Source organism: Gopherus flavomarginatus, chromosome 2 (genome assembly GCF_025201925.1).
Source record: "Gopherus flavomarginatus isolate rGopFla2 chromosome 2, rGopFla2.mat.asm, whole genome shotgun sequence".
NCBI lineage: Eukaryota > Metazoa > Chordata > Testudines > Testudinidae > Gopherus > Gopherus flavomarginatus.
In genome coordinates, this window is record NC_066618.1 from 40806803 (window position 1) to 40928698 (window position 121896).

At 42.6% G+C, this 121896-nt stretch overlaps 2 protein-coding genes across 8 annotated transcripts; one reads left to right on the forward strand and one right to left on the reverse strand.

The window, feature by feature from the left end:
* Positions 1 to 41070: 41070 nt before the first annotated feature.
* Positions 41071 to 69660, reverse strand: ARL5B (ADP ribosylation factor like GTPase 5B). The gene is made up of 6 exons (XM_050939685.1): positions 69437 to 69660; positions 58627 to 58687; positions 57263 to 57410; positions 46918 to 47001; positions 45020 to 45171; positions 41071 to 42635 (listed from the first exon to the last, which is right to left on the reverse strand). The coding sequence occupies exons 1-6, from the start codon at positions 69480 to 69482 to the stop codon at positions 42587 to 42589; spliced, it is 540 nt and encodes a 179-aa protein (XP_050795642.1). The 5' UTR covers positions 69483 to 69660; the 3' UTR covers positions 41071 to 42586.
* Positions 69661 to 71178: 1518 nt separating this feature from the next.
* NSUN6 (NOP2/Sun RNA methyltransferase 6) lies at positions 71179 to 121282 on the forward strand. 7 transcript variants are annotated; one of them, XM_050939591.1, is made up of 13 exons: positions 71179 to 71251; positions 74310 to 74409; positions 75343 to 75498; positions 77414 to 77493; positions 78817 to 78926; positions 83217 to 83370; positions 91851 to 91932; positions 108501 to 108620; positions 113080 to 113224; positions 113777 to 113827; positions 115164 to 115312; positions 117525 to 117650; positions 120613 to 121282. In XM_050939591.1, the coding sequence occupies exons 2-13, from the start codon at positions 74335 to 74337 to the stop codon at positions 120823 to 120825; spliced, it is 1461 nt and encodes a 486-aa protein (XP_050795548.1). In that variant the 5' UTR covers positions 71179 to 71251; positions 74310 to 74334; the 3' UTR covers positions 120826 to 121282. The 7 variants fall into 7 exon arrangements, with proteins under 7 accessions (XP_050795548.1, XP_050795552.1, XP_050795549.1 ...); XM_050939592.1 differs by having other exon boundaries at positions 71240 to 71251; positions 74314 to 74409; XM_050939590.1 differs by lacking the exon at positions 71179 to 71251 and adding an exon at positions 71329 to 71473.
* Positions 121283 to 121896: the final 614 nt, after the last annotated feature.

A 121896-nucleotide genomic window follows, 5' to 3' on the forward strand; every position in this document is an offset into this window, starting at 1 on the left:
ACTTCCCCTTTAGCTAGGGGAATATTTTCTTTGGTTATATCATTCTTGTTCAAAGCAAAAAACATGGGTTTAAATGACAGGAAAATACAATTTGGAAACCAGATCTAGTTTGGTGTATTCAAAGTATAATTGTTAAACCTTGATCTCCATGACAGTCCATCCTCCCTGTTATAAATATGTATGCTTCAAAGTAAACCACTAAGTTACAGCAGACGGTATTCTAAGGTTATTTACAGATGGTATCAAACTGAATAACACAGGCCTGCACTACATAGCTCCATCCTCCATTATTAGCTCAAATGTTGGGTACTAAATTAATTGTTTTTCAGTGACTCTAGGAGCTAAAGTGGCTACCTTTGAGTTTGATTCTAGTCTATGACAAAATAGAAAAAGTTAAGCAGGATCAAAAATATACACACACATATAAGTGTCAAACTTAAATATGCTCTCATACAAATGAACACACCAGTTCCAGGCCTGAGGATTAATAACTTTAACACCCCCAACAAAGGCAATGAAATAGAACCATTACATCCAGTTATCTGTAATAATTTAGCACACACTTTTGTTTTCCAGTATTTTTCCATATAAGACCAGATCCTAAATTTGGGACAGTGGTGGGTGATATTTACTCATATTTTGGGGGAGAAATGGGGTGGGTTGTATATATTTGTCACCGCTCTTCTTTATATCTCCAAAACAGAGAATTCTCGTCTGGGAAATCTATCATGTGTTTCAGTTACAAAAGGTTATTTACGAAAGTTGTCTGTGGCTATATACAGATTTATCAAACCTGCATACAACCCTCTTATATGGATCTGTAACATGGATCTTGCTTAAACAAGACATCAGGGGGCTGAAGGCATTTCATATGTATTGCCAGTGGCAACAATTGCATATAACATGGTTTGACTTTATCAGTAATGGAGATGTATCATTGAGAACTGGCCTCAAGAGGATTGATTCATCATTGAACACCACCAGCTGGCCCTTTTTGGTCACATTGCCCACCTCAGAGACAAAGTCCCTGCACATCAAACTCAGAAGATCAGACTTGAGGTCAGGAGGGGACATTGCCCAGTTATGGAGTGGGGGTGGTCACACGATCACTCGTGATTAACCACCAGATCAGTAATAACCCTGTGGAGCTCTTAGACAGCTGGAATAAAGCCATACGGTGTGGTCAGAGACACTCACTGCTATGGATTGCCACTGTCTAAGTGTGGTTTTGTTGTTGTACTGAACATCATAGGCTTTAGCAGATAACTAAAACCTCTATTAGCATCTACTGGAAGGCAACTAGAGATTAATATCAATGAGAAGTCTAAAGTTACACGTCAGAGGCAATGATTCTGCAAGTTGCTGACTGCCCTCAAATTCCATTGACTATCCTGAATGTTGAGAGCTCGCAGAAGCACAGACAATCAAACTCATAGTGACTCAATACCTTGAATAAGCAAATAAATTCTCCTTGAAGAGACTCTCAAACCATGATGTGCTATGTATTTTTCCAACTATAAAAAACAACATATTAAAATACTAAATACTGACATGACTGATGTGTATTAATTGGATAATCATTCCATTCTGTTCTTTAACAATATTTCAAAATTTCAATGCATAATTTAAATATTCCCTCTAATGTATAGTATGCTTCATAGTTCTTTGCTTGTATTTTAGTTATGTCCCAGATCATCAGGAAGAGATAAAAACATAATCCATCATAGGGGAAACATGGTCATTCTCATCTTGATACAAAAGTACAGAAATGCCCATTTCCCATCATTGCCCATCGTGCACATAAATCCCAATGCACTGAGATGGACAATGAAGCCCTAGAAACTAGGTACGGAGAATCCTAGGACTCTTAAATCCGTCTCCTGAAAAATGGGGACAACCCAAATAAACTTGATTTTAACCTACCGAAAGGTAAATCACTTAAGCTGCTAGGTGCACAGCAACTCCAGACAGACGAGGTAAAATGCAAGTGGAGGGTACTCAACAACTTTCAGAAAGTGCTTAGGGTCTTGTAGGCTTGACCTCTTAATTAGGATTAAATTAAGTTTCTGTCTGAGGTCTGCACTACAGGATTTGGCCCATATACATTTATATTTGTTTCCATTGCATAACGGTTTCATCTGCAATACTAATCACAAAACCAATGAGTCTACATACAATACTGTACAATGCAAATATTTGACTAATCAGCTCATCAAGCAAGGTCATTTCACTGTCAAGCTACCAAAATTCAGGCATAAAACAAATTAAAATCTCATCCAGAAATTTTGCACTATTCAAATGTACCTTGGAAGAGTAGTGCATTTACAGATGGAATTGATACAGTTTCTATGTATCACTCAAATAGAAATGTGCAATAATGGCATATTTTAAAAAGAAATAAGTAGGAATTGTATAAAAAAAAGTTTATCCCCAACCCACCAACCACCCATTCCCCTGCAATGTTTTCTTCAACAAGTTCTGATTAAAACTGTTTTAAATGACAATAGCAGTTACCAAAGGGGGAGCAGGAAGGTGATAATTGACCTTGTCAGCTCAACTTATCCTCTTTTGCTTCAAACATTGAACTCTTGTCTACACTGCCTCTTATACTGCTGAAACTTTCTTCGTTTAGGGGTGTGAAAAAACCCACTCCTGGGTGATGCAAGTTTCAGCGCTGTAATGGCAGTGTAGATAGTGCTACAGTGCTGGGAGAAGCTCTCTTCCAGCCCTGGAGCTGTGACTACACAGCCACGCTAAAGTGCTGCCATAGATGCCGCTGTAGATGCAGTCAATTACCTGGTGGTAATGCTGCTTCAAGGGTTTGATTGGTTAGTTCCTTTGGAATAAAATACATGTATGAGTCTAATTTAGAAGAGTTTTGTCTGATGTCCCAATGCTTTTAAGTATAATTTTAGCTGCCTTAAATGTTCACTCCGCTTGCTTTTTTTACTTCAACATTAAGCATTAAAAATAAAGTAAATTCAGTCCACTAATATAATTTAAAATGATCAGCTACACTTTAATCATATTGCTTACATTTTCGTAACACCAGAATAGCATTTATTATTACATATGCTAAAAATACACAGAAAAGGTAGATTTGGAGATTAAAAGAGGTTTTACTTCTCATACTGAATATGAATTAGGCAACATTTCCTCTACAGTTGTGTTTATATCCTGAGGATTTGTAGGGGGATGCAAGCAAGGCAATGTTTTATGTTTATTAAACTCTATCAGTATACACTTTTCTGTACAAAGAAAACTAAGAGGTACCTACTCAAGAATATTAGCATCTACAAATCCATGCAGTTAGATGCCAAGAACCCTCAACTGTCAGTAAGGTCAATGGACCAAATCCTAGATTGTAAGATCTTTAGGGCAGGGACTATCTCTTAATTGTACAATGCCTAGTACAATGAGCCCCAGACTGAGGCCCATACAAATAAAAATTGTTGAGTTCTTTTGATTTCCAGTGAAATCTGTGGGATTTACAGGTGCTCAGCATCTCACTATATTTGATCCCAGATACTCTAAGATCAAACCCTTAATCAGAGACAGATTACAGAACAGATCTTTGAGTCAGTGGTGCTTTCTTCTTCTTTTATTCTCCTTATTTAAATATATAGTTGGTTGACCTTTATTAAAAGAGTTTCTGGAAGCTTTATAGGGGCCAATAGAAACTATCTGGCTCCTAAATGAATAGAATAATTGATTGGACCAACAATTGAATTTAGTGGAAGGCACTATATTTGAATTATTATCCTGGCATATATAATTTGTGTTAGAACAATATTCCATTTTCAGCCCAACTCAAGTCAAAGAGAGAAAAGACACAGAATTCAATGAGAAATTAATTCAGAGCAGACAGGAGGGAATCCTTTACAAAGCATGCAGAGAATCATCAACGTGTGGAATTGCCCACCAGCTCAATGCTGCGCACATTTAGTCTCAATTAGATGGCATTATGAGAGGAATGAGTTTTGATGGGCTTTGTATTCTGCTCCAAGTCCCAAAACATACCATATACTGTGCTTATTCCAGCATAGGAAATAGGATTTGATTCTACAATAATTGCTGCCTAATTCTCCTCCAGGGCAGAAGCACATTATGCTTCTTACTGAAGAGAAAATTGCTACTGTTAAGTAGTTGCTGTCTCACAACTTGTTCTTAAATATGTTTCCTTTCCAGGATGAGCTGAGGAAAGAAGCTTTTAGAGACATGGAGTCAATTTATGAAATGTGTTGGGCGCTGGAAACTCCTAACTGCAGCAGAGGGAGATGTCAGAGCTCAGCACATGGTTTGGCCCTTCAGAGGTTCACGATCCATTCAGTTCAATGGTCCTCGAAAAATGAAACCTTGTGCCAGCCCAGCACCTTTTTCTTTCGTTGCAAAGCATGTCAGAGGCAAACTACAGCAAAATATATTTTAAAAGCTATTTGTCTTTTTATTTTTTTTAATGTTCACTGTTTTGTGCATTTGTTTCTTTTATTTGCTCTTTTGGACTACACTTTGTTGTCAAAAAGTTGCTGAGTAAATGACAGCTCTCTGCTTGAGATGCCATTTTAACCTGAAATCTACCCCAAACTTCTAATTATACCACTTATGAAAGATATATGTACAAACTCTTACCAAAGACATCCTATTCCCAAGGTAAAATAAACTCCACTCTCAAGCTTTATGCTGTATTTGTGTAGTTATTTAAAACTTGACAAAGAAGCCTCTACACAGGAATGGAAGCCAGGAGTTCTAAAGCTCCTGACCCAGCATCTGACAATAACAGCCTCTGTGACTTTGGATAAGCCAATTAACTTTTCTACCTCAGTTTCCTATCTGTAAAATGAAGTAACACTCACCTACTTCAAAAGGGTATAGGGATTAGAAGTGACTAGTTTTTCATTAGAGCTTTTTAAAATAGGGGGAAGGGGATTAAAAGAAAGTTTCCATAACAATTCTGGGTGTTTTTTTTTCTTTTTTGTTTTTGTTTTTCAGGAAAAAAAAATCCTTTTGGTCTTTTCCCCCTCTTCAAACACTACCGCCTCCCACTACCTGGCCAACCCTTCCTCTTTTCTTTCCTCTATACTCCCCATTTTTTCCTTTCTCCATTTTGTCACTGGAAAAGAGGGAGAGGGGAGAAAGGAAAAATGGCAGGGGCAGGGGAATTAACATTTTTTTCTCATCAAAACATTGGGCATTTTCTACACACATGAAAAATGGTGCTTAGAAAAATGCAGGCCATTTTTTGTGAAACAACATTCAAATAGAAAAAAAATGTGCCCAGCTTTATTAGTTAATTTAAGTCAGTCACCAAGACTTTCAAAAGTGACTAGTGATTTTACTGCCTTAGTATTTGGGTGCCCAACGTGAGACACCTTAAAGGGGACCAATTTCCACACTGCAGGTGCTCAGTACTCTCTGAATATCAGGACCCAGTAAGGCATTTCAAGTTGAGCATCCAAAAATCAAGACACCTGTCATAAACAGATAGCTAAGAGTTAACGTCTCTTTCACCTGGAAATAAGTATCTGAAGCACCTGACCAGAGGACCAATCAGGAAACAGGATTTTTTCAACTCTGGGTGGAGGGAAGTTTGTGTGTGAGTCCTTTGTTCTTGGTCTTCTGCCTGACTCTCTCTCGGCTATGAGGGGGTTTCTATTTCCTGCTTTCTAATCTTGTGTTTCCAAGTTGTAAGTACAGAGATCATAAAAACAATAGGGGTTATTGTTTTTTTCTTTTGTATTTACATGTCTATAGTTGCTGGAGTGCTTTGAATTGTATTCTTTTTGAATAAGGCTGTTTATTCATATTTATTTTAAGCAATTGACCCTGTATTTGTCACCTTAATACAGAGAGACCATTTTTATGTATTTTTTCTTTCTTTTTCTATAAAGCTTTCTTTTTAAGACCTGTTGGAGTTTGTCTTTAGTGGGGAACTCCAGGGAATTGAGTCTGCAGCTCACCAGGGAATTGGTGGGAGGAAGAAGTCAGGGGGAAATCTGTGTGTGTTAGATTTACTAGCCTGACTTTGCATTCCCTCTGGGTGAAGAGGGAAGTGCTTGTGTTTCCAGGCTGGAAACGGGGGAGGGTGAAATCCCTCTGCTTAGATTCACAGAGGTTGCTTCTGTGTATCTCTCCAGGAACACCTGGAGGGGGGAAGGGAAAAGGTTTATTTCCCTTTGTTGTGAGACTCAAGGGATTTGGGTCTTGGGGTCCCCAGGGAAGGTTTTTGTGGGGACCAGAGTGCCCCAAAACACTCTAATTTTTTGGGTGGTGGCAGCTTTACCAGGTCCAAGCTGGTAACTAAGCTTGGAGGTTTTCATGCTAACCCCATATTTTGGACGCTAAGGTCCAAATCTGGGACTAGGTTTATGACATGAGTGGCAGTGATGAGATAGATACAATCCAGAAGCCAGTAGGAATATTATATTTTTCTTTTCTCTGCTAGGGGCTTTTTAGCAGAGAGAAACAGTTTGGCTTTAAAAGGGAACCAGAGAGAATTTTTTTTTCTGCTCTCTCTGGCAGTTGTGGCTTGCATATTAAGCAAGAAACCATTAAGGAGCTGTTACAGGTCTTTTGTCACACAATAGCACTCCCATTAGGAGTCAAATACCAGCACTATATACATGCAAATAAAGTGGTTTTTCTGGTTTACTTTACATTGAAAACATTAGCTAGAGGAAGAAAGGGAAAAAGGCATTGTTGCTAGGCAGACCCCAGGAGGCAACAGAGAACCTGCAGTTCAGACAACAAACACCAGAGGGCACCCCAACACAAGAAAACAGGAACCATGACTTCTAAGGCAAAAATGGAGGCCGAGGTTCAAATCTAAGACGCAGAGAACAAGCGAGATATGGAAAAAAAAATACAGGAACTAGAAATAAAACAAAAAGAGATGGAGCTAAGAGAAAGAGAAAGAGAGGCGGCCCACAGAAGAGAAGAAGACAGAGAGGCAGCCTACACAAGAGAGCAAGCAGCCAAAGATGCAGACCACCAAAAACAGCTGGAACTCCAGAGGGAAGCCCACCGGCAGGCCCTGGAATTAGAAAAGGCTAAACAAAACACAGCCAACCCTAACAACCCTGCGCCAATGATTGTTCCACAGCACAGGAAATTTCCCACCTACAAGGCAGGTGATGACACCGAGGCCTTCTTGGAAAATTTTGAAAGAGCCTGTCTTGGGTACAGCATCCCTGAAGACCAGTACATGGTAGAATTGAGGCCACAGCTCAGTGGACCTTTAGCAGAGGTGGCAGCTGAAATGCCTAAGGAGAACATGAACGACTATAAACTTTTTCAAACCAAGGCCAGATGCAGAATGGGGATCACCTCAGATCATGCCCGTCGGCATTTCAGAACCCAAAAGTGGAAACCTGATGTGTCATTTCCCAAACACGCCTACTACGTTGGGAAAAATTATGAGGCCTGGATATCAGGACACAATGTTAAATCCTTGGACGAACTGCACCTCCTCATACAAATGGAGCAGTTCTTGGATGGTGTTCCTGAGGACATAACACAGTACATACAAGATGGAAAACCCAAAAATCTCACCGAGGCGGGGGAGATTGGAGCCAGATGGATGGAAGTGGCAGAAAGCAAGAAAGCTACTGTCAAGGGGAACGAATACCCCAGGGGGCACACCGACCATAGACCCTACAACCAAGGGCAGCCAAAAACACCACCTACAACCCAAGTAAAGCCACAGACACACTATTCTTCCACCTCACCAGTCTCCAGTAACTCACCTCGACCCAGTGACCCATCAGATGGAAGATGCTTTAAGTGTAATGAACTGGGACATATCAAGGCCAACTGTCCAAAGAACGCCATCCGAGTGCAATTCATTACACCACCATCACACCAAAGATCCCCGGGCCCAGATGCCTCTCAAATACCCTTGGAGCGAAGGGAAAATTTGAGAGTGGGCGGAAAGAAGGTTACTGCATGGAGAGACACGGGGGCACAAGTGTCAGCTATCCACCAATCCTTCGTAGACCCCAAATTCATCAACCCAAAGGCCCAAGTGACAATTTACCCCTTCATGTCACAAGCTGTAGACTTGCCTACAGCTGAACTGCCTGTCCAGTACAAAGGCTGGTCAGGAAGGTGGACTTTTGCAGTCTATGACAATTATCCTATCCCCATGCTACTGGGGGAAGACTTGGCCAACCAGGTGAAGCGGGCCAAGCGAGTGGGAATGGTTACACGTAGCCAAACCAGGCAAGCTCCCAGACCCATTCCTGTTCCTGAGCCGTCCACAGACTCCCCGTCTGTGTTACCAGAGACCAAGACAGAGGTAGTGGACCCGGATTCCATGCCAACCACTGAAGCAGCCACAGCACCTCCAGACCCAGGCCCGGAACTGGAACAGCAACCAGCACCAGCAAGTGCAACCACATCTTCAAACTCAACGCCAGAGGGCACCAGCAAGCCAGAACTGGCAGAAGCAACAGACAGCCATACCCAAAAGGCTCAGCCAGAGCCTGAAATACCCTCAGGTGCACCAGCGGAGAGCGGTTCACCAGCAAAGGAAACAACCCCATCACCTACATCGCTTCCAGAGGGACCAAGCCCAAGTCCACAGTCTGAGGAAGAACTGGTGACCCCAGCCTCAAGGGAACAGTTCCAGACTGAGCAGGAAGCAGATGACAGCCTTCAGAAAGCTTGGGCGGCGGCACGGAGCACCCCACCGCCTCTCAGCTCTTCTAATCGATCCCGGTTTGTTATAGACCAAGGACTTTTATACAAGGAGATTCTTTCTGGTGGACACCGGGAAGAATGGCAGCCGCAAAAACAGTTGGTGGTTCCAACTAAGTACCGGGGAAAGCTCTTAAGCTTAGCCCATGATCATCCCAGTGGCCATGCTGGGGTGAACCGAACCAAGGACCGGTTGGGGAAGTCCTTCCACTGGGAGGGGATGGGCAAGGATGTTGCCAAGTATGTCCGGTCTTGTGAGGTATGCCAAAGAGTGGGAAAACCCCAAGACCAGGTCAAGGCCCCTCTCCAGCCACTCCCCATAATTGAGGTCCCATTTCAGCGAGTAGCTGTGGATATTCTGGGTCCTTTCCCAAAAAAGACGCTTTTGAAAATCTTAGTACTTTCATATACCACTCCTCATCTTCTACCATTCTATACATTATTTCATCAGGCACTCTGCAGCTGACCCTAGGGCCTGGACACACGTTCTCTTGCAGATGACCTGAGTGTCATAAAAGCAGCCACACAAAGTTTAGTCTGTTGAGCAATCTCTTACTCCTGCACCCTGTGTGCATAAACTGCTTCTGTGGCCAAGTTTAACAGCAACCACTACAGGACCAGGGAGGGAAAGCAGATTTCAAGAAGCTGCTTATTAGCTTACCCACAGCATCCTCAGTGGGCAGCTGAAACAGATTCAAGATCACGAAGCTTTCCCTGCTCATACTGAACCTGTCCTTACCATAACCTCCTTGAAATAATTCAACTGGCCTGCTCCTCTTCATTGCAAAACACAGGTTTAGAACGTGGTGAGGCAATACCACCCCCTAGCAGGGACGCTGTGGAAGTAATTCTAAGAGAAAGATATTGAGATTTTGGAGACAACATTCCATCTCACTACAATTTATGTGTAAGAGTAAGACTTGGTCTTTTTCATCATTCTTTTCAATACTGCTATTTTCTCTGAATTGTTTCATGACTATGCAATGCTAGGACGAGACAGAGGAAAACAGACAAAGTACTTGAGCAAAATGCAGAGGTTTTTTTTCCTCACAGGTTATGAAATACAAAGAAAATATATAGTGAATTATGGATGTCTGTTTGCATTTATATGATTTTTTCTTGTGCTGTATTTCAAAGTACTTTACAGATAATGCATTACAGTATCTGTACATGTGCTGCCCAATTGAAGAATGAATTCAGATTATGATTAAATTAATGGCACTGGCCTTTGCAAAGTCAGAAAGTTGTTGGTGTTGAGGATTTTTTGGCAGGGATGGAAGGTGTTATTTGCTAGTCTCAAAATTAAAAATATTTGTCCTTCGTATTTCAGAGAATCAATCCTTGCCTAATAGCCCTTTCAAATGGTAGTCCTCCAGCACACTTGCTATTGTCATCCGCTAGCTTTCCAGTCCCATACCACCATATTCACCCCAACCCACAGCATGTTCCGGGTTGAGGGAGAATAGTTTGAATTAGAGAGAACAGAGCAGACCCAATAACAGAAGAGCTACTGGAGATACAGAAAGGGAGAGGCAGGTCTCAGAAAGGATTGGGAGTTGTGGTCAGAGAAGCGAGGGACAAGGAGGTACAAAGGAAAAAGAAGAAGAACAGAAGCAAGATGGGGTAGGAATAAGTAACAAAGGAAGAGGAAGGGGAGGGGACTTGTGTTCTCTTATGCAGTGTATTAACCTTTGCTGAGTTGCCATGTAATGTTATTGCTGCTGTCCCTCTTTCTGCTCCCTACTGTGATTATCTCCTTCTGTCATGGAATTAGTCTGTCTTAAACATTTCAGGAGACACCTAACAGGCAGAATCATAGAATCACAGAAATATAAGGCTGTAAAGGGCCAGGAGAGGTCATTAGTCTAGCAACCTACACTGAGGCAGGACCAAGTATAACTAGGCCATCCCTGTCCAACCTGTTCTTAAAAACCCTTAATGATGGGGATTCCACAACACCTTTGAAGTCTATTCCAGAGTTTAAGTAACATTATCTGTAGAAAGTTTTTCCTAATATCTAACCTAAATCTCCCTGGCTACAAATTAAGCCTGTTACTTCTTGTCTTACCTTCAGGGGACATGGAGAACAACTGATCACCGTTCTCTTTATAGCAGCCCTTGATATATCTGAAGATTATCATCAGGTTCCCCACTCAGTCTTCTTTTCTCAAAACTAAACATGATTAATTTTTTGAACCTCTTCTCACAGTTCAGGGTTTCTAAACTTATCATTTTTGTTGCTCTCGTCTGGACTCTCTCTAGTTTGTTCACAAATTCTAAAAGTGCGGTGCCCAGAACTGAATGAACTACTCCAGCTGAGACCTCAACAGTGCTGAGTAAACTGGAGCTATTACTTCTTATATCTTACATACTACGCTCCTGTTAATACACACAAGAATTAAGCTAGACTTTTTCACAACTGCATCATATTGTTGGCTCATATTCAATTTGTGATCCATTATAACCTCCAAAACCCTTTCAGCTATACTACCATCTACCCAGTTATTCTCCATTTTGTAATTGTGCATTTGATTCCCGCCGCCCAAGTATAGTACTTTGCACTTGTCCTTATTGAGTTTCATCTTGTTGATTTCAGACCAATTGTCCAATTTGTAGAGGTGATTTTGAATGCTGATCCTGTCATCCAAAGTGCTTGCAATCCCTCCCACCTTGGTGTCATCTGCAAATTTTATAAGCATACTCTGCACTCTATTATCAAAGTTATTAATGAAAATATTGAATAGTCCCAGACCCAGGACAGACCCCTGCAAAACCCCACTAGATATCATCTTCCACTGTTACAGTGAGCCATTGGTAAATATTCTTCGAGTAGGTTTTTTTCAACCAATTATTCTCCCACCTTACAGTAATTTCATCTAGACCATATTTTCCTAATTTACTTATGAGAATGTCATATGAGGTTGTGCCAAAAGCTTTACTAAAATCAAGATATCTCATGTCTACTACTTCCCCCCCATGCACGAGGCCAGGAACCCTCTCAAAAAAGGAAATTAGGTTGGTTTGGCATGACAAATCCATGTTGGCTATTAGTGATCACCCAATTATCCTCAAGATGCTTACAAATTCATTGTTTAATATGTTCCAGTGTCTTTCCAGGTCTATATAATTGTCCAGGTTTTGTTTGATCCCCTTTTTACAGATAGGTACTATGTTTGCCTTTCTCCATCCTCTAGTCCCTAACCATCCTCATGAGTTCTCAAAGATAATCACTGATGATTTGGAGATTGCTTCAGCTAGTTCCTAAACTGAATTTCATCAGGCCCAGATGAATATATCTAAATTAGTTAATAGTCTCTAACCTGTTCTTTCCTGATTTTGGCTTGTGTTTCTTCCCCTTGGTTGTAAATATTACTTGTGTTAAGTAACTGGTCACAATTTACCTTTTTAGTGAAGACTGAAGCAAAATAGATATTAAACATCTCAGCCTTCTTGATGTTCATTATTAGCTCTACTTCCTTACTCAGTAAATGACCTACCGTTTCCTTCATCTTTCTCTTGATGGTAATGTATTTAAATGAACCTCTTTTTATTGCCTTTTATGTCCCTTGCTAGGTGTAACTCTTTTTGTAACTTTCTAATTTTGTCCCTGAATGCTTGCGCTACACTTTTGTACTCCTCTTTAGCAATCTGTCCATATTTCCACTTTTTGTAGGATTCCTTTCTGAATTTCAGGTCATTAAAGCACTCATGAAGCTATATTGGCTTCTTGCTATTCTTCCTTCACATCTGGACAGTTTGCTATTGTGCCCTTAATATTGTCTCGACATGTGTGAATGCTGACAAAATAATAATGATTTTCATAAGAGGGTGGAGTTGTGAAGACTCATTGCTTTTTTGCTTTCTGTGCTATAATCTATGAATACAAATTTCAGGATGCATAATACTGGTCAGATGTTAAATGTATCATGAGAACTGTTGGGGGTTTTGTGTGCATGCATGTGTGTATGAGAGGAAATATTACCATGATGCTGGTAAACCAGGTGTCAGCTCTTGCCAAGTCTGCAGGCATCGGCTGAGCAGTGACAAATTCATAGCTGGAAACCAGACCAGCTCACCTATATGTTAATATTGGTCAAGATAGGTGTTAGATTTGTAAGAATGTGTTTAGTGTTTAGACTCTTGTGACGTTTTCTGATTAAAATATGACCATGTAGATCATTGTTGCTACCACTGTTATATAATTGCAACAAATCTTGTACACAATATGTCAGGTAAGGTGTCTATGGAAAGTTTGTGATTTGCTGAATAAGAGTATGCTATCATTTTTGTATCTGAAGTTATAAGTTTTGGGCTCTATACCTGTATTTCAAACGTTTGCTTCTGGGTAGTATCCACAAGATATTTAGCCAGCACATTGTGAAGGAACGGTTCAAATTGAGTGGCTCATTAAAGAACACTTAACTCACAATGGAAGATGCCAATCTACACTTAATGGACTTTCCTGCTATGACTAAGTGAAAGCATGCATGAACATGTGACTTACCTGTGTGACCCCAAACACCATCCTGCTACCTGTAATTTTCCACAGTGAGAACAATGGGTTTCTCTTCACTTGAGAGAAGCTATAAAAGGCGCTGGAAACACTTCTATTTTGCCTGTTTCCTGCTCAAACCTCTGGAATATGAAAAGGGCCACCCAGAGGATTCAGGGGGCCTGGGGTCTTTGCCAGGAGGGGCCCCCACCTCGGCGATAATTAGGCGGCGGGGGGGGGTCCTTTCGTTCCAGGACCCACTGCCAATGTGCCCCGAAGACTCGCGGCGGGGGACCCTTGCCGTCGAAGTGCCACCAAAGATCCAGCACTTTGATGGCGGGTCCCGCTTCGGCGGTAATTCGGCAGCGGCAGGTCCTTCTGCTCCGGAGCAGAAGGACCCCCCGCCACCGAATTGTCACCGAAGACCCAGAGCGGGGGGCCGCATGAGAGTTTTCCGGGGCCCCCAGAGCAAGTGAAGGACCCTACTCCAGGAGCCCCAAAAAACTCTTGTGGTAGCCCCTGTGGGGCCCGGGTCAAATTGCCCCACTTCACTCCCCACTCTGGGCAGCCCTGAGTATGAATTTATATTAATAGGAGCATTCTAACCATTCTAATGAGGACCTTCCAATGACTTGGAAGCAACCAGAGACTTAAGCCAGCAGTTCATTCCATCACTGCTACAAGCCTGATCCAAAAATGTTGCAATTATTGTATGTATTTGATTCCTTTAACCAATTTTAACACTAACCTTTCTTTCTTTTTATAAATAAACCTTTAGATTTTAGATACTAAAAGATTAGCAAGAATGTGATTATTGGGTAAAATCTGAGTTATATATTGACCTGGGTATGTGTCTGATCCTTTGGGATCAGAAAAACCCTTTTGTTTAATAAAACTGGTTTTAAATAACCACTCATCTTTAAATCTAGTGTCTGGGTGTTGAATCCATGACTGGAATGCCTAACGAGGCTGCTTTTTTGACTTCTTGTTAGCCAGTGTGGTGAAACAGAAGTTTACTTTTGTTGCTGGTTTGGTATATCTTATGGAAAAATAACCCACAGTTTTGGGGTGTGTCTTCCATATTTCTCAGCAGTTTGTCCTGAATTTGGTATTCTCAGTTGTGGCCTCTGTTCTCTGTAAGCTGCGCACTTGAGTGGCCGCCCAAGAGAGATTCAAATGATGCCCAGCCGATTAGCAGAGTTTGCACAGCTGGCAGTGTGTGTTCAGGTGCCACTCCCCCAATGTTTCTCCCTCTTGCAGCAGCTCCCAGGATCCTCCTGATGGCTGTGTAGAGCGGGGAGGTGGGAAGGTGGTGGATGCTGATTTCAGGGTGTCCCCCTCCCCGCCAATCCATGTACCCCATTGCCACAGAGCAGGGGAGAGGACACATCCTGGCTCAGAGCTACTGCAGTGAACAGTAAGTGCCTTTCTAAAGACAGTGCACTGTTTCTGAGATTTCCCCAGCAGCCAGCTCACACAGTCTCTCTCTCTCATGCGCACACTCCCGTCCCTGTACTCTCCTATTTCTGCAGAGCAGAGGAGGGTAAACAACAGGGCTCAGGAGAGCTTTCAGTTAGTGTCTTCAAGAGACAGCACATGGCAGCTCTCAAACGTTCCCAGCAGTGTGCACACACAGAGTCTCTGTGTCACACAGTTTCTGTATCTCACACACACACACACACACACACGTGTCACACGGTGACTCTCTCTCTCTCTCTCTCTCACACACACACACACACACACACGCACACACACACACATATATACAGTCTCTTTCACACTCACCTCCCAACAATACTTGTATTATTATTGTTGTTACTTCTTGGTACTTCCTGCAATGCACATATATTCTCTGCAATTTTATTCTTTCAGAGTGTATTATTTTAGTATTTTTACTGGTCTATGCATTTCATAATTTTTATTTCTCTTAAATTTAAGTGTAATTCTTTGAGTAGAGAGTTCTAAAATGCCCAACCTATCCTGGCTGGAGTAATTATCCCTATGGTAACTTTTTAAAAATATATATTATATCTAGGTTTTTTGCTTCTACTGATGGCACGCATCCACACAAAACTCAGTCCACATAAAATTTATTCTGCAAATGGATGGAAAAAAAAAATAGAGGGAACGTTGGTTGAGACCCACAGCCACATGAAGACAACTCTATAAAATGCTTGTAAGTTGCAGCATGCATTAATCTTACATGTATTTTCTGTATTACATGCTACAAGGTAAAATGTGTTTGTTTTATAATTGTAAAAATGCCTGCTCTGAATTTGTGAACTCAGATGGGAAAAGTGGCTCCCCTAATCAGGGCCGTCCTTAGGATTTATGGGGCCCTACGCAGTATTATTAAACTGGTGCCCCTATGCCGGATGGCAGCCCAAGCTCACAGCCTGGTGGGGGACGGGGAGGAGGGACTTGACAGCAAAGGATAATGAGATGCCCAGCCTGCCTCATGGTGTCGGAGAGTCACAGTTCCCCGCAGAGACCTCCATGCACTCTCCCTCATGCAGAATGGATATGAAGAAAGTACCTAATTAAAAGCACTAAAATTTGGGAATAAAAAATGTCAGTCACAGGTTTTTTGATATGCCCTGAAGTTTGTCAGAGATTTATTTGCAAAAACTTCATAGTAAGGGTGAGTCAGCTGTCCTGCTGAATACAACCTTACATATAATGGAATACATGATGCAGCTCTTCTCTGTTTTACATTTTCTTCATCAGTATTTCTAAGTTGAATTTATATTTTAAATGTACTCAAATCTTAAGCCAGTATTCCAGATTACTACATATTTAACTCACTGAAACAAAGACATTTTTTTAAATTAATCAGAGAGGTTTAGTGTGTTCATAACAATGTTCATTGCTTTTAGAAAAAGGGAACAGTAATTTACTTTGTGTGATCTCCATAACAAGAGATATGGTTATGAAATTTCACCAACTTTAAAAAAAATATGTTTCCAAAAATTTTAGATATAACAAGGATTTTGTCTTACTAAGGTACTGATTTTACTGGAGGGTTCTTTTAAAACTAGTTTGTTGGATAGTCAGAAGTAAAGAAAGGGAACTCTTTGTCCAGCTGTCTGGAAGGGAAGGACTGTTGTCCCTTTAAGGGCTCTCTTCAGTGGGGAGTGCGGGGAGAGGTGGTGAAGGGATGGACAGAAAGGACAGGAAGACTTGGAAGCACTTTTTTTTTTAACTATAGTAATTAAAATGTGTATTTTAGATAAGGGAGGTCTTTTGAAGGATTTATTTAAAAAACTATGTCTGAAGATCCACACATTTAAGGCTAAAGATGATTGTGCATCTAAAACTCTATGCAAGCATTTTTTAGAAATGTGATTTTATAATCTTCACCAGCTCACTAATGAAATATTTTTAAAGCAAATTTTAAACTAAGGTCCTGTAGACTGACATGTTCTGTGTAAATATTACATTAATGCACAACTGTTTTTGTCAGCAAAGTCAGAAACTGACAGTATAAATATTTATTTGGGCATAAGCTTTCGTGGACATCTGATGAAATGGGTTCTAGTCCACAAAAGCTTATGCCCAAATAATTTGTTAGTCTTTGAGGTGACACAAGGACTCGTCCTTGTTTTTGCTGATACAGACTAACAGGACTACCACTCTAAAACCTGTCAGTATATACCTTGGGGTTGGCAAATGCCTGTTAAATGGCTTTATTACCCCTTGAATGTCTCTTTAACAGTTTCAATGTTGTGCTAATAGGTCTGGCAGGCTGGAGGTTTTTTCACTTTTAACTACTAGATTCCCTCCCAAGGAAGACTCACCAGGCTAGAGCAGCCATCTGTGGGAGCCTGCAGGAAGGGTCAGAACTGGGATAGGAAAACAAGAGGGTGGACACTAAGACCCAGTGGTGCCCCAAATTTTCAGGTGCCCTACGCAGCTGCCTATGTTGCCTATGCCTAAGGACGGCCCTGCCCCTAATCCCTCCAGGAGGACTATCAAAATTAAGTGGGCCAGCGTAGGACAAAAGCTTTGTTAATTACCTCATGCGATTGGTCTGAATGCTGGAAGAGGGAAATAGAAATAGCTAGAAGGAAGATTTTTCATTTCTTTGCTGTTAGGACTCTGAGAAAGGCTGGAGCTACGAAACAAAGAAGTAGAGCTCCCCGGGGTTGACCTGGGTTAAAGCTTACAAAGGCATTCCATATTGATAGATTACTACATTTCTGTCACCTTTTGAATCACAAACTGAAATTTGTGTATACATGGTTGCTTGTTTTAACCTGTAAATAACATTTCTTTTTTCCTAGATAATAGATCTTTAGTTAATTACAGGACTGGCTACAGGAATAGTCTTTGGTGTGAGATCCAAATTACAAGCTGATCTGGGGTAAGTGACTGGTCTCTTGGGATATGGAGCAACTTGAATATTTCATGATTTTGGGTGTAAATCACCATTTATTACTAATTCCTGGTTGGAAATATAGACTCGGGATCCCAAGAGTGACTCGATGGTAAGACTGCAACAGTGATTTAGCAATTCACATTTGTTATTGGGTTGTTGAAATCTAATTACGGAACACACCACCAGTTTGGGGTGTCTGCCCTGTTTTTGATAATCTGCCCTGAGACAGGCACTCATGGTTATGAATCACTCCAGACAGCGTGACAACTACGATATCTTCTTACTGACTGTTTCATGTGAGTATCAGGCAGGAATCAAGTTTGAGGGAAATATCTTTTTCAAACCATGACCCCATGTTACAACAGAAAAAAAAGTCTCAGGATTTCATTCCACTGAGCCATAAAGACAGACAGGCTAATCATCACCCTCACTTTGAGAACCCAACATCGACATCAAGCCCCATACACAACTGCAGAATGTTTTTACCAAAGTAATCATGAATTAAATAGTTTTGACATTTAAACAGTCGGTATTGGAGTCAACACATTTAGGTCAATAGGGGCAGTTCATACCTATGTTTTCTCTATACCTGCCATAGGACAGGATTGCATCAATTCTTATTCTGAATAGTAGCAGTGCAATGACTTGAAACTTTTTTTTAAAAAATGAAAACCTACATTTTTTCAGCAGCTGATGTGGCTGCTAGAGAAGCACTAAGCATGGCATACCACAGCATCCGAGTCCAGTCTGCTGCTCAGTTTCAGAGAAGCCATTCCTGAGAGAAAAGCTGTATATGAACATGCATATAATTTGCTCTTTGTTCCACTCTGCCCATCCCACCCCACCCCATAAGTGCTTAACAGTAATTTGAATTCCAGAAGAGAAATCTCCTCTCTAGAAACTACTAGGTCCTGACTGCTGGTGTTTTCTCATGAACCGTTAAACCCTTTCTGAACCACTTTCACTCTGCTACTGAGTGCTCTAATTGCAAACATTACTGATAAATACTGTATTACTTAATGATAAATTAGCAGCATTTGGCACTGGCAGTACAGTATGCACAGTACTAGAACAGCATTTAGATAAGCATAGGAAAATGTGTTCTACACACTGCAGTAGAAATTAGGGACACAATTAATGGATGCTAGCGGCATTGCACATTGGCAACAGCACTATTCCAGACATTGCTCAGTGACTGCTAATAGAGGCAGAAGCATTTTTCCCCCAGGTACTAAGAGAGAAGTTTAACTACAAACCAACATTTTCATCAGATACATACACCAACACTATAGTACATCTGCAATTTTTTAGTAGTAAGCATACATAGCAGGGGGTTTGGTTACCTTCATTTTGCTGTGATAAGATTGGCAAAGTTGACCAATTTTTGGCCCACTTAAAATGTTACTGGGCCTAAGACTGTCACAGCCTTCTAACATCTAATTAGTAGTTTGATTTTGGAAATGTGTAAAGGAACAATCAGGGCTGGCCCTAGAGCAAATGGCGTCCCAGGTGAGGAGCATCTTTGGCACCATCTCTCTCCATTTGTTAAACTTTTGAATGAATACCTTATTTTTTATTCCATTTGTAGCCCATTTCTCAGCTTTGATGCACAATTTGCATGCATCGTTTATCTCTGTCATAGAAGATGATACATTTCCCTTTTTTCACTGTCATAAACATATAGCTAAGGGTAGCATAAAATCCCTTCCTTATCTGTAAGGAGTTAAGAAGCTCAAATAACCTGGTTGGCATCTGGCCAAAAGGACCAATAAGGGAAGAAGATACCTTCAAATCGGTGGAGGGAGGGTTTTTTCTCCCATCTCTTTGTTGTTCTCTCTGGGACAGAGAGGGACCAGTGCAGGAGAAACCATGTCCTAAAACCCTACCTGAAAAAAGCATCCAAGATTACAAAAATTGTAAGTAATAGCAAGGAAATGCATTAGCTTATCTTTTGTTTTAGCTTGTGAATTTTCCCTATGCTAAGACAGAGGTTTATTCCTGTTTTTTGTAACTTTGAAGTTTTGCCTAGAGGGGAATCCTCTGTGTTTTAAATCTTATTACCCTGTAAAATTACCTTCCATCTTGATTTTACAGAGATGGTACTTCTATTTTTTTTCTTTATAACAAAGTTGTGCTTTTTAGAGCCTGATTGGTTTTTAGTGTCCTAAAAACCCAAGGGTCTGGTCTGTGCTCACCTTGTTTACCTATTTGGTTGGGATATTATTCTCAAGCCTCCCCAGTAAAGGGGGTGAAGAGGCTTGGGGGGATATTTTGGGGAAATAGGAACTCCAGGTGGTCCTTTTCTTGAATCTTTGTCTAACTCACTTGGTGGTGGCAGTGATATCGTCCAAGAACAAGGAAGAATGTGTGCCTTGGGGAAGTTTTAACCTAAGCTGGTAGAAATAAGCTTAGGGGGTCTTTCATGCGGGTCCCCACATCTGTACCCGAGAGTTCAGAGTGGGGAGGAAACCCTGACAGTCACTAACAACAAGAAGAGCACCCCGAGCCCAGTGCCCTCCAAGCTTGGCACCCCAGGCAGGCACTTGGTTCAACTGCCCCTAAATCAGGCAACACTGGAAGCATTTGGTTGAAAGCATCTAATCAGGCACAAAGGTCATTTTGGGCAGCATTATCTCAAAGAGGAGTTAGCAGAAATAAAAAAGGCACAGAGAAATGTAATTCTAACTACAAATGATAGCGAAATCTTTTTCTCTCCTCAAGTTAGATCAACAATTTTCAAGCTTCTTGAGCCAAAGGACCCTTTACTAAATTACTTTCCTCATCAACTCTCTCCTCAAAAAAAAGCCTTCCCCCTTTTCAAGTGTTTTTGTTAATTTTAATCAAAACATCCTGTCCCCAAGCTGCCAACTGGGCTTTCTTCAGGACTGGTCTAGCAGCCATGCAGTGGCAATATTTTTGACCAGCCTACTAAACAGAGTAATTTGCAATCTCCTACCAGAAAAAAAATCAAAACAAAACAACAAAAACTGCCCTTTAGAAGTGTCCTCCAGCATCAAGCGGAGAAGTTAACCATGCAGGGAGATGGTTAGCAGAGTATCCAGAGAAGGAGATGAAAACAAATACTGCAAGAAAAACTCCACCACCTAACACAAGCTCAAACCAGAGTGTAACTATGTTATTTATGTAGGTGCACACATGTGGGGTTGCATGTGGCTACTCTCAGTCACATATTTTACTGAAACACTTTGGCATTAAACTACAAATAGTTCACCTAGGATTCCTTATTTTTTTCTTCCTTCTTTCCATTTCCTTTGCTTCATTTTCAGATTGCCACTTTTTCCTCCATCATCTTCACTTTCATTCCATCCTTCTTAGTTTCACTACTTTCCTCGCCCCACCTTTCCCCTGGTCCACAAGAACTTCTCCCTTCCCTCTCACTTTCATCTCATGCCTAAACCAGTCCCATCAATCTCAAGTATCCTTAGTTTTACAGATCATCATTCACTTGAAGAGGTTTGGGGCAAGGTGACCATATGTCCCGTTTTTGCCAGGACAGCCCCTTTTTTAAGCCCTGTGCTTGCTGTCCCAACTTTTTTTTTCCCCTCTCTCAAAAGTGGGCATGTGTCCCATTTGCTCTTGCTGACTCAATCAGTTGGCAAAAGCAAATGGGACACATGCCCACTTTTGTCAAAGAAGTGGAGTAACGTACTGAGGTGGCAAGCAGAGATGCCAGCCCCATGCAGTGGGGGAGGCAGCATTCCAGCATATAAGGGCCAGGCAGGGTTCCAGTGACCAGCATCAGCCCTGGGGCGGGGAGGGGTGCTCTGGTGAGCAGCTGGGGGTGTCCCATTTTCCCTTTGGGAAATATGGTCACCCTAGTTTGAGGACATTTCATGCTACAATGCAAAATTCTCCCACATCTGCTATTCTTGTTTTCAGAAAAGAATCTGCTAACTCACATAATCTTCACTGGCCAGATGTTTGAAAGGCCAGCTGCAGGATCTTTCTCCCCCACAACCAGAGAAACACATCAAGTTCATGTTTGTGGGAAGGAATAGGAGTTCCCTGCCCTGTGGCCCTTTCATTAAAAATAAAGGTGACAGTATAGTCAATGTTTGGACAGCAATACATATTGACCTCATAAATTGTTAAAAATAAAGAAAACTTGCCAATTCTTCTATTCGACAGTAGACAATGGTATGTCCCTGACACTGGTGCTATAGATCACTGGCTAAATGTAGCGCCTACAAAAGGAAACAAAATCCTTCAGTGCCATCTAGAGGGCACTTATGAACTAGCACATCAAGAATTACCTCTGCATGCTACAAGAAACCCAGGAGAAAAACAGTTATACCCTGGAAAATTTTTTATAGTAATATTTAACCCTAATCTGTAATACAAAAATAAGCCTCACTGCAAAAAGAGTGATGTAACGGTACACTTGGAATCCAGGTGCACAAGAGCTTCCCTACCATCCATTTGTACTAAATCTAGAAAGATTCTCTGTAGTAAAGTTTAAACTGAATGGGTAGAACAGAATTAAACATCACCTCACTTACCTAACCTCACTTTCACCAGTGTTACTCAGTCATCACCTCTCCCCACACTAGCTGCTCAGAAAAAGAGAGGCCATTGTAGAACAGGGGGGTTGCTCAGCAGGACCATCGCTAGGGGTTTGAGCGCCCTAGGCGGACGGCAATTTCGCTGCCCCGTGTGCTGCTCCAGCGGCTCTGGTGGAGCTGCCGCAGTGGTGCCTGCAGGAGGTCCACCGGAGCCACACAAGCAGCCAACCGTCCGCAGGCACCACTGCAGCAGCTCCACCGGAGCCGCGGAGCACCAGACCCTCCGCAGGCACTTCTGCGGCAGCTCCACCGGAGCCGCCTGCCGCCCCCTCTGGCAAAACGGTGCCCACCAATTATTCTGGCGCCCTAGGCGATTGCCTAGGCTGCCTAAATGGTAGCGCCAGCCCTGTTGCTCAGTACAGCAGTCTTTTTGCTCTTCTTGGATGTTTGGTGGAGTGCACCCCTTACTGCCTGACACACTTGACAGTACAAAATATCCACTCTCCATTGCCCTCACCCTCTTGCACAGGGCAAGAAAAGCCACAACTGAAATTTCTCTTGTTCCCAGTAGCCAAAGAGGATAATTTGTTGGTTAGGGTGGGGAGAGGCAGGTGTGAGGTAGTGGTGGTATGTCTGAGATATTAAGGTACTGTTATGACATCACAACTCAGCATCAGGACAGCTCACTTGCATCTCTGAACTTTGATTCAGTTATTAAATGACTCTCTAAGCTCTTTAAATTTGAGCCTTACCTTCCTAGATGACACAGTTACTAAACTTTCCATAACTATCGTTATTCGAGATGTGTTGCACATGTCCATTCCACTGTAGATGTGCGTACATGCTCGTGCACAGTTGTTAAGAGTTTTTTCCCTTAGTGGTATCTGTCAGAGCAGCACGAGTGCTCTCTGCTGCCATTCAGACTGCATGCAGGCATAAAGGGCAGAGCCAGCTCCAACCTCTCTCAGTTCCTTCCTACAGGAAGACTCCAATAGAGAGAGGAAGGAGGGCAGGTTGTGTAATAGAAATATGCAGTACATCTTGAAGAACAACAGTTACGGAAAGGTTAGTAATAATTTCTTCTTCAAGTGATTGCACAGTGCAGGTAACTCAAAGCAGTCCCAAGTGAAGGTGTGTTGGGAGAGTACTTGAATAGGGACCAGTCATCAAAATGTAGCGTCTCTAGATTCTTATTTATAGATTCTAGGACTGGAAGGGACCTCGAGAGGTCATTGAGTCCAGTCCCCTGCCCTCATGGCAGGACCAAATACTGTCTAGACCATCCCTGATAGACATTTATCTAACCTACTCTTAAATATCTCCAGAGATGGGGATTCCACAACTTCCCTAGGCAATTTATTCCAGTGTTTAACCACTCTGACAGGAAAATTTGCCTCATGTCCAACCTAAACCTCTCTTGCTGCAGTTTAAGCCCATTGCTTCTTGTTTTATCCTTAGAGGCTAAGGTGAACAAGTTTTCTCCCTTCTCCTTATGACACCCTATTTTAGATACCTGAAAACTGCTATCATGTCCCCTCTCAGTCTTTTCCAAATTAAATCCAATTCTTTCAGCCTCTCTTTGTAGGTCATGTTCTCAAGACCTTTAATCATTCTTGTGGCCCTTCTCAGGACCCTCTCCAATTTCTTCACATCCTTCTTGAAATGTGGTGCCCAGAACTGGACACAATTCTTGATAGTGTAGTGAGAGGCAAATGTTTGACATAAGACCAGTTTGCCACTTTGCAAATGTCTAATATGGGAATGTTAGCCAGAAAGGCTGCAGAAGTTGCTTGGAACCTAATCTAATAACCCAGCACTCTCTCCGGTGGCTTCATATTAGCCAACTGGTAATATAGGCAAATACAACTGGATGTCCAAGATTATATCCCTTGAGTAGAAACATGACTACCCTTCATTCATGAGCAACTAAGTCAAAGACCTGAAAGGTTTAGTCCATTCCAGATAAAATGCTAAAGGTCTTCTACTGTCCAGAGTGTGCAGTTTCGCCTCACCCTTGTTACCATGAGACTTTGGGAAGAAGGTTGGTAAGAAGATTGCTTGGTTAATATGAAAAGTGGAAACCACTTTTGAAGATGGACTTTGTCTGCATAGAAAACCATGTATAGAAGATTTGATACTAGCACCCTCAGTGCCCCACTCTCCTGGCCAGTATAATGGCTACTAATAATGCTACTTTCAGTCTGGACCAGATGGAAAAGCTCTTCCATTTAGTCAAGTAAGTAGTTCTATCTGGTTGATGTTTTTCTACTATGCAGCAGCACATTCTGAACTTCTTTAGAGCAGGTCTCCTTCACCAATGTTAACCATGAAGCCTTCAAGCAGTCAGATGAAGGGCCTGAAGATTGGGATGGAGGAGGTAGCCACACTTCTGTGAAATCCAGTCTGTGTGAAGCAGGAGTGACAGTAAGGGACTGATGGATAGGTCTAAGAGCTCTGAAAACCATGATGATGGGGCCATACTGGGGCAGTCAGCATAACACGGGCCTTGTCCTGCTACACCTTGCACAGAACTCTGGGCAGAAGAGGGATGATGGGGAAAGTGTACAGGAGATCCTCACCATGGCTGCTGGAAAACATGCATCAATGAGCTATGACTGTGGCTTGCCCAGGAGCAAAACTGGTGATATTTTCTGTTGCCTTTTGTTGCAAACAGATCCACATGGGGAATTCAGCAGAGCTGGAAAACGGACCTTACTATGTCTGGGTGAAGGGACCATTCGTGGTGATTGATAAACAACCTGCTTAGACAATTAGCCAGCGTATTTTGAGACCCTGGAAGGAAGGCCACATTTAGAAGTACAAAGTTGCCAGTGCAGAAGTCACAAAGCAGAATTGCTTCCTGGCAGAGTAGTGAGCACTGGGCCCTTCCCACTTCCTGTTTGTTTAGTTAGTGCCCAATCTCAATACTGGCAATACGCTGTGCTCTCTGGGTTTAAAACTCTGCCACTCTTGTGGGAAGTCAGTGCCTATCAGTGACCCTCACCCCAGCTGCCTTAAGTGCTTGAGGTAGAGTCTTATGCTGTAGCATCTGTAAGGGATTTAAGCCCACTTGTAGCAGTGTGGCGCCTCCTGCTGGTCTCTTCTGGGAATTAGCTCTGCCAACCTTGAAGCACCTTCTGCAGGCCGGTATCACACTGCCACTTGGCCACCGTGTCCCTCCCTGGACTCCAGTATCCCATTATCTGGGGTGCTGCCCCCTGGCAGTAAACACCTCAGTCTCGGGGTCTCCCCTCCCTGGGGAACCCTCACCCCCTATCCTCACTTCACCTAATTGTAGGCTACTGTCAGTCACCAACTTGCCCTCAAGCCCTGAGGCAGACTAGAGTGACAGACATTCATCATAGCCAAGGTTGGGCCTGGACCTGCTGCCTCTCTTTGCAACCCAGTGTCTCTATGGGGCCTTGAACAAGGCCCTGCAGCCTGGGGAGTTGCCAGCCTAGAGCTCCCCAGCCCCTCTGGCCTTTCCCCAACCCTGCCTCACTCTAGGCACCCTGAGCTTCCCAGCAGCCAGGCCTCTCTCCCTCTGAAGGCAGAGAGAGACTGACTGTGCTCCTGGCTCAAAGCCTTTTTATAGAGGCCAGCTGTGGTCAGTTTGGGGCGTGGCTCCCAGGGGTGCCTACTTCCCCAATCAGCCTGGGAGCTGCTTGCCCCAACCACAGCCCTCTGCTAGACTGTTCTAAGCCCCTCAGGGCAGGAGTGGGTGACCACCCCGCTACACCACCCCAAGAAGGATGGGACAGTCAGACTTAAATACCTTCTTCTGGAATGAGTGCTACATCCTCCATCTGAAACATCTAGCTCAGTCAGGGTAACGAGTACCTCAGCAGGAGTTAGTAGTGCATCTCTGGCATTACTAGTATTGAGAAGCAGATCAGTGTTTCCAGTACCAAAGAAGAGCATTGTAAATTGGATTTGGTACCAGGATCAAAGGAGGCAAAGAGGTCAAACTCATGTAAAGTCTTGGGAGTGCACTCAAAGAGGAGGCAGTCTCTGGAGCATACCTCTGAGCAAGATAGTTTGTTGACTCCAGAGCGTGACTCCTGATGTACCATTATTGGCACTGCCTCATGCCCTGGTATCATAGAATGCTTTCCCAATACCATTTACTTCCATGGCATTTAAGGTTGCAAGAGACTCATTAAATCTCACAGAACTGCCATTATTAGTAGTTCAAGAGTCTTCCCTGGCGCACAATGTACCATCATTAGCGACTTCACCTTCACACTGTGCATATCCACTAGAATCAGCTCTTAGAGTACCAATTAATATGGCACTGTCTAGGGAAAAGCCACAGATGAACTACTGAGCTACCCTTTTTTTAGAGTCTGAACATACTTCACTGGTACTGAGAGATACAACCCTGCTATCCCTGCAAGAAGAGGGTTCTTCTTCATCAGATTGTGAAGCGGGTTCCTCTGTGTCCCAACCTCACTGATCTCACCATCTGCAATATACTTCTTGTCCATCCTGGTTTCAGCATCAGTGTCAACAGGGGGCACACTGAAAAGTTGGCGACTGGGGCCGTATCAGTGGCCTTTTGGAACCCATGGGAATTTCCCCTTCAGGGGAGAGCATCACCTCACCCACCTCACCTGACTCCACCTACTGGCCATCAGGAGCATCAAGGCTGCAAACATCCTAGGGTTGGTACTGAGCCTGGCACGGAGCAGATTCAGGACTCCTCTCATAAGCATCCATGAGAGGAGCAGGAACTGGAGCAGTCCCCAGCACCATTGGCATCCTCTTCCTCGTTCTCTGATTAGGTGATTGTGGTAGATCCTCTCTCTCTGCCTCCTGATGATTTCAAGACTCATTAAGAATTGTTGAGGAGGATGGCTTTGGCCCTAGATCCACTCAGAGGCGATCCAGGAAAAGTTTCTGTAGACATCTTGTCATCAGCAGCCCCAGCTAGGATAGCTCTATTAACAAGTCTATTTTGGAGCCCACAAGGTTCTTTGGCAGCTTCCCTGTCATCTACTGCAAAAACAATAGAGAAGGGTTCTACGTCTTCTCTCAGAGATTCAAACATCTCTGTAATAATCCCCCTCTGGGCTCCCTAGTAGTGGTGGCAGCCAATGAGAGAGAGATACATGGGCAGCAGGTATTAACCCCAAAGAACAGAGACAAAAAAGCTAGACCTATTTGAGGAAGCTTTATTCCACAGGTGGGATAGAGCATTGTATGAAAACCAACAAGCTCTGGTCAAGTGCTACAATTTCACCCTGTGGGAGACAGTTTCAAAGTTCAAAGACAAATTTCCACATGGTGCAAAACAGGAGTTTCAGACATTGATCAAGGAAGGCAAGTTGGTTGCCTGAATGGATCTGCAGGCTGGTCTGGAGGCAGCAGATTCTGCAGCTAGTGGCATGGCCTCACCCACCATGCTGACATGCTCATCATGATTACAATCTTCTGACCTCCTGACAGAGGTTCAACAAATAATCAGACCTCTTCTTTGAAGGGCCACTGCTCTTTTTGGCAAGACCCTGCATAGTGCCAAGGACTCTACAGCAATCCTAAAATCCCTAGGTATTTACACCCCAGCAGTGAAGCAGGCCTTCTGTCCTCACAAGTCCCAGCAGTTTCAGAGGTTTGCCCCTTGAGACCCGGATATGCCAAGGGGAAGGAGCACAGATTACAAAAGATGGTAACTATTATCCTCTACAGATGCTTGTTCATTGAGGAAGGCGGCATCCTCTGAAATCTCATTTTGATGGGCTAGTCAAGAGCAGACTAGCACTTCTAATAGTGCTATCTATTTCTTCCCCAATTTTTGAAAAGCTCCTGTCTCACTTCTATCATGCTTGGGCCCACATCACAACAGATCTGTTGGTTCTAAGCATGGTGGAAGTGGGATACACACTCCAATTTATTTTTACCACCACCCCCATCCTTCTTCAGAGACCTCTCTCACAAGACTGTTACTGAAAGAGATACAACTGCTTCTTCTTGTAATAGCTACAGAGAAGGTCCCTCTTTTGTTTAGGCAAAAGGGTTTTTACTCCCAATACTTCCTGATCCTGAAAGTAAAAGGGGGTCTCAGGCCTATTTTAGATCTAAGGTTGTTAAACAAGTTCCTAAAAAATATCAGAATTCTGTGTGGTCACTCTAGCTTCCATTATTTCTTCCCTGGAGCCAGGGGACTAGTATGCTGCTTTTAACTTAAAGGATGGCTACTTTCATGACGCAATTAATCAGAACCACAGAAAGTTTAAGATTCACTATCTGCTCTTGTCATTATCAGTGCAAGGATTCTCCTGTGGTCTCTCTACTGCCCCATGTGTTTTTACTAAGTGTATGGGGGCAGTAGCAGCATTCTGATGGAGGTTAGGGGTCCACATCTTCCCTTACCTGGAGGACAGGCTGATATGAAGTGGATCCAGATTGCAGGTGTTGTACAGCATAAACATAATCTGATCCACATTTGATATGCTCAGCCCGCTGATCAACACAGAGAAGTCAGTCCTTCCTCCAGCACAGAAAACAGATTTTATTTGGGAGGGATGTGGAGGAGGGGCAGACTGGAATTTACAATGACCAGAGCCTTCCTATCTTAGCCAAGGTTTCAGACAATGCAAAGTATCATCGTAGACTTAAAAGGTTACCCTCACCATGTTAAGAAACTAAATAAGGCTGCTGAGACAGATGGCAGCATACACTTATGTAATTCAATACATTACGCTGCGTTCCAAACTGCAACAAGGCTGGTTGGCCAAGGTGCATTCATCAAGGAGTCCCCACAGAGACACGGTAGTGCATATAACAAATTGGATCTTATCCTCCCTAGATAGGTGGGCTGATCCAGACAATGTCTGTAAGGGAGTTCCCTTTGCCCCACCTCAAGATCTCTTACCTTTGTCATGAATGCTTCGGACCTGGGTTTGGAGGGCACAGTTGGGGCCCTGCTGATGCAGTGTCTCTGGTCTCCCTAAGATCTCAGTCTACACATAACTATCAAGGGAGTTGCAAGCTATCCAGTTATCTTGCATTACATTTCTTCCTCACACTGGGCACCAGAGCCACACAAACAACAATTTTTTTTGAAATTACAGTAACTATATAGAAATTAAAACAGGCACTATTTGCACACTAGATGAAAAAAGACTTGCAGAAACAAGGAAAGGGAGCTTCAGCAGCCATCATGGGTAGTAGGAAGGAACTCAGAGAGATTGTGGTGACCCTGCCATTTACATCTGCACATAATGTGGAAGGCAGCAGAAGGCACTCGTGCTGCCCCAGCAGATACCACCAAGGGAAAAAGCTGTCTAACAATTGTGCACTGGAGTGCACGTACACCTACAATGGAATGGAGATAGGAATTCTTCTACTGACTGCACAATTACTTGACCAATGGTCAAATAACAACTCTTCCTCCTGCTCTCCACCATCCCTCACTTGCCTTGGCAGTTACACCCAGAAAAGTGCTTGGCATCAAAAGGACATCATCAGTTTGAATTTGAGTCAGGTTATTCTACAAATGCTCCTGTGTTCCCTTGCCAATTTCAGTGGGTTATAAAAATCACATTTATAAGTGTTTTTCTCTCTCCTGTTGCTGTGGGAGAGAGCCACAAACAACTGCAGCAGCAGGCTGACCATACAAAGGGAAAGAATGGAAGTGACTATATGCAAAGTGCTGTCAAATGCACAAAATAAACACATTATAAATGTAAGCAGAGTCAGGATGAGCTCTACCCTGACATCTGGTGGAAAGAATTTCTGAGAGTGTATTTACATAGGCACACTTACCCCATCCCGGTGCACTAGCACTGGGGCTCCCCTACTATGAGCTGAGATCACTAAAAGTTGAAATCACTAAAGAGCTGGAACTACTGAGCTGAGAGCACTGAGTACTGTGCTAACTAGTGGGCGAGTTTGAAGCTATACGGAACAGAGCAGCTGGCAGAGCAGAGTAGCTGTGGGACGGGTGGAGCGGCCCACAGAGCGAGCGGAGCCGAGCAGTTTGCGAGGACAGCTGGAGCAGCTCATGGAGCAGAGCGGCTGGCAGAGCGGAGCGGAGCAGTTTGTGAGGACGCCTGGAGGAGCAGAGTGGAGTGGCTGGTAAATCGGAGCAGTTCGTGGAGAAGGCGGAAGCAGAACCCCACAGAGAGGCAGGGGAGTTGGCCCCGGACCACGTAAGGTGCCCCTTTCTACCCAGGCTGGGGGGAGGGACCTCTGCAGATAGACTTTCGAACTTTGGGGCTGCACTGACCCAGGACAGAAACTTTTGGATTGTGGGACTTTTGGGACTGTGGGTGATTTGGGGGGTTGCTGGACTCAAGAGCCCAGGGAAAAGGACACGGCCCAATTTCCTGGGGTGGGTCTTTGCTCACGGTTTGGTCTAGGAACTCTAGTTAAGGTGTTTTTCCAATTTAATGCTTGTTGTTTATCTCATGTAATTAAACCTTTTCTGCCACACTAAAACTCTGTGCTTGCGAGAGGGGAAGTATTGCCTCATCGAGGCGCCTAGGGTTGTGTGTAAAATTTTCCCAGGACATTGGGTGAGAGCTTGAGCTGGTTTGGCATTGTGTTATTGAAACGGAACCCCTGGATACTGAACCTGGCCCTTGTTGCTGCCAACTCAGAGGAGAAGAAGGGTTACATAAACAAAGAAAATATGAACTAGTTTATCCTTAATTTTTGTCACTTGGATTATTTTCCTCTATTGTTTTGAGGGGGAGAGCCAAAAACTGTTTGTGTATGCGAGCAGCATCCAAAGAGCAATCTATGGAGGGAAAGCTAATCAGCAGGAAGCCCAAGAGCTGAGATGAGGACACTGGATGAAAAGCCTACCGCTGATTAGGGAACCAAGCTCCATCTAGTTGAGGGCAAGTGGGATGTGTAGGTGACTCTCTACAGCTGGACAAGATGACACAATAGAGGGGTGCAGCAGGACCAGAGGCTATGGGACTGAACTCTGACCAGTGCAATCTACAGCCCCGTACTTAATTGCCATGCATGAGACAGAGGCAGTCCAGGAAGGGGCAGCCTAAAAACTAGATCTGAGACCTATGAGATTCAATTATCCCAGCACCCTTTCTGTTAGGCTGCCTCTAAGGAAGGACCCCTTATCTTTTATTGTAACTGTTCAAGCTGCTGTACACTTTTCTGCCAACTCCAGTAAATAATTCTGTCACTTATCGGAGGGTGCTGAAGCAAAGATCAGGCAACAGCCCCGGCAGATAGAGAGACATGACTTCTGTTTTGCACCCAAAAAACACAATTGCATCTGATGGAGCATCCCTTCAGTGCTATCTGAGGGGCTTAACCCTCATGTTGATATACAGTGTTAGGGCATTTTAACCAGCCACTAATTTTGACTTTAGATGAAGTCATTCTTTTATTACTCCAAGAACACAAACAGCCTAAGTCCTATGCACACAAAATCTGCTGGAGGATAAGAATTCCATTTCGTGGCAACTTTCAAGGTTTCAAAGGTTGTTTTCATTCTGCATTGAAACAACAAAACCTTAGGAACATTTTTGCAAAAAGAGAATTGTGTTGACATAAGTGGGGGGCTGGAGGGGACAAGAAAAAGGGTGTGTGCATGCCTGTCCTTAGGGTATATGCTATGGGAGACCCAGGTTCAAGTCCCTGTGTGGCATAATTCAGATCCAGATCATTTTGACTGAGGCCCCCTTATCACCAGGCTATAGAATGAGAGACTGGTCCACTATCTCTTCACACATTTCAACTGCAACAGAACAGCATCAGCTGACAAAATTTCATTTAGTCAAAAATATTCTAACCAACTCTGCTTGATAGCCCTCTTCACTTCTAGTGGAGTCTCTCGTTAGGGGAGAAAAGGGGTTTAGATAGGAGGTGGCGGAAGCCACTGGCTCACTGGTGTGGAAATCCTTGACCTTAGGAAGGAACTCTGGAAGGTAAACTAACTAATCACCAACTTCATAGAAAGAATTGGAAGTACCCAGGCTTGAGAAAGGGAGTACAACTCTCCAGCTCAATAAAATGGCAATGAAAGCCTTGATCTGGTCTTACCAAGCACAGTTACAGCTGTTAGGGGTGCGATTTTTTGTCAACAGAGTTATACTGGTAAAAGCCCCAGTTTTGAGGCATGCAGAGTCCTGATGTAGGTGAGACTGGTACTCCAAGGGAATGTAGTTTATGGCCTTACTGAAACCTGCCAGGACAAACTATGGATACCACCAAGACAAAAGTCTCCGACAACTGCGCACATGGGTGCGCACACACCTAGAATGGAATCAACATGAGCAAGCACTCGAGAAGAAATCTCTCTTACCACACAAACTGGAAATGGTTGCCCACATACTGGAGTAAATCTCATTTGTTGCTTTATATCTGCTACCCAAGAATCTAGCAATCTAGGGGAGGATCCCTTTGCTAGGAACCAAAACTCTCTGCAGCCAGGAGGATCAGAAAAGGCAGAGACAGCAGAGGTTGATGGAAAATTGAGAAGAAACGGTATTTTTTTGGAAGTTGCTTTTCTGTTTGTCTATCTTGTCTTTTCAATTGTAAGCCCTTGGGGTGGGGGCTACCTAGCATAATGGGGCTTCAACACCAGGTGAAGCTTTTAGGTGCTACCAGAATATAAACAGGCATACTAATACAGTGCAGAAAGGGCGAAAGACCCTGGCCAAAAAAAAAAAAAACCTAGATGGAGAGGAAGAATCACAGCCTGTGTTCACCTGTGAGCTACAAGGTTGGCCTCCATCTTGACCTTATGGAGTACCTAGGAAGTAAAGGGAGAAAAGGCTCAGTAGTTTGAGCATTGGCATGCTAAACCCAGGGTTGTAAGCTCAATCCTTGAGGGGGCCATTTAGGGAACTGGGGTAAAAATCTCTCTGGGGATTGGCCCTGCTTTGAGCAGGAGGTTGGACTAGATGACCTCCTGAGGCCCCTTCCAACCCTGATATTCTAAAAGGGAACAGACAGCTCCAGTTGTGCAAACTGAGCATTAGGTAAACATACATATGACAGTGAAAGTCAGTTTATGACGGTACAAAATCTCTTAATAAGTATTGCCTTGTATGTTATGAAGTGTGTGTGTGGGGGGAAAAGCAGTGATTTTTTTTACATTTGGTCACCCACATTACTTTTATGCCTACGAGTTTAATGGGCTTGTGTTGTCCTCTTAGGACAAATGAGTAGCTTTCTTTGCAAAGCCACACAGAAGTGTGAGGATGTTTTGGCTTAATCTTACTTTTTTTTTTCCTATTCAAGGAAAACTTGTCAAAAATTTATGACTATGGCTCCTGGGATTTGAGAAAAGAATATTAAGGATTTAATAAGAAATTGCACGTTATCTGGAGTTACTCATTTCAATGATGAAAAGGAATATTTGAGCAATATCTGCTCTTTGGTATGTATATCTTGTATGTATAGTTGCTAGGTGTAGTGCCTACTTTTGTACTATGAAGCCTGTTTATATTAACTGCTACTGTTTTGTTCCTTACTTTCATAGCCTATTAGTTTTTCCAAACAGGTGTGCTGTTCAATATTTTCTTCTATGTCTTGTCAGGTACTTTAGGTACTTCAACCTTCGGGAAAGTAGAGTGCATTGAGTTGAAATAAATGATGAAAGCTATTTGTTGCATTTTGTCTTTTATGAGCTGAGCTCTTAACCACACATATATTTATCAACCCATCTCCTTTGCCAACTGAATTAAACCAACAGATTATTCACTAAACTCTTCAAGTATACATGCTGGAATTCCAAGGTGAGTTTTGGAGTATAGTATACAGCATAAGAAAAATGTTGGTCCATTACAAATATGCCATTTAGCACAGTTTCCTTCTAGAGATAAAACAGCCATTCTAGATGCTTACGAAGAGTGAAAGAGGAAGTTCACTTAAGTTTGGAAATTAGACTGCTTTCTACAAGCTTGTCTGTTGCCTTCTCAAAACATATGTGAATTAATAGACTGGAAGCTAGAGCTGGTATGGAGGAGAAATGCCCTGAAAGGTTAATTGGCTCTGCTGAGCATAGCAAACAGAGACCCTCATGGTAGGAAATATCCAGTGTGTCTCTTTTGCTTTGAAACAGAGACTCCAGGAAGAAGCTTATCCAGTCTTATAGTAGTTTTCTAACGCTATCAATTTCTACTGTCACATTAGGTAGCATCCAAGGAAGACACTACCCCTATTTGTTGCAAATAATTTTCCTAATACTTTATTAATGTTTTCAGCAACTCAAATTTCCACACAAGAACTCCTTTACTAGTCCAAAGGCCACTTGGTATTACATCCTAAGTATCAATATATGCATATACACCCTTATATTATATACCAGGGGTCAGCAACCTATGGCACGCGTGCCAAAGATGGCATGTGAGCCAATTTTTAATGGCATTCTGCTGCCTGCCGGGGTCCTGGCTGTCAGCCCCATTCAGCCCGCTGTCGAACCCAGGCCGGCAGCGGGACTCCGGCAGGCAGTAGCGTGCCATTAAAAATCCTGCCCAACCCAGCCTGCTCTTCTCCGCCCTCCGTTCTCCCACAGGAGCGAGGGGCAGAAGTTTGGTTCTACCGGCGGCTGCTGCTGCAGGGCAGCGTCCACCGGCAGCCAAGCTCCCTCCTGCCCCGTCTCTTCCCCCAGCGTGCTGGGTTCCTGCCCCTCCTCCTCTCCCTCCTTGTGGCTGATGGCCCTGGAGAGGGAGGGGAAGAAGTGGAGCCGGAACCACAGCATGCTCGCTGCTCCGGAGAAGAAGCGGGGACGGGGCCTTGGGGAAGGAGGGTGGAAATCAGGGCATATCCCCTCCAGCCCCCTGCCGTGAGCCGCTCAGGGCGGGGGGCTGGGAGTATCCCCATGACTCCAGCCCACACATCCCCAGCCCCCTGCCCTGAGCCCTGCACCCCCCACACCTCAACTCCTGCACCCCCTAACATACCCAGCCCCCCACACCCCATGCCCTGACTCTTGCACCCCCCACATGCCCATCCCCACCCCCCAAAATGGAAGCTCCTGCAACCTCCATCCCCCACCTGCACCCCTCACACCAAATGGGAGCTGCCCAAGTAAGTGCTTCACACCTAAACCTCCTGCCCCAACCCTGAGCCCTCTCCCTCACTCTAGCTCCTGGCCAGATCATACACCCCAACCCGCAGCCTGCTCCTTCACCCCCAGCCCTGCGCTCAGTGCACTCCCACCCTCAGCTCGGTGCAGAGAGAGGAAGAGAATAGGCTAAAACCAGGGAGAAGGTAGGTACCCACTCTATGTGGGCAAGGCCAGGACCCCAGACCGGCAGCAGGCTGAGCAGGGCTAGCAGCCAGGACCCTGGCTGGCAGGAGTTGGTGGATGGAACCCCAGACCAGCAGCAGACTGAGCCAATCAGCCCCTTGCCAGCTGGGGTGCCGGCCGCAGGCCCCGCTCAGCCCGCTGCCAACCTAGGTGAATGGAACCCCAGGCCGGCAGCGGGCTGAGCAGGCCGGTGGCATAAGATCAGCATTTTAATTTAATTTTAAATGAAGCTTCTTAAACATTTTCATAGAATCATAGAAGATTAGGGTTGGAGGGGACCTCGGAAGGTCATCTAGTCCAAGCACCGGGTCAAAGCAGGACCGACCTCCATGTTATCATTCCATTCGTACTCCCATCACCCCATGGCCATCACTACATTGTGTGGGACTGCAGGTAAATTGGGCAGAATGCAATTGCCAGAGCCACTTTTTTATACAGTTTTTCCATCAATCCCACAGCCCCTCCCCAGCTCATCCCTGCTTTTTGGAAACAATAGCCAATGATCCAGCAAGTTTAACTAACGCCTCTCAACTGTGCTGCTGAGGAGTCTGTTTCCTTTCAACTTATCTCCACTCCTTGTCTTCATCTTTCTGGCCACAAGCCATTTTTGAAAGAATGGCCAAACAGCATTGCTCTCTGACAACCATCACCAACTGTATCTTCCTCCTTCTCTTCTTTCTCACTCAGATTTCTCTCCCCTCCTTCTTCCTTCCAAGTCTCACACGCATGGATGTACTTATTTGAGAGTATAAAAGCCTCAGTAGGTGCCGATGTTCCTGTCAGGGAGTCCAAAGTATTTGTAACATTCTTAGCTCTTTTTGGTGACTCTGATAGCGTTAGAGGAGGGGAGGAGAGAGGTGGGGGAACAGGAATGAGGATGAAAGTGAGGATGAGGAAAAAGTTGAAAATGTACAACCTAGGGGAAGAAGAGATTGAATGAGGATGTGAGGAATGCTAGCTACGTATAGTGTTTGGTATCATATTTGATCACTGTCTAAGAAATGCAGACAGACAGGGTGGGTGAGCTGATATCTTTTATTGGAGCAACTTTTGTTGGTGAGAGAGACAAGGGTTTGAGCTTACCCAGAGCAGGGAAAGGTACTCCAAGTGTCACAGCTAAGTACAAAGAGGAACAGAAACCTAAATAGTTAACACATATTTCAAAGGATCGCTCAAGGTAAGGTTGCCAGTGAACTTGTCTCCTGTCAGAGAGGGGAATGGGCAGTGGGGAGAACCTGGAGGAGGAGGCAATAAGTATTACTATTGAAAACCTTGTTTACTTTACATACGACAATAGTTATATAATACATAGAGACCTTCTAAAAAACGTTAAAATGTATTACTGGCACGCGAAATCTTAAATTAAAGTGAATAAATGAAGACTCGGCACACCACTTCTGAAAGGTTGCAGACCTCTGTTATATGCACTAGCAACAATACAGTTAAAAGCATTGGCCAAATACTCAACCAGATCAAGACTGGAAGACTCCATCTCATCATGGTGCGACTCTACAGGGGTAAGGAAAAGCTGTGATGAAGAACCCCTAGAAAACCTTGCTCGCTCTTTTTTTTTTTTTTTTTAAAGATACTATAGCAAACAAGGGATGTCAATGCTGGTTATTGGATTTCAGCTAACGTCAGCTGAAGCAGTTGAGGACTGCACTCTGCTCTCCAAGTTATTTTTCCCCTTATGTCTCCATTGCCATATTTTTCCTCAACTACTGGACTAACCATTTCTAACCAATTATTTGTTGCACCTGTTGCCCAATTAATCATGTTCTCTTTATTTCCCAATTTCTCATTAAGACAATGCTGATATTGCGAAGCATCACTACACATTTAAAACAAACAATCCTCTCTTAGAAGTTCGTTCATTTTGGTTATGTGCTTTGGGCCTATTACTCATGCTAACATCCAAACTGAATTTAAGACGATAGTTCATTCGGGCCTAATACTGGCCTATAATCTTACATTGCCCCAAATAGCTTACAATATAAGCATTACAATTGCTTTTGCTCAGTCCTTTTCTTTGGCTCCCAAGCTTGCAGCATTATATCAACACTAGTGTCAGAGAAAACAAGAAAAATATTAACTGAAAAGGAATTATTTCGGTTGAAAAGGTTAGAAATATTTTAGAACGTACTTTGCCAAGTTAAATACAGCCATAGGCAATGGTTCCTATTTATGAGCTTGCTACTGTCAACATGAGTCTAATACTGGCACCAGAGATTCAGGTTAACTGACAAATCAAATATCAACCTTAGGCTGTCACCACGTAAGTCAATATGAAGTATATTCTTGCCTGTCACTGTTTTATTTTAGTATCTCAGAGAAAAACAAAACTAAACCAATTTCCTTTATTCAAGTTGTTACTTAACTTTAACACTGTTGGAGCTGTACAGAGAACAATTCCCTGGATATCTACAACTTTTATGTTTTCAGGATACTGTAAAAAGCTAAAAGTATAACTTTGATTTTTGACCAGTCTCCTTAAGAACTAGACCACTTTGTTTTGTTTATACGTCACATTCCAAGGGCTGGAACTAAAAGTATGTATACACTAAGAACTCCATTATTTATAACCTTGTACCCACCAAGTTCTCTTTCCAGTCTGCCTGTGTGTTAGTTGTGCTGGTGTAGCAAAATGATCTTGAATACAGTGATCCAATAAAATACCTGCAAGTAAAGGATTTAAAAGAGGTATTCTTTAAAGAAGCATAAAAGAGGGTGGGGAAGAGAGACGGTGTCAGGTCTCCTCCTTTTACAGGCCATCCTTTTTAACCATCATTTGAGGGGAAAGGCAGCGAGGATCCAGCAGTGAGTTGGCTGGGGACTCAGATAGGTAAAAGGGCAGGTCGGACAGCAGGCTCCCCAAGCATATAAAAGTGTTTATGGAATTATCTGCACTGTACAATTCTATCTGCCAGGTACTCCCAGACATATAGGAATAAAGTTGCAGCCTAATTAAGCCACATTCAGCATCCCCTGTCCTTCTTCCAGCATAGACAAAGACACTCAGATGTCAAGAAGTGAAGGTGGTCATATTTTTAAACCTGCAAAAAAAATTGCTAGAGACTAACATTAGTCAGCTGCTTATACATATGAACTCTTATGCTAAGGGTTGTATATATCATGACTACTCATACTTAAAAAGGCTCTAGAATGCCAACGGTCAGTGCTCTATGTGGGCATGTATTTATTTATACATGCATCTCTTCTACTTTAAGGCTGGAAGATAACAAGGATGGTCATTGTAGCACTAAGACGCACAGGGAGGAGTTTTGGAATCTGTACCTGAACTTGAATGATAACTGTGATATTTATACGTTAAAAATAAATGCAAAATTAAAAAAAGTTACTTATAGCTTGGGAAAAAAAAACACAAACCATCTACCATCCGCAAGTTGGAATCTGCCCTGATGACGCAGTGTTAGAATTAAAGAGAAGATAAAAAAAATTCAGATCACAAACTGCGAGGCACTCAGCAATTCTGTATTTACAGAGCTCATGCCAATGAACATTCATGTACATTTATAACCAAATAATGGTGTAGCTAGTATCCATATTTTCTTAAGAAGCAACTATCTCAAAGTAAAAGTACAATAGGTCATAGTTAACCTGTTTTGCAGAGGGGGGGAAAAACTACTAGCAGAATTATCTGTACAAATATTTTCTTAAAAAGGAAAACTTCAAAACTGAACACTTAACAAGGAAAAGTGATCTCCTTAAAGTCCAACAGGCTTTCCACCCCAGAATGTATTTAAACTTCTATCATAAATCTAACACTGAAAGGACATTAATTTGGGCATGGAATTTTATTTTCAAGACAGGAGATAAAAGGCAAGGTCAAAATACACATTTTTAGTCTGCCTGAACAGTTTAGTTTCCCAAAAGCTAATGAAATAATTAAAAATCCAGTGATGCCAATACATCATTTTGATATAAAACACTTACATTCAAATAGACTATATTGCATGTGCATTATGGGGACAGGTGAAATGAAGCCTTTCCATTCTCTCAACCAAAAGTGACCTACTTTTCTAACTTCTCTTGGTATGATAAATGGTGTGATAGAAGTGGTGAATGCCTTCTTTTTTTCCCTAGAAAAAGGTAATATTTTCCCCTAATACAGAGACGTTCATAGCCCCTACATTATTGAAAAGAGACAAAAAGTTCCTTTGGAGGAAGAGGGGGAGTATACTTTATGCCAATGGCAATTTACATATTTCTTGCTTTGTCTAGTACTAATTATGTAACAAGGGCTCTGTCATAGGGTAGCTGGCCCCTGTAAATAGACTAGGCCCAGTTCCCCTGGATCAGGGCAGATGAGTCCAATCAGCCAGTGAAAGGCGGCTGAGCTACACATCAATCTATAAAGCACTGCCATTGGGCAGGAAGAAGGTGACTGATTAGGACAGGCTGTGCCTCGAAGGAGACACACACACTGGAGTTGAACTAACTCTGGTGGTAGGCCCCCTGTAGGAAGGGACCAGGTGCTCAGAGAGACAGCCCTGAGGCTGCTGTCCCAGACAAGGAACAGAGCTGGTCAGAACTGGGAAGCTGCCAGAGGCCTGAGAGGGGCACAGCTGAAACCTGAAAGTGAGGACTGACTTAAAAGACTGTTTTTTCTGTCTGTTTCCTTGCTTCTATTAAGAAAATAAATCTCCATGAAAGAGACTGGGCATGGCAGCATATATTTGGGAGTTGGAGAGAAGCCCTGCTTGGTGACAGACCCATTTTCCATTACAATCTTTAAGAAAAAAGTTCTGATAAAAATTAAAAAAAAAGGAGAGAGATTTAATACTAGCTGTAACAGTGTAAAAATCTTGGGAAAGCCTCACAGAAGGAAACCAAGTACTTTGAGTAGAAATGTAAAATTTAATCTTAACCAACTTAGTTTTATTTATAAAATAATAGAAAAGCTTAAGATTCATAAGAACTATTTTAAAATATGGCCTGATTTTCAGATACTGGTCATATGTATTTGATGCATTTTGCACGAGCACATTCAAAAGTGTGGGAGAAAAAAGCAACATTGAGACTTCTCTTAAAAATCAGGCCCATTATTTGTTAAATAATGGATTTTAGTCTGAGAAAAGCAAAATACTGTTGCATGCACCATACTTTAGGTAATATACTCCATCACAACAAACTGTACTTTAATAATTTTTAGCAAAAATTTAAGTGATTATGTGGAAACACCTGTAACTTCATTTCTTAGATATGACTGTTGTACAGTTTTGTATGTCACGGAAATGCTGAATGAGGATTCCCTACAGCCAGTACATAAACTGCTAAGAAATAGTTTTAAACTGCAAACCTTACCAGCATTACATTCACTACAGACAGGTGAATTGTAATGTACTGAATACGATCATTATGAACAGCATAAATAGAAAATGGTTGAGATATTCTAACTTGCTGTAGGGCTTTCAACTGACAACTCAGGTAGCAAAGCACTATACCTGAATGTTTTTGCCAGACTAAATACTTCATTTCTAAAGTAACACTGCAAGGGTAACAACGGCTATTATGGAAAACAATATGAAAATTGATGTAAGAAATGAAGCAGTGGATTTTCTATTTCTATTGTCAAGAATGCTTACTACTAATTTTCTCTCTGACTGAGAAAATTAAGTCTGCCCTGTAGGGATGCTAAAATGTTTCATTCTAGTATGCTATGCTTCAGCACAGGACTACTTTCTTCTAATGCACGCAGCTAAACAAGAACCAGGTCAGATTTGATAAGTGTCTTTGCAGGAAATAGTGTCTGTAATATTTTCAGTATAAATGTGCATTGTTAAAATACAGTGCAACATATCAGTACATTTCACATTCAGTATACTCATTGTAATTTTACCACAGTTGTAGTTTATAAAGCTGTAGGGTAACTGATTTAAATCAAAGTGATTTAAGTCCCTTATTTTAATCAGCAAGCGGAATTTAATCTTGTTTTGTATTTGTACTTTTAGTTTTCTTCCCTAAAGAAAGGTTCATTCTTATTGGTTGGTATAACCATTAAAACATGTTTAATCAAATATAGCCAACAATATATACACATTCATTTAAACAATTATATCGCTTAACATACATTTACCCAGATTCTTAATTTGTACATTGTTAGAAAATGATGAACAAAGCATTTATTTACTAGATGTTTTTTGCTCTGGATTTGTGTCAAGCTGTATTTGGAAACTGGAATTAAATTACAAATATAAAAACAGCATTTTAAAGTAGTTTCTTAGTTAAATGAAACCATTTAAGTTTATTGGATATAGGATGCAGAATTTTTTTAAGTTTTTTTTTTTTTGAAGATTATAAGTATCAGGGGGTAGCTCCATTAGTCTAACCACAAAAACAACAAGGAGTCCGGTTGCACTTTAAAGACTAACAGGTTTATTTGGGCATAAGATTTCATGGGTAAAAAACCCCACCACTTTGGTGTTTTTTTTACCCACAAAAGCTTATGCACAAATAAACCCGTTAGTCTTTAAGGTGCTACCCCCAGACTCCTTGTTGTTTTTAATAGATTACACAAAATTTAGCAATTAATATGTTGTCAAATTTCAATTTTTTTAACTGGTTCATTTTTAAAAAGAAAAATGCATTTTAATTAAATAGAAACTGATTTTTATCTACCCAGCAAAGTTGTGTTTTCAGGTAAAAATAAGACCCAGAACTACTTACCTTATGTGGGAATAAAAAAGGGTGTGTTTTCTTAAGGCAGAAATTCAGTTACACATTAAATAACTGTTTCAATGTTGACTATTTCAATTCTTAACATACCTAAAACCTGCCTTGGAGATAGCCATATCTGCAACTGGGCTATCTGAACACAGATAGCCCAATCTTTTGAAATCATTAAAGCTATGCTAGGGTAAATGTCAATCTACTCACTTTTTTTCCAGTGTTAATGAAGAAATTTATCTATGGTAGTAAATTACAGAAGCAGTTTGCATCATTACAAAAATCAAGTGTGAAAGATTTTCCATGATGAAAGATATCTTACAAGGCAACCACTGAAAAATTAGAATAGCCAGGAGAACTTTGATACTGAAACAGATTCACATGTTCATCCTGTGGAAGAGTAGTGCATTAAAAAAGTTAAAAATACTTTGTGTTTCAGTTCCGCTGCACTTGATTCAAGTGCTGCTCAGTGGTTTCTGTCATTATAAATTAAACATGGTCGCTGCCTTAGCAACCAGAAGTACCAGGAAAATGTTCATGTTCACAGAATAAACAGATGCAGTCTCTTTTGCAACAAGTTATCTCACTCCAATATGGGAGGTCATCCATTCCAGACCTTGGCATAATCTGAAAATTAATAAGAGAAGTTGCAATGAAGCTTTTAATCATTTGCTCTCATACAAGTCATCCTACCAAAAAGCACCATCTTTCACCATCAATTACAGGTGCACGTGGCCTAGGTTATATTTCTTTTAAAGCAGCCAAAAGCTCCAATCACATGAAAGAAAGTTCATCTTCAATTTCCCTTCTAGAGCCAAAACATGCTACTCTCAATACATATCATCCAAGGAGTGAAAGGAAAGATATAAAAATCTTAATGGGTTTCCCAAATGGCAGTACAGAGTACTTACCACAGTGCCTTAGGGCAAGGGTTCTCAAACTTCATTCCATTGCAATCCCCTTCTGATAACAAAAATTACTACACGACTCCAGGAGGAAGGACTGAAGCCTGAGCCCCCCTGAGTCCTGTTGTCTTGGCTGTGCGTGTGGAGTGTGTGGCAAAGCTAAAGCCCAAGGGCTTTAGCCCCAGCCAAGGGCCTGTAACATGAGCCCCGCCACCCAGGGCTGATGCCCTTGGGCTTCGGCTTTCACCTAGGGCAGCGGGGCTTGGGTTCTGGCCCTGGGCTCCAGCAAGTCTAATGCCAACCCTGGTGACCCCATTAAAACGGAGTTCCTCCTGATCCACTTTGGAGTCCCAACCCACAGTTCGATAACTATTGCCTTAGGGCTAACACAAATATCACATTTCAAATGCTGCTTACATTAGATCTTCATTCAATGCCAGGGTGAGGCTAACACAAAATCATGTCTGGCTGAAACTCAAAATTGACTGCCAAGAAGCACCAAAGTTGTATATTGATGGATTAAAATAACTGACAGTGACATTTCTCTTTTGGTAGTATACTGTCAGATCCTTTATTATCCATTAACACACTGAATTTTGGTAACGCAATAGGGCCAAGAAGAGAGTGATCCCACCTTTTCATTAAAGAAAGCCTTTTTAAGTAGTATTCAAATGATTCAAATTAAGTGAACAAATAAAATTTTATTTTGTGTACATTAAAGAAAAAAGGCACTGGCTTAATTAAGGCTTCCCTACAATAAATTATGAAATAAGAATGTGGAATTACATAGAATATCCATATTAAGAACAAGTTACAGTAAATACATCACCAATTTAAATATGAAAGGAAATAATTTGACCTGAAAAATGTAGAACTGTTTACACAAAGCCAGATCCTCATGAGTTACCCATCAAAGTTACCTTTTGCAAAAATAATAGTAGCTAGTTGGACAAGTCAATGGCTTAATTTTTGGAAATAAATATTCAAAATTAATAGACCAAAATGGGTCAGTACCTCCCATTATAAGAGGTCAGGGAAAGTGACTGAGGTACAGGCAGACACTTACTACACAGGACAGTCCCAGCTGTATCTGAAAAGTAAACTTCACATTTCATCATTGTGGGGAAATTTTTTTTTTTTAGCTTCCAAATGATCTGTTATATCCACTACTTTTGAAGCCCTGAGGCAGCGTTATCACAGCATACTCTTCTACTATTTTACTGCTGAAACAAAATGAATTCTATAAATGATGAGGCTGTTTGAAAAATCAAGGCATATGTTTAGGGCACCTAAGAAAACTGGGTAACTGAATCTGAATGAAAACCCAATGGCTAGCTCCTGTCAGACACCAAGAATGTCTGATCTGTGAAGGCCAGGGGTCTGAGGAAAGCTCAGTTTTAAATTTTAGTAACTTTGCTGGCATAACTGAGATAGAAGTTAATAAGTCAATTACATCAACTGCATATAGGTAATGGGTTTCACACCAGTAACAAAGTAGGTCTTCATGTCATAGTGAATGTTGACAAACATATCTTTTTGAGTATACATCTGAAAAGTCAAAATAAGGTCTGATAGGACTGCACATTAAAAAGACATTCCAGGATGAAGGGATGGAAGTCTACTGGTAGGAATTTCCAGAAGCACTAAAATATTTGTTGGCTCCTACTTAAGAGAAAATGGGGTTCATAAGTGATCATCACAGTGAGACTGAAAGCCACACCCTATTTATATTCTTTACCCTCTGGTCAAGTCAGAGTTGCTGCCCTAGTGTACGGAGAGTTGAAGCAGTCACCCGGGTATTACAGACACTATGCAAAGAGCAAGTAGGCTAGCCAGTTGACATAGTTGAGAGTGAATGGGCTAGAGCATCAGTCTTACAAACAACTCAAACATCCTATCAGTTAAAGCTGCTGGACTTAGCTGTAAGAAAGATCCAGAAGTCAGTCAAGGGGAAGATACACTTAAGGTGTCATATCTGCAAAGGTGAGAAATAGGAAAAATCCTATTTCAGAAGAGCTAGACCAGTGCCAATGGGCTTTTAAATCACACATCGTTTTCCATTTATTTTACATTATTGAATTTAGAGGCACATTACTGGACACCTACCCTTCTCCAGTCAAAGCACAGCAGGACTGAATGTGCCATGGGTGATCCTTTATGGAACTAAGGGTGAGGTATTTAGATATTTCAGCAGCTGTCATACAACCTTTCATGTCTTGCTTATTTGCAAAGATGAGAACTGCAGCCTTCCGTAAATCCTGAAAGCAAGACAGAATATTTATAGTACTTATGATGCCAATGTTATGATAAAAATCTAATGGTTATATAATGTTAAATATATGTTCCCACAGTTACAGTAAAGTTATTCTATATTAAAATTATGCAGTAACATTTAATTTTGAGAGGCTTATTGTAACAATGAATTATAGTGGAAGACAAACAATGATTCGTTTAGAAAGCTGTTCTAACATTCCTCAGGCATCAAATTAGGGTTTGCTTCACTTCTTGGTCCTTTGGTCTTGCCACACTTCACTGATGACTAAGCTAAAAGACACAAATGATACATTTCCTAAAGCAGCTCAGTATGTTCAACCAATTAGATTACTATTGGAGGAACATTCTGGAAATCTTTTAGTGAGATAATAACAGAGTCGAAGAGTTAACATGCCATAATTCTGTTGAAATTACTTCCAACTCTAGGCGCTTTTTAAAATAAATTTAAATGGTTTAGAAATTTTATTAAGACAGGAAAGGAAGAAATTATACTTCATAATTTAACAAATCCACCTCATACCTTAAGAGCTTTGTCACTTTTGCCTAAAGGGCAGTTCTTACTAGTAATGTTTGAATAGTTTAAGTAAGATGTGAGACATTTAGAATGTTGTCTAAACTTTCCATGTAACTAAGGCAACAAAAATAGGAACAGCAGATTTTTTTGGAGCAGGGCAGGAGAAAGAAAGACATTTCATAATCAAGAAACCATTAGGTCAAATTTTAAGAATTCAATACCGATTAATCTGCTAGGATTAGTGGATATCCATATCTATATCTGGATGCTTTAAAGAAACAAAAGCAAAGTTAAGGTCCAGTGCTGCAAATCCATACTCTCACAAGCAGTCCTAACTTATAGACTAGTCTGACAGAAGTCAGTCATCAGGACAACTCACATGAGTTAAAACTTCTTAGAATCATGGAAATGTAGAGCAGAAAGGCACCCTGAGAGGACATGTAGTCCCTCCCCCCCAACACTGAGGCAGTATTTGAATAGGTGTGTGCAATATTGGGATCCATTTTGAAATCATGGGGAAGATTTTGAACAAAAGGCTTCTTCTCATCTATTTTAGAATTTATTTTTCACCCCCAACCCCAGAGCAAAAACTATTTTTATTGAACTGAGCCATTTAGAGACAATTTCCTTTCATTTTTAGAAATAGATTATGAATCACTCAGATAACACTGAGTACTGCTAATAGCCAAGACTTCATTTTAGATAGGAAAGGAAGCAAGCATAATCCAAAGATTAACCATTTATAACACTATTTATGATTCTTTACATTAATGGGATGCAAACAATAATGAAAACTAATCTCAAAACTTGTGTTAGAAGCTTTCAAGCGTCTTCAAAATATCATTTTTAGCTGTAGTTGTAAGACAGAGGAAGGAAAAACAGTACAAGTGAGACAGCATGAAGTTAAACATATAAAACTTTTTATAATCTGTATAACTTTTATAAAAGAAACTGCTACCTTGTTACAATAGAATGAACCCTCCTAAGAGTGTTAGAACATGGAGCATGTATTTTTCATGATATCCTGACTGTTCTTGTCTAGACACCGACAATCTAAAATTTTTAAAAAGCACAGTTAATGTACATCAATACCTATGCTAATGAAACAACTTTGTTTTGTAAAAGGTTAAGTGTTCATGTTTATAATTATTTGGGTGCTAACAAAAAAGGAAGCCTACAATCCAAATGTATTGGAATGCTGAGTTTTTAAATATACCTCATGTGCCAACATTCTGTAAAGTTCTTCTTTTGTGATAGAAAGTCGTTCTCTGTCAATGCTGTCAACAACAAGAATGATGAACTAGGGGAAATAAAAGAAAAAGGTTTTTTTCAGACTACATGTAAATAAGGTTCCACCTATGTATTTTCTGTAGTCTGACCTTTGCAAGAGAGACTCCTTGGTTAGTAAATGTTCTTTATGAATAACAGATTTGGACTTTTCTAACCAACACATCTGACTTCTGAAAGCATACCCCACACTCTGTCCCAATCAGATTTTGGAAGGTATTTCAGATTCTTAAATCTTGGGTTGAGTGCTGTAGCTATCTCTGGAAATCTCACATTGGTACCTTCTTTTCATTTGTAAAATCTGCAGTGAAAGTGTTCTTAAAAAGAACAATATCCTGGGTCATCATCCGACAGTTATAACATGAAATATACGGCAGAAGGTGGGTAAAACACAGAGCAGGGGACATACAATTCTCCCCAAAGGAGCTCAGTTACAAATTAAATTAATGTATTACTTTTTTAACAAGTGTTATTAGCATGGAAGCATATCCTCTTGGAATGGGGGCCAAAGCATGAAGGGGCATACGAATATTTAGCAGATCTGGCATGTAAATACATTACAATGCCAACTACAGAAGTGCCACGCGAATGTCTGTTCTCACTTTCAGGTGACACTGTAAATAAGAAGCAGGCAGCATTATCTCCTGTAAATATAAATAAACTTTTTCTCTTATCAACTGGCTGAATACGAAGTAGGACTGAGTGGATTTGTAGGCTCTGAAGTTTTATGCCATTTTGGTTTTGAGCGCAGTTACGTAACCAACAACAACAAAAGTCTACATTTGTAAGTTGCGCTTTCACGATAAAGAGATTGCACCATGGTACTTTAGTCGTGGGGGAATTCTGTGTCATTGCACATGCAGAGAATTCATGTCCCATGCAGATTTCTTTGCTTCCCCACAGAAAAATGACTTCTGATGAGGAAGCAAAGGGAAGCCGCAAGAGCGGTCACATGCCACTCCCTGGCAGCCAGGCAGGTCGGCTTGAGCACCTGGAGTAGCTGGCAGAAATGTAAATCACAGCTGGGGGAAGGAGGGGAGGATGGACAGTCGTGCATGTGAGACAGTGTGACACTCAGTCCCTCTTGCTCGCTATTGCGGCACACTTGGCAGGGAGGGGCAGGGCTTCAGGTGTTTCTGAGGAGGTAGGATTAGAAATTAGGGTCAGAAGGGACCAATATGATCATCTAGTCTGACCTCCTGCACAAAGCAGGCTACAGAATCCTACCCATCCACTTCTATAACAAACCCCTAACCTATGTCTGAGTTATTGAAGTCTTCAAATTGTGGTTTGAAGACCTCAAGCTGCAGAGAATCCACCAGCAAGTGACCCATGCCCCATGCTGCAGAGGAAGGGGAAAAACCTCCAGGGCCTCTGCCAATCTGCCCCGGGAGGAAAATTCCTTCCTAACCCCAAATATGGCGATCAGCTAAACCCTGAGCATGTGGGCAAGACTCACCAGCCAACACTCAGGAAAGAATTCTCTGTAGTAACTCAGATCCCATCCCATCTAACATCCCATCACAGACCACTGGGCATACTTACCTGCTGATAATCAAAGATCAATTGCCAAAATCAAGCTATCCCATCATACCATCCCTTCCATAAACTTATGAAGCTTAGTCTTAAAGCCAGATATGTCTTTTGCCCCCATTACTCCCCTTGGAAGGCTGTTGCAGAACTTCACTCCTCTAATGGTTGGAAACCTTCGTTTAATTTCAAGTCTAAACTTCCTAGTGTCCAGTTTATACCCATTTGTTCTTGTGTCTACATTGGTACTAAGCTTAAATAATTCCTCTCCCTCCCTAATATTAATCCCTCTGATATATTTATAAAGAGCAAGCATATTCCCCCTCAACCTTCTTTTGGTTAGGCTAAACAAGCCAAGCTCTTTGAGTCTCCTTTCATAAGACAGGTTTTCCATTCCTTGGATCATCCTAGTAGCCCGTCTCTGAACCTGTTCCAGTTTGAATTCATCCTTCTGAAACATGGGAGACCAGAACTGCAGACAGTATTCCAGATGAGGTCTCACCAGTGCCTTATATAACGGTACTAACACCTCCTTATCTTTGCTGGAAATACCTCGCCTGATGCATCCTAAAACCGCATTAGCTTTTTTAACGGCCATATCACATTGGCAGCTCATAGTCATCCTGTGATCAACCAATACTCCAAGGTCCTTCTCCTCCTCTGTTGCTTCCAACTGATGTGTCCCCAATTTATAACTAAAATTCTTATCATTAATCCCTAAATGCATGACCTTGCACTTTTCACTATTAAATTTCATCCTATTACTATTACTCCAGTTTACAAGGTCATCCAGATCTGCCTGTATGATATTCCGGTCCTTCTCTGTGCTAGCAATACCTCCCAGCTTTGTGTCATCCGCAAGCTTTATTAGCACATTCCCGCTTTTTGTGCCAAGGTCAGTAATAAAAAGGTTAAATAAGGTTGGTCCCAAAACTGATCCTTGAGTAACTCCACTAGTAACCTCCTTCCAGCAGGACAGTTCACCCTTCAGTGCGACCTGTTGTAGTCTCCCCTTTAACCAGTTCCTTATCCACCTTTCAATTTTCATATTGGTCCCCATCTTTCCCAATTTAACTAATAATTCTCCATGTGGAACCGTGTCAAATGCCTTACTGAAATCGAGGTAAATTAGATCTACTGCATTTCCTTTGTCTAAATAATCTGTCACCTTCTCAAAAAAGGAGATCAGGTTGGTTTGGCATGATCTACCTTTTGTAAAACCACATTGTAATTTGTCCCAATTACCATTGACCTTAATGTCCTTAACTACTTTCTCCTTCAAAATTTTTTCCAAGACCTTACATACTACAGATGTCAAACTAACAGGCCTATAGTTACTTGGATTACTCGGATTGGGGAAGGCTCTGTCCCCACAGGCAGAACAGAATGTATAGAATCATAGGACTGGAAGGGATCTCGAGACGTCATCTAGTCGAGTCCCCTGCACTCATGGCAGGACTAAATATTATCTAGATCATCCCTGACAGGTGTATACTCCTGGAGGAATTCTGCACCACTGTACAATGTAGAATTTTGAAGAAATTAACGTGCATGCAGAATTTCCTTTCCCCCCACAGAAATGGGCTGCAGTGTTGCTAGTTGCCACTAGGGGCCAGCAGAGCCCCGCTCGCACACACAAGACACTGCTGCGGGGAAGGGAGCTAGAGGGTTCCTGGCAGTTGGGTTCCATGCCATGAGGGAAGGAGAAGGTGGTGAGGAGGAAACTCCAAGCAAGCTTAGTACTGAGCATCAGGCTGTTTCTCCCTCTGCATCCCTGGGCTTATGGGGGAGGGGTTGTGGGTGTCTGGCCCGCTGGCTGGGGGTGGAGGGGAAGAAACAGGAACTGGGCTGTCAAAGGTTTCTTTAAGTTTATTCCCATGGGAATTTGTGTGTGTGTGTGTGTGTCTGCATAGTTACAGACATACTTGCTGACAGGTATTTTGAAATAAATTACTAAAATAATTGAACCGGTGTTATTTTGACAAATAAAATTAGCAGAATTTTAAAATATTATGTGCATAATTTTTAATTTTTTGTCACAGAATGCCCCAAGGAGTAGGTACTTGTATGAAGTGAATTGAAAAATACTATTTCTTTTGTTTATCATTTTTACAGTGCAAATATTTGTAATAAAAATATAGAGTACTGTACACTTCGTATTCTGTGTTGTAATTGAAATCAATATATTTGAAAATGTAGAAAAATATCCAAAATAGTTAATAAATTTAAATTGGCATTCTATTGTTTAAGTGTGTGATTAATTTTTTTAATTGTGATTAATTTTGTTGAGTTAATTGCATGAATTAACTGCAATTAATTGGCAGCACTATATGATATATATATAAAATAGTATACTTTATTGGTGATCTAAGGTTGGATTATCAGCCCCAAGGGTGTCTATTGCTATATGACTACCGTGCGTACCCTGCTACACAAGTGCGCACGTATCCCAGATTGCACATGTGTACTCAGATGTGAACTTGCTAGTCATGCGCATAATGGAAATTTGACTCATGGTGAGTGCATAGTTGAAAGCCAGGCACAGAGCAATGATCACTTAGTCAGTATGCCTTATGTATCAGAAAATGTCTAAGCTTGGATTCTCCCAAATGCACTGTAAAGTGAGGCATTTTAGAAATACATTTTTACGTGTTACTATCTGGGCTTAAAAAAAAAAATCTAACTGCCAATAGTACAGAGAAGATCTCAGTGCTTGTAGGAGGCCTTAGCTTTGCATTCACATAGCACTTAAGGGCCCTTATTCTAACTAGAATCTCTAGACCAGTGATGTCAAACATGCGGCCCATAGACCAGATCTCTCCTACTCAATATATTTAATATGACCCACATGGTACCTTCAGCATCTTCAGAACTGAAGGTTTTACCTAGAAAAATATAAGATGCTAGGTTTCACAGTTACAAAGGTAAGCTTCAACTTGTGTTTCAAGTGTAAACTGACATAGTACTGATGGCTGTGTCTGCAGAAAAGTTGAAACAGGGGCATGAGCTTCCTGGCTTGGCATTAATCTCGTGTTAAAGAGGAAAACCCAACAATGTGGATATATAAAGTGTCATCAACTATTTCACATTTTTGTGGTGGAATAAAGATGGAATTGGGAATGAAGCCCACTGACAGGGGAGTTCAGTGGCTGCAGTGAAGAAAATAGACAGAAAATAGGGGGAAGAGGAAGGAAAAGAAAGAGAGAGTAGAAATAACATGGTCTTAAAGGGGAATATTTTTCCAGTGAATGATATGAATAGAAGAAAGAATAAAAAAAATTAACCACCACATAAAGCTCTACATTCAATTTCTGGGCAAATCTCCCATAGACCTAAGAAGAAGCTCCACTATGGATTGATGGGAATATGAAGTTTTTATCCTAGCTCACATACCCTAATTAAAGATGAATTTCAGCCCCCTACATAGAATGAGTGATATCCACTTGACCTACTGTAATACAATTTAAAGTTCATCAATAGACTAATTTTCAGAAGTGCTGTGTACCCACAATTCCAAGGCAGTTGATTTCTAGCTCCTATAACTGTAAAAGTAACCTTCCAAATATAAACTAATGTTGTCTTCCTGAAACAGCTCTAATACCTCTGCTACTGCTCATAGCTTTACAAAGCATAAGATATAATTTATAGAGCATTTTGCATGTTCAAAACACTGTATAAACAACTAATTCTGAACACTTCAGAAATATTGGCAATATTACCTTCATTTTACAGATAAGGAAACAGGAAAAGGTATAGGCTACAATCGCAAGTAAGTGGCATAGCAAGGAACATTAGAACTCACTACCACAACTCTCAAACCTATGTGCACCTTCCTCAGACCACTTCTCTTACCAAATTAACAAGAGAGTCTGGTCATTCAGAAAGCAGTGAAACTACCAAAATAAATTTTACAAAGCAATCAACTTAATGCAGCGGGGACTGCTTTTGAAGTCTAGGAGGGACAGTAGAGAGTGTCACTGGGGTTATTCATGAGGGAGAGACCAGGAAGGTTCACGTAGTGAAGAGACCTCTTTCTTCCCTCAATTGCTTTCAGCAATTACAAAGTGCCTGAGTAGAGATAAAAGATCAAATTACTCTTCCCTTCCAGCAGCAGAGAGCTGAATTTCAGATACCTATCAACCACAGGTGGATATGAAAGATCCCCAGGGACAGCACTTTGGAAGGAATCTAAGCACACTCCCCAATCCCAGAAAGCAAGGAAAGGAGGTAGCGTGGATGAAGTTACACGGTCTCGGACAATGCTGTCATGAGTATCTTTCTCTGGCTAGTAGGTTTTAATCCTCCACATCACGGATCGGCAACCTTTGGCACGCGGCTCACCAGGGTAATGGCACCGTCCCAGGCCAATGGGGGCTGTGGGAAGTGGCGCGGGCCGAGGGATGTGCTGGCCGCCACTTCCTGCCACTCCCACTGGCCTGGAGTGGCAAACTGCAGCCACTGGAAGCCGCGATCGGCCGAACCTACAGACGTAGCAGGTAAACAAACTGGCCCGGCTCGCTAGGGGACTTACCTGGTGGTCCAAGTGCCAAAGGTTGCCAATCCCTGCTCCAGATGGTCTGATAATTTTTGGACATCGTGTACATCACTAGACTTGATCAGATCATGAAATTTTCAACAGCACAGAGGAAGTTTCTCTTCAACTTTTATCTCAAGAACAGAGCATAACAGTACTGCCAACCCCAAAGGTTCAAACATTAGGAGCTAAGACGCAAAAAGGCTTGAGATTGGCTTAAAATCATGAAATATAAAAAGATATTGGCGTTTTTATTTGCTTTCTGGTTTCTCAGCCAGTAGAGTATACTCTTTTCACATTTGCAAACTTCATTCCACAACTATGAGGGCTAAAAACTTTCTTTTGTAGATGGATACAGTAACCATAAGCACTGGAGTTATAGCTTGTTACGACAGAAAACTCAGGGTGCTTCTACACAACAAAAAAAAATGGCAGCAGTCTCAGAACCCAAGTCAACTGACTTGGACTCACGCTACAGGACTAAAAATAGAGTATAGACTTTTCTGCTCTGGTTGGAGCCTGGGCTCTCAGATCCTCCCACCTTGCTCAGTCTCAAACCCTGGGCTCCAGAGCATCCACAATGTTATTTAGCTCCACAGCACAAGCCCAAGTCAGCTGATCTGGGCTCTGAAACAGGGATGACAGTATTTACTAGAACTTTTACCAAGCAAAATCATGGTTTTTACCCTGAGAAACTAGCTAGAAAAGTCTTAAACTGGGACAATTTTAAAAACTATTTCATTAAGATTACATTTAGTTTTAGCTACACATTAAAACTATGGTTATATACGGTTATAGATTCATATATTAATTTAGGGCTGTACAAATAAAAGTAAAACTGCAATGGACATAATACTAATATATGTAATTATAATACTGAAGATCAGAATGTCTGTTTGATAAACTAGTTATCTGTAGACATGGACCACAATTTAAGAAAAAAAAAAACCCTCTATACATAATTCTTCAAAATGTGAATGAAAAATGCAACTACCACAATGGCACCTTCTCATTGTGTCCTATTATATCGGACCTTCGCACTGTGATTACCAGCCATCATAATACAGTAAACTGTCATATTTGGTATAAACTACATACATTTGGGAAAAGGTTCCATTTGAACACAAAAGAAACAATGCATCATAGGGGCTCCCCTGTGTGAAGCTGTTGGTAGAAGGCAAGCTGGCTAAGTGACTTCATGCTACCATTTGGGATAGTCTTGAACAGATTCAAGCTCTTTTCCCAAATTCCAACCCCTGTAAGTCTTGGAGTGTTGTGCAATTATTGCAATTTCTTGAAAGGGAGGAGAGCAACCTATGCTACTTTGTTAGCAGCACCAGTTGACTGCTGAAGCAAGACAGGCAGCACTCAAAGCTCTGGGGCTGTCTTTCTGGGTGAAGCAGGATTCCAGTGCTAGCCTGAGGGAAGTGATGTGAAAGAGCTCCTGCTGCAGGGGCTAGCACAGAAATGAATTTAGGTAGCAGGAAGGCAGCCTATGGGAAAGTGGAATGGCTATTCAACAATAAGGTAGTGTATGTTTTTGTTCTTTTCTAAACTATTCTATTTTTATTAAGGTATTAAAAATCAACGTCTGAAGATCTTTGCGACAGATGATTGAAGTTTGCACATGCAAACTGAAGTTATGGAGATTTAATACATGCTGCACATGCTTTTTTAGGTGTCAGCAATTAAAAAAACCCAACAACAGGTTGATCTTTGTGGTGTTATAAACCGAAGTGGAAACAATACATTGGCCAGCTGAAGTAACCTCTCACCTTTATGTCAATGTCGGCTTTATCACCATATCATTCCTCCCAACTCAGCTGGGGTTACTTTTGTCCCCTGAATAAATGCAGCAGCAGCTGCTGACCATTTTTATATAATGCTGCCTAGCAAAGCTTTTGTTCTCTTTCCACTATTGTCACAGCTTCAAAACAAAAACAAACACCACATTACTATGCATGAGAACAGAAGCGAAACCATTCACTAGTGGTCTCCATCCCCAACTAAGTTTTTAATTCACTGTGGAGAAATGTGATGTGTGTATTGCACTTATGTTTCTCAAACAAGTTAGAAAACAGTTTCACTTAAAAAAACTGTGTTGAGCTAAACAAAACTCTTGCAAAACCATTGAAATGTAAAATACTAGCTGTACACAAACTAGCAGGCCCAACTGCACTGTTTAATCCCAGATGACAAATAATATCATTTGTCTAGAATAGGATGGAATAGTATTCTAAGTATTACCAGGAAACTGTCTGTGTGCCAAAGGACCCCATTTTTTGCTTCAGAATCATCAAGTCCAGCATCCCCTCATGTACAGGTTTATTACAAGGCATTCTAAACAAATACATAATGTATCTTTGTTTCTACTATAGTAATCAATTACAAAGTGCCTCAGCAGCAGGTGACAAATTTCAAAAAACAGAAAACTAAAATATCTCCTGATCCTGAAGTATCTACACTAATACACATATTTAGACATGCAGTGTATAGCATATAGAGCAGTATAAACAAGTCACTGTCTGTATGAAATTTTAGTTTGTACTGACTTTGCTAGTGCTTTTTATGCAGCCTGTTATAAAACCAGGCAAAGACCTAGATGAGTTGATGTACCCCTGGAAGACTTCTGTGTCTTCCTCCTACCCGCAGGAGTATGCAGACCCCTGGTTGAGAACAGGGCCAGTGCAAGGATGTTTCACACCCTAGGCAAAACTTCCACCTTTGGCCTCCCCTGCGGCAACTCCTTCTCCGCCCTGAGGCGCCCCCCCCCCCCAGCTCACCCCTACCCCGCCTCCTTCCTGAGCACGCCATGGCCGCTTCACTTCTTCCGCCTCTCAGACTTGCAGCGACAATCAGCTTAGGCGCTGCAAGCCTGGGAGGCGGGAGAAGTGAAGCAGATCACCCCTGGCCCGCCTCCACCGCGAGCATGCCGTGGCCGCTTCACTTCTCCCACCTCCCAGGTTTGCGGCACCTAAGCTGATTGGCGCTGCAAGCCTGGGAGGCGGGAGAAGTGAAGCGGTCACGGCGTGCTCAGGAAGGGGGGGGCAGGGATGAGCTGGAGCGGGGAGTTCCCCTGCGTGCCGCCCTCCCCTTACTTGCTGCAGGCGGCCCTCCCTGCACTCCGCTGCCCCAGCTCCCTCAGCCTAAATGCCAGCAGTGACTGGGGCAGCTGAAGATCCGGCCGCTGCGGTCGCTGTCAAAGAAAATGACGACCTTCAAATGCCAGTGCCCTAGGCGACAGCCTAAATGGTTGCACCAGCCCTGGTTGAGAACCACTAAAAGCTTGATTTAATGAAAATACAGATCCATGACCTTATATCAGTGGTTCTCAAAGTGGGGTTCATGAACCCAAAATGTTACAGGGGGTTCTCGGAGGAAAAAATCCCTAATAGCGGACAGGGCTGTCGCTAGGGACCCCAGGCAGCACAGGGCCAGCAGCCTGGAGCCCCTGGACTTCCAAGAGCTAAGCAGATCAAAGCAAGCATATCTATCACACTGAGGAGATTTAAACGTCAAGACTCCTTACAAGAAATGGAAAGGAAGTTGGATATTTTTTGCTGTTTTTAAAATTAAATAGGCAGCTAGTATTGTTTTTTACATTATTATGAAGAACAAGTTTAAGCTTTGTTGCAACGCACGTTGCTTGCCTGGACTGCTCAAGACCTGAATGCTTGTGTAGGAGGAATTCTTTGAGTTGGCTTCTTAAAGACCTTCATGCTGTTTCACATCTGATGCTCCTTGATGAAACATAGGAGCCTTATCTTATATCAGGCTTATTCGAAGTGATACAAGCTACAAAAGTGAGATCTTGGAAGAGTGCTGCCATTTTCATTATGTAATAAAATATGGTAATGATAACTAGTAATTAATAATAAATAGTGTGTAACAAGCATGCCATAAAAACAAATTTTATATTTCCAAGATCACTGCTTTTATAATTTATACTCAGGTAAAGGAGAAAATCCCCGGGAATATTCATTTTTAGGAGGAGGTTCACGAGCCTTGACAGTTTAGTGAAAGGGGTTCACAGACTGTTAAAGTCTGGGAACCACTGCCTTATATCATCTACTGCATTTGGGCCTAAATTCTGTCCTCGCATATGGGTAAATTCTTTCATATCCCATTAATGTAATCTCCACTCAAGCTATCTGGACTGAAATCTACATTTATTTGCTTTATTTTATAGTTTGGGAGCAACTTCACATACCTCCGTATTTGAATAATAGGTGTTCCATGATGACCGTAATGACTCCTGTCCTCCAATATCCCACATAAGGAAATGGGTATTTTTTACTACTATTTCTTCAACATTGCTTCCTATGGTTGGAGACGTGTGGACTACTTCATTCATTAAGCTAATGGAAACAACATCACACAAACAAAAAAATTTTTTAGCAATATCTTGATGTATCAGTTGTATATCATGACAAGTTTGTTATAACAAAAGTAAATACTTTTTATTTCCGTAAAGCAATTATTTAAAACAGTCTTTTTAAAGAAACATTATTATTTTATTAAAGATTATATAAATACATCTTTTGTGTGAAAGATTTATTCAGTTTGGGTGCATTTTATGAGTTACAATCAATGAGTGAAGAGTCTGCCCTTTTAGCTGCACAATGTAGATAGAGATAAATATGTATACAATTATACATGAATGTCTAGTACAGAAAAGTGAAGCTTAAATCTGGTTAACATTTTGTTAATATTAGTAGCCGTCTAAAAATTGTACTTGTTTCAAAACAAAAGGTTGTCAAAGCACCTGGAAAATTTAAACGTCATCTGATTTCACAATAGCTTCCAAAAGAAATTCTGTATCTCCAGCTGAAAATACCTCAGTACCAACTTTAAAACAGTGATTTGCCTTGTGAATGTAGAATACAGAAGAAAAGGTTTCGGGGAAACACTATTTCTTTCTATCTAAATGTAAATACCACTTCCATCATCGTAGTAATTGTGCACTTCCCAAGTATTTACAGATTTATCCTATACCCTCTTGTGAGGTAAGGAAGAGTTTGTTTTGATTTTAACTACAGTGACGTCGCCAGACCCATAGCCATCTATTGCAGGAGCCATAGCAGCATGATGAAATATTATTCTGAAGGAACTGTCAGTTCCACCAGTGACATGCCTTTGACTAGGGGGTAGATGACAATTTTTTTTTCTTTTGGAAATAGTGGTCTGTATGTGGGTTTTGCAAATTGACTAAAAAGAAAGGCAGATATGAATTTTAAATTAAGTTTCTTTCTGGAAGCTTTCACCAGTTGTGAAAGGATTTCATCAATTACCAAAGATCTCAATTGCAGAAGGATTACTGATTCATACTTTGTCCTCAAGAGCACTCTGTGCTACTCTGTGCTGAGTAGCTGATTAATATGAAGCTCAACTATAAACAATTCAACGCCTACATCTATTTTATTAACTAACACACAAAACTAAAATATTATTGAATGACAGATATCTTCGTTAGACAAGCTAAGCTGGGTTCCCCAGAGTTTTCAGTCAGGTCCTATACATTAATTGTGACAAAGTATCAAACAAACAGAAGTTTTAAATAGCTCACATACTTACAACTGGTAAAGAATGGTGGTCTTTCCTGCATTGTCAAGTCCCACTATTATTACTTTGTGTTCTGCAAAAAAAGGGGATGAACTGTTGTGAGCAGCCAAAGATACCATTAGCCAACTATTAACCACTTTTCTGATATTAAAAAAGGCAAAGATGCCTTGTCTGTTTTAGGTGAGCTGCCTGCACAGAGTATGGAAGATACCTGACTAAAAAACCCACAAAACAGTATCTCCAGGAAGAGTTATTATACTTAAAAGGGACATAAGTTTTATTTTAAAGGAATGATTATTGATAAAAAAAATTGTTTCATGCAAAAGAGTAGCATTAATACAAAATTAAGCTTGAGAAAAAGTAGTCATAAGAACATGGAGACTGCACGTTGACTGTGTAAACTTGGTTCTGCCAATGTACTTATGACTTAAATGTTTTTAGATATGTTCAGTTTGCATGAAAATGATTAAACTATGTGTCAAAGTGAAATATCTTGTACATTTTATATTCAGAAGTTAAACCAAATATGAAGACTGTACGTAATTTAAGACTTAGATCTACAAAGAAAACCAAAAAGAAATGATGTGTGTGTGTGTGAGAATATCAGTATTTCAAGTTAAGAACACAATTACAGAATGACCAGTATTTCAGTAATATCTAAAAATAGATCAAAAACTAGAGCTGAATATTTACAGCTGGCAAATTGAAGAACTTGGCAACTCTACTAATTTTCTTGCAGCTGAACCAAATCTAAAGACTACATATAATACTATGTAAACCCACCAAATAGGCTGAATGAGATGCCTCACTTTATTGACTGCATATATTGATAAATTATTTAAGGCTATGAAGATACCATATTTAAATGGGCAAGTATAAGGGAGTGAAGAGTTCAGTTTGAACTTTCTACTCTCAGCACTGCAACTCCTGAAACCCAAGCACTTGACTACTTAACAGTTACTTCTGAGGGCATTCTGCGCAAAACAATTAAAAATTCTGCACACAATAATTCAAAATTCTGTAAGTTTTGTCAATAAATATATACAGCATGGCAGTAGGGAGCACAATCCACTGGCAGCACAAAGGTGGGAAATCACCCTGCAGCCTTCCCACCCTGTGGACATGGACTCAGTGGTGATGCTGCACCCGATCCTGACATAGCATAAGGCCTGAGCCTGCCCCAGAGGGGTCTGGGTGTGGGGAGGTTCAGCAGGGAGGTCACGAATTCTGCACATGCACTGTGGTGCAAAATTCCCCCAGGAGTAAACAGTGATATGCCAAATTCTTTATTAATACTTTTGCATGCTACTGTACATAGATAAGACTTTTCATAGCCTTAAAATGGCAACTATTTTCTTCACGCTAAGAAAAAAACCCACAATGACAGGGGTTCTCAAACTAGGGGGGTCAGGACCCTGCAGGGGGTTGCACGGTTATTACATGGGGGTGGGGTCGTGAGTTGTCAGCCTCTACCCAGTTTTACCTCTAGCATTTATAATGGTGTTAAATATATTTAAAAGTGTTTGTAATACTGCGGGGGGTGGGGGGTGTTGCCCTCAGAGACTTGCTATGTGAAAGGGGTCACCAGTACAAAACTATGAGAACCACTGTACAACAACAACGGGAGCTACAAAGCAGGTTAAGTTGCCACAAGTCTTCTGTTTTGATTTTTCCACTATGCATGTGCAAGGTTGGATTGGAAAATACAGTAAAGGGTATTTTTACTCTGTTCAAAACAAAGCAGAACCATGAGTAGATGAAGAGTTACAACAGAATTAAAACTCAAACTTAACTAGGGGGTACCAACATGTGCTTCAACAAGTCATATTTAAAATTTCAGTCCATGTATTCAGAACATCATATGGATAGAAAGCTACAGCTTACTCTGAAAAAATGGTACATACTCATTAGATTTATAACAAAGTATTATCATCTTTGATATGCCTTGGAATTTTAATTTTTATGAAAGTTAAATAATTTTTCTTAAAAATATTCAACTAGAACTATTAAATATTTATTACATCTACTATATAAGGAACAAATAGATGCAGCCCGTTATAATTGAATGGTACTTCATTAGACTTAATAAGAAGCCATCATGTGGCAATGAGTTACATAGTCCAATTATGCAGTGTGAAAAATTATTTCCTTTGAGCCGTTTTACGTTTGCCATCTTTGAGGCCAGGTCCAGGGCAGGCTCTAGCCATTTCGCCGCCCCAAGCACGGCGGCACGCCACGGGGGGCGCTCTGCCGCTCGCCGGTCCCACGGCTCCGGTGGACCTCCCGCAGGCGTCCTTGCGGAGGGTCCGCTGGTCCCGCGGCTCTGGTGGATCTCCCACAGGCGTGCCTGCAGATGCTCCACTGGAGCCATGGGACCAGCGGACCCTCCGCAGGAACACCTGCAGGAGGTCCACCGGAGCCGCCTGCCGCCCTCCCTGCAACCGGCAGAGCGCAATCCACGGCATGTGGCCCCAAGCACGCGCTTGGCACGCTGGGGCCTGGAGCCGGCCCTGGCCAGGTCTGTGCTACAGAGTTGGGTTTACATACGGCAGCTTAAGTAGACCTAATAGTGTCTGTGTCTACACAACCAGGTCCCTCCGGCCGATGTAACTCACATGCTAGATCAACTTAATTACTTCACCTTCGCCAGAGGTGTATGCATAAGTCGATATAATTAAGTTGACGTTGTGACCGTGCAGACACGGCATTGCTTATGTCAAATTAACTCACCTCCAGGAGGGTCCCACAATGCTCTACTGTGTCTGCTCTGCTCACTGTTCTCAACTCACCTGCCCAGCATCCAGGTACACAGGAAATATCCCCCCTCCCCTGTTAAAGGACTGGGAACTCTGAATTCCCATTTTCTGTTTGTTCGCAGTGGAAAGCTTGTCTGCCCAGCTGAGCACACCAGCTCCACGCTCCAAAATCACTCCTGGCCTAGAGTACACAGGAGGTGGTGGATCCCTTGAGTGTATGAGGAGAAGAGCTGTCCAGGCACAGCTCAGATCCAATTGTAGAAATATGGACATCTATGAGAAGATCTCTTGGGAGTATATTGCAGAAGGGTTACCAGAGGGATCGGCAACAGTTCTGAGAGAAAGTAAAGGAGCTGCATCAGGCTTACTGGAAGGCAAGGAAGACAGTCACCCTGGTGCAGCACTGCAGACATGCCACTTTTACAAGCTGCAGCATGCTATACGCTGTGGTGACTCTACCATGACCCCAAAGAGCCACATGGATACCTCGGAGTTGGAGTCTTGGGCCACTACAGGTAAGACTGAGGAGGTGGTGTTGGACGAGGAAGGAAGAGGAAGATGGGAGACAGGCAAGGAGGGGATCCACTGTCCTGGAGAGTCACGAACTGTTTGTAACCCCAGAGCAGTCCAGCCAGTGGCTGAAAGGCAATGTGGCCGAGCGTGATGACAGAGAAGGAACCTCTAGTGAGTGTGCACCTAGCATTAATATTGTGGGATCACATATTCTTATTTGATATTTTTTATTTAAATACCCAGTGGAGGTAAAGCAGCTGATTCTCATTGTCTGGACCAGCGAGGCAGAGAGTACCCTGAGAATTACATATACGGGGATGTCCTGGGAATCCTTCGTAGAGATCTCAATCCTTTGTGGAAATTTCTCTGAAGGGCTGCCTTATTTCTTCCACTGTAGGAGGACACTTTCCCAAGCCACTCCAGTATTAATTTGGCAGGCATCATCACAGTACACAGCATAGGAGCATAAGGACCTGCCCTGTACCTGGACGCATGCAGCAGCTATTCCCCTGCCATCTCTGTTACCCACAAGAGTATAATATCAGCTAGGGGATCTACAGGAGACTGTGGTAGTATTCATTTCAATTGCTCAAGCTGCAAACACTAGTGTCTGTGTGCCCCTGCCCAGTTATTTTTCACCTCTTTCCCTGCCCCCACATAGCTCCAGAACCTGGGGTGCCAATGGGACAGGGGCATTGGAATTGGGTGGGTATGACTGCCCACTGGCTGTGGTTTGAGTGGCAGGGGTCAACATTTCCCCCACAAACTGCAAGCCTCAGGCAGGGACGTGGGCCGAGGGACTGCTCTCAGGCACCCCATACCTTTGCCTGGAGCAGGTGGAGATCTGGGCCTCCCCACAGCAGCCTGGGCTCCATGGTAGGCGCTTACCTCTGCCTGGATCCAGCTTTTGGACTGCGCATGGGGTGGTGCCTTGGGTGCCAGAGAGCAGCAGCAGCTATGGTGGGGGGGGTGGATTAACAAATATGTTGTGGTGGCTATAGCAGGCAATCCCCAGTGATGCCCCTGCCAAGGCTTACAGTCTGGGAGCGGGAACGTTGGTCTCACACTATGCCCATGTTAACAAGAGTAGGGGCATGGCCCCTGGGCCACGACGATCCCATCGTGGGTTGCCCCTCACTTCCACAGACATTCCAGAGCCCTTGTCCCCCAGCTGTACTCATCACGGCTGGGATGGCAAACCGGTTCAATGAATATCTTGTAGAAATGAAAATGTTCTGCTTCACACTTGTGTGGATTCTGGTGAATGATTTTTATATAGTAAATCTGCACTGGATACTGGGTCTGTACTGACAATTGTTCCTTTGTGCTTTGCATGTTTTACAGCTGAAACTGAGGCCTTCAACTCTTCCTTCACACCATCAGAGAGGCTCTCCGAGATAAGACGAAGGCCAAAGAGAAAGCGTGATGACATGTTTAATGAGACAACAAATGCCTCTGGGACAGTGGACACTAACCAGAGGGTGTGGAGGATTACTCCTACAGATAAAAATGGACATTATGAGCAGGACAAAAGCCCAGGAGAATAAGTGTGGCATGCAGCAGGAGATGTTGGGGATTCTGAAGGAACAGACAGACATATTTAGGTGTCTGGTTGACCTCCAGGAGAGACAACTTAAACTCTATGGCCCATGCAGAACGGTATTCCAACATCACTGTATTCCCCATTCCCCCTTCACACACATTCCACTAGGCACGGGGGGCCAGTGCAATATCCTTTCCACTCAACCCTGGGCGATGGTGCACAGAAACACAGCCGCACATGCCTGTCATGCATCAGTGTAAGGCCGGTGTGTTTCTGAACAGAAGATGAATGTGTTTCCCCCCTTTATTTCCAAGGTTTAAATCTATGTCGCATATTTCTGTTTACGTGTGTGTGCGCGCACAATAAAAGTCCATTTCTTAAAAATGAAATCTTTATTAATTCAAAGCATGGGGGGGAGGAGGAGGGAGGGATAGGGAAACTGAGGCATGGGGGGTGAACGAGTTCACACAGAGCCGGAGTTGTGGCTAGAACCCAGGAGCCCTGGCTCCCATTCCCTTCACATTGTAAGCAGTAGGTCACACTCCCCTCAGTCATGACAACCACTGTGGTGGCCCTCCATGAAGGATGAGTTGGTGGGTTGCTGCCCATTCCCCAGGCATTAAGTACACCACACCCCCCCCGTAGTGCCTTTGGAGGGGCCAGGAGCTGAATGAAGTGTGGGGTTGTCTCTCCAGCAGTAGGTTGGGAGGCAGCTCTAGAAGTTCTAATTGGCGAGTGCTGGGAGTCATTGACAGAGAAAAGCAAGAAGTGTATTTCCACCGTTACATTACTACACACATAGCAGCCACAGCAATGTTCAGATTATTGACATGCACAAAATAGAAAAGCAACATGTCACTTAATAAAATATGTTTTCAAAACTTCCCTGAGACGCACTGCTCCGTGCTGAGCTCTTATAACCCTGGTATCCGGCTGCTCAAAATTAGCAGACAGTTTATTCTCCTCTCCGCCCCAACCCTGTGGAAACTTCTCTCCCTTTGCTTCACACACATTATGAAACATGCAGCAAGCATCTACTATCATGGGAACTTTTTTTTCACTGAAGTTTAACCTAGTGAGCAAATTGTGCCAATGACCCTTCAAACAGCCAAAAGCACATTCAACTGCCATTTGGACTTGCTGAGCCTATTGTTGAAGTGCTCCTGTCCAGGTGTCTGACGTATGGCTTCACAAGCCACAGGAGTAAGGGGTAGGCTGGATGTCCCAGGATCAATACTGGCATTTCAACATCTCTAATGGTGATTTTGCAATTCAGAAAGAAAGTCCCTGCTTGCATCTTTCTGAACAAGCCTGTGTTCTTAAAGATGAAAGCATCAGGCACCTTCCCAGAGCACCCCACATTAATGACAGCAAAACGCACCCAGTGATCCACTGGCACTTGCAACTCCACTGAAAAGCATTCCTTTCTGTTTAAGTACTCTGTAGCAAGGTGGTCTAGTGCCAAGACAGGGACGTACGTGCCATCTATCGCCCCATCACAGTTAGGGAACCCCACTGCAGAAAAACCATCCAGTATCTCCTGAACATTGCCCAAAGTCACAACCCTTCTTAGCAGAAGGCGATTAATGGCCTTCCATATTTGGATCATAGCAATCCCAATGGAAATTTCCCAGCTCCAAACTGATTCCCCACTGACCGGTAGCATTGCAAGCTTCCAGACAGCGACTGTCACTCGTTTCTCCAGTCAGAGAAAGTCTCATTTTAGTGTTGCTGTGCTGCAGGGCTGGGGAGAGCTCTGCACACAATTCTCGGAAACTGGCCTTGCGCATACAAAAGCTGTGCAGCCACTGCTCATCACCCCATACCTGCATAACAATGTGAAACCACCAGTCAGTGCTTGTTTCTCGGGACCAGACCCAGTGCTCCACCATATTCAGCTGTTGCACAACTGCCAACAGCAACCATTAATTGTTTTTTTTCCATGGCTTACAGCATTGTTACTTGAAGGACACTGCCAAGTTCCACACCGCAGTTTCTCTCGCAGCTCTGGAAATACTGAAGGATAAGGTGTGTGGTGTTTGCAACGCTCACCACAACAGTGCACAGCTGTGTAGAGTCCTTGCTTCTCTAGAGATGGTGTATATGCGGTTATGCCAGCCTTTTCAAAAAAGGCATGAAATTTTATAGGATGCAGATGAAATCATGAGAGGAAGAAAACTGCACCAAGTGACATTCAAGTCATGTTCCCAGTCACCGGTGCTAGAATGTTTTGTTCCCATGAGGCATTGCAAACTGTTCCTTAAACCACCTGTGGCGAGTTGCACTGTGGGATATCTACCCACAGTGCGCTGCTCTCTGCATTGATGCAAGAGCTGCTAGTGAGGACACATTCCACCAACACAAGGACTCCGGTCTAGACATGGACAACTGACTTAATTACTGTGGTGGCTGTACGTCAACTTAAGTTGACTTAAATTTGTAGTGTAGACATGCCCTTAGTTTCACTGAATGTCTCCTTTTCCTTTTGGTTATGAGCAGGAGAAAGGAGGTCCAGCTGCTTGGGCCCCCCTATAGCTAGACCACTGTTTCTAAGTTGAATGCACATTTTAGGAGAGAATAGTGCCTGACAGAATTAAGTTAAACATGCTGTGCAAACTTTACATACTACTTCATCACAATATTATCTAACTCAATATCATAACTTTATTTCCTGTTTTTCCTAAATACATGTTTGGTTTCTCTTACCTTTCAATAATAATGCAGTATTCTAAATTAGTCACCTCCACCATAATACAGTTATCTGTTAGTGATCAGAGACATTTTACATTAAGCAGTATATTAAAATGTGTATTTCCATATATATACACTAGTCTGAGAACACTTTGCTCAAATACATGTGCGAGGGATATTTTTAGTGAAAGTCAGGTACAGGTCACAGGCTGCCATGAAAGTTTGATCATTTCCAGTGACCTGTCCATGACTTTTTACTAAAAATATCTGACACAAAAACTGAGCCTTACCAATAAACTGCTTTTTTAGGAAAAGGTTAGGATGAGCCATGCAGAGCAAACAGTCATTTTGATTAGGCACAATTTAAGGTATCTTAATGACTCAGTGGGTGAAATCTTGACCCCACTGTAGTCAACGGGAGTTTTGATCAACTTCTATTGAGTCAGGATTTCACCCTAAGCCTTATAAACCTATGCCTCAAAAATGGATACTTCTGTTAAGGGTAAGAACTACACTCTTCACTACAACAGCTTATTACAGTCTTGCAATTTTTATTTACTTGGCATTTAAAAACCAAGCAAACACATTAAACTAGCACTTTTCAACCAAATCAAATAATTAACCAAACAAGACTTGAAAAACTGCTTACTGTGAGCAATAAACACAAATCAGTATCAGAGATGTGCAACCATTTCACACTACTAAAATGGAATCCCCAAAGTTAAGGGACTATGTCAAGGTTCCTTCCCCACTCTGAACTTTAGCGTACAGATGTGGGGACCTGCATGGACACTTCTAAGCTTAATTACTAGCTTAGATCTGGTATCACTGCCATCCCCCACCCCAAGTACTACCTTCTTCCCTGGGTAGTCTTGAGGGACTTCACCAATTACCTGGTGAACACAGATCCAAACCCCTTGGATCTTAAAACAAGGAGAAATTAACCATCCCCCCTCCTTTCTCCCACCAACGCCTGGTGGATCCAGATCCACCCCCTTGGATCTAAAAACAAGGTAAGAATCAATCAGGCATTAAGAAAATGGCTTTTAATTAAAGAAAAGAAAGGTAAAAGAAAACCCTCTGGGAGAGAGTAGCATACCAGCTACTCTCACAGACAACAGATTCCAAATACAGAGGATGTTCCCCTGGGCAAAAACCCTTAGTTAAACAAAAAAAATACCCAAATACCCAATTTTGATAATTCCCTTAATGGTACCAAGACAAGTTATAAAGAAAATAAACAAACTTATTTATCCCTTTCTAAAACTTACTACTCTGATAAGAGGCTGGTTCCTTGATCTTTTTTACTCCGGCTGAAATCAAAACAAAGGAAAACTTCCCTCCTTCCCTTTGAAACATCTTGTTCCCCCATTGGTTCCTCTGGTCAGGTGTCAGCTAGGCTAGGTGAACTTCTTAACCCTTTACAGGTAAAGGAGGCATTAACCCTTAACTAAATATGTATATACAAGCTTTATAGAATTAACACCACTCACATTTTGCCTGTCAGCAATTTTATGCTTGAAAGTGATATATTATGGGTGCTGGAAAGATCATGGACCAAAAAAAAAAGTAAACCCAATTCTAAGCATACATAAGAATGGCCACACTGGGTCAGACCAAGGTCCATCTAGCCCAATAATCTGTCTTTCAACAGTGGCCAATACCAGGTGCCCCAGAGGGAATGAACAGAACAGGTAATCAGGTGATCCATCGGCCATTCCCCGTCATCCATTTTCAGCTTCTGGCAAACAGAGGCTATGGACATTATCCCAGCCCATCCTGGCTAATAGCCATTGATGGACCTATCCTCTATTAAATTTATCTAATTCTTTTTTGAACCCTGTTATAGTCTTGGTCTTCACAATATCCTCTGGCAAAGAGTTCCACAGGTTGACTGTGCATTGTGTTTGTTTTAAACCTGCTGCCTATTAATTTCATTTTGTGACCCCTAGTTCTTGTATTATGAGAAGACATAAACAACACTTATTTACTTTCTCCACACCAGTCATGATTCTATCTCTATTGTATCCTCCCTTAGCCAACTCTTTTCTAAGCTGAAAAGTCCCAGCCTTTTAAATCTCTCCTCATATGGAAGCTGTTCCATACCCCTAATAGTTTTTGTTGCCCTTTTCTGAACCTTTTCCACATCCAATATATCCTTTTTGAGATGAGGCAACCACATCTGCACACAATATTCAAGATGTGGGCATATCATGGATTTATATAGAGGTAATATGATATTTTCTGTCTTATTATCTATCCCTTTCTTAATGATTTCCAACATTCTGTTTACTTTTTTGATTGCCTCTGCACACAGAGTAGATGTTTTCAGAACTGTCCTCAATGACTCCAAGATCTCTCTCGAGTGGTAACAGCTAATTTAGACCCCACATTTTATATGTACAGTTGGGATTATGTTTTCCACTGCATATTACTTTGCATTTATCAACACTGAATTTCATCTGCCATTTTGTTGCCCAGTCACCCACTTTTGAGAGATCCTTCTGTAGCTGCTCTTTGCAGCCTGCTTGGGACTTAACTATCTTGAGTAGTTTTGTATCATCTGCAAATTTTGCCACCTCACTGTTCACCCCTTTATCCAGGTTATTTATGAATATGTTGAATAGGACTGGTCTCAGTAGAGACCCCTGGGGGACACCACTATTTACCTCTCTCCATTCAGAAAACTGATGATTTATTCCTACCCTTTGTTTCCTATCTTTTAACCAGTTACCAATCCATGGTAGAACCTTCCCTCTTATCCCATGACAATTTACTTTGCAAAGACACCAACTGGAAAGTTCAGACCCTTTCAATTTGACACAGTCAACATTACATTATTTTAACAGCACTGTTTCCCAGCTGATTGCAGTTTGGATGCAGTTTCACAGAACAGTACTCAGAAGGAGAAGGGAATCCTAGCTAGTGAGACCTTGAAAGCCTCTGCTGTTGCAGCGATGAGAAAATAAGTTTGAAAGAATAGGGTGCATTTGACCACCCTCCACTGAACTCAACCTCCCCCCTTTAATGCCAGCCTACGACCCCACCCCCGAACCCTGGACGTTCCCCCCTTCAATGCCAGCCTATGACCCCCTCCCAACTTCGGGTGTCCCCCCCCCTTCAATGCCAGCCTGAGACCCCCCCCTCCGGATGACCCCTCTTTCAATGCCAGCCTACGACCCCCCTTCACACACTCCCCTCCCCCCAGCTCACAGAGCTAACCCCCCACCTGCTCCCTCAACACTCGAGGGGCGTCCGTTTCCATCACAGCGGGCCCCCGCAAGCCGGCAAAGCCCCGCCCCCCGCGGACGCTGCTCACCCTGGTCACAGAAGAAACTCCACAGCTTAGCAAATATCAGGCCCATGGCTAGACTAGGCTGGGACGGGCCCGTCCCGCGGCCGGAGGACGTCACGCTCCGAGCGTCCCCACGACACAAAAGCGCACGGACGCCACCGACGGGTGCTGGAGACTTGAAGGCAGCAGCTACAGCTGGCCCCAAGCCAAATGACAGAGCCCAGAAAGACAAGTAGGCGGAGCCACCCTCTACCCCGCCTCCCCAGCCAGCCGCTGCAACCAATGCCTTCCGCGACCGCCGTGCGTCACTGCGTGGACCAACATCAACGTCATTACGCACATTACGTCCTCCCTTACGTGCAAAAATGGTACGTGGCGTAAGCCTGACCCGTGGGGCTTGGTGTTGCTTTTTCTTCATGGCCGCCGTGCTACTGCCCAATGGCAAACCGCGCTTCTAGGGCCTGGGAAATTTCCCCAAACCTGGGGATTTGTGAGTACAATGTTTCAACCTGGGAAATTGGGAATTTTCAGTCAAAACATTTTACTCTAAAATTCCCAGATTTGGGGAAATTTCCCAGGCTACAGAAGCACTGAAAAATACCTTCTCTGGGAATTTTTCACCAAATTTGGGAAGTGTTTAGCGCTAGGTTGAGAAAAGTTGGCATCGCGCTATAGAAGCACTGATGGCAAAGCGGAGCCTCAGGGGACCCCACCCTCCCCCTACTCCTGCGGGAAGTCTGCGCTACTTTAAACGGGCTGCTGTACCACCCCGGCCATTGCCCCCCCTGCGGTCAGTGGGGCTCCGCGGGGGGGGCAGGGCAGTGGGCGGGCTCGGAGACTGAGCACCTCACCCGAAGCCCCAGCGGCCCGTCCCCCGGGTGACAGGGCGGTAACTCTGCAGTGCTACTGCAGGTGGGAAAATGCAGAGCAGGGAACTGGGCTTCCGAGGTGCTGGGCAGACGCACGGCCCAGTTCTGCGCAGGGAACGTGAATCGTGCTGCTGGCGGTGGATCCGTGTTAACAAAACGAAGTTTTAAACTGACAAAATCCCGTCCCCTCAGCGGCTCCCTTTCCCTTCAGCGGGTGTCAGTCACCATTTCGCTAGTTCTCCAGCCGCAGCCCCTTCCTGCATTCCCCCTGTGAAAGAGAGCCAGGTTTTAACAGGCACCAGGGCCTATATCACAGGATAAAAAACATTTGAAAAGGTCACGAGCTGATTTTCTTGTTTCCTTGGTTGCAGTGCAGTATAGAGAATTATAGCTACGTCAAAAAACAGAATAGCTACTTTCGTGAGGCATTCAATGGGCTGCCGCCTGGCTGGTTCTTATTCCTATTACTAGGGGGAAAGACTGTGAAGCACCTAAAAAAAAAAAGTAGGGGGTGGGGAGTGTTCTGGTAATGCTTGGACAGAGCTTTCCACGTGTGGCTGGCTTTACAGACCCGTCAGTTGTCCCAGGATGCCAAAGGGACGATTTAGGGGTCTCATGAACCCACAGCAGCCAGCCCTGTCCCTGGTGCCTGTCCTATGAAATGGCGCTGAACAGAGCGGAACCCTCGCGCCCTCCCACGCCCCGGGCGGCACCGCTCGCGGACACCACGCGCCGTCTAGTTCTCGCTGACAGGCGCAGAGGGGGTGGGAATGACCAGGCGAGCATCTCCCACCACAATTAAAATTCAGCTCCGCCCCCAACCCTTTCCCGGCGTCTGCGCGCGCCTGCGTGTTTGGTTGCCAGGGTAACCGTCAGCTTGGCGGCCGATGAGCGCAGCTGACCAATCCCTAGCGACGCTATGGACGGAGTTTCCCGCCGTCCTCCGGAAGAGGCGGGACTGAGGCTGACGGTAGGGCGGGAGTGCCGGGCCCTGGAGCGCTGTTGGAGGCCGGGGGGGGGCCGCCGCGGCTCCTTAGTCGCTGCTGGCGAAGGGGCAGTAGGAATCCCCAGCCTAACACTGCAGGGGGCCAGCGCGGTCCGGAGGCTGGAGCCTCCTCACCGGGGCGGACGTGCTTCCCACCCGCGAGCCGTCTCAGACGCCTCCTTCCCCCCGGGCCCCAGATTTTCCGCGGTGCTGAGCCCAAAGGCTTCGCGCGGGCGGCTCCTTGTCCGGAGAGCCACTGCGGGCAGTGCGCGCGGCCCGGTGTGGAGAGGAGTCCCCGGAGGAGGAGCTGCCGGAGTGTGGACGTGACCAAGAGCCGGGTGGAGGGGGGGGGCAGAATGGCGCTTCGTGCGGCAGTTCGTTAGTGTTACCCAGTGCAACCCCTCCCGGAGCCCTGGGTACCGAAAATCCTTCCTGCTTTAGCAGTACTGGCCCGGGTAGCGCCAGTGTGGGCAGGGGCGGCTCCAGGCCCCAGCACGCCAAGTGCGTGCTTGGGGTGGCATGCCGCGGGGGGCGCTCTGCCGGTCGCTTCGGTGCGTCTGCGGAACGTCCACCGGAGCCGCGGGACCAGCGACCGGCAGAGCGCCTCCCCCGCGGCATACCGCCGTGCTTGGGGCGGCGAAATGTCTAGAGCCGCCCGAGTGTGGGTACGGGTGCCCCGCCTGCACTCACACCTGCTCGCTGTACGGAGCGCCCTGCTGTGCGTAGTCTGGACGGGAGGAACTGCCCTGGACGCTTCCCTCTTCACTGGGATTTTTAGAGGTATTTAGGCACCTAAAGAGGCAGATAAACACTGAGACTTCCTCCCTTTTGATTTAAATGGGAGTTGCCGCACCAAGGCACTTCTGCAAATTCCACTTGTTGCCTATCTGCATCTTCAGGTGCCTGAAAACCTGGCCATTGAACAAATAGCCTGTAAGGGATTACAAAAATAAAAATAGCTATTTAACTAGTTACATGCCAGTCCAAACACTTCTATCTTGTCACATAGCTGAGCAGTTTCACTATAGCTGCACATTTTGATATTAACTAAGTGAATCTTTGGTTACTTTTTTGGCCCTTTTTGGAGGGAATTTATGCGATCCATACCATACATACAGGGGGTGAAAGCTAACCATTTTGCCAGTGTAATATCATAATGAAAGATTTACAAGAGCTGAAAAGAAAGCAGAGAAACCTAATGCTAAACCAGATCAGACTTATTGCCACTTTTCTGTGGAGGCATCTGTAAGTTTTAGGTCACTTATACTGTGAAAATATTCATATCCACATTTTTATGTACAATGTTCATACTTTAATACTATTAAGTGGAGACTTGAGTTCTACAAGTAATGTTTTCAAATTTGATTTAAATTGGTGCTTAATTGTGTTTTGAGAATCTGTTTTTTAAAAAAGATTTTTTTAAAAATAAGTATTTTCATCATGCTTCAAAACTGAAACATGATGAATAACTTCTTTTACATAAATAAAAAAGTCCATATCTTTACTTACTCGTAAACATTCTGAAACACTAGATTGGAGATGAGACAATGTGACAGTTCCTAAGATATTAATGCTAACATTTGATGACACTTTAAATTGAAACATTAACTTTCAGTGGTGGTTAAATTTAGTAGAAACATCAAGGCAGTGTGCTTATTGGTCCTGGGGACATAGTGCTAGATACAGGGATGGTGCAGTGAGGCAGCTCATTCGTTTCAAGGGTTGCTAAAATTGGGAATGAGCAATTCAACCCCTCTCTTACACTCCCACCAAATCTAGTCTTCTCTGCCCGTGCATCACCTTTCTTATACTAAAAACATCGACTGCTTCCTTGATACGAACAAAAACCCAAGACATTTCAGATGCTGTCCTAAGTGCCAAAAGTCCCATGCATTTCTTTCTTAGGTGCCTGAACCTCTACACAATGGTATCTTAAAACCATTCGCTGTGTAACCCTCTCCAGTCCTCCCCACTAATTAAAGGATGTATCTTTATCTTTGTAGTTGTGATAAAACAATTTACATGAATGTGAAGTTGTTTTTTTTTTTATCACTGGTCCCTTTATGTGGCAAGCAATTTATTAATGGAATAATCAGATTGTTAAAATAAAGTCTGTGTAAAATGCAATTTCGAATAGTTAATTAACACATTTTAAAATACAATTAACAGTTGCACTGTAGGTGTGTCCTGAGCTATGTTTCCAATTCTGAATGAAAGTATAACTCCACCATCTAGCCCAGGAGTTGGGAACCTTTCAGAAGTGGTGTGCTGAATCTTCATTTATTCCCTGTAATTTAAGGTTTTGCGTGCCAGTAATACATTTTAATGTTTTTAGAAGGTTTCTTTCTAGAAGTCTATAATATACAACTAAACTATTGTTGTATGTAAAGTAAATAAGACTTTTAAAATATTTAAGAAGCTTCATTTGAAATTAAAATTCAGAGTCCCCCGGATCGGTGGCCAGGACCCAGGCAGTGTGAGTGCCACTGAAAATCAACTCGCAGCCTTCAGCACACGTGTCATAGGTTGCCTACCCTTGATCTAGCCAGTACAAGCACCACCATAACTCATAATTTATATGAATTATAAATTCGTCATGCATCCGACAAAGTGGGTATTCACCCACGAAAGCTCATGCTCCAAAATGTCTGTTAGTCTATAAGGTGCCACAGGACTCTTTGCTGCTCATAATTTAGGGATACATCTTGTAAAAAGTTGCATTGGGTTTTAGTAAGTATTTCAAATCCATTCACTTTACTGTGAGCCGTAATACTTAAAAAAAAAAAATCAGTATTTTGAAAAATTTCTTACTGTTTTCATGAAATCATTGGTGAGAAACCTGGAGGAGAGAGTGTCATGCCACATGACTCACCTAATTATATGCCTCAGACTGTCCCATATATTTTCTTATGGTACTGTTGAATAACTCATACACAACACAATCTGATTTTTCCAGCCCTTTTCATTTGATTATTATGAATTATGCAAATTAAACATCTTTAATAAAGAAAACATTAATACGTTTATTGCTGTTGTTTACCAGGAAGGCTATTGCACTATAAAGGAAAATGTCTTCTTTTTCAAAAATATTACTGAAACCAGAAGTTGAAGAATACCTTGGGCATGTGTTTAGAAATAAGGAGGTATGTGATGAAGGAAACGCAACCAGTCGGCCTGTATAAACAAATTTTCCTTTCATTGGTTGAATGCTGAACTGTGCAGCCATTTACAATCTTTTAACATTATTTTTTGTATGAAGTTCCTGATAAATGCCTCGCACAATAAAAGTGTATCTTTAGTATTTAGAGTTAAATCTTTTAAGCAAAGGGCTCTGATCCTGTAATGATCTCCATGCAGAGCATTATTGACTTCAGTGGTCCTGCGTGGATTCAGGAGTCAGACTGTACACTGCTCATTGAAGGATTGGGGCCTAGGATTGTTAATTCCATCTAGAAGTTATAAGGACTAGTCTAATGTGTGATTTCTAAAAGTATGAATATAGGTATAATATGAAATTTTGTTTTTAAACTTTTTGGGATTTTTAATAAGTGAATATACTGTTAATAAATGTTTAGTTAATTAACAAGTTCCAAGAAAACTCATATTGGGGTATCACAATTTACTAATTGTAGTCTTCTTTAAAGTCTTCCAAGAACAATCATCACTACCACCATCCCCCTATCAGGGGAAAAAAAAAAACCCCCACCTCCCACAGAGTAACTTTGAGTTGAAGTCTGTTTGTTTTGTCTCTGTATACCTGTTGCATTGTACAGCAAGCTAGGCATACCACTTAATAGCACAATATCAAATAAATGAAGATTAATTTTAATGCCTGTTCCAATATCAGCTTGTTTAGAATACTCTTGCTCAATAAATAGACTGGTCTTTCCAGCAGCCAGACTCTGCCCTCAAGTGTGCGAATGTGATTCTCACTGAGGTCAGTGGGAGCTGCACAAGCATCTGAGGGTCTGTTACATGACATACACAAAGTAATAGTTGATTTAAACTTTTTGACTACAACAAGCACTACTACATGAAGCTGTTTACTATTAACGTATATCTTTTTTTTCTTTTAGCTCATAAGTGCTTTAGGCACTCTGGAAGCAGAGAGGAAATATGAATCTCTGTTAAATTGTCTATCTCATCCTCCAGCTTTCACAACTGTTAGAGTTAACACTCACTTGGCTTCAGTGAAACAAGTGAAAAATCTGCTGTTTGAAGAGATCCACAAGGTTTGAGCAGTTTTGTATCCTGGTTATCATTAAAGATAGCTACAAGATTTCTGGTTTTGTAGGTGATTTGCAAAAGCCTTTTTTCAAATAATGGAAACAATTCCTAAACTTGATGGGTATGTCTACTTTCAGTTTGGTGCTGGGATGAAAATCCTATTAGCACTGTTAGAGTCAAATGGAAACAAAAGTAGAGTCTGTGAGTTAAGTCCAATACTAGTCAATATCTGATACATCAAAGGAAGTTAAAATACCCAGAGTGCCCTAGACCAAAGGTGCTTTCATCGAGAGAAGAAGAGAGACTTTTTTTTTGCAAAGTTCTGAAGAACTTGAGTTTAGTTGTAGATAAGGTCTAATAAAAAATACCAGCAATTGATTCAGAGAAATATAATTTCTCACTTTGCATTTTCAAAATGTGCACATTCCTTCAGAAATTTAAAATCTATAAATAAGGACCACATAATATTTGTGGATTATTTGTATGATAGTAGCACCTGTAGACCCTAATTAGGATTTGGGCTGCTTTGTGCTAAATGCTTTACAAACATAGAAGGAAGGCACTGCAATCTAGACAAGACAACAGAAATAGAAACTAGTAGTCTGAGAAGATATATGCAACAAGTATAGAGCTTATTTTTAATAAAAGGTGACAGAAAAATGAACTGATGTTGCAATGTCTTATTTAAGAAGTGTGTGAAATTGAAAGAAACCAAGTATCCAAATAACTTGAGCTATGCCCCCCTGCTGGTGTATCTTGTCAGAAAATGCTTTGATGTTTAGTAAATTTTTGGATTTTTTTTTGGTTCTATTTATTTTATGACTGTCTTTATCTGACAGAGGTAATTAATTGTAAGCCAGAAGGTCTGAAAATAAATGGTTTAGATATCCTATGATATCTCTTCAGTCTTTCTGAGAAGATCTGGTTCTCCTATAAATAAAATATTGATGTTGGTGGGTTTACAGACAGCAACTGCATGACAAGCGCCAAGACGTTTCTGTAATGCAAAAGCAGTTGATGCTACTCCACCTTTCTCCGAGGAGGGTAATGAGTTATGCTTGTTTTATCATACAACTTGTTCTAGGAATTTAGAACTGATATTTTAGTCAATTTTTTTTTGCTTTGTAAGGGAAAATACTTTGCTAAAAACAGAGATACAGCTAGCTTCTCCATGATAATAAACACAGTTTTAATTGAAGGTATGCTCCAAAAAGAAACTATAACATTAATGCCTGTTTTAATAACATCACAAAGCATACATATTTGTTTAGAAGGAGAAAATACCTCTTTATAAGATGTGCACTGATTTCCAGTTATTTGGGATGTGTGGAAAGACACCACTTATGAAAATCTAGGAACGGTTTTAAAATGGCAACTAAGTTTAGAGCCTTTTCAGATTAATATGAAATCAGAACCCGAACACTCCTCCACAGCTTCTCACATCTCTCAGTTAAAATGAGCCATCAAAATGAGCATCTGAGATGTCAAATAGGAAAGATCTCCACATGAATACATTGAGCAAATCTTCATCTAATTTTAGCCTTTCTTTGTCTGTTATTAGTAATAGTGTGTCTGGCTGTTTGTAGTATTGCCTAGACTTCTTGTGCCAGAAAAAATAGGCTCCAGGAGCACATGAATGTTCAGGACTCACTCCTGTGCTCTGTAATGAATCCTGTCAATGACTCCTATTGTGGTCTTTGCATTTCTGAATGTACTCATTTATCTCTGTGTTTTAGCTTGAGTATTTATAATATACAGCATTTCCTAATGTAGGATTTCTCAGCTTCTCATCACTTCAGGAGACTGTTCTACCATTCACAGGTATAAAGTGTAAACTGAAAAATAATTAATTCCAAGAACAATAAAGTACTTTTTAAAGCATTGTTGTTAATGGTTTTTTTTTTTTTTTTAATTCAACAGCAGTTTAAAGATCTTAGTGTGCCAGTTCTTCAGCACCCAGAACTCCAGGACGTCCTGCTTATTCCTGTCATTGGACCCAGGTTTGTAATTTTAAGACTTTAACAACTAATTTGTGTTACTGAGTTTCATGATACGTTTTACATTAATCATTTTTGATAACTTAGACACCATTAAAAAGTCGCAAGTGTTTATTAAGCCAAAATATGCAGTCTTGTCCTAGATAACATCAATTTTTGATCTTTCAAACTCCCTCAGAATTTTGTTGATTTTTAAAAGACCATGATCTTTTCTTTCTCCATTTATGATAATGTACTTCATATTAGTTTTCCCTACAGCAATTGCCCTGTGGCAGAGTATGTTAGGAGGAGGTAGATTATCTCTTTTGAAGAACTAGGGACTGTTTGGCAGGGCTCCAAAGTATAGGGTCTTGCAGTAGTGCACAGTATTCCTCTGTTAGAAAACTTGTATGTACAAAACTCACATGACTGTATTTAGGGAAGATGGCCTAAATGATAATGTTGAACAGGAATTCGAGGATCACATTTATCCCTCTACACCGATGTCCTACACTGTTCACACTTAAGCTGTTTTTTTTCTAGTTTTCATTTAGACAACTTTAGTGTTTCCTCATTGTTTGCCCTCTTTGAATTTTTCTATTGCTTAATTTGACTTTACAGTTAGAAGGTTAATCTAAATGATCTTTCTTATAATGATGCTTCAAAATTACACACAATTGTCAATTTTGAGTTTACCAAGACTGTGTCAAGTGTGCTTGTAAACTATAGGGTCATAAACAATACTAGTGTGTACAAACTACATTATGGTATTTGCTGTTTCTCTTTTACAGTGCTGGACAGTACCTCAGTATTGGTTGTCCTGCACGGACCTTAAATCCTTCTTTGAAGTACCAATCTCTAAATAATCCACTATTTGTACTTGTCCTTGACAAGTCTGAGTCATTACCTTCCTTATTACCAATCTGCACACAGTTACTATTAGCAAAATTCCCTGTGTCCCGTTAAAATCTTTGTTGTAATAAAGATTTATGGCAGTTATTAAATTTAAAAGGTCACTTTTTGAGCATCCTGCTTGATCACTAAGTTATTGTCAGAGAAAGTGGAGAAGAATGATTTTCACATCTGTTAACAACTTGATTTTGTATATTGGTATCAAATTTTTGGCAGTAGCAGTTTTGGGGCTAAATCTGCATTTTTCCAAGGACTGTCACTTGGTCTTATTCTTTACTTTTATCAGGACTGAACTGCATCTTGTAAGTTTGATATACAGTAGGTGCATATTTTTCCACCACCCTTTCTCAAACAGCATGTATGAACTGACTTTTTCTCCTGAACTAGACTGATGTCAGCAGGTTTTTGTAATGAAATTACACTTTGTGTCCTTAGGAAGGATCTACAAAAGCAATCATCTGAAGTCATTGTTGGAGCCCAGTGTGGGAATTCAGTGCTACGAGGAGCGCATGTCTTCGTTCCAGGAATCATATCTGCTTCAAAACGTAAGAGTTAGCTAATATATTCCAATAGGATTTAGAGGCGGGGAAATGACCATCCATTCCAGTTGACATCTAGTTTCTGTTTTACTTCGGTTTTGTTTGTAAAACTTGCATGATTTTTCTTGCACAATACATATACCAAAATGGTGAGTGCTACCTCTCCTCTTCTGTGCTCCTTTCATTCTCTCTCCTTTTTAGGAGACTTCAGTTTTTTAACAGCAGGATTGTCTGTCATTGATATTTTTACATTCTTCTTTTCACTTGAAAAAGGGTTTTTTACAAAGATCAGATGTTTTCAAGTGAGACATTACCCGACAAAACTGAAAAGTTAAGTCATTTTGGTGTATACCAGAGAGATTAATTTTGTAGATTTTCTAATAAGCTACAGTAGTTGCTGTTAAAGCCAATATTTACCCTCAATACTGTCTAAGAAAAGCACATCCAAGTTAGTAACTTCCCAGTCTAACCAGGGGGAAGAGTGTGGCACATGATTGATGCCTCTGTGTGGTTAATAGCCACTAATGTAGGAGTTGTTATCTTTTTTGAAGCAATGGCAAACAAAGACACATTGACTTCATGATATCTTAGGAACATAAGAAAGTAGAAGCAAGGGAGAACTGAAGCTTTTGTTTTTTGTTTATTTTGCATTCCCTTGACATTAAAATTGGCATGTTTGATGTTAGAATAGTCTAGTGCAGGGGTCGGCAACCTTTCAGAAGTGGTGTGCCAAGTTTTCTTTTATTCACTCTAAATTAAGGTTTCGCGTGCCAGTAATATACTTTAACATTTTTAGAAGGTCTCTTTCTATGAGTATGTAATATATAACTAAACTATTGTATGTAAAGTTAATAAGGTTTTTAAAATGTTTAAGAAGCTTCATTTAAAATTAAATTAAAATGCAGAGCCCCATAGACCGGTGGCCAGGACCAGGGCAGTGTGACTGCCACTGAAAAGTGCCGTAGGTTGCCTACCCCTGATCTAGTGTGACAGCTTGACAATATCCTGAATTAAATTAAATCTTACTGAATTAGGCTTAATACCTTTGGGGTAGATTATATTAGAAATGCAAATGTTTATGTAATATTGTGAGATTGTATGGAACTTTTTTAGCAGGAAAACAAAATTAATACAATCTCTGGAAAGTATGAGAAAGTTCAAAGGTCTTTTTGGAACAATATGTTTGATGTGGATATTCTAGGAAGTTCCTTGAAGTGAGGGGAAAGCAGGTTTTCCCCTCTGAGGCCAACATATTGAAAATAAGACCTGGGGAGAGAGACCTATTGTATAGTAATTACCTGCTTCTGGAATCTCCAGATCAAAAGGGTGGACTAAATTTCTCATGAGTATGCTGGTTCTGAACTGAATCTGTGATGAACTTGTAACCACAAGGAAACCCTTAAGGTGGGGTGATGAAAGACTGCTCTTGACAGAGCCCATGTTAGAGTTGCATGAAATCTAGTAAGCTTATTAGTACCTGTGGTTTTAATATGTTTTTGCTGTAATACTTTTTACCTTAAGAATAAAGTATGCTTCCTTGGAAAGAACAAGGTGGTAACTTATATCTCTATACCAATCACTCCATTATCAGAAAAATTAAGCAGATTTAGGCAGATTGTCTTTGCTGGGATTAACACAGCAAAGTCAGGGAACTGTTCAGCCTGGAAACATCCTGGTCAGAAAGGAGTGAGATGCGGGTCTCCACACCAGAGCGGCAACAGCTCGGGTGTTGGAAGCCTGAGAGTGGATGCCCTTGCTGGATCACTGGGGGGAATACAGGTGCAGTTTCCCTGAATTGTGAGATCAGGTATTGATTTCTATTATTTCTTGGTGAGAAAAATCTTCCTCGTATCTAATTTGGAGGTTCTGAAGTTATCATGCGAACCCTTATCTCTCTCTGTCTTCCAGTGCCAGTGAGCTAGAAGATAATCTTCTACGTATGCTCTTGAACAGTGCTTAGTTTTCAGCTTCATAATGAAACAATTTGTGCTATTTATTTTTTTAAAGGTCAAACTAACTTTTATAATATAACTGTGGATGATTCACTTTGTTATTATCATGGTAGTGACTATGGCTGTGTTAACCACAGCTCCTTTTTTTTTTTCCATCTAGACCAGCATTTCACAAACTGGTGTCCGCGGGGGTACTCCAAAGGGTCTATGGGCCCTGCTGATCAAATCCTCCCCCACCCTCCCTCAATTCCTCCCCCACTCTCCCAGCGCCTCCTGCATGTTGGGGAACAGCTGTTCAGTGGTGTGTAGGAGGCACTGGGAGGGAAGGGGAGGAGCGGGATGGGGCATGTTCCAGGGAGGGCATGGAAAGAGGTGGGGAAGAAGAGGGGTAGGGTGGATCCCTGGGGGAAGGGGTGGAGTGGGAGGGGGGCTTTAGGGTCTGCAAAAATTTTTAAATCAAAATGGGGGTCCTTGGGTTGCTAAAGTTTGAGAACTGCTGGTCTAGAAAGCAAATTTTGGCCCTGAATTAAAAAAAGCACTTATGCATTTGCTTAAATTTAGTCCTATTCAGAAAAGTACTTAAACTCATGCTTAACTTTAAGCATGTGCTTAAGTCCCATTGACTTAATACAGTGGCTCTCAAACATTTTTTACTGGTGACCCCTTTCACATAGCAAGCCTCTGAGTGTGACACCTCCCCCCTATAAATTAAAAACACTTTTTTATATATTTAACACCATTATAAATGCTGGAGGCAAAGCAGGGTTTGGGGTGGAGGCTGACAGCTCACGACCTCCCGTATAATAATCTCGTGACCCTCTGGGGGGACCTGACCCCCAGTTTGAGAACCCCTGACTTAATGTGTATGCTTTCCTGAATGTAGACATTTATGAGAAAACAAGTAAGTTGCTTCAACAATTGTTGAAACATCTTTCATTTTGTACAGTTCTACTTCTAAATATGCAAAATTCTTACTGGGTGTGAAGTGATTTATCATCATTGCTTTACATTAGCACACAGCATCAAATAAAGGGGAAACATACAGCAATAGGACTTTAAAAATATTTTAGAGGAATTGCAGATAGGAAAATGAAGTGGGAGAGTATGCTATCAGCCTGAAATCAGGTACAATAAAGCCCTTATCTAAAAATTGTACTCAGTACAGATGGTATAACAAGACATGAATGGTAGTGCATAATTGGGCCTCTAAATCATTGATCAAGTTATACAGATAAGAAGGAATCAGTGATCCAAGGTCTTTAAGCTTAGTTTGACAAATCTTAATTTTAAGCTTTAGGTTAGCCAATATAGCTGCCTGAATGGAGAGAAAACACAATTATTGCAAGTTATAACTCAAAATTCGACATAGTGCTGCTGTATTCTAAAGAGAGAGACAACCAGGGAAAAAATCTTTTGACTTTACAAGTGAGGACAGACAAATAATTTGATGGGAGATAAAGTTAAATATCTGCAAATTTTCCAAATACTAGGTAGATGATAGCAACATGGAGTGTCAGTGTTTTGGATATTGTAGATATCCCCAGAAGAAAATTATCTTGTGTAGAAGCTATTTCTGGCTACAAGACTTGATCACAAATATAATACAGTTTTGAAAAGTTCTAAAAGCATGTCTCCATAATAAAATGATCCTTTCCGTAGGCATATTTAATCTAGCCCCTTGGTCATAGGAAAGAGATCTCTGAAACACAAACTCTAACCCTTTTGAGGAGCTTTAAACTACCATATTCATTCCCAGTTCAAAAGCTTAGTTTTGCCTCTGTAGTTTTCCTCTAGTGCAACCAGCCAGGCCCTTCAATAAAGAGATTGTAGAAAAGCATCTGAGGAGAAATCTCTAAGCATGGTCTGAATAATAATTGCTCTTAGAATGAAGCTTTTACAAGTAGAGGCAGAGCTCAGCAAGTCCACATGTGGACCGTGCTTTCTTACTGCTTTACTCCAAGCAGCTTAACAGACTCTCCTGTACCAGAAACCAAAATGTTCTTCAAGCTCTTCTAGGCAGCAGTGCAGCAAGATACTTGAAGAGAGTGGGACTACTTGTGTTCTTATGATTAGGCATATGCTTAAGTACCTTGCTCAACTACGTCCTTTACACAGCTGAGTTCTCTGTTATATTTTGTGTGCAGAAAATAATTTGACAATGGGAAAACTGCCAGGTGACTTTGTGGACTAGCCAACACTGGAGATACTCAGAGCTCGTCTTGACCTGAAATAAATACTGCTGTGTTGCAAGAGGTTGAAGTACATGACCCATCAGAAGTCCCAGATGAGTTGGGCATTGTTCTCTTGCCAAATGATGCATTTAAAAAAATCTTTCTTTCCCTAGTTATGAAAGCTGGAGATGTGGTCTCTGTATACTCTGATATTGAAGGGAAGTGTAAAAGAGGAGCCAAAGTATTTCTGGGAACCAAAGTTTTTATTGGAAATGGGATTTCTGAATTGAGTCGCAGTGAAATCTTCAGTTCAAGTGGCTCACTCAAGTAAGTGCATAGTAACTGCAATGAAGATTAAGGAACTACATTTATTTTCTTTTTTGAGAAAAAAAGGTAGGAATTTAGAAATATTCTGTAATACACATAAAGGCAGATTGTGGCTTTGAATGAGATGCTCCGTTGGAGGCATGTGAGAAGGGACATTAAGGCAGTGGGAGCTTTGGGAAGAATTCTTGCTGACTCCATAAAAATTCCTTCTGGGCTTCGCAGGAGTGCACATTACAACAGCTACTCTATGATCCCCTTGAAAGGGTGAAGCATGCATTTCCTCCACCTGATGAAGAAGAGAGAGAGTATTTTGGGACACTGACTCACTGCCCTAGTAAAGAGGGCTGTAATCTAAATTTCAAGGGGGCAGATGACAAAAGGCTTCAGGTTGGGTATAAAAGAAGGTGACCTTAACAGAGGGCTGAAAGTTAGCAGGGATTGGGGGGAATGGCAAATTACAATAGGGTCATAGGAGTAATGAGGGAGAACAGTGGGGGAGTCTGCACATCTTAGATGACTATACACAAATGCAAGAACTATGGGGAATAAACAGGAAGAACTGGAAGTCTTAATACACAAGCAAAAGAGACTTGGTGGGATAAATCTCATGACTGGAATATTGGGGAAAAAAGGGTATAGCTTGTTCAGGAAAGATAGGCTGGGGGGAAAAGGGAGGATGCATTGCATTGTACCCATTAAGAATGTACCCACTTGTTCCAGGGTCCAATAGGAGGTTAGAGACAGGCCAGTGGAAAGTTTCTAAGTGAAGATAAAAGAGGGGGAAAACAGTCCAACAAATCAGGGGGAGGAGGTGGATGAGGTATTTCTAGAACAAACAACGGAAAGATCCAAAAAAGAAGATCTGGTATTAATGAGGACTTTTACTACCCAGATATCCTTTGGAAAAGTAATTTGGCAAAACACAATGTTCAGTAAGTTCTTGGAATGTGTTGGCGATAACTTGTTTTATATGGTGGGTAGGTAAGCAGGAGCACTGTCATTTTAGACTTGATTTTGACAAACAGAGTATTAGTTGTGAAGGTGGAAGGCAACTTAGGTGAAAGTCATCATGATGTGATAGGCTTCCTGATTATAAGGAAAGGAAGTGAGTGAGAGCCGCAGAATAAGGACAATTAATTTAAAAAAAGCAGACTTTAGCAAACTCAGAGAACTAGTAGATAAGGTCCCATGGAAAGCAAATCTAAGGCAAAACAGTCCGGGAGAACAGGCAGTTTCTTAAAGGCACAACTATCCCAATGAAAAGGAAATATAGAAGAGAAGTGGTTCATATTGCTGCATCAGCTCTTTAATGACTTGAAAATCAAAAAGGAATCCTACAGAAAGTGGAAATGGACAAATTGCTAAGGGGGAATATGAATAGCACAAGCATGTGGGGACAAAAATCATAAAGGCTAAGGCACAAGATGAGTTACACCTAACGAGGGACATAAAAGGCAATAAAAAGAGGTTCTGTAAATATATTAGCAACAAGAGAAAGATGAAGGAAAGATTAGGTCCTCTATTTAGCAGAGAAGGAGAGGTAGTAATGGACAACATTAAGACGGTTGAGCTGTTAAGTGTCTATTTTGCTTGTTTTCTCCAAAATAGTTAATTGTGACCAGATGCTTAACACAATATTAACAACCAGGGAGACAGAACACACTCTAGAATAAAGAAAGAATAGGTTAAATAATATTTAGATATTAGTCTTGATGAAATTCACCCAGTACTAGCTGAAGTAACCTCAGAACAATTAGTGATCATTTTTGAGAACAGTTGGAGGAGGGGCGATGTTTCAGAGGACAGGAGAAAGGTACTGTTCGCCTGCTTTCAGAAGAAGAACAGATATGACTTGGGAAATTATAGACTAATCAGTATAACTTTGATATTTGGAAAGATACTAGAACACAATATTAATCAGTTTGTAAGCACCTAGAGGATAATAGGGTTATAAGTAATAACCATTTCAGATTTGTCAGGAAAAAATCTTGCCAACCAATCTAATTTCCTTTTTTTGAGAGGGCTAGAGGCCGACTGAATGGGAAAAATAGTAGACACGATATATCTTGATTTTAGTAAGGCTTTTGACACCGTCCTACAGGACATTCTCATAAGCAAACTAGAGAAATGTGGTTTAGATGAAATTACTATAAAGTGAGTGAATAACTGATTGGAAAAACTGTACTCAGTAGTTATCAATGGCTTATTGTCAAACTGAAAGTACATATCTAGTGGGACTCTCAGGGGTCTGTGCTTGGCTTGGTACTCATACTATTTAGTATTTTTATTAATGAGTTGGAGTGGAGAGTATTATAAAATTTGTAGCTGGGATGGGTCCATAGCACTTTGGAGAACAGGATTAGAATTCGAAACGATCAGGGCAAATTGGAGAATTGGTCTAAAAATCAACAAGAGGAAATTCAGTAAAGAAGTGCAAAGTACTACACTTCAGATGAGTAACTACAACATGGGGAATAACTAGTTAGGTGGTAATACTGCTGAAAAGGATATCTGAGGGTTATAGAAGATCACAAATTGAATATGAGCCCACAATGTGATGCAGTTGCAAAGAAAGCTAATATAATTCTGGGATGTATTAACAGGAGTGTCATATCTAAGAAACAGAAGTGAATTGTTCTACTCTATATGGCTCATAGACTCATAGACTCATAGGTCAGAAGGGACCAATCTGATCATCTAGTCTGACCTCCTGCACAAGGCAGGCCACAGAACCCCACCCATCCAATTTTATAACAACCCCTATCCCAGGACCGAGTTATTGAAATCCTCAAAAATGGTTTGAAGACCTCAAGCTGCAGGGAAACCACCAGCAAGCGACCCGTGCCCCACGCTGCAGGGGAAGGCGAAAAACCTCCAGGGCACCTGCCAATCCGCCCTGGAGGAAAATTCCTTCCCGACCCCAAATATGGCGATCAGCTAAACCCTGAGCATGTGGGCAAGAGTCACCAGCCAGCACCCAAGAAGGAATTCTCCGCAGCAACTCAGTACCCATCGCATCCAACATCTCCCCGCAGACCATTGAGCAGACCTGTCTGGTGGTAATTCAAGATCAATTGCCCAAATTAACGATCCTATCATAACATCCCCTCCATATACTTATCAAGCTTTGTCTTAAAGCCAGGAAAGTCTTTTGCCCCTACTACTTCCCTCGGAAGGCTATTCCAGAACTTCACTCCCCTAATGGTCAGAAACCTTCGTCTAATTTCAAGTCTAAACTTCCTAATATCCAGTTTATACCCATTCGTCCTCGTGCCTACATTAGTACTAAACTTAAATAATTCCTCTCCCTCCCTAACGTTAACCCCCTTGATATATTTATATAGAGCGAGCATATCCCCCCTCAGCCTTCTTTTGGCCAGGCTAAACAAGCCAAGCTCTTTGAGTCTCCTTTCATAAGGCAGTTTTTCCATTCCTCGGATCATCCTCGTAGCCCGTCTCTGAACCTGTTCCAGTTTGAATTCATCCTTCTTGAACATGGGACACCAGAACTGCACACAGTATTCCAGATGGGGTCTCACCAACGCCTTATATAACGGTACTAACACCTCCTTGTCCTTGCAGGAAATACCCCGCCTGATGCATCCCAAAATCGCATTTGCTTTTTTAACAGCCGTATCACATTGGCGACTCATAGTCATCCTGCTATCAACCAGTACCCCAAGGTCCTTCTCCTCCTCCGTCGCTTCCAACTGATGCGCCCCCAACGTATATCCAAAATTCTTATTATTAATTCCTAAATGCATGACCTTGCACTTTTCACTGTTGTATTTCATCCTATTTCTATTACTCCAGTTTACAAGGTGGTTCAGATCTTCCTGAATAGTATCCCTGTCCTTCTCCGTGTTAGCAATACCCCCCAGCTTCGTGTCATCCGCAAACTTTAGTAGCACATTCCCGCTCTTTGTGCCAAGGTCAGTAATAAAAAGGTTAAATAAGATCGGTCCCAAAACCGATCCTTGAGGGACTCCACTGGTGACCTCCTTCCAGCCCGACAGTTCACCTTTCAATACGACCCTCTGGAGTCTCCCCTTTAACCAGTTCCTTATCCACCTTACAACTTTCATATTCACTCCCATCTTTTCCAATTTAACTAACAGCTCCCCGTGCGGAACCGTGTCGAACGCCTTACTGAAATCTAGGTAAATTATATCTACCGCATTTCCTTTATCTAAGTAATCCGTCACCTTCTCAAAGAAGGAGATCAGATTGGTTTGGCACGATCTACCTTTAGTAAATCCGTGTTGCAATTCGTCACAATTACCATTGACCTCTATGTCCTTAACTACTTTCTCCCTTAAAATTTTTTCCAAGACCTTACATACTACAGACGTCAAGCTAACAGGCCTATAATTACCCGGATCGCTCTTATTCCCTTTCTTAAAAATAGGAACTACATTAGCAATCCTCCAGTCATACGGCACAACCCCCGAGTTTATCGATTGCTTAAAAATTATCGCTAACGGGCTCGCAATTTCACGCGCCAGTTCCTTTAATATCCTCGGATGGAGATTGTCCGGGCCCTCCGACTTCGTCCCATCGAGCTGTTCAAGTACGGCCTCTACCTCAGTTGCGGTAATATCCACTTCCATATCCACATTCCCGTTTATCATCCCTCCATCATCGCAAGGTTCCTCACTAGTCTTATTAAAAACTGAGGCAAAGTACTTGTTTAGATGTTGGGCCATGCCTAGGTTATCCTTAACCTCCATTCCATCCTCAGTGTATAGCGGCCCCACTTCTTCTTTCTTTGTTTTCTTCTTATTTATGTGGCTGTAGAACCTTTTACTATTGGTTTTGATTCCCTTTGCAAGTTCCAGTTCAATGTGGCTTTTAGCCTTCCTCACTTTATCCCTACATGTTCTGACCTCAGCAAGGTAGCTTTCCTTACTGATCCTGCCTTCCTTCCACTCCCTGTAAGCTTTCTGCTTTTGTCTCTGGTAAGGCCTCAGTTGAAGTATTGTGTCCAGTATGAACAAACTGGAAAGAGTCCAGAAAAGAGCAATAAAATGATCAAAGTGTTAGAAAACATGACCTATGAGGAAAGGTTTAAAAAAAACTGGGTGTGTTTAGTCTTGAGAAAAGACGACTGAGGTGGGAACTGATAAGTCTTCAGATCTGTTAAGGGGTTCTATAAAGAGGATTGTGATCAGATGTCCTCTGTGTCCATTGAAGGTAGGACAAGAAATATGGCTTAATTTGCAGCAAGGGAGATTTAGGTTAGATATTAGGGAAAAGTTTCTAACTATAAAGATAGGTAAGTACTGGAATAGGATACTAAGGGAGATTGTGGAATTACCATTATTGTTTTTTAAGAACAGGTTAGACCAGTGGTTCTCAAACTTTTGAGCAACCTGAGGACCCCCATTTTGATTTAAAAAATTTTGTGTACCCCCAAGAGCCCTGCTCGGCCTCAGGCCCCACCCCCACTCCAACCCTTCCCCCAAGGTCCCACTCCATCTCTTCTGCCTCTGCTCTACCCCTGCTCCTCCTCTTCCCCGCCTCTTTCTGCCTTCTCCCCTGAGCATGCCCTATCCCCGCCCCTCTCCCTTCCTCTCAGCACCTCCTGCACCCTGCTGAACAGCTGTTCCCCAGTGTGAAGGAGGCACTGGGAGGAAGGAGGAGAAGTTGATCAGTAGGGCCAGCGGCCCTGGACATGATTCCGCCCCCTTCCCTGAATGCACTCCTTCCTTTCTCTTCCAGCATCTCCTGCATACAGCTGAACAGCTGTTTCCTGGCGTGCAGGAGGTGCTGGGAGGGAGGAGGAGGAGTTGAGTTGATCAACGAGGCCCGTGGACCCCTAGAGTACCCTCATGGACCCACAGGGGTTCGCAGACCCCAGTTTGAGAAACGCTGGATTAGACAAACGTTGTCTAGGTATACAGTACTTGGTTGTGCCTCAGCTCAGAGGATTCTACTAAATGACCTCTCAAGATCCCTTCCAGCCTTACATTGGGTCAGCCCTGCCATGGCCCTTCCCACCCACTCTGCTTTTTGGGAAGCTAATGCTTCTGGTTTGCCAGTGGGATTGTGCCCTCCCATTGAGAGAGGCACAGGAGGCATGGAAAGCTACTTGTGTCCTTTCTTCCACTTGCACATTTGTGCAGAGCTAAGATAGCCACCATCCTGGTCCTAAATCGTGCTATGTTAATGCTTTTGTAGCAGCTAGCCCAAAGGAGCCTTGATGCTGACCAGTGCTACCATAGTATAAATATTTATTAATGATAATAATTAATAATAATAATCAGTTGCAGGATGGGTTGTAGATACTGATTTAGTGAATTCTGAAGACATTATTGGTTGGAAAACAAATGGATTTATTTTAACTAGCATTTGACAGTGTCACATTGAATTTTGCCAGATTAATAAGCAGGATGCAGCTTTGATAAACTGCTGTGTTTACTTCAGTTTGGCCAGAAATGCAGTCTCACTCTTTTCCACCACCTTCCAACACAGATGTTTTCACTTTTAAAAGAGCTGTTTTTTAGGTTGAGTATCTTTAATTAAATCTGTTATAACACTATTTGCCAAAGTATTTGTTATCTTCAGGCATGGTTGGCTTCTCCATTTTTGGTGTCAAAGAAAGTGATTTGGGGTTTTTCCCTCCAGTCTAGAAACTTGACCTATGACAAAAGATTGAAAATATTGGGTTTGTTTAGTCTGGAGAAGAGAAGACTGAGAGGGGTCATAACAGTTTTCAAGTACATAAAAGGTGGTTATAAAGAGGAAAAATTGTTCTTCTTAACCTCTGAGGATAGGACAAGTAAGCAGCTTTCATTGCAGCAAGAGCAGTTTAGGTTGGACATGAAGAAAAACTCCCTAACTGTAAGGGTGGCTAAGCACTGGAATAAATTACCTAGGGAGGTTGTGGAATCTCCATCATTGGAGATTTTTAAGAGCAGGTTAGACAAACACCTTCAAGGATGGTCTAGATCGGGGCAGGCAAACTTTTTGGCCTGAGGGCCTCATTGGGTTTCGGAAATTGTATGGAGGGCCGGTTAGGGGAGGGGGTTGTGGCCCAGCACCCCGCCCCTCCTGTCTGCCCCCACCCCCGGGACTCCTGCCCCATCCAACTCCTCCTGTTCCCTGATGGCCCCCCCCGGGACCCCTTCCATATCCACCCCCCCCACTCCCTGTCCCCTGACTGCCCTCGGAACCCCTGCTCTTAATTGCCATCTGCCACCCCATCCAATCCCCCTCCTTCCTGACTGCCCTCCCGGGACCGCTGGCCCATCCAGCCACCCCTTTTCCCTGTCCCCTGACTGCCTCCGGAAACCCTGCCCCTGACTGCCCCCTGCCGCCCCATGCAACCCCTCCTCTCATTCCTGACTGCCCCCCCAGGACTCCTGCCCCCATTCAACCCCCCTGTTCCCCACCCTCTGACCGCCCCCGAACTCCCCTGCCCTCTATCCAACCCCAGCCCACTCCCTGCCCCCTTACTGCACTGCCTGGAGCACCGGTGGCTGGCAGCACTATAGCCGCACTGCCCGGCTGGAGCCAGCCATGCCGTCGCCACTGCACAGCACAGAGCAACTGGTCAGGCTGAGCTCTGCAGCTGCGCTGCTCCAGAAGTTCACAGCCCCGCCGCCCAGAGGATTGCGCTAGCAGCGGAGCGAGCTGAGGCTGTGGGGGAGGGGTCAGGGGCTAGCCTCCCAGGCCAAGAGCTCAGGGGCCAGGCAGGAGGGTCCTGTGGGCTGGATGTGGCCCACGGGCCATAGTTTGCCCACCTCTGGTCTACATAATGTTTAGTACTGCCATGAGTGCAGGGGACTGGACTAGATGACCTCTCAACGTCCCTTCCAGTCCTATGATTCTCCTGTTCACATTCTTCTTTCAGCTTTTTAGAGTTTCTCAGATGTGCATATTAATAAATAATAGTAGTAAAACTAAGCATTTGTACAGCACTTCACATTTTTAAGTCGTTGATGAGATATTAATTAATCCTCACAACACTGCTACAAACTAAGTAAATTAGTAGTATGCCAGTTTTACACATGAGGAAACCATTCTTTCTTGGCCATTTTTTAATGCGCAAAATACAAAGAAATATTTTCTTTACTTTTCAGATCACCCATTTAGTGAATCCAATGTGATGACATTTCAAAGAGTATTCATTAGCTTGGGTTATAAAAATTGTAAAAGATTTATTTAATTTGAGTTGATTTTTATGTATTTTCACTTATGCAAAATTCTGTTCACAGTTACATAAGTATAACCCTGATGTTTTAAGAGGAATGTGCCCCTTCATCATTAATATCAATATTGCTGAAAAACAAAAAGCAAACCATCACTGGCCAAAGTAGTATCAATTGTGTCACTCAGAAATTTTCTGAATGTCTTGTGAAAAGGTGATTATTAAGAGAACAAAGGAATATTTCCATGGAAAAATGTAATTTTAGAACTTTAGAACAGAGCAGATAATTTAGTGGATTCAGATTTAATGTGAGTTTCTTGCTTTTCAGAGGAATAGGTGTAAGAATGACAGACCCAGTCTACCTTAGTCCTTCGTTGGATAATGTGCTGTCCAGTTATTTGTTTTTGCAGGTAAGTGCATTATTAAATAGGGCTGTACAGTTTTCAGGAGAATAAATATCCTTCAAGTGGTTCATTGGAACTCTAAAGGGTTTCCATTTTCAGAGTGCTTCCATAACACCCATTTCAATACTTTCTTCACGGAATTTGGATATAGATAGAATATAGATCTGAAAAAGAGCACTGTGTAAGCTTGAAAGCTTCTCTTTAATCAACGGCGCTTGATCCAAAAAAAGATATTTCACCCACCTTGACTCCCCAATAGACAGAATAAAGCATTTACAAGTATCTGTTTCAGACGTACTGAAACTGATTGTCTGTGACTTTAAAGAGATCCATTAAAAATATATATATATATATATATACACACACACTCTTTTTGCACAGCTTCACATCTTCAAGGCAGTGCTTTCAGCTTCTGTTGGAATCTACGTAAGAGCTCTTCTGTTTAGTCTAGAATCTGAGTCTCTTATCACATAAATTCCTATTGTGGTGATGCAGACTATTCAGTCAGGAGGCTAGCTTTCATTAAAGACAAACCCACTACTTGTTTTGACCTTTAAAAAAATTCTGCTGTAAACAAAACATATGGAAAGTCTTAAACCAACAAAAGCATTGTATTCCATATGTAATTCACTGCATTGTACCATTTTGCAGAATTTCCAAAGTGTAAGTGACGTCTCATTTGTGAGAATATCTAGTCATAGTGCAGGAGATTTAAGGACTATGTTCCAGCCTGAATTTTTCCATTGTTGATTTCAATGGGACCTTGTTGTTCCTTTCATATATTGTAGTTTTAAAGAAATTCTTACCATCAAATGTATTTAATTTAAAAATATTGTCCTCTTGGTGCTACAGATGAAATATACTTCTGCAGTTTAATAATTGGGGAAGACTGCTTGGGATTTTTTTTTTTTTTACAAGTTATATTATAAACTACTACTCATTCAGCGCAATTGGCACACCAGTCTCATGGTGAGATATGGGACGATAAAACCGCAGTCTTTTATTTGTTGTTGTTGGTTTGTTTTTTGTTTTAATATGGGGAAGCAAACACTATCTTCGATAAGTAATAATTTTCATTTCTGTTGGTCTAATTACACTCTGCACTTTGACAAAGATCTCAACTAGATTTAGTTCCCAAGCAATTAACACTCTTTCTAATTTTGGTACAGTATTTTACATAAAGATTGTTCTCTAGTTTAAAAACAAAATGAAGATTACTTCTGACACCTTGGTTTAAAAATAAAAGATGAAAATGGTTTCCAATGTATTTCTCAGTTGCAATGCTAATGTAAAACTTCAGCCCAAATAAACCATCATTCACAGCTGTTCTGCCTTTGATACTCTGAAATTGTTTTCTAATTTTGGTTGTATATTGTATAATCCTCAGATGCTTTAGAAACAATTCAAAACATAGCCAGTGATAGCTGTGTCTGTGCAATGACACTGACAGATCCGGTAGCAGTGCACTATCATTTGTAATTTCTCTGGTAAGAATCAGTCCTCTGTTTGAATTACTCTAATTTCTATACATCATGGTCCACATTTTCAAGGATCAATCTAATTTTAGAGTTCCCAATTGTGATATTACCCAGAGGACAATCTGGACTGTTGAACAGCTGTGTCCCTTTAATTCTCTAGCCTGTGGCGCCTTTTACGCTGCTGTGCTGTCAAAACATCAACTCCTGGCCTATTCACAAGGCATTCAGCATGCAAATTCACTCCCAGCTAAATACAAGAGCACTCTGACCAGTGACTCATGAATTACATACAGGGCAACACCTGTAGTTTCTAGTCCCAGCCTTTTCCCCCAGAAATATGCATCTTGTACTGGTCAGTAACCTTCTGAACAGTACAGGCTCATAGAAAATCCATCATTTCATCGAAGGAAAATGATAATGCATCAACCTTATTATCCCAGATTGAGTTTCCCACATACATTAACCCAAACAACACGGTTAATATTAAACAATAAAATAATTTTATTAACTACAGAATGATAGATGGTAAATGATTACAGGTAATTACAAAGAAAATAAAAGTAAAATGCAAGCTAATATCTATTTTAACAAGCTAAGTAAAGTTAAAAGCAAAATGTTTTGTCTGACCATATGCTACAGCAGTCTGTACTAGCTGAAAAGCCTTCTAGCTAGGAGCACCCTTCCCCCAGTTCAGTGATGCTTTTTATCTTTTGAGCATTGTAGCTGCTGTGAGCAGAGATGGGGCAGGGGTTAGGGGGAGAAGAGAGGTGAAATGGAGGCCATCATCTCTCAGGGTATGGCTACACTCAAAACTTCAAAGCGCTGCCGTGGCAGCGCTTTGAAGTGTGAGTGTAGTCACAGCGCCAGTACTGGGAGAGAGCTCTCCCAGCGCTGCGGCACTGTTTACACTGATGCTTTACAGCTTTACAGCGCTGTATCTTGTCTTTTTCACACCCCTGAGCTAGAAAGTTGCAGCACTGTAAAGCACCAGTGTAGCCATGGCCTCATTCTTATACCACTCTCACCTCTTTGAGGATTACCCCCAGCAGTGCCTTCACTTGCTTTACCTCAGAAGTGCTTGTTAGCAGGTTTTGTATATAGTATTAGATTAGTGTTATTAGTACAGTTAGGCTAGTTGGTTAAGACTTTTTTCTATTTGTTTTCTCCCTGTATAAAAAAAAAAATAAATCTTTCCTTATAACTTCATCCTGTCACAGGATATTCTCTTTGAAATGCCAGGATCTCCTGGGTTTAAACATTGTATCTCCTGCCGTGAGGTAATTCCTATCTCTGATAGACACTCACAATGTGTCAGATGCCTGGGGGAAACATGTACCCCAAAAATGTGCTCTGAAGGCCCTCCGAAGGAAAGCAAGGGACCTCAAACTTAAGTATATTCTCATGGAGAAGTCCCTCCATCCTGCCTCACACCCAGGAACACAAACTTCTCCTGGTGACCAATCACCGAAAGTGGCTTCTGACAGGTACCCCTCCTCAACTTCATGCAGGAGGGAGGAGTTTCATAAAAGACCTGGATATAGGAGAGCTTCCACTCCTCCTACCAACCTTGCATCTAAAAAGAAGCCGTGGCAAAGTACCTACGAGTCAGCAGGGACTTCTGGTATCATCAGTACCGTTAAAGCCACAGACCCTAAGCAGAAAGAAAGATAGCAAAAAGACTGCCCTTTCCACTACGGCACTAGCAGCAACAACAAAATTTTCTGTACCAAGTGCCTCTGCAGTTTCTAAGGCACCTGTGACACCTCCTGGCTCTCTGCCGCACATCACTGATGCATCAGCACTAAAGCCTCCTAAGTCCTCAGTGCAGTCAACATAGGCACCTATCCCCACAGCGCCGCACTACCTCCTGGTACCGCAACAATTCTTGGCACTGCAACAAATTCAAGTACCTCCTCTGGTACTGAGAAAACAGCAGTTCCTTGCACCTAAGGACCTGACAGTGACTCTGGAACCGGAGTCCACTCTCCTCTGTACTGACACTGTGTCAGTGCTTTCAGCACCACATACACCACCAGCTGCATCTGCGCTTCAACTCCCCCACCCCCACACCCCCCGAGGACAACAAGGAAGGGGAACTTCTTCTTCGAGTGATTGCTCATATCCATTCCAGTTAGGTGTGTGCGCCGCGCATGCACATTCGTCGGAAAACTTTTACCCTAGCAACTCAGTGGGCCGGCAGGTCGCCCCCTAGAGTGGCGCCGTCATGGTGTTCGATATATACCCCTGCTGGCCCACCCGCTCCTCAGTTCCTTCTTACCGCCCGTGTCGGTCGTTGGAACAGTGGAGCGCAGCTTAGCTGACCTCCACTTCCCTAGCTACTCGTAGTTCTCGTATATAGTTATGTTATAATCTTTTTATATATATATTTGTATAGTTATACGTTTTTTCTTTGCTAACATAGTTAGTTTAGTAATAGTTAGCGGGGTTCAGGAAGTAGCCCCTTCCCTGCACCCGGTGCCGGAGCCCATGCACTGCTCACCGGGTATTAAAATGGGCTCGGCATGCCAGAAGCCGATGCTGACGGGAGATCCACACGACTCCTGTTTGAAGTGCCTCAGGGAATCACACTTGACAGCTAAGTTCCCCATTTGCAAGGCTTTTAAGCCGAGAACAAGAAGGAGCGGGACTTTCACTTACCCCTCCACCTTTGGCACCGAGTGATGATCAAGCGGCTGGCAGAAGCGCCTCCTCGGCACCGGACCCCGCCGGTACTACCAAGGCCTTTCGGCACCGGCCGTCGCCGGCACCGAAGTCGACTCGGCACCGCTCCCTTCCTCCGAGGTCGAGAAAGCCTACAATTCCCGCTGGTGCCTGACGGCTCCCCGGCACGCACCGTGGTTGAGCCCCCTGCTCCTGCTGCTTCCGTGCCACCCGCATCGCAGCCAGAGAGCTCGTCTAAGTCGGATCGCCCAGCACCGACACCTGCAGAGGCACCGATGACATCGGCACCGTCGATCCCGGTCCCACAAGGGCCGTCGAATCCGGTGCCTGACAGCTCCCCGGCATGCGCCGTGGTTGAGCCCCCTGCTCCTGCTGCTTCCGTGCCAATGGCACCGCAGCCAGAGAGCTCGTCTAAGTCGGATCGCCAGGCACCGACGACGTCGGCACCGTCGATCCCGGTCCCACAAGGGCCGTCGAATCCGGTGCCTGACAGCTCCCCAGCACGCGCCGTGGTTGAGCTTACTGCTCCTGCTGCTTCCGTGCCAACTGCACCGCAGCCAGAGAGCTCGTCTAAGTCGGATCGCCCGGCACCGACACCTACCGAGGCTCTGACGACCTCGGTACCGTCGATCCCGGTCCCACGAAGGCCGTTGAATCTGGTGCCTGACAGCTCCCCAGTATGCACTGTGGTTGAGCCTGCTGTTCCCTCCACGCCGGAGACATTACCAACGGCGAGGGATCTCATTGCCATGACAGAGTCGATGCTGCCTGACCCCGGCACCACCGGTGCGGGTAATACAGTCTCTTCGTATGACCGTCCTCTGTCAGCACAGCAGAGCGGCACCATTCATGATCACGGTCCCGCAGACGCTCCAGGTCCTGTTGGCACCCCTGACACCACTTGCAGTCCCGGTGCTGTTTTCCTCATCGGTACTGGTCGCACTCACCGCACCGGTCGGTATCCCGTTCGCCGACCCGCTACTATTGGCACCGTTCCAACTCCCAGCACCGAGACAGGTACCATGATTCCCGTAGCCTCTCCCTGAGCCTCGAGATCTCAGTCGACCTCCTGGCACCATTCTGGTTGCAGGTCTGGATCTCGTTCCAGGTACCGGTGCCGGTCCCCGGTGCCGGTCCCGAGTTGGGCAAGGTCAGATAGAGTCAGAGACTCTGCCCATGCCTTTTTTTAGTACCTCCATGGCCATCCAGACACGCATCCGTGTCATCCCACATGCGCAGATCTTATGCTCAGGACCACGATTCTGATACGCCCCCCGACAACCTGAGGTGGAGGAGGTCCCAGAGGTAGAGGACCCGGTATGGTGCCCTCTAAGGGGTACGACTACTCGTCTGTCCGCTCTCCTCTCTGCTCACTAGTCTTTCAGTCTGTTAAGGAGAGGTTGTAATAACCTTAGTCCCAGATTTGGACCTTAGCGTCCAAAATATGGGGGTTAGCATGAAAACCTCCAAGCTTAGCTACCAGCTTGGACCTGGTACCTGCTGCCACCACCCAAAAAATTAGAGTGTTTTGGGGCACTCTGGTCCCTCTGAAAAACCTTCCCTGGGGACCCCAAGACCCAAATCCCTTGAGTCTCACAACCAAGGGAAATAATCCTTTTTCCCTTCCCCCCTCCAGGTGCTCCTGGAGAGATACACAGACACAAGCTCTGTGAAACTACACAGAGAGAATCTCCCTCTCTGTTCCCAATCCTGGAAACAAAAAGTACTTTCCTATTCACCCAGAGGGAATGCAAAATCAGGCTAGCCACTTCAACACACACAGATCTCCCCTGATTTCTTCCTCCCACCAATTCCCTGGTGAGTACAGACTCAATTTCCCTGCAGTAAAGAAAAACTCCCACAGGTCTTAAAAGAAAGCTTTATATAAAAAGAAAGAAAAATAAGTACAAATGTTCTCTCTGTATTAAGATGATACAACACAGGGTCAATTGCTTAAAAGAATATTGAATAAACAGCCTTATTCCAAAAGAATACAAATCAAAGCACTCCAGCACTTATATTCATGCAAATACCAAAGAAAAGAAACCATATAACTTACTATCTGATCTCTTTGTCCTTACACTTGGAAACAGAAGACTAGAAAATAGAAACTACTTCTCCAAAGCTCAGAGAAAGCAGGCAGACGGAAAACAAAGACCTTAGACACAAAATTCCCTCCACCCAAAGTTGAAAAAATCCGGTTTCCTGATTGGTCCTCTGGTCAGGTGCTTCAGGTGAAAGAGACATTAACCCTTAGCTATCTGTTTATGACAGAGGTATTGGTATGGCCAGCGGGCGCCAGCCCCGAAACCGAAGGAGACTTGGTGAATGAACCTACTTGGCCGCCAGGTGTGCTCTGCAGAGGCCCTGCAGCTCTGGGTAGCAAAGCAACAAGCCTTGCTTAGCTGCTATAATTATAGCACCTGGGTGAAGGTAGTTTAGTTTATGGAGTTTCTCCCTCAAAACTCCCGCCAAGAGTTTGCTGCCGTCTTGGAGGACGGGGGAAAAAGGTACCCAGAGCGTCCCTCCAGGCCTCGTTGGACGCAGCAGACTTAGCAGCCAGGACTCTGGCCTTTGGTGTCGCCATGAGGTGCATCTCATGGCTTCAGGTTTCAAACCTCCGGCCGGAGCTGCAGTATGCCATTCAGGACTTACCCTTTGTTGGTAAAGGCCTCTTCGCGGCAAAGACAGCCCCAGGCTGCGAAGCCTGATGGACAACAGGGTCCTAATGCGCTCTCTCAGCATGCATATGCCAGCAACCAAACGCAGGCCTTTCTGTCCCCAGCCGCCATACTCTGTGCCTAGCCAGAGACGGGACTTTGGCAAAAGGCGAGGCCAAGGTGGTCGCAGACAAACGTCAGGACCCCTAAAGAGCCAAGGTCAAGGTCCCTCGCAATTACCACTGGGACCAAAGACGAACCTTCCAAGGTGCGCCTGAGGGCGGTGTACCAGTCACAGGCCGGGATCCCAATTCCGCTTTCTCCTGGCGTGGCCCCAGTTAATTTCAGATCGCTGGGTCCTGCGCACGGTGGAGCATGGATACCACCTCTAATTTGTTCCAACCCTTTCCCCCTTCAGGGACCCCTCTCACGAGCATTTCCTCGTACAAGAGGTGCGGACGCCGACGGACGAAAGGGGCAAGGGGTTTTACTCCCGTTATGCCCTAGTCCCCCACTCGAACGGAGGTCTCAGACCTTCCTAGTCCTGCGCGGTCTCAACCAGTTTAGGATAAAGTTGGAGTTCCGCATGGTATCCCTGGGAACCATTATCCCATCCTTGCCTCCTGGGGACTGCTATGCCGCCCTCGATATGAAGGACGCATACTTTCACATCGCCATCTTCCCTCCGCACAGGAGATACCTCCGCTTTCTAGCCAACCATCAGTACTTCTGGTTTATGGTCCTGCTGTTTGGCCTTTCTACAGCCCCACGGGTATTGTCCAAGTGTATGGCCATAGTCGCCGCCTACCTTCGCTGATGTCGGATATGCGTTTTCCATATCTGGACGATTCGCTTATCCAAGGAGACTCCGAGACACAAACCACTCAGCACGTGGTCATCGTCACGGTCTTATTCACAGGTCTAGGCCTGATGATTACTATAGAGCAATCCACTCTGGTTCCCACGCAGAGGTTGGACTTCCTAGGGGCTATCCTGGTCTCCGATCTAGCCGGAGCCTGCTTACCACAGCCGCGGTTTTAGGCGATGGCAACAATCATCTGAGGTCTGCAGACTTTCCCAATGACCTCGGCTCGCACTTGTCTCATCTCCTGGGTCCATGGCTGCCTGCAAGTTTGTAACCAAACACGCCAAGCTCCGCCTCCGTCCTCTCCAAGTCCGGCTCACCTCGGCGTACTGCCTGGACAGGGAACCAATGGTCATGGTAGTCACCGTTCCCTCGAGCACCTTAGGCTCCCTAGAGTGGTGGCTAACTCCCTCCCTGGTGTGGGCAGGGATGCGGTTCCATCCACCCCAGCCCTCACTGCCCCTGACGACGGACGCGTCATCTCTCTGCTCGAGGGCTCATGGTCACCTCCAAGCTTAAGGCCTTTGGTCTTCTCGGGAGCTGGCATTCCACATCAATGCCCCAAAAATGAGAGTAGTCCGCCTGGCGTGCCAGGGGTTCCAGCGGCAGCTGCGAGGCCATGGTATCTCGGTGTTTACAGCCAACGCAACGGCCATGTGCTTCATAAATAACCAGGGAGGGACATGGTCCTCCCCCCCTTTTGTCAGGAGGCCATCCATTTCTGGGACTTTTGCATGGCCCACTCGATGGAGCTGGTGACGTCCTTTCTCCCAGGCGTTCGGAACGCCTTGGCGCTTTGACTCAGCAGGTCTTTCCTGTCTTACGAGTGGTCACTCTGCCCCATGTGAGGCGTTCTGCTTTCCAGAAGTGGAAATTTTTCCTCACATAGACCTGTTCGCTCACCGCAAGAGCAGAAAATGCCAGATGTTCTGCTCCTTCCAAGGTCTCTCCTCGGGATCGATGTTGGACGCATTCCTGATGCCGTGGAAAGGCCAACTCCTTTATGCCTTCCCACTGTTCCCACTGGTTCATTAGGTCCTACTCAAACTCCGCAGGGGCAGAACGCGCATCATCATGATCACTCCAGCGTGGTCCAGGCAGCACTGATATACCACGTTGCTCGGCCTGTCAATAACCAACCCAATTACCCTGCCACCCCACCCAGACCTCATCACTCAGGGCCACGACAGGCTTCGTCACCCGGACCTGCAGCCTCTTCGCCTCACGGTGTGGCTGCTGCGTAACTGAGCCGGGGTGGCAGGAAGCCTTCCACCTGGTCAATGTACCTGGCCGAGTGGACGTGTTTCTTCTACAGGTGCAATACGCTCGATCTTGCTCCTACTGAGGTCTCGATCCCCTCTATTTGGCCTGCCTCTGGCCTTCAGCGGCAGGACCTGGCGGTATCATCGCTGAGGGTACACTTGGCAGCCATCTCTACCTTCCAGCCAGGCTAAGGTGGACGTTCCGTGTTCTCATACTCTATGGGTTCGAGGTCCCTCAAGGGCTTGGAGCGCTTGCACCCTCGGGTGCGCCGCCCAGCCCCAACCTGGGACCTCAACCTAGTTTTAACCAGACTTATGTCTCCCCCATTCGAGCCGTTCGCGACCAGCCCTCTGGTATACCTGTCTTGGACGACAACTTTCCTCGTAGCTGTTACATCGGCCAGACGAGTCTCCGAGCTCAGAGCTCTTACGGTGGTTCCGCCGTACACTAGGTTTCACAAAGACAAGGTGCAGTTATGACCACACCCGGCTTTCCTCCCTAAGGTGGTTTCGGCCTTTCATGTTACCCACAGCTCAACGCAATGGGCGCAACAATTGCACTCCCTGGACATCTGTAGAATGCTTGCATTTATATTGCGCTGACAGAACCATTTCGTAAGGTGCCCCAGCTCTGTCACGGTAGCAGACCAAAGGGAAGGCTTGCTTATTTTCTTCTCAGAGGATCTCATCTTGGGTGATGGCGTACATCCACACTTGTTATGATTTGGCTCATATTTCCCCAAGCCACATCCGTGCATTCTACCAGGGCTCAGGCTTCATCTGCCGCCTTGCTGGCTCGTGTTCCTACCCACGAGATCTGTCGCGCAGCTCCATTGGTCCTCGGTCCATACCTTTGCTTTGCAGTATGCCCTGGTTCAACAGTCAAGAGATGCTGTAGCCTCTGACTCAGCAGTTTTCATTCTGCCACATTTCACTCCGACCCCACCGCCTACGTAAGGCTTGGGATTCACCTAACTGGAATGGATATGAGCAATCACTCGAAGAAGAAAAGACGGTTACTCACCTTTGTAACTGTTGTTCTTCGAGATGTGTTGCTCATATCCATTCCACGCCCGCCCTCCTTCCCCACTGTCGGAGTAGCCGGCAAGAAGGAACTGAGGAGCAGGTGGGCCAGCAGGGGTATATATCGAGCACCATGACGGCGCCACTCTAGGGGGCGACCTGCCGGCCCACTGAGTTGCTAGGGTAAAAGTTTTCCGACGAATGTGCACGCGCGGCGCACACACCTAACTGGAATGGATTTGAGCAACACATCTCGAAGAACAACAGTTACAAAGGTGAGTAACCGTCTTTTTCTTCATCTCAGCATTCTCGTCCCTGCAGACCAGTATCAGATCTGAGCCACAGGAGCACCCTAGGCACTATCCCAGACCAGACATACAGAGGTGGTATGGACACCCATGGGGACCCCCACCGGTGCCTTTCCCACCACAGTGGTCATTCTGTGACCCGCAGGCAGCATACAGGCAATATTTTCCCAAGCCACCAAGCAGCAAGGAAATTATATAGACACTCTTCACCAAAGCCAGTAGCACCATCCAACATCTCCCAGGAACAGACTTTTGAGGAAACAAAGCAGGAGTTAGAGCAGGAGGCTTTTCCTGCAACCAACTGTCCGAGACCAATACAGATTTAAGTAAGTTTTTGATTGAGTGAGGAAAATCAAAACGTGACAGATTGAAAATTCAAAACCACGTGGCTGGTTATTGATGGGGGGATAAGTTGCAACTTGGGCTGGAGAGGAGCGCTTTTACCAACTAACAATACTATTAGAATGAGAATATTTACACAACTTGAAACAATCTGTAATTAACTACTTACTAAAATCCAGAACAGATACACAAAACTAAATAAACTGTGCAAGCATTAACCGGATACTGTAAGATACCACAATTTAACTTTCATATACTATATGCACAACTTGGTACCAAGTAAGGGAGAAAAAAAAGGAAGAGGCTAAGCAAACAGAATGTTACAGAAATTAGAATACAAATACCGCACTCCAGGCGCAGCTGACCAGCAGTACAGACAACGAGAGTGTGACGAATTGCTGGGAATTAATCCCACCCGACCCGAGCCGGCTAAATCCACAGGAGACCCTTCTAGCTGGAAGGAGGATCCAAGTCTTCCAGCTAACATGCGGATACTCCTCCAGATCTTGGCGCGAGACATGGTTTTATTCAAAAGCTCTTTTACTCGTGTCAGCATCTGATTGGTCCCTAGCTCCTTCGCCTTCCAGGTTCCGAGCTGGAGTCCTCCACGTAAACAGGATCTGCACACAGCACACTACCCTTATGCACACAGCATGCTGGTATTTTTGCACAAAGCACTAGCCTGACCCTTAGGTGACCGGGAAAAAGAGTGGGAAAATGCACACGCCCTATAATGTTGCACACCGCACTACAGTGTTGCACACGGTACCAATGTGACCTTTTGACCGACAATTGGCCATACAGACGCCATTTTAGAGCATAGGCTTTAGGGCTGCGACACCAACTCATCTTTCTCATCTGACAAGACCATCATGCCTCTGCCCCCTACTACCAGAGATGATTTCAAACAGTTTCAGGAACTGTTTAGAAGAATAGCTGACACATTTCAAATCCCTCTTAAAGAGGTTACCGAATCGCAGCATAAGCTCTTCGACATACACCACACATTGACATCATCCAAGATTGCCTTGCCCATAAATGAGGCCATTATGGAGCCCGCCACAACCATCTGGAAAACCCGTGCCACAAACCCACCTATGTGTAAGAGGGCGGGCAAAAAATATTATGTCCCTTCGAAGGGGCTGGAATTTTTATTTTCTCATCCCCAACCATATTCTCATGTTAATGAATATAAGAATGGCTGTACTGGGTCAGACCAAAGGTCTATCTAGCCCAGTATCCTGTCTTCCAACAGTGGCCAATGCCAAGTGCCCCAGAGGGAATGAACAGAACAGGTAATCATCAAGTGATCTATCCCCTTGTCGCCCATTCCCAGCTTCTGGCAAACAGGCTAGGGACACCATCCCTGCCCATCTTGGCTAATAGCCATTGATTGACCTATCCTCCATGAATTTATTTAGTTCTTTTTTGAACCTTTTTAGAGTCTTGGCCTTCACAAAATCCTCTGGCAAAGAGTTCCATAGGTTGACAATGTGTTGTGTGGAAAAAATACTTCCTTCTTGTTTGTTTTAAGCCTGCTGCCTATTAATTTCATTTGGTGGCCCCTAGCTCTTGTGTTATGAGAAGGAGTAAATAACACTTCTTTACTGTCTCCACACCAGTCATAATTTTATAAACCTGTATCATATCCCCCCTTAGTCGTCTCTTATCCAAGCTGAAAAGTCCCAGTTTTATTAATCTCTCCTCATAAGGCAACATTATTCCAGGTCCACACCCTATCATAAGGAGTGGAAAAGGCTGGATTTACTTGTCCACAAGGTGTACTCTTCAGCAACGTTACAGTTTAGAACTGCCAATTATGAAGACAACGTAACTTTTCATAGATCTCAGTCTACAAATAAACCTTCAAAAGTCAATGCTAACACTAGTTCAACAACTGGACTTTATTGGGGTCCACCTAAACTCTATAGAGGCAAAAGCATCACTATCACCTCAGAGAGTCGTTGCCCTGACAGACTTGATTGATACCATGATACACAGTCTACAAATATCCACTAGGACCTGCCTTGGTCTACTAGGTCAAATCTGATCAAGGCAAAGTCATCCTGATTAGCTCCCTTTCACATGGCAAGCCTTTGAGTGCGACCCTCCCTTGTAAAGTAAAAACACTTTTTTTTTATTTAACACTATTATAAATGGTGGAGGCTGACAGATTGCAACCCCCGCTGTAATAACCTCGCGACCCCCAGTTTGAGAACCTCTGTCATAAATCATGCCAGACTATGCATGCGCTGCCTGCAAGCTTGGCTCAGGACAGTATACATCCCACACAAACACAGACTGAACAAACTCCTAAGCACTCCTAAGCAAGGACTCGTTACAGCAATGGACCCACCTGTACAATGTGTGTGCAAGTGGCCCCTTCTTACACCTCCCTTTCCGCCCCAAAATGATCATTACAGCCTCACAGCACAGGGCAGGTGGTCTCCTTTGGAATCAACACTTTACATGAACATTCTGGAACTGAAAACAGTTCGTAATGCCTGTGCGCACTTCATGCCTCTAGTTGAAAACAAAGCCATACAGGTCATGGCGGACAATGTGACCTGCATGTTCCACATAAACCAACAGGGAGGAGTGAGAATGTACTCCCTATGTACAGAGGCCAAAAAGTTGTGGACATTGTGCATCCGACACAACATTAACATATCAGCCACCTACCGGGATCTCAGAACATCACAGTGGATGCTCTAATCTGAAAGTTCACGCATGACAACGAGTGGGAAATAGGTATCTCTGTGATCCAGAACATATTTCAAAGATGTGGGTTTCCCTATTTGCCATAAGCTGGAACAGCAAATGTCCAACATTTTGCTCCTTAATGGGTCTGGAACCAAAATCCAGAGGAGATGTGTTTTTCATTCAATGGGACGCACCTCTCCTTTATGCCTTCCCTCTCATCCCTCTACTGCCCAGAGTCACACAAGATCAGATCTGATCAAGCCAAAGTCATCCTGATTAGCTCCAGCATTCCCAGGCAAACATGGTATCCATACCTACAACAGATGTCAGCATGCCTACTGCAAGTCCTTCCACTTTTTCCAAATCTGCTCTCTTAGGATGCAGGCCAAACTCAAATGGACAATTGCACGCTCAACATACCTCCACAAATGAAGACATTCTGCCCGTGGTGCCTAAACAAACAAATGGAAGCCACCAATTCTACCCTGCCCATAGTCTTTGACTACATACTTTACCTTAAGAAATCACATCTCAATGAATTCATTACAAGTACATCTGGCAGCAATTACAACCTTGCACCACAAGGTGGATGACTTTTTGATCTTTGCACACCCAACTACTAAAAGAATCCTGCAGAGCGTTTGTAACCTCTACCCAGAACCTAGAGCCCCAACTGCTCTGTGGGACCTCACCTTAGTGCTTTGATCTCTGACAATTACCCCATCCGAACCTCTAGCTATGTGTTCACTACTACATATTTCGATGAAAGTAGCCTTTCTAGTAGTCATCACATCAGTGAGGCGTGTTGGAGAAATAGAGGCCTTTATGGCAGACCTACCATATACAATTTTTCTTAAGAATAAGGTCACTCTGAAACCCTACCCTAAATTCTTGCCTAAAGTCTCTTCTTCACTCCACCTCAACTGACCCATCCATCTTCCCACATTCTTCCCTAAACCTCATAAGGATAGGCAAGAGGTGACATTTCACACGCTGGATGTCAGAAGGGCACTAGTCTTTTATCTGGAATGGACCAAGCTGTTCAGAAAAACTCCTAAGCTGTTCCTCTCCACCACGGAACGCTCCAAAGGCAAACCCATTTCTAAGCAGACCTTTCAAATGGATTTCAGGCTGCTATTGTCAACATGGCTACAACCCCCTTTACAGCTCAGAACACACTCCACAGGAGCAGTAGCCACATCAGTAGCCTTCTTGAATGACATGCCTTTTAATGTCATATGCAAAGCAGGTACTTGGGCATCAACCCACACATTCATACAACACTAAGCATCTGACACTCGGCTGGGACATGTGGTCCTATTGTCCATTCAGATTTAACTCCGATCCCTTCCTTCCACCTGAGGTGCAGTGCTCTAAAGTAGAGCACCCACAGGGACATCACTCGAAGAAGAAGAAGAGAGGGTTACTCACCTTGTGCAGTAACTAAGGTTCTTCAAGATGTGTGTCCCTGTGGGTGCTCCTCTACTCTCCCTCCTCCCCTCTACTTTTGGAGTTCTAATTAGTCCTCTGCCGTAGAGAGTGAACTGGGGAGGGGTGGCTGCACAGCGCTAATCAACTGCACAACAGGTGCAAGACGGGGAGAGCACATGTGTGGCCCAGCCAGGTACTGCTGTCGAAATTCTCTGACTAGAGGTGCAGAGTGCTCAGTCACCTAAAGTGGAGCACCCACGGGACACACATCTCGAAGAACCTCAGTTACTGCACAGGTGAGTAACCCTCTCTTCTCCCCAGTACATGTGCTCTGTTAATACAGTGCAAAGCTTGCTTGCAAGTACCTTAAATCATGTGATTGAGATCTAATATGTTAGCACTGGAGCTCTAGCTTTGGAGCTGTAATTTACATTTGTAAAAAAATTAAATTTCAGTTAGTATTCAGATTAAGGAATGTGATTAGCTAATCTACAAACACCTTGTCTCTTCCAAAACAAGCTGCATGTCTGTCTCCTTCCTGGTCTCTCTGAGCATGCCTCCTCATGTCAGGCTTCTTGCCTTCCCCTGTCTTCAGGCGGAATTCCACAGTTCTCCCACTCCATACTAGGCCCTGGGCTACTGTACCTTGTATATCAACTGTGCTTGTTCAGAAGCTCTGACTCTGGTTCTTCCCTTGTGATCAGTGGTGTATATAGTGACCAGAGAGCCACCTTAAACCCAAAGGATTGTTTGTTTTACCGGTAGGAACAAAGCTTTTAGAGAAAAGGGATTTTAAAACAAACAGTATACACACAAATCTTCCTTGTCTATAGGCTTGCTATTCCTGAGGGTGGCCTAGGCAGATCTAACTTCTTCAGGCACTTCAGTGGGTGCCGGCTGTCAGCTGAGTGGCTCAACAGCTCCTCAACTAGCCTACCCGCTATAGAGAGGGGGCTTTCCTACACATGCAGCACTGCAGATGCGCAGATGCACTGGTGCACCTGTCCCACTACAGCACTTCTGGTGAAGATGCCCTATGCTGATGGAAGAGAGCTCTCCTGTCAGCATAATAAAACCACCTCTGCAGTCCACGGTTTACTCCGGCGCTTATGTTGCCCAGGGGTGTGGTTTATTTACACCCGTTGAGCAACATAAATTATGCTCACATAAGCTGTAGTGAGCATAGTAGACATAGACCAAAGCACTTTTTATCCAGTCAGAGTTCCTTTGTTTCTGTCAGATCCTGGGCTTCAGCCCTGCTTCTCAAAATCAGATCAGTAGGTTCTGCAGGAGACTGAGGCAGACTCCAGAGCTAAGGATTCTGCCATTGTCCCATACCAACCCTCAAATGTTTGCCGAGGAATGTTTTATTTTGAGCTGTTATTCTGCTTCCTAGTTGCTTTCTTTACCGCCCTCATTAAGCTAAACAAATACATTCATACAGTAACCCCCCTTAATGACCAGGTCAACATGGTATTACAGGGCAGCTCCACGTCAGTCACAGTATCATCCTCTTTTATTTAGCTTTATAGTTGCCTTAGCCAGTCATGAATCCCCAGAAAATGCCCAGGAGCACAATTGTTAATGTTTAAGTTTAGGAGAAAAGCAACCAGAGACGTAAAGTGACAGTGAAAGGTACACACTTAATATGAAGTATTTAAATTGAAATTATTTAAGCTCTGTAATGGAGAGAGCAACAAAAAGATGAGTGCCTTCATTGCTTGATGAGATGGTTTTCAGTATACATTCCCTACATTTGTCATCCCTGAAACAAGACTGTTTTAAAGCACTAATTCAACCTTTTTTTGTTTTAATGATAGAACTTGCCCTCTGCAGTTGTAAGCCATGTTTTAAACCCTCAGCCAGGAGAGAGAATTCTGGACATGTGTGCTGCACCTGGGGGAAAAACAACCCATCTTGCAACATTAATGCATGATCAGGTAAGAAAAGTCATTGAGCATCTTTTATCTCAGTAAGGAAGGTTTGACCTGCATTTCATTACCATGGCTCACTTCACTTATCTGTTGATATCCAATGATAACATAAAATAGAAAACTATTAATATTTGAATATGCTGCTTTGCAGCATGTCAGAATTATTGAAATAAATATAGGCCATCTTTTCACATAGTCACTTATTACAAATAGAAGCTTATTTGCCTCAGACTAACTGATCTGGTTTCAGTGGACATTTGTGACCAAAGTTTTTTTAAAAAGTGTTCTAATCTTTGTTTAGCAAAAGCATTAATAATGTGTAGGGCAGTGTCGAGGAATGTATAAAAGCCTTGAAGCTGAGGATGTGTGGGAAGCATAATGAGTTATTTCTAAAGTGCCATAAGACTCCACAACTTTTAACAAAACACAGAAGGACAAAGTCTTTGTCCTAAGGAGTTTTTCAGTCTAGGAGACAAGTAAAATATAATATAAATAGGGCTTCTGATTTTAACAGATTAACACTGTTAAAACACCTCAATGCAAATAAATAAATCAATAAATCACTGTTTATCCAATAGATACTGGAAATGGCTACTTGTATCTAATGGCTTGTCTACACAGATCAGTAATGCTGAGTAGAGGGGTGTGATTTCTAAAGCATACTCATGTGTTGTACATTAATTGATCTATGTAGACCCCGCTGGCATGCACTAAAGATTCCCTGGTGAGCTTTAATGTATAATGCAGTTTGAAACGATACTGTATTAAAGCACACTCATTGTTCTTTGAGTGATTGCACATGCGCATTCCCCTTTTGGTATGTGTGCATCCTGTGCACAGTCATTGAAAATTTTTCCTTTTGGGCGACTTGAGCACCCTCTGCTGCTGTGCACCACTGTGCACTGATATAAAGGGCCCAGCTGCCCGATAGTTCCCTCAGTTCCTTCTTCCTCTCATGATGGTCATTGGAATCACTTGGCTTGCCTTAGCAAGTGCTCTTAATATTTGTGTTCATTGTAAATCGTAGATAGTTTTCTAGATAAGTGGTTTGCAACCTTTTCTCTGCTGCAGCACACCTTTAATTATTTTGAGGCACACCACCATATTGTCTCCAAATGAACTTTGCCTCTTATTGTCTCAGTTTAAGCTGTTTACCACCGTTGCCATTCACAGTCTGTACAATACAGTTAATTATGTTACAGTCTAACATCAATAACTATATTGTACAGACTGTGACAAGTATTTTCAGTTGACTCACACATTCACACCAACATGATACCAAATTAAAAAAATGTTTTATTATATGATGAACAACTAATAATACAAAAGTCGTACCAATCAGGAAACCTCAACTAACAATACTATATATCAAGATTTATGGTATTATCTTTTCATCTTTGAGACACTTCTTTTTTTGTATGGCTTTGGAAGTGAGCAGCATCAAATGCCTAACTCCAGGTCAGAGATCCAAACCTAGCGCTATGATGTGGAATGGAACTCCAAAATGCTGCCTTGAATTCAATGAATAGAGCAGTGATGCATGCTGAGATTCACAGTCTGTGATGAGTGACCACAAATTATATAAAAAAATAAAAATAACAAAATTTTTTTTTTAATGAGACAGCTGAGCTTGTCTTGGTGTCTTGAAGTAACTTTTCTCCTCCTCTTCTTCCTTCTTCATCGTCTCCTTGAAGATGCAGACATGTATTCCAAGTAGATGACTAGCAAGCAGTAGCCCCATCCAGAGGCGGGGCTCAGAAGCTAAGTAAGGATCACAGGACCATTCATCCAACATTAGCATCTGTTCTGGAAAAACCATATAGCAAGGGGAGCGTGCACAGACTCATTTAATCCTGGGAACAAATGTTGACAATACCACCCTGAACTCTTGTTTCTCAGATGCTCTGTTTGTTCTTGATGTAAGTCAGGCTTGAAAAACTTAACTGGCACAGATATGTTGTTGAAAAGGGCAGCAGAATGGAGATAGCACGGTCAGAGATTACAGGACATTCGCCTCACACTTCAACCAGAAAGAGTCCAATGGTGTGTCATCAACCTTTATTTTCGAAGTGTGAACCATTTTAATATGGCAAGCTGATCTTGAGCCATTATTGCCACATTCTTAGTGCTTTGCGTTGCAGAGGAACTTCAAGGATCTTCGACCCAGTGGAAATCTTCTATATTAATTGAAGGAAAATATTAAATAACATTTTTTCCAGACTTTCCAAATGCTCACAAACGTTGTTAAATATTAGAAAGCTACCAAAGCTGCTTACATTCATAATGGAGGCATTTTTGTATTTGGTCTTGTCAGTCTGGGGTCTCATCAAAGCAGTCCTCTATCCAGCATGTCCTGGACTATCTATTACACCTAAAACAGCAGGGGTTAGCCATTTCTTTTATGGAAGTTCAGCTGGCAACAATATCAGCTTTCCATCTTCATGTGCATAACCATTTTCTATATTTTGGTGATATGACATTCAGATTTGTGAAGGCCCAGGAAAAATGGTACCCTCAAATAAGAGAACCTGTCCCTCCTAGGACTTGAACCTAGTTTTGTGAAAGCTCATAGAGCCACTGTTTTAGCCTTCAGCAATGTGCTTCTTACTATACCTGTCCCTAAAAGTGGCTTTCCTGATAGCTATTGCCTCAGCCAGGAGGGTGGTCAAAATGCATGCTCTAACATCTGAATTGTTTTATACAAGCCTTTTTAAGAATAAAGTGTACTTGTGCTCTCATCTGAGATTTCTCTCTGAAGTGGTATCTAATGTTCATATTATCCAGTCAACTAACTTACCCCTCTGCATTGGAGTTGTCTGGCAAGAAGGAACTGGGGGCACTAAAGGTAGCCGTTTACCTGCACGCAGGGACACACAGCAGCAGAGGGTGCTCAAGCTGACCAAACAGGTACCACTAAGGGAAAAATTTCCAGTGACTGTGCACAGGGTGCATGCACACCGAGAGTGGAATGGGCATGTGCAACATATCTTAAAGAACAGCAGTTACAAAAGGCTTGTACTTGATGTGGGAAGATGGATCAGATGTAACAGGCTGTGGAGGCATTGTGAGTGCTTAATATTGAAAGGTTAGTGAAAGTTGTATGTTTGACAATAGGAGAAATTCTATTACATGTGAAAGGGATGCATGAAATTTAACAGTTGGAGGACGACAAAGGAGAAAACACACACAAGCACTATGTCTTTCCAGAAAAAGTATAGGGAGAGAGGTGTAAGGACTTGCCCATACCAAGGCATGGTCAGTCTGAAGAAAAGGGCTATGAGATTGTTCTTTTACATGGGGGGGAATCTATTTTAGTAATTTCAAGAAAATGTAACATTTATTAGCTGAACTGACATTTTTGACTGATTGTCTAAAATTTGAAGTGAGTTAGAGAGATCTTACAATTTGCAACAGAATGCACTTCAGTAGTTATCCATGCATTCACAGTAGGACTTTGCAGTGGTTAGTTGTGTATACTTTAAAAAGCCATACAATTTGCTATATGTGACAGTCGCTTGAAATAATAATTGTGGTGCTTAGGGAAGTGGCCAGCCCTTCAATATAGGAAAATTGCAAACATGCATTAACCTTTCAGTAGGTAGAGCCAGGAAATTTACAAACAAAGGTTCAGTGTGGTGATGAGGAGCTTCTATACCTCAATGAGCCTTTGCCGTTGATTTACTTCCATCTGTAGTTTTTGCATGAGACATTTTTCATAATTTGGTGCTGCATCTGCAACTTTTAGACATTAAATATTTTTGATTTATAAGGAAAAAAGTGTTCCTCTTATGTTTAACTAATTCGATCCAGAGACTCTACCAACCTCAGACCACAGGAGTAAACCTTCAGGAGAATGCAGTTGTCGAACTGGAATTATATAAATTAATGTACTTCCTGAACATGTATAAAATAAGGCTCCTCTGATTTGTCTGCTTTCTTTGCTTTTCTGGTTGTAAAGTCCATTTCCTCCCTACATTTATCATTTTCCATGTTTCATTTAATAAATAAATAATATTTCTAAAATGTTTAAGTGAAATCTTGTGATGTACTTTTGAGATGTTACTCTAATATTCTAACATCAGTATATTACATTAGTACATCAGATAATATAGATACTTTTGGGGAGGGAGTCCATTAAAATATTAATTAAAGCTGGTTGATAAATATGAAAATATTACTGATTTCCTTCTGCCCCATTTTTAGTCAAATATTCAATGAAAATTTTCTGACCAATTGAAGAGATGATCAGAAAACAGGAAACATGTTTATGAATGTATTAATTACATTTTTCTTCCCATTTAAATAACCCCACAAAATTTAGATTAAAATTTTCTTATCAGAATTTATTTTTAAAGTAGAGAAAAATATGTGTGTTATGAATTGGAGCTTAAATGAAAGGTAACTGGTATTGCTGCAGCTACTCGTCATTTTCACCACTACCTTGGTGCACACTTCACTTTTTCAGGGTGAAGTGATAGCCATGGACAAGATAGCTAACAAAGTCAAAAAAATCAAGCAGAATGCGGCATTGTTGCAGCTGAATTGTGTTAAAGCATTTTGCTGTGATGGAACTAAGGTACTTGCCACTGGGAAGAAAGAAGATGGGCAAGGTGAAGTAAATGATTTTAAGAATTTTGATATTGTCTTTTAGAAGAAAATGATAATCATATTTTTGCTAGTGCTGTTAAACCTGCCACAATATTCAAAGTCCTTGAAACATTGGCATATACCCAGGATGCTTCAACACTGTGGATATTTTACTGTCTACTCTTCTGCAATTAACAGTTTCTCAGCACTGCACATGCAAAATTCTTAAGTGTCTGTCCTTATTGCAGCCTAATGTGCTTAAGGAGGCATTCATTCCTTCTCCAGATAATATCAGAGACACTGCCTGTTAAACCTTTCTTCATGATAGTGTTTAAGCCCACACTCTGAATTTTTGGAGTTTTGTTAGTTCTGTCACATAAGTGACTTTGGCAGATCTCTTAGCTTCTGTGTGCCTCTGAATTCCCATCTGTAGAATGGGGATATTAACTCCCAGAAGTACTGTGCAGCTTAGTTTGTTAATGTTTGTATAGCTATTTAACAGACACAGATGGGAGGTGCTATAGAAGCATAGAGCATTACTTTTATTTTAGGTTCATTTCATTTGCTTTTCTAAGGTGCTGTATTGATGACTCTGGTTCTGTTTCCAGGATGGAAATTTTTAAATGGTATATTTTATCTTTGATTCTTTTTCATTTGCTATGCAAACTAAACTGTATCTTTTCCAAAAGACGGCCTTTCCCTGCTAGTTCAGAAAGGTCAGTAGCTAGCTAAACTAAGGGTTTGGTGCATAATTCATGCACTATACACTTGTGGGGCAGTCCTTGTTAATGCCCCATAACTTACAGTCAGATTGATTTCCAAGGTCAAATGTAGCAAATATATATGTATTTTATAATAGGTGGTATTTAGTGCTTATGCAGGTGAGGAAGCAGCAGCAGTGGAAGGAGCCAGGCGTAGTACAGGTAAAATCTATTCAGGCTTTACTTACATCTCTGCACTTAAGTCTCGCAAAATGCTCTGTATTCTAGTCCACAGTCTCTCTTGGGCAACTGCTGCTAGTCATGCCAGATAGTTGCAAAATATAGTTGTTTGGGGAGTGCTGGCATATCGCTGGGTAGCTGTAGGATGAAGCCATCAGCTCATTTTCACTTGTGATCTAAATTGAATTTTTGGTAGGCATGAGTAGATACAACTTTCTCCCTCGCTGTCTACTCCCAGATGTATGTGGGGAACCAGTTTCTGTTGCCTCCGAGATCCTGAGCTGAGGAGTCACCCTATTCTTGTTATTGTAAGAACTTCTGGGTTGTACTGCCCAGCAGGATTCAGGAGAAGGGACAGATTCAGGATAAATGCAAATTCCGTTCCTCCACGCAAGCAACTCTGAATAGTTCTTATTGTAATTTTTGGAGCCACTTTGTGTCACATTCCAGAGTTTACCATCCAAGTCCTGTTTTCATTGGCACTTTTTTTTTAATATTGTACTTTCAGTACATTAAATTAGGGTTGAGAAATGCTAAGCCTAGATAGATCTCAAGTTGTTTAAGTTCACAGTGTTGTAAAGATAGTCATAAGTAAAATGCTTCCTTCTCAGAAATGAAATCTGCACAGCCATTACTAGCTGTGCTGCTCCTTACCTGTAGATTAGGTCACTTTTGCAGACACAGTATATAGATCACAAACCCTCAAACACTTCCTGTCAGGCATTTAGTGACAGCTTGTCATTACAGATGTCCCCTGACTTACTCAAGGAAAGCCTGTGTAACTCGAATTTTGCATAAGTTGGAAACGTATACCAGTATGTTATGCAAAAATGTCCATAACTCAAATTCGCACTACGGAACTTTTTCCGTAAGTACGAATTTGCGTAAGTTGGGTCTTGTGTAACCTGGGAAGCATCTGTATCTACAGGTGAAGGCTCAAGAAGAGAAACAAAGGCTGTGTGTAATGTATAACTAACTCATTTTGCTGCAGTTTTTTAAAATGTCAAATTGCCTTTTGCAGAAGGCCCTCCATTCTCAGCAGAGTCATTTGATCGAATTCTTCTTGATGTTCCTTGTAGTGGGATGGGACAGAGACCAAATATGGCCTATTTCTGGACTCTAAAAGAAGTGATGTCTTATCAGCCATTGCAACGCAAGCTTTTCAGCACGGTATGTGTGACTCATTAAGCAGCTAAAGAAGACTGCACATAAATAGTTTTACTGTTAAGGATTACATGGGTGCAGCTTACCTCATCTGAATGCAGTTGTCCCTCAGTTTCTCTTGGCTCTCTGGTACTTGGATGGTGTGGTATATTGTCCAGAGGAACAAAAGTCTTCCATCCAGAGCGAATAAAAGTCTGAAATGAAGGGCTTCTATAAAATAATGCTTCCCTGTTCCTGGGCTGACTCCTTCCCTTTGATTGTAGGGTCTACACCAATTCTTTGCTGCTCCCTGAGTCACAGGCTTTCAGTCCTGGTCACTGGCACTGCTGATGGACCTTTGCCTTCCCCCAGCTCTTAGTACAGGGCTCAGCCTGAGCTAGACATTGCTTTTCTCCAGGGTCTTCCCTGGTCATTCCTCTGGATCAGAGAATGAAAGTGTAGAGGCTTTCCTCTCATCTTCTGTGTAAGCCAAGCCTAGGCCTCTAAATAACTAGGTCTCAAGACTATGCTGCTGCTTTGTTGCCCCAAGACTTGTCCGACACCTTCTTTCCCTCTCCCCAGGAATCTTCTGCATAGTCTGTAACACTCCTTTCAGGTCCTGTCACAGGTTTCTTGACTCACATTGCCCCATTTGGGCTCATTTGCTAGCTCCCTCTCGGCAGGAAATCATGAGCAAGCTTGGTACAGCTCCTGGAGAGCCCTCCTTGACAAGCTTCTGTTCCTTCCAGCTCTTCTCCACCAGAGAGAGACCCACGCCAGGCCTTCCCTCATCCTGGGTGAGCCCCACCAGTAAGCTGGTGCATTTCTCCAGCTCCCTCCTTATCATAGAGAGACCTATGGCAGGTCTAGCATTTTCCAAATGACAGAGAGAGAGACCAGAAATAATCTTTCTGCCTATATGTCCTGCCCTGTTTTCCAGCAGGCTTTGCTTCTAGCCATCGTTCCCAGAATACCTGACCTAAAAGGGGTGGGATTGGAGTAGGAATGTGTTTGGCCCAGACTTGCCCCTAAAAGGCCAGCATACCCTCCGGTAGACAAATACACCTCACTGATAAAAATGTCAAGCTCTGGTTGATAATTCCCCCTACTGCAATGGATTTATCCACCTATCTCTTCTTAAGTTGGAGAGAACTGTACCATATCCTGTACCATCAAATTGGTGTGGGGATTTCCCATTTTTGTATCCTCATCTTAAACTAGTCTACACTTGAGGGATGTTCATCTCTTGGATTGACCTTCAGCAGAATCAACGGAATACTAGGAAGTCTTGGTGCTCTGGTTCCTACTTCCAAGACAACTCTTCTTTTAGATCCATCCATTGCATATTGTCTTCCTCAGAACAGGATGGGAAAAGAAAAGAAAAGTTGTGTTCAGTTCAGTTTTCCCATATTCACAGCTGACTGAGTCAAAGAGGAAGGAAAATTTAAATCCTTGCCTAGAATTCTTCATATATTTATAAAACAAGATCAGTTGTTTTCCTCTCTTTCAAAAGACTTCTGCTTTTCCTAAGTAAACTGTGTCAGGTATCGGGTACTATTAATCTTTCAGCCTTAAAACATATGTAGATATGTAAAGATTCTTCAATGTGTCTTTGAACTTGTGTAATTAAAGTAATAGGAAACTACATTTTCTTTTCTAATCTTTTTGTTCCACCAGTTTCAACAGAAGACATCAGACTAATAATCATAGTGTCAGAGTTGATGATGTTCCCACATATTGTCAGTCATTGATCAAAAGACTCTATGTCCACATTTGGCTTCAGCTGATTGTAAACAAATTCAGCCTACATCTGGATGAGTTACATAGAGCTTTCTAGAGGGCCATTTTATAGATCTTGAGGGGAGAGGTCACTTCCCTCAGCCCAGGAAGATGCACAAACTCTCATGCTAATAGGGCAGGAAAGGCTCTCTCATTGGTAGGCTTCTGTAATACAAACACTGATCCTTCTTCCAGAAGTGAACTTGGAAATGTTAGCAGTTATATGGCATCCCTTGAAAGGGACAAAATGTCTATACAATTAGCAGTATGCCTGAGTCTTAGACAGAAAGATTCTGGCCTAAATACGTGTTACATTTACCTAGTGTACCATAGTGGTTCCAGATAAATATGCAAATCATAATTAACCTTTAAGAAAACTTAATATACTACTACAGTGTTCAAAATAATTCTGCATTTAAGATGTTTATACTATACAAACTGAACCAGAATCTCTTTCTAGGCAGTGAAATTGCTGAAGCCAGGGGGCACTTTGGTGTATAGTACATGTACAATTACACTGTCTGAAAATGAGGAGCAGGTCGCCTGGGCCCTGGAAACTTTTCCTTGCCTCCAGCTTCAATCACAGGTAGGAATAGTTTCAGTTTACTACATGCAACTCAGTATGCAAGTTTCAGCACTGCAATTTTAAGCAATATGGTGAAGAATTCTGTTTTAGGATGCTACTCTGGGAACAGTGAAGAAATGGTGTATGTGATTTCATAAAACATATTTCCCTCATTGCAGGCATTTTTAGCTGCTGCAGATCTGAACAGCATGTGGATATTTTTTTTTTGTATCGGTTTGATCTGTGTCATTACAATAATGGCCGTGCCATGACACTTAAAATACTCCTTTCTGTTGTGTGGTAAGATATTTCTCAGAAGAATACAATAAAAGAAATGTAAATCCACTAAGTAGGAAATACTGAAACTCCTGGTATGTAACATCCATAGATAGAAATGGACTTGCTAGTAAAAGTATTTGAGGAACAGGAAAGTCTTGTCACCGGTAAGCGAGAACACAGTGTTGACCAAGGAAAATGGTCTTTCATGAGGTCTTCTGTTAGCATTCTAGATGTTTGTATGTTGCTGCATCAATGTGCTTTGTAACACCTAGCCAATTTCACCTTAGGTAACATGAGAGGCTGAGGGCGATAGACACATGGTGATTTTCATAGTGAATCACGACATGTCTAATTGCAATTCACTGAAGGGAGATTAAATGGCTTTACATTTATGCTCCCACCATTGTATTGCAGTGGTTTCACGTATCTGTATACCAGTCAGTCATTTAAAACAGAGAGATCACAGATAGTTCAAGACAAGCTAGCATTTTCCTTGTAGCTCTTGTTCTTAATGCATATTTATATTTGTTGTTCTTTTATTTCAGTACCTTACAGAAAGGGCAAAATAAATTTAATTAATGCTATCAAAATAGCTATAACAGGGATAGGCAACCTATGGCACGGGTGCCAAAGGCAGCATGCGAGCTGATTTTCAGTGGCACTCACACTGCCTGGGTCCTGGCCATCGGTCCGGGGGGCTCTGCATTTTAATTTAATTTTAAATGAAGCTGCTTAAACATTTTAAACCTTCTTTACTTTACATACAACAGTACACCTCTACCCTGGTATAACGCGACCCGATATAACACGAATTGGGATATAACACAGTAAAGCAGTGCTCCGAGGCGGGGGCTGCATGATCTGGCGTATCAAAGCAAGTTCGATATAGCGCTGTTTCACCTATAACGTGGTAAGATTTTTTTTGGCTCCTGAGAACGGCATTATATTGGGGTAGAGGAGTAGTTTAGTTATATATTATAGACTCATAGAAAGAGACCTTCTAAAACATTAAAATGTATTACTGGCACGCGAAACCTTAAATTAGAGTGAATAAATGAAGACTCGGCACTTCTGAAAGGTTGCTGACTCCTGAGCTATAAGAATCATGTTAAAGATGGAAGAAAACGTAAAAAACGGCTGGTGGGGTGGGGGGAAGAATTCAAAGATGGTTGTTAATACTGTATATGCAAGTTACCCTTGCACAGCAGTGGTTCTCAACCTAATTACCGTTGTTGGCTGCATATATGGCCCACAATGTGTTATGTGGGCTGCATCCAATATACTACCTGTATGGCCCTGAGAATGTCACAGGGGCTGCAAGTGAAAACCACGATTATTTAAAGGCATTGTCATTCTGCCAGAGGTGTATGACATCTATGCACAGAATCATGTCAGCTGAAATAGTTCTGTTACAATATCTAGTTCATTTCAGAGCCAATATTTGCAGATAGTAGGGGTATGAAAATAAGTGTGATCTTTGAATGCAGCTAGTCTAAGATACTTCTTTCACTGTTTATACTAGTACTTTGAGAGATTTTATCATCAGACCAGCTGTAGTTCTGTTCTTCTAGGCTTCCACTTAGGCAGGGTGTTAAGGGGATTAATTGTTAATTTTACTAGATTAACAATTGGTTGAGGAAAAGTCAATTTGACTTTTGGTTTAGCATGTAAATATTGTAAATGTGCACTTAGTTAATGTGCCAAGATCAAGTAATTGGTCCATCCTTTAATTGAAATTTTTAAAAAAGAGTTTGGGATGGGGTATGACAATAAGAGTGGCTGGTTGTGTTTAGCAGTAGGAGAAAATAAAAGATATACTATCCAACATTTAACAGAGCTGGGGCTTGTGCTGAAGATTATCATATGCCCATGTTTCCTCTATTGCCTGTTGATATGAATACAGTCGTCTTTGCCATCCACTTCCTGGGAGTTTCCAGGTTATACCTACCATATCCAAAATGAAATGCTTTGTTTACTAGCAGAAAAAAAAATCCTGATAAATTATAAAGCAAAATTCTCATTGAAGTAAATGGCAAATTTGCATTGACTTCAGTATTGTTGGGATTTCACTCATGAAGTTGAACAACTTTGACTCACTGTGGTTTCCCATGGAGCTATATATGTAGCAGGCACATACTGTGTTTAAATACTTGATATTTCAGCTGAATGACTAACAGTTTTATCTAATTCTGGTACCAGCTGATCTAGAGTTGGGATTACATTTCTGCCACTTTAAGACTAAATGTGTTACCTTCTTGTACCTGTTGTATAGTGTATATATATTTTTTTTTGTCACCACCTGTATTATGTGTATGAAGTACTGGTCTTTTGGGTCTAATTTTTCAGATTAGGGAGTGACATTAAACGGTGCATTCCCACAATAGTTCCATAGACATTTAATGATTTCTTGTAAATAGATCTCCAGTAGCATGAGCTAAGATGCTCTTTCCTTTTCCTTATGAAACAGATACAACAGAACAAACTCCAGCAGCTAGCAGCAGCTTGGTTTTGGCTCATATAGAAATTGTATAATAAATATACCAAAGATGTTCAATTAAAATTATTCTACCAGTATGTTACACTGCATCCTTCTACACATAATTTCTTGTTGAGTTCATATTTTAATGTGCATTTTTAATTAATCAAAACAACAGTAATTGCAGACTAATGTAAATAAACTGTGTTACTTTCTCACTTAAAAAAGGAACCACATATTGGAGGAGAAGGCATGATGGGAGCTGGATTGTCACTTGATCAGCTGAAGCTGCTGCAAAGGTTTGATCCATCCAGTGTGACTTCACGTGAAATGGATATTAACTCTTTGCAGGATTCCAGGGAAGATGACCTGATCTTGCTGGCAAATAAAGACTGTATAGGATTTTTTATTGCAAAATTTATTAAATTGAACAGCAAATAGACATTTAGCAACACAATCCGAAAAAACACCTTTTGAGTTAAGAATGGTCCAACTGTTAACTGTGTCTTCTCATGCATTGTCAAGCTAACAGGCTGATGACATGATTTCTATAGCAGCCGTAAAATCTCCTAGTTGTTTTACTGAGACAGAGCCACAGATTTGGAACAAGAAAGTCACAGTTGCAGGAGTGTTGATTCATTTTTATGTCTCCATTAGCTTTTGTATTTATAGTAGGTCCATGGTGGAAGGAAAGGTAAATGGATTCAGATTACTGGTTGTTGATTTAGTGTACAGTATCGCACATTTAGATTACTGCTTGTTTTCTGTTTTAACTTGTTGGTTTAATGTGTACGGTATTGCATAGGAACAGGTTTTGCTATGGGAATTTAAATGTTATAAAATGCAAAAAAATCCAGATTAAGTACACTGAAAAATAAAAGTCAAATTTTGTAAAGAATGATAGTTTCTATAGTGATGTGAAATAGTTGCATTTCACAAAGAGCTGTTTTATAAATTAATAATTATAACATCTCATCTTCTTTATCTTACTATAAGCAAGATTCTCTATTCATATTATAGACACACAATACAATAGGCTTTGTAGCATGTATTTTACAGCAGCATATGTATACTGCCCCTCTCCCTTCAGGGAATGAAAGATACAGTGCTTCAAGGTCAAATTTGCCGTTTGTAAGCCTGGAGCAGTTCAGACACAGCACTGCTGGACTGATTGACTAGGGACAGTTTTAAAGTCCAATATCACTTGCACCATGAGGGCTACAGTCTAATAATATAAGTCACTATCCCAATGGCAATCTCAGCTTTTTCATGGCACAGAGTATCACATTCCTGTCTCTACCTGGCAGATTGTGACATCTAATCCTATAATTACAGAATCATAGAAATACAGGGCTGGAAGGAACCTCACGGTCATCAAGCGCAGGTCCCTGCACTGAGGCAGAACCAGTTAAACCTTGACCATCCTTGATAGGTGTTTGTCCAACCTGTTCTTAAAAACCTCCAATGACAGGACTTTATAACATGCCTTGAAAGCCGGTTTCAGTATTTAAC

Excerpts from the sequence above, each read along its gene's own strand:
- ARL5B (XM_050939685.1), bottom strand. The coding sequence starts at position 69,482 with ATGGGCCTGATATTTGCTAAGCTGTGGAGTTTCTTCTGTGACCAGG. Across the intron at positions 58,688-69,436 it reads GAGTTTCTTCTGTGACCAGG|AACACAAAGTAATAATAGTG; the intron begins GTGAGCAGCGTC and ends CTTTTTTTGCAG. Across the intron at positions 42,636-45,019 it reads TGTGCTTTGACTGGAGAAGG|ATTATGCCAAGGTCTGGAAT; the intron begins GTAGGTGTCCAG and ends ATTAATTTTCAG.
- NSUN6 (XM_050939591.1), top strand. The coding sequence starts at position 74,335 with ATGTCTTCTTTTTCAAAAATATTACTGAAACCAGAAGTTGAAGAATAC. Across the intron at positions 108,621-113,079 it reads CAACATTAATGCATGATCAG|GGTGAAGTGATAGCCATGGA; the intron begins GTAAGAAAAGTC and ends TCACTTTTTCAG. Across the intron at positions 117,651-120,612 it reads GCCTCCAGCTTCAATCACAG|GAACCACATATTGGAGGAGA; the intron begins GTAGGAATAGTT and ends CACTTAAAAAAG.